The 144179-nt window shown below is 41.1% G+C and overlaps 1 long non-coding RNA gene across 1 annotated transcript; it reads left to right on the top strand.

Annotated features, from left to right (window-relative positions):
• Positions 1 to 47010: 47010 nt before the first annotated feature.
• LOC142157756 (uncharacterized) lies at positions 47011 to 116785 on the top strand. The gene is made up of 4 exons (XR_012692610.1): positions 47011 to 47070; positions 108316 to 108639; positions 115956 to 116164; positions 116535 to 116785. It is a non-coding gene; the product is annotated as an uncharacterized LOC142157756 (long non-coding RNA).
• Positions 116786 to 144179: the final 27394 nt, after the last annotated feature.

Raw genomic sequence — 144179 nt, 5'->3', positions numbered from 1 at the left:
TTGCTCTCATTGTTTCAATTTTATAGCTATATAGTGTTTTGCTTAAAATAAAGCAAAGAACAAACCTGACCGACTTGTATTCTAAAGTACATTAAATTGTGAGACACATAGTGTTGTGAGGCAAAAGGCCTACAGGAGTCGGGACTGGAGAGGGAGAGGAGTCTGGAGAGGGGAGGAGCCATGACTAGAGAGAGTGAGAGGTCAGGATTTATCTATAAACCGCCCCCCCCCCCCCCCAAAAGATAAGTCTAGATCTGCCCCTGATAAAGTTACCCTTAATATGAATGGGATAGAAGGTGGAGGGTGGTTTTAATGATGTATGCTAAAACTTGGAGAGTGGTTGTACTGATGGTGATTTTGATATATTTGTCATTTAAGCAAAATATTGTTTTAGAGATAACATCCTGATGAAGTTTTGTACAGCCAAATAAGTTGCAAATTTGTTCAGTAGTTTATTGGGGCGGATTTAATCCCTTCATTTCATAACGAAGTTTTCACTGTGGTTAAAATGTGAGCGCTAAATAGAAAATGCCAATAGTCTTTATTTCTTTTTCAATAGTTATTGGATTTTTTTAATTCTCCTCAGTCACAGAATTGTGTATGCAATTTAATCGTTTGTGTTTTGGGGAGGGATGTCTATTACTCTGGGATTTTTCCTTATGAACAAGTGAACAATGGCCATGTATTGATGATAGGTCAATGCTAATTTTGTGTATAGGAAACTAGGTTTAGTTTTAAAAGTGCCTCTGTTTACAGTTGATATCTTATTTCTTGGTAATTGTTTGGTTATGTCTTTTTTTCATATGATGCTTCATTTCCCTCTTGTTGAGGGTTGGTTTTAAGCCTTTCTGAAAGCCGAATTTATCCCTCAGTTTCTTACATCTCTTCATTTCAATGATCTTGTGTTCATCTTCATTTAATCTTAAGCTGATGGTATATTCTTGATTAATGAATTTTGTTAAATATTTGAACTTAGTTAATTAGTCATGCAGGGTCCTAAGCTCAATATTCAACTTATTGAGTTAATTTAATTGTTCATCCACTGTTATTTTGAATTAAGTGACTGTCAGCAGCATTGCTTCGGCAATGGGAGTAGTACTGGACATTCCCACCATGCAAATTAGCCTTATTTTACATGTGAGCACTTTCTATGTTTTTAATGAATTAGCTTTTACACGTTTTAAAACAGAGTTATACAGCCCATACAATCCGCAGGCCAGTGGAAAGGTTGAGAGCTATAATCAAGTCAATCAAGACTAAATTCACTAAGATTAAGAAGGAAACTGGTCTTTCTTGTCCCAAAGCACAGCGTCTTGTATTACACAGCATGAGGATCACACCCAGAGGACCCTTGCATATTTTGCCTTATGAATTTCCTTTTGCGAAACTCCTTTATGTTGCAATGGGCACTTTACCAGATTTATCTGCAGGAAATGACTTTACTGTTAAACACTTGGCTCAAATGATCAGACAAATAAGGCATATCCATGATACATTGCTTTCAACTCATCTGCATGATATTGATAAATGTCATAATTTAAATCCAGGTAAAAGTGTCATAATAAAGGTGTTTGTAAGAAAAGGAGGACTGTCTGATCATTGGCAAGGTCCTTTCCATCTTCACCTTCATAAATGTGTACAGACGCCTCAAACTGCTAATAGGAATCTTCTTCCCCTACACTAGTTGAAAAAGAAGACATCCTTGCAGACACTTCCCGCAGTCTTTTTGCGACAACAACTCTAGGTACACCAGTTTAGATGAGCATAATAAACCCCAGCCTGCCGTTGCATCAGTCAGCACCAGGTAGCTTTAGAGGAACCAAAAAGGTCCGTGCTGTGAAGAAAAAGTGAGACAAGGAACCTGAAAAGTTGTTGGGACCCAATCCAAATAAAGGACATTCATAACAGCTGCAGCCATCATTGTTAGGGGATAATAATCTTTATTTGGGATGCATATTGTCTGTGTCCTGACTCTTGCAAAACAAGTAATTTGATAGGCCCACATTTTAAAAAATGGTAAAAAGAGGATAGGGAAAAAAATGTGCTACTCACACATATAATTAATGCACAGGTAAACAATGAAATAAATTGTTGGGTATGCTCACAAATTCCTCCCGCAGGAGTAAAGACACATTTGTCTAAGGTAGCAGAGCAGCGAGATACTAGATACAAAACCTGCCCTCAGTTTAAAAATGCTTCAGCTACATATCTCCGTTATATAACCCTAATATCTGTATGTGAATTCAGAGCCCAGTCGGTAAGAAAACTTATTACAGGGTCTCTAAAAAGGTCACTCAATTTCATGCTAAAAAATATGGATGCAGGGCCTGATACATTAGTGTTCTTATCTGACGATTGTGTGCGAATAATACGAAAATCTTGTGCATGCCCAGAAAAAGGAGATAAGAACGAAAATCTGTCACGTAAGGTAAGTTTTTCTTAAGTTAAGATCAAAATCCTTCTTAAATGCACTTAAGAAGCTCTCCTACCTCTTAAGAGCAAAGGACTGGAAAAGGGCGGGGAATGGGCGGAGATAATAGTGACTTAAGAAGAGTAGGCGTTTACCTCCGGATCCACAGTATAGAAAAGAAACAGTACTTAGTGTTTTTCTTAAATTCACGCTTAACAATTAAGGAAGCTCGGAGTCATGTTTAAGTCCAATAAAGCTATAGCGGCAGCGCTGAATAGCAACACTAAACTGTTGAAAAATTATTGTTTATTTAAAATACCCATACTCACAACTAAATATGTACAACATACATCTTAATACACTTCACTCATATTATTTGCTGTTTTTTTTTATATTACTGTCAAACATTAAACAATGTACTATTTTACTAAAAAAAACTATGGTGGATGCACAGTTTTAATAAATTGCAATGTGAAGTGGCTGATGTGTAATATCGAATAGTTAGCTTATACCTTGCTTGTTTGCTTTCTTTACAGCTAATAATACGCTAGTATAAATAAAAGTGATGAGTTTGGTCCATTTGTACGTAAAATGAGATGACATAAAGCATGCGTACTCTTCAATAAAAAAAAATTTGGAGAAAACCCACACAAACATGGGGAGAATATTTAAACTCCGCAGATATAAGACCATGACTCAAGATTCAAACTCATCACGCCACCATTAGAAGGTAGATTGTCTAACCACTAAGGCAACGGGCAGATGGAAACATGTGCATTATATGGACTAGAACGACAAGTTCATCAATGCACCAGTACCTGCAAGTCAAGTGCTAGTAGCAAGCTAAAGTGATACTGAGAAAAATTAACAATTGCACACACCAGCAGAGCCGAATAAGCCATAACACTAAACAGTTGTAAAAGTTTTGAGTTAAATACACATAATCACAAATAACTATGTACAACATACACTTATCTCATAATAAACTCACACAAAGGAGGTGCGGCAAGGATCATTTCATGGATGAGGAGGATCAGGACATGAAGGAGTTTCCTTTGTTAGCATGTAAGTATCTATAGTTAATAATGTGAGTTCTTTTAGGTTATTGGGGTCCTGCATTACATTTAAGGCATCAGAGACTGTGGATTTTACAGGAACAAGTGTGTACAGTGTACACACAGTCAAGTAATTTTTATTTCAAATAGCCTAAGGTTTATCTCTTTTTCTATAATATTTTAAACAGATAAAGAAGACAGCCATTATGGTTTCAGCATGACCTGCCTTGCAACACCTCTAGCTATGGGATAAAACCAACATCCATGTGTTTGCATTTGATGTTTTTTTTTGTTTTTTAATAAAGGATTTTGTATTTACAGTTTGTTTTTAATTTGTGTTTTATTTGATTACTGAAAATGTGTTTATAAATATATATTAATATTTTAATTTCTCAATACTCATCCTCCTGTAACTCTCTGCTGCTTTAGAAACCGTTGAACACCCTCTTCTCCTACACATCCATCACTCCATTGTCCATCTAGACACAGTTCTTTCCTTGTTCACGTCCTACCTTCCTTCTAAATGTTGTACTTTAATATTATACACCTCTTCTCTTGGGTACTAATTTCCTAATTTTGCCTCCAATACCACGTCTACGCTGAGGATACCCAAATGTACATTGCTTTCCCTGACCTATTTCTTTCAGTACTATCTGTTGTAAACTACTGTCATTCTGATTTAGCCCCATGGATGTCACTTCGATACCTAAACATGTTCTATACAGAGCTCATTATTGTCCCTCATGCCAGAGTCCTAAACTGGCCTCCAATCTCCATTACTGTCAATAACATCACTATACCCTCTGTATTGCATAAAATTTAATTCTTCATTAAGTTTGTGATGAGGATAGGAGGACCAGATTCCTGAAGCAAATTATGGCCCAATAAGTGTGTCACTTTGAGCCTTAGCAAAACCATATCACAAAATAATGCTTAAAAATATGTGTCTGTAATTTAAAACATAAGTAAATTACTGTCTGCTTTTTATGGTAGTGGCACTAAAATTTTACACTTTAGTTCTACACTTCATGTCCAACAAGGTAGGACAAGAACTACCACACTTATAAATCTAGTGCCTGTTTTCAGTTGTCTGCAGTTACAGGTTCCTGTTATCAAGTGCCTGTAATTGCGAATAGTGGAGTACATTTCCCATAGATCCACCCCCCCCATTGCTAGGATACGATGAATGAGCGACAGGCAGACATTTTGCATGCAGGTATGAAAGTAATCCGCGAGTGACATGAGCTCACCCACACGTGCCCTGAGAATCAATCCTAGAGCAGATTATTGTAAAATAAATCATTTCCAAAATGAGAGTCAGCACATTTGCAAGACATTAGCAGCGGTGTTGGCCGAGGCCATGGATGGTATGTCCACAGGGAGATACATCTCCCTGCGGACATACCATCCATGACATACAGCGAGATGGATCCAGTGACACTGGAGCAATTTACGTAATCGCCAGCCCCAGCTTTTGGTAGAGTTGAGGCAGGAAATAGTTAAGCGTGAGTTCTCTATTACTCAGATAAAATACAAATACACTTGCTTTATTTTAACAAATAGTTTCAAAGTTTTTCCTGAACATGGCCTACCCTAAATATAAATCTAACCTCAGATTAGAAATGTAGCTATCCCGCCAATGCAACATGCTTTTGGCCATGTAACAACTTAATTTGCTAAGGGCATGTTTGAGATTCAAACTCATGGATAGCACTTCTGCCTCCCGTTGCTGGGAGGCAGAAGTGCTAAACACTAAGCCATTCTGCTAACTGTATCTCCCATACATTTTTAATATAACACTGGTAGGTGTAATGTAATTTTTCACCAACACTCAAACTTGTGCCAACCGGATTTTACCATATTACAATGCCTTACCCAAATACCTACTGTAAAATGTCTCCATAATCTGTCACTATTTATATTATATTTTTGTTTTTTCACTGAATAAAAAAAAAATGTACTACTTATTTATAGATTACAAAATGTCAATTCAATATCACTATGTCACCTAAGCAGATGACATATAGGCCATCTGAAAGTGGTGTGCGTGTATATCTAATTTTGTTCTTTTTATTTTTTAAGACACTCAATTAGGTCTGTTAGTAAATGCAAGTTTAACTATGTCAGGCCACATTATTGTATGGCTACATGTAAGTAACTGTGAAATAGGGGGAACATTTGAAAAGACTTATTCCAACAGGCCATCAGATCCAGCAACGGAAAAGACAGGAGCAGGAGGAGGCCCGGGGAGGAGCATGAGGAGGAGGATGCAATGGTGGAGAGGCTTCCAAGAGAAGAGGAGAAGGAGGAGCAGTAGGAGGAGTGTCACGGTTCTTACGAGGAGACTCGGTAGATGTAGCGAAACCAGGAGATTCGAACAGTTTGGCACTACTCCAACAGGGCGCGGAGTCTAACGAGGAGACGGTGTTCACCAGGAACTGCCGCAAAGCAGTATGGGCTTAGCGGCGTCACCTCGCAGGTCGCGGTCCCTACTAGAGTACTGTACTGAAGTCCCTGGGAAGACTACAGTCAGTAGTTCCGTAGGAAGGATGATCAATACATTAAGTAATGGTAATGAAGATAATGCAGATCGGTGTAACTCTGTAAACCACTGGGTGGTATAAAGTTCAGGAGAATGAGCGTCAGCTCTGAAGACAACTGTAGGGGAGATGTCCAAAGATGAGCGTCAGCTCTGCAGACCACTATGTGGTAAAAGTTCAGGAGAATGAGCGTCAGCTCTGAAGACAAATGTAGTAAAGATGTCCGAAGATGAGCGTCAGCTCTGCAGGCCACTATGTGGCGGAGAGTTCCGTAGAGTGAGCGTCAGCTCTGCAGGCCACTATGTGGCGGAGAGTTCCGTAGAGTGAGCATCAGCTCTGCAGACCACTATGTGGTAAAAGTTCAGGAGGATGAGCGTCAGCTCTGAAGACAAATGTAGTGAAGATGTCCGAAGATGAGCGTCAGCTCTGCAGGCCACTATGTGGCGGAGAGTTCCGTAGAGTGAGCGTCAGCTCTGCAGGCCACTATGTGGCGGAGAGTTCCGTAGAGTGAGCGTCAGCTCTGCAGACCACTATGTGGTAAAAGTTCCGTAGAGTGAGCGTCAGCTCTGCAGACCACTATGTGGTAAAAGTTCAGGAGGATGAGCGTCAGCTCTGAAGACAAACTTAGTGAAGATGTCCGAAGATGAGCATCAGCTCTGCAGTCCAGAAAGGAGGTAGATAACTGGAAAGTAACAGGAAGCCACTTCAATCACCAGGAGGTAACACAAAGAACAGGCACTGAAGATAGAGAGGAGGTGCCTTTTAAACTTGCCGCCAGTGAGAAGGACCAATCAGCAGGGAGCATGAGAATTGGAGTCATCGCCGGGTCTGCGCATGTGCAGACCCGAATCCAAGATGGCGGCGCCCAGCGGGGAGCGGAGCGCCGATGAAAGGGGAGTTTTTCCGGGTGTCAGGTGCGCTGCCTGAACACCCGGCGCGTGATAAGGAGGAGGTAATAGAGGAGGGGCCGCCAAGAGAGCAGGAGGAGGATCCGGCAAGGGATGATGATAAAGAGATGCGCCAGGAAGCGCATTTAGGATAATGAAAGTATTTTACTAAAGATTTGGTTTGGTAGAGCCATTGTACTCATCAGATAGGCCTGCTTTCCCACATGGCATTTACCTTAGAATTAGCTATCCATTCCAAAGCTTTGGAATATGATGGGTCTAATAAGTGTTTTAGGAAAATGAACTCAACTCCCGCTTCCCTGACCAACACACAAATCTACTATATAAATGCCTAGTGGCGTGTGTGAAAAAAAAAAAAACCAAGCTGCAGCGCCACCTGCGGGGTAGAGTTATACACTGACCTATATATTTCTTGAAGGAGAAGTGACAGTTGGGAGTGGTTGGTGGTTGCCGGGGATGACAGTGGGGAGTTTTTAACACCTTAAGTAGCTTGATGAAAGATGTGGCGATGAAGATGAAGGAAGAGGTGATGGAGAAAAATGATGAGGTGGTGACATGTGGAAAAAAACATTTTAAAAAAGGGCGCTTGCGTCGGGAAGTAACGCTCTTCCCCTGAGGAGGCCTGGGCTAGGCCCAAATGCATGACAAGAACCTTTTTAACACCTTAAGTAGCTTGATTTGACTAGAATGCATGAGTATCATGCATGGCTTAACTTGTGTATATATATATATATATATATATATATATATATATATAAATACTTCCTCTGGCTAGTACTATGTTTAGCATACAATTAACCTTTTCTGACATTTTAAAGTTATGTAACACTTCATGCCACTGCTGATCCCATCAAATGGGGGTAAAGAAAGAACACCCTTTTCAAGTAATATATGTTTGCACAATTATCTAATCATGCTATTTTTTTTTCATTTTTTTTATTTCAAACAGCTCAAGAAGATATCGGGCTGTGGGGGGATATCCACTTTCAAATGAAGAACTAATTAATGATTTATTAAAATATAGAAAAAACATATTCAAAATAAAAAATTAAATATGTTTAAATAATATTTATATTGTTTTTTATATGTCTCAATAAATTGCATAATGGTTTTATACTATGAGGCATTTTTTTTCTCTCCATTTTTTGAAATATGGTGGAGTGAAGTCCTATATTAAATTGGATAAAAGGAATCCATTGAAAAGCGGACCGACCTGTTATGCACAGTATTTATCTTTTATTAGTAAGTGCATACCCAAGAGGGGTCAAGAAAACATATATATCAATGTTGATTGTGCATTATAATATTTTTTGCACTGGTATTAAAGGGATATCGCTGATATCATACTGAATTGAAGCATACAGGTTGCACTAAATCTTTATTTTTATTTTTTCCTTTACATGCATCATCTCGATGAGTGGATCTGGGTCTAACATATAATGGAGGATAAGCCGCATATCATTTTGAACTTTTTATTAAATACCTACAGAAAACCATGAACTGTATATTCCATTCTCAGGACTTTATGTGAGAACTGTATATCTTTATACTTTAAGCGCCATCTTCTTTTATATTTTTATATTTTTTGTATGGTATTGTTTGTACACATAGGGGATTGTGTATAATAGATTGAAGTGCTGTATTTGGTTAGATCCATAACATTTTATATATGCTAATGTATCAGTAATTATATTAAAACAAACATGCTACACAGGAAGACATGTTAAATCCTCCTATATAATGGAATATTTCAAATGGTACAAAGCGGCCTAGGCCATATGTTATGGTGTCTCCTTTGTGTTGCCCCGGGGGCTGTATTTTGTATGTGGAAAACGGGATTACTTATGGTTACAGGCTAGGGCTAATGTAACTTGTTTCCTCGACCAAGTTATCCCTGCAATAGTGATAAGATATAGTTTACTATAAATTACAGAAAAAAAACATTGACTCATATTGGAAAAAGATAATAACTTAAAAGATATTATACCTATACATTCAAAAGTAGTCTTTAGGAAAGCCCCTAATCTCAGCTTCAAAATAGCTAAAAATCATATTTATCTGGAGGCACAGAAAACCACATGGCAGACTGTTCCAACAAACAGATTTTGTGGTAAATGTTATAACTGCACAACTCTAGGAGTAGAAGCAGCAAGCCAACACATTTCTTTAAATCTCATCAAATCCAGGAATCTTTTGAAATAAAAAATGTCATGACCTGTGAAACAAAAAACATCATGTATGTTCTAGAATGTTCTTGTAACATCCAGTATGTTGGTATAATAACCAGGAAATTAAAAATATGGACAGGGAACACCTGATAAACATCCAAAAAGTTTATCCTTTACAAAATGTTTTCCGACATTTTTCAGAAATTTATCATAAAGATTCAAGAACTCCGATTCATAGCTATCTCATAAGCAGATAAAACTGTTGGGGTGGGAATTTTATTAATATTTTTTTTTTAAAAAAAAATCAACAAAGAGGAAGCATCCTGTATTTTTAGATTACAAACTCTAACACATAGTGGACTGAACATTGAATTTGAAGTACAGTCAAAAAATCTAAAGAGATAAAGCTTCTGAGACTCATATCTGGTTTGTTAAATATATTTTATAAACTGCTTCAATATACACATTCATAAATATAGGACTGTGACATTAGACATCACCTTTAACAATAGAACTTAATATTAATTAATTAATATTAATTTATCTTTTGTGTGTATATAGATGTAGAAAAAGGAAAATATTAAGTACATTATATACCTATTGCCCTATACATTTTATAAATACCCTCACTGCTGGAGGCCAATCAGATAACTAGTTAATTAATAATTGGTTAGAAACAATGTCTGTACATATTTTAAAGAAATTGCACATAACAGCCCAATTTCAGCATCTGTATTGGGTAGACCAGTAGATTATAGATTCACAATTTCCCTTATCTATATATGTTTAAACATGCATTCTATTACTTCTTCTTCATATGAATTATTAATGACAGAACCGTTACTGACATCAATGGATGTGGTAGAGTAGGAATAACATTACCCATACCAGCAATGTGTCTTCATAGCTATTGATACATCCCATTTTTGTATTCCATGTGATCCATACTGGTTTAGGCTGAATTACAGATACATATGGCAAACAACATAAGGTATAAGTACATTGAGCAACATAAATGTAACTACATCATTATACTCTTAACATAACAGCTTAGCTAATCAATGCCTTTATATAGTTGAAGGAAGTCTTTAATTGTTAATACGGAGGTTTTATGTTCTCCTTGAATCACACATATACATGATTTAATCTTTATAGACCAGTACTTCTATATGTCAATATAAGGATCATGAGAACACAACTATTAGGTAGCCATATGTGTCACATTTTTTAATCTAATTGTGATAATAGCCTTAAGATAAGAGCTGCATACTTAGTGGAAGGACCCAGTGTTGGCTAGCCTGTGACACTCCAGGTGTTGTGAAACTACAAGTCCCAGCATGCTTTGTTTCACAACACCTGGAGTGTCACAGGTTAGCCAACACTGCTGTAGATTATCACCTGAAGTTTTCCATTGTTAACACCTATGAAATGGGTCATTATTTTTACATATATAACCATAAGAGAACTCTTTCTATTAGACTAGGGGCTAGATTTACTAAGTTGCAGGCTTGAAAAAGTGGGGATGTTGCCTATTACAATCAATCTAGCTGTCATTTTGTAGAAAGTAATAAATAAATGAAAGCTAGAATCTGATTGGTTGCTATAGGCAACATCCCCACTTTTTCAAACCCGCAGCTTAGTAAATCTAGCCCTAGATCTTATTGTATCACAATAGAAGGGAGTTTGTTCATACACAAAGAATCATATCCACCTACGTTACAATATAGTGTTTGCGCTCTTCAATCATGAAATATTTCTAATTACGGGGCAGGAAATAAATCAATTAATTACTTACAGCATAATCCTCTTGGGAAAGCATTGTATAACAATGAAACACGTTGAGGTACAGACCATACCGACAGGATCATTCATTTACCCAGATCATCTGTCTTATTATGACATTTGGCACTGTACCATATGCTATTGTAGAAACAAGTGAATTTTGGCTGTGACACTCTACAGTTTAAAGTGGCTGCCAGCAGCCTCACTTAGGCAATGGGAGTCGGATTGTACGTTTCCACCCTGTACCTTACCCGTATTTTACATGTAAGTACTTTCTGTGTGTTTAATTAATTAAATGTCAAATGTTTTACAATACTGCTTTTATCTACTTGTGCAGATGCATGTATGTGAGAGGTTGAAGCAGATATAACAAATAAAAAGATTTGGATGACAAGATCACCTGGACGAACATAACATACAAAGCAACAACAATAGCAAACAAGCTCAGGACTACAGGAAATTGAAACCCAATCAAGACTACCTTAATATAAGTGAATGATTTATATTATTTACTGCACTAAAAGACAGCTTCAATATATATATTTATTCCTATCCAAATTAACGGAATTGGAGAGAAGACGTCATAATCACTATTATATAAAGACTATCTTTAACGTGAATATTTATTGGAACAATAAATTCTATGCGCAATAATAAGGACTAAGGGCTAGATTTACTAAGCTGCGGGTTTGCAAAAGTGGGGATGTTGCCTAGAGCAACCAATCAGGTTCTAGCTTTCATTTATTTAGTACCTTCTACAAAATGACAGCTAGAATCTGATTGGTTGCTATAGGCAATATCCCCACTTTTTCAAACCCGCAGCTTAGTAAATCTAGCCCTAAGTGTTTAAAGTGATCCCAACCAAAACAGTTCAGGTTCACACTTTTGTAATTACTAGGCTTGTACAATTTTACATACAGTAGGTAACGATAACATTCATAATTTAAGAAACACAATTTATCATGTGTTAGATTCCCGTTTATAGACTACATTTCCTTACAATAAACAATGTATTATGTATACATATTTCAATATAATTTTATATATTATACATTCTAGATATATATCTAAAATGCAGAGCCTCATAAATCTAATTTTCAGAGGAGTTATTAATACAGTAACGTCAATTAATTGCAGCTTCCATCTTGTAAAATCCAGTCATTTTTAAAGCATTGCAATAGAAGCAGCTGTGCAGTTCTGAGAAATGGTGACCAAAATATAATGTTCAATAATGAAAGCTTAAAATTGAAACTGCTGAAGTTGATTTTAATAAAAACACAAAGGCAGGGAAATATGTTTACTCATATCTGAATTTACGTTTCACTTCTATAGTAGTCAATGTAGAAATGAGGCCTCAGTGTGTAGTTTATGTAGTAATTTTAGCACTCGATAGCTGGAAGCCAACTCAGTTAAGACGTCATTTAGAAGGAATGGGATTTCTTTGAATGGAACTGCAAGACATAATAGAAAAAAGAAAAGAAAAGTGTTTTAAAAGCATTGTATATAGTCACATTGCTAGCAATAACAAGTCATACACAACTTGGGAAATTATTCTCCTGTAGCATTTGACATTTGTGGAACAATGCTAGGTGAAGTGTAATGTAATTCTATTTTCAAATAAAACCATCAGTTGACATTATCTAGCATGTCCGAAAATACCAATATGCAGCTGCATTTGTAATCCAGATTATTTTCCATACAGTTGAATGAATCAATGGATATCAATATTGGATTGCATGCAATTGGATCAAAACAGTTTACTATTTTTAGTGGTTTTGCAATTTCTCATAATTTTAAGTGGGAAGCTTATATCTCTATATTTTCCTTATATGTTGAGCTAGAGTGCTTGGAATTGTAGACTTATTGCGTTATACATTGTGATGACTTTGAAACATGGATCAGGAACTTACTGTCATTTTGAGCACCCCTATTGTTAATTGTATCAGGTACGAGCCACAAAGACATGACTCTTTGCAATGCTTTGTGCTGAATTGATAGCTAAGCATAATGCGATATGGCTTCACACTGAAATCAGGTGGCTGTCCAGACCAAAAGTGCTGAAACACATTTTTGAACTGAGAAATGAAATTCAACTTCTTATTTTAGAGTAAAATTTTACCAACAAACGGATAATATTTTATGCCCACTGCCTTGTTTTTTTATGACATATCTAGCTGATATGTTTGACAATTTGAATTCTGAAAATGTTTTATTGCAAAGCAGAAATCAATGTTTTACATGTTCAAAAAGATTTATATATAAGAGGAATCTAGGTCTCTGGAAACCAATGAATGAACCAAATGTAAGTGTTTCTCTTTCACAGAGCCAATCAAATGTCATTTGACTACTCTCCAAACAATCTTTGATAAATTCTTTCCTGAATAAATGCTCCCCAGAATGTTTGTATTATATATCCATTTGCAGCTAACACAGAAACCTTGTCTCATTTGTCACTTGACATTCAAGAGTAGTGGATTGAACTTCAAAGTGATAAAACACAGTGCATTCAACTTAAGCTGCAGTCTTTGAGAAGTTTTGGTTAATCCTTTGTTCAGAATATACTTATTTGTCAAAGTCTGCAAACAAATCACTTTTGCTGTTTGGTTAATCTTATTTATGTGAAATAGGATTCTTGGAACTTCTGTTCTAAAGAGAAAATACTGTTCCAGACTGGGAGTAGAAGACAATGTTATAGTGTTAGTTTAAAAAAAAATCTAAAAATTGATAAACCGTTTGCCGAGAAGCAGGCAAACCCTTAACATTAAAGTTCAGCCCGGATATGTGGATAGCATTTACCCAAGATGCTTGCCTTTTTTCAGACATCCATTTATTACTTTAAAAAGCAAGACTTCTAAGGATCCCTAGTGCAAGAAGCATAAATTCTAATTTTTTGTCTTTAAGAGCCTATATGTTAGGAAACATTATAAAATAAAAGAGAAAATAGTGCATCATGTAAATAAATATTACAGATTATGTATAAAAATGTGTATAATATATTGAAAATAAGTAGCTTATCTATAAGTAATTCCCAGCAAAGAATTTAGATACTTGAAATTCCAAATCAATATGTATTTGTATCCAAACATAGCAAACCAAAAAAAGCTACAACAAAAAAAAAAGGGATAATCCACCTATCCACAATAGAAATACAAAAAACATTATTTGTATTGCAGTGCTAGTTTGTCATGACTGATTTGTAAACAAATAAAACAATATTGTTAGATTTCTAATAACATGAAACAATCTAGAAAAAATGATTCAATGTTGTAAATTTCAACAATATATAAATATAAATATGTAAAATGTATTAATATGAAATGCATAGATCCGTGCATATTTAAAATATGTACAGGGGGTTAAGCATATAGTAAAAATGTTGCACATTATTATTAAAATGCTTAAGGTTAGCTGATCAAAATAACATCAAATAAAAAGTGGTCAGAAATGTGAATCAATAACTGACACAAAAATATTCCCTGTCGTTAGGAACCTAAAAGTCCAATTGAAAGGGAAAGAAAAATAAGTTCAAGATACAAAAATAGTGATAATACATACCCAATCTACCAAGGAACAAAACAGTACAATATATAAATAGTTTGCTCTTTAAGATATACAAATGGATCCAATGTGGTAAATTTACTAAACAGAATATTTTTGGCACTATAAAAGTTGTCACATTGTCAGATGTTTGCAGCCCCAAATGGCAGGATTTTTAATCCTGTAATTTGGAGGGTGAGAACCCAAACCACACTACATTCCAGCTCAACCAGCTCAGCATTGGACTGATCCTCTTGGAAGAGTGAGACAACATAAAAAAATGATTAGAGGCCAGGCCCAATGATGAATAGCACTGGGCCCCTCCATGTACCACTATCTGGTGGTACTAGAATTAAAATGTTCTAATATAGTTGTTGCTCGTGTGGCATTACAGGTGCCAGCATGTACAGGTGCACCAATGCATACTTGCGATTTTACTGCCACCTGTTACCCCACCTTCTTTTCTCACATGCCACCCCATTTGCACACCAGCTTCTGTCACATGCCACTCCACACGCCCACCAGATTTTATCACTTGACACACCATATCTTCGACGGCATCTCTACAGTGCCATCCCATTTGCCACTCCAGGTTTTCTTTCACATGCTACCACAGTCACACCAGCTTTTCACTAACAACCACAACATGCTCACCACATTTTTCTACTCTGCCACCCATATTTGCCCACAAGCTTTTTGTATCTGTCACCCATATTTGCCTGCCAGCTTTTCTATCATGTGCTATACTATATGCCCACCAGTTTCTCTGGTACCACTCCATATGCTCACATGCTTTTCTCATGTGCAACCCCATATGACAACCAGCTTTTCTCCTATGCCACACCATTTGCTCACTAGCTTTTCTCCCATTCCGTCCCATCTGTCCACCAGCTTTTCAAATGCCACTCTACATCTCCACTGCGAACTAGCTTTTTTTTCACACATGCAATCCCTTATGCACTACAGATAATCTCTCACGTCACCCCCTGCCCACCAGCTTTCCTCACAAAGCACCCGATATGTCCACCAACTTTTCTCTCATGTACCATCCTATATGTCCTCTAGCTTTTCTCATGTGTCACAATGTATGCCTAACAGCTTTTCTCTCATATGACTTTGGGATGCAGGCTTAAATGTTTTTATCAAAATATAAACTAATACCTCATGTTTTCATTAGATACACACAGATATGTAGTGTTAAGGATAAGTGCTGACAACAACTGCCTTTTTGTTTTGATAAGTATTCTAGTGCTACAATCACCAGCATTCTCAGACACCTAATGGCAGTCTTGCCCTTCTGGGACATATAATGCACCAGTGACAAATTGCAGACGGGGCTTGAGCACATTTTTTAGCTACAAAACCCTACCCTTCTAAACACATTTTATTTACATTAAAAATGTGTTTTTAACTAACAACCAAACTGTTTTATTGAATGTGCAAAAATGTATTTTTCCGCAACAAATTTAGTAAATATTGAAGGCTTTCTTTTTTTTTGTAACTTTGTTTATTATTTTTTTCTTCAATTTTTTGTTGCAACCATACAACTTGTGGCGGGGGTTGTGCATGAGTGCTGACGGATAATGGAGCCTCAATGCACCATTGCTTCTGAAGAGGTATCATCAGTTTTTCTACAGCTGGAAAAAAGGAAATAAAAATGGTTAAAATTGCTCTTTTACTACATAGATAACCCATATGTTCTCTCTAAGGATGTATTTTGTTCACACAGTTTGCAAGTTCAGTAGAGCTTACAAGTGGTATATTAAGTGACCTTCTGGCCAAAGGTTCATGTTGTTCTGAGCACAGTAGTATTTTTTGAGGGTACATGTAGATATATTTTGTGTGTGGTGGAAGTTTGTTTTCCTACTTAGTTTTTTATGCCCATAATGTCAGACCCTTCTGGAATTGTAAACTGTGACCAGGTCTGGGGTAAATCACTTTCATTTAAAAAACTGTTTCTGATGCCCACACTTATGCTGGGAAAACAAAAAAATGTAAAGTTAAACTATATTACAAAATCAAAATACTTGCACTATTCCACAAGCACCTGTGGCTCCTCCTTTTCCTGTTGGCTTGGTGGTGACAAAACAAATAAAAATGAAAACGAATACATTTGGGGCTCCACCTCCTTCTGTTGGAATAACTATGGCCCATTAGTTTGTTTAGAAATGTTATATCTGTCTCAAACATACATAGAGACATCCAGATAATGATAGCTTGTAATGTGAAATATTCTATACCACACATGGACCATCATTGTACAAATGAACATCTCTACAGCACTTTCATTTGGACTTGACTTGGGAGGTTTATATTAATCACATAAATCATTATTACCTAGCAGGTGTTTTATTTGAAGCCATTTTGTTTTTTTAATGAGCCAGATATAACTGTTAGATCATTTGCAAATTTGACAAAGTGCAATTAATACAGTCAGTTCTGCAAAAAGCTTGGGCTGCCTCCTCCTCAAGTCCCTCCATCACCTCTGCAGCTGCACGATGATGCGACAACTACAGAGTTCGCGCAGCTGCCTACAAACGTCTCAGTATGCATTAAGTTTTTGCTTATTACTCACATACCGAGCTGTGGGCCGAGAGCAACCATCAAGTGTTGCTGTCAAGACCTGCCTTGGCAGGTGTGAATGTGCAGACTGCATACTTGCCAGTAAATTAGACTTTTCAACATTCTTCCCATCCATTGGTTCTCACTGCACATAGCGGTGTTTGCGCGACAGTCACAGAATGCTTCAATACCATTTGTAAGTTGGTTGACTCACATGTCAATTCATTTCACTACTCTGCTTTATCCAGGCAATAAAGAGTGTGACAAGGCTTCACCAATTATTTGTCTGCTAGCACCTCCATCTACTAAAAAACAGCAGGAGAGACATTCAGCCATGCTATTTTGTAAAACTAAATATAGTTTATGCTGCTGTGAAGTATATCTTGTGAATTATTGGCAAGTACCAGGCTTTATGTTGAATGCTTTACATGGTATTTAAGGAGCGTTACTAATGTCTGTTTTGTAGATCCTCTTTAGACCCCAAAGATCTACATTGCTTTCAGCACAGGCCTGGGAACCCTTAAGAGGGAACACTTATTTTTTTTGCAGACCCATCTCCCTCGGCCAGCACTATGCTGACCTGGGGCTGGTTGTCATTAAGGCAGGTTCCCCTTTTATAGTGCCACCATCCCTGGCTGGCACAGTCTACTACTGGTTCTAGTAAAATCTGGGGATCCTGCAATTTTTGTTCCCCTGATTTCTCTAGTACCTACCTAGGCTGGCAGCACTAGGGTAATGTATTTGTTTAGATGGAGGTTTGGGGTTTAAGTTTGAGTGGTTTTTTGTTAGTTTGTGCCAGACCCACCAGCTGTTTTGCTGTTGACATTGCCCTTTGAATGTTGACATTGTGTCTGTTGACATTAGTTCTGTCAACAATCACAATGAGAAAGTTTTAAACAGGACAACATAATTAATTTGTTCACAATCTTATGGTCAACATTTTGGTGTCGACAGTAGGACTTTTGACAGATTCAATGTCGCCATATCATACCCAACCGAACCCATGCCTGGAAACAAAATTGGTACTCCGCAATTTATTGGGGAGGGGTATATAAATGTTGTTGAAACACTCCTTAGATCAGGATTAATGTTCCGTATCTGCACTACAAATCACTACAAAATTTAGCACTAATTCTATATGGCAATGTGTCTCATTGTTGAAATTTATGAGCACTCCCTTTCAACTATAAAAGGTTATACTGGCTAAACAGAGTTCAGTTGTTTAGTTGTAGTTTGCTAATCTGTTATTTATGGTGATATCATCGTCCTGAAATATTTAATCCTACAACTGTTTAATATTAGTGTGACTCTAACAATGTCTCTAATTTAATATGTCAGATCATGCTAATTGTATAAATTGAGGGAACTTTAAGCAAAAAGCGAGTATTGCATTGTCCTTTGTCTGTGACTCATCTCTGCACTACCTCTGAGTCTGTATTTTCACCTGTCTTCTTTTGAGTATTGCAACATCCAGTGTGCTTGTGCTCAGACTATTATAGTGATTATTATACGAACTGCAATAAACTCTGTACTGTTTTTACTACATCATCTCATCTTCCTGTGTATTCAATACAATTCGATTGTAATATTATTTATAGTATCTTCCAGACATGGGTCCTCACTATGCAATAAAGACTAGTGTTAGAGTGCGCGTGTGCTTGTATTCCTATATTTGTGGGGGCAGTGACCTGTTTACACACCAACACTATGTAGACCTCAGCAGTAGTGGTGACATAAAATGAAATCCCCACAAAACTGTCTATACTTGTCAATGTATGAGACCGTGTTAATATACCCAGCATCAAAATCTGGCATGTCCCAATAAGTCAATTTTGCCCAACAAAAAGTGTGTGTGTAATTGCATTCATATACTTGCATCACATTGACCTGTTTACACACCAACACTGTGAGAACCTGGGTAATAGCGGGGACAAAAATTGAGGTCCCCAAAAAGCTCCCCAAGGCTAATCAATGCAGGGGACCTTGCTGATATGCTCAGCATAAAAATCAAGCATGTCCCCACGTGTCACATTTGTCGGAACAAAAGTGTGCGTGTTTCCAAAGTGCGGGGACAGTGAAGCATGACAGAGCCCACCGGTAGCTCCGACTATAGCCCGGAGAGCAGTAGAGAGGAGTATGACCCTGACACTTCGGAGGAGAGCGTTTCAGACACCAGCGGTGATGTCCCATTGCCCACCAGTGCAGCAGAGTGCAGGTACCCAGAGATGAGTTCTATGTACGACCATTCTCAGCCTTCTGGCAGCTGTGTTTTAAACACAGAGGGTCAGAGAGGCGACGCAGTGTCTGTCCAAATGCTATCCAGAAACAATGATGGCTCCAGGGCGTATAACAAAAGGCAGTACCGCCTGTACTGTGAGAAGCCCCTCTTAAAAATTGCCCGGCACATGGAGCATGTTCACCACAATGAGACTGAAGTAGCTTGGGCCCTGAAATTCCCCAAGCACTCGAAAAAAAGGTGCATGCAAATAGCACATCTTCGCAATAGAGGCAACTTTGCACACAATGCTGAGGCAATGAGAGCAGGCCATGGTGTTCTGGTCCTGTGCAATCTTCCAGACAAAAAGATGGATGCTGAAGGCTTCATATACTGTGTAGCCTGTCAGGGCTTGTTTGCAAGGAAATACCTGTGGCGACATATGAAGAGATGTAAGCTAAACCGAAGGGGCAACAAGCTCACACCTGCCAAGACTAGAGTCCAGTCACTGTATTCCTTTGCTCAGCCTATTCCACCTGACATCTGTGGTGGCTTTTGGAAGTTCTTGAGTGACATGACTCAGGATGAAGTCTTACTCTGTCACAGTTGGCAATAATGGAAATAGATAACAAGGCTATGCTAAACATCGCTAGGCCCACCAACGGGCACGGAGTCTAACAGGAAGGTGGCATTCACCAGGAACCTCGCAAGGAAGTATGGTATTAGCAGCACCATACCTGCAGGTTGCGGTCCCGTGAGTGAGTGAACAGCAGAACGATGTGGAGGAACCAGGAGATGCAAGAAGTAACACTGGTACCAGCAGGTGAGTAATAGAGACACATAAACAGTGGTAATATATATCGATAGTCACTGAGGAGAATTGAGCAATGGATAATAGTGGAGAACAGCTGATGAGTCACAGGAGTATTGACCGCTCTGCGAGGTAGCAGTGAGAGAACCGAAGCTGTCACAATGATGTACTCAGGAGTTGGTAATAGAGATACTGGAGCAGTGATAGTTCAACACAGACCAGGATTTGGAAGCAGGCTGAAGTAGCGGAGGTAACTCGGGACAACAGCTTATGAGTCACAGAAGTAGTAGTGGCTCTGAGAGGTAGCTATGAGAAAACCGAGGCTGTCACAATGAAGTACTCTGGAGATGGTAATACAGATACTGGAGCAGCGATAGTTCAACACAGGCCACGAGCTGAGAGCAGACTGAAGTAGCGGAGGTAACTCAGGACAACAGCTGATGAGTCACAGAAGTAGTAGTGGCTCTGAGAGGTAGCGATGAGAGAACCGAGGCTGTCATAATGAAGTACTCTGGAGATGGTAATAGAGATGCTGGAGCAGCAATAGTTAAACACAGGCCATGAGCTGAGAGCAGACTGAAGTAGCGGAGGTAACTCAGGACAACAGCTGGTGAGTCACAGAAGTAGTAGTGGCTCTGAGAGGTAGCGATGAGAGAACCGAGGCTGTCACAATGAAGTACTCTGGAGATGGTAATAGAGATGCTGTAGCAGCAATAGTTAAACACAGGCCATGAGCTGAGAGCAGACTGAAGTAGCGGAGGTAACTCAGGACAACAGCTGATGAGTCACAGAGGTAGTAGGGGCTCTGAGAGGTAGCAATGAGAGAACCGAGGCTGTCACGATTAAGTACTCTGGAGATGGTAATAGAGATACTGGAGCAGCGATAGTTCAACACAGGCCACCAGGCTGCAGGAAGTGAGCTTGAAGAACAGGTGTCAGACAGGTGAATCCAGGAGGTTTAAATGGTGCTCCAATAACAGTTAGCCAATAAGGAAAATGGAGGAGGTCCTGAAGGGAAACAAACCCTGCACCTGCACAGATCTGACTGTAGATCAATGAATGGTGTGAGCCTGACGCCAGAACATGCCAGTTTCAAGATCATTGAGAGGCAGGTAACGAGACAGGTGCCCGTATGCGGGACCGGAGTGTGATATACTCGAAGTCAAAAATTACCGATGCATCATGCAAATGGGACAGCATCTGTTCAACCGGGTCGGTTTAGATGTTGACAGGCACGAGTACATCTGTCAGAAGCTTAGAGAAATGGGCAGGCTACTGCTACAGGTCAGAAGAGCTACCCCTTTGGAGAGGATGGAAGACTTTACCGCCCTAGCAAACTTTCTGCACCTAGTAGACGCTGGTAGCTGGCTATGGTGAGGTCATTTAAGACGCCCTCGCTGGCACTCAAGGTCGGACATGGCCTGCAAAAGATAACGAGCATTGTGGAGTACCAAGCCATGATGGAGGGGTGCACTGCTGCGGTTGAAAACACACAAAACTTCAGGAAGCTATATGAGGCGAGATGGAACAAGTTGATCTCATCGGCTGCTTTGAAAACTCTTAAAGAATCCGAGAGGAACATGCCTCAGCTCATACCTTTCACGGAATACGTGAAAAAGCTGCGCTTTTACCTCGATGTGAAGCAGCAAGCCTACTGAAGTGGTCTATCGACCGAGCCTACGGTTAACCACTGGGCACTACTTGCAAAAGTCACCTTGGCACAGGTGATCTTGCTCAATCGAAGAAGGGAAGGGGAAGTTTCAAATATGTTGCTGACAACCTTCTCCTCAAGAGATACTTTGGATCTCCATGAAGATGTTGTCTCTAGCGATTTCCAAGGTTGAGAGGAAGCTCTGCCAGCATTTCAGTTGCATTGAAATCCAAGGAAAATGAGGGAGAAAAGTCCCCATTCTACTGACACCAGCCATGCAAGCTGCAATGAAACTTCTCGCAGAAAAGCATGACAAATGTGGAGTGGATAGTCAAAATAACTTTATATTCGCCAGACCAGCTGCCTTGTCACATTTCAGAGACTCCAATTGCATACGACTATTTGCCTGAGAGTGTGGGGCCAAATATCCCCACACGCTGTCTTCCACGTAGCTTTGAAAGCACATTGCCACTCTTTCAAAGATCCTCAACCTAAACGACACAGAACTGGATCGGTTGGAAGACTTTCTTGAGCACGACATCACCGGCAGTATTACCGCCACGCAGAAGGTACCCTCCAACTCGTCAAGATCAGCAAACTGTTAATGGTTCTCCAGAGTGGCAGACTAGCCGAATTTAAAGGCAAGAATTTGGACGAGATGCACATTGATCCGGACAGTAAGTGGAAAATCTGGTTCTGATGTATGCTTTTGACTTATACCTCGGTCATTTGCATATCTGTTTCTTTTCAGAACCGGTTCAGCTACAGAGCGAAATGTTGGATGTTGAGCAATCCCCTGTGATAGAGGGACAAGTGCCCAACCGTTTGGTCGACACTTCCACCTCAGAAGAGAGGCAGTGTATGGACCTGGCAAAGCAGGACCAGTGTCCAGACAAGGCTTCCACAGGTAGGTGTAGCAAGGGAGAAGAACTTTGCCTTCTCTGTATTTTGCAGAGCCATAATGGACCACTCTACTTCCTTTCAGGTTGCAAAGAAGTGCGGAGGAAATACTGGAACAGAGTGGAGGTCCTGGCTGTGGAGAAACACCTGATGAGGTTTATGCCTGGAAAGAGAGACTGTGTTGTGTGCCTCATGGCTGAGCCATCCATACTGAAAGATCGGAACTGGTCGGGGGTGAAATTCTACATAAAGAACCGCATAACTGCTTTAAAGAGGTATTAAACTTGTGAAAATGATGCCAGTGGTTGAACAGGGCTGTAGCCTCCATGGCAAGGTGTCGGTGTAAGCGGGCATGCAAAAAAAAAACCTTTCCCTACCATTGTTATTATTTATTAATTTATGTATGCGGGGATGTGGATGTCCTCAGAAAGTCAAAATACATGACACTTTCCCCCATCTTGCAGCCTGTGTCAGTACTTTATTCAAAGTCAAAGTGTAAATCTCATGTGGTAACTCTGGTGACAAACCACTCCTACACATACACCTAATAACCTATGATTGTTCTGTCAACAGGGCATTAGAAAAGGGGTATATATGCCAAGTTCCAGACATGGGTCCTCACAATGTAATAAAAAGTGTGTGTGTGTGTTGCGGGGGATGGAAGGGAATGTGTGCACATTTCTCCATTGTTTGTCTGTAGATCTACAGGCTCAAACACACTTTCAATTGTCTTCTGTCACATCATTAAACCTGTAGGGTCCTCAGTCCTCCTTTGTACACATAACAAGAATTAGCAAGAAGTACTTTCACCTCTTCAACCTGTCTCTCCCCACTGGCACATTTTCATCCTCCTTTAAACATAAGCTCATCTCACCAATTCTGAAGAAACCATCTCTCAATCCAGCTTCTCTCTTCAACTACAGCTCTATTTCCCTCCTCCCCTTTGCCTACAAACTGCTTGAGTGATTAGTATACAAACGCTTGTCTCACTTTCTCCTCTCACTCCATTCTCCACTCTCTGCAAACAGGCTTTCGTCCCCAACATTCCACTGAAACTGCTCTCACAAAAGTGATAAATGATCTATTTACTACAAAGTCTAAAGGTCATTTCTCCATACTCCTGGACCTCTCTGCGGCTTTTAAACCTGTTGATTATCATTTACTCCTACTCACCCTGAACTCCACTGGCCTTCGTGACACAGTTCTTTCCTGGTTCACTTCCTACCTATTGAACTGCTCCTTTATGTGTTTCTACCGCTGGCACAACCTCCCCTCCACTCCCACTATCTGTTGGGATCCCACAATGCTCTGTTCTTGACACTTTTTTCATTGTACACGTCTTTTCTTGGAGCACTAATTAGGTCATTCAGCCTCCAGTACCACCTATATGCTGATGGCACCCAAACATAAATCTGTTCAAAGATTTTTCCACTGTATTGTATCATGTAACCAACTGTCTTTTAGCTCCACATGGATGTCCCAAAGCTACCTAAAGCTCCGCATATCCAAAATAGACCTTGTTATCTTCTCTCCTGCAGGAATCACAACCTCCCCTCAAATCTCCCTCACTGTTAATAACACCACAATTTCCTCAATCTCCCAAATCTGCTGCCTTGGTGTCACACTGTCGATTCCACCCTAAAAACATTGTCACACCCTTTTCTTACTCAACATGCTACCAAAACTCATATTCATTCTCTCATCATCTTCCATCTTGACTACTGCAACCTTTTGCCATCTGGTATTCCGACACCTATATATCCACACTACAATCCATGCTGCTGCAAGACTGATCTTGCTCTACACTGGCTCCATGTATCCTCCAGAATCCAATTCAAATTATTCTTCTTTATCTACAAATCCCTCAACAACATCACCCCTTCATACATCTCAAATTTCATATGAAAATACTCTCCCTACCACCCTCTTAGATCTACCTCTGACCTGCGCCTTGTCTCTGGTTATCACCTCTCACTTGTGCCTATTAGACTTCTCCTGTGCTGCTCCCCACTTATGGAATTCCCTACCATGCCCAATCAAGCTTTCCTACAGCCTTCAAATCTTTAGCCATCATCTAAAAACCTGTCTCTTTTTTTAAGCTTACCTTATCCCTGATGATATGACTCACACTACTACACCCTTGCAGCTGTCCATATCTCCACTCTAAGCCACACTCACTCCTCTTGTTTCAGCTGTGCCTTCTTCCACTTAGAATGTAAGCTCTTTAATGAGCAGTGTTCTCCATACAAATTAAGTGGCACCTTACAAATTAAGGATAACAATAACAATAATAGACAGAAATACTATCACAGCCTTCTCCAGCCCTGAGGTCTATATATGAATATTATTAAACGGTTCCGATTATAGCCTAGTGAGCAGTGGAGACGATCATGTCCCTCACCCTTCAGAGGAGAGTGATTCAGGTATTAGCAACATCAGGTTTGTTGTATCATTATGGGGAATACAATGATACACTATACACTTTTTTATTGCATTCTATTATAACCCTCGTGCTTTTGGTTGTGAATTTCAGGAGCAACATTTTTTAATGACTATTACCACATGAGCTTTGCAATATACCCTCAACTTGCTTATGAAGTGTTAAGTTCATTTTTGAAATGGGTGACTAGGATTGAATCTGGCTACATTATTTGAATTTTTTTTATTTTTTTCAGAAGCCTTGAACCATCATCCTTTCAGGTTACCTCCCCCTCCAATGCAACCTGATTTTGCCCAGGTGCAACATTACTCCTTTTTATGCTTTGTTCTCCTTGACTCAAACTCATTGAGTTCCAAAGATTTTCAAATTGCATGTGCCTTTTCTTCGAGGGCTTGGGAAATTTATATGCCCAGGCATCTTCAATTACATTACGTGAAAATGCTCGATATGACAGGTAGTACATGCATGTCACAGCACATTCAGTGCTGCTTTTTGTTATACATTCTGGATCCCTTACTCTTTTTGGAAAGCATTCCGTCCTTCTGTATTTAAAACACTGCTGCCATCAGATAGAGAATCATTATGTGTAGAAAAAGTCTGTGCTCTTTCTTTATTTTCCACTTGCCCACAATGATACAACAAACCTGCTGTTACTAATATCTGAATCTGTTACAACTATATTGCGTACATGCTATTGTTGGTGCAACTCAGAGGAAGGTGCGAATCTAACGTGCCCCTGGTATTCACCAGGGACCCCCGCAAGGAGGTATGGACTCCGCTGCATGGACACGCAGGTCGCGGTCCTCCCATGAGTCAACAGCGAGATACAAAGAGGTGTCAGACAGCTCGGGTCGGTAACGTTCTGGTAGAAAGAAGTACACGAGGATATCCAGAAGGATGGTGAGACAAGCCGGGTCGGTAATGTTCAGGAAGCGCAGTACAAGGGGAGATCCAAATAGAAGTGGTCAAACGGTCCGGGTCAGAAAGGTCACAGGCAAAACAAGGAAGGTCAGGAACAATGCAGAAAACTGGTAATACACAGGAAACGCTGGAGGCAGGAAGACCTGATACTCTGGCATTGGTAGGAGGGCCAGGAAGGGTTTATAAAGTCCAGTGGTCCAATGAGAATCAGCGCTGCAGCACTGTCATAAAAGTGCCAGGGAATCAGCGCATAGTATACCACGTGTGGCCGGAACCGGAAGTGACGCTTCTGGTTGCTAAGCAACCAGATGCGCTGGGGACATCACAGTCGGCCTTCCTGGAGATATCATAGGACGGCGCCTGTCAGAATCACTCTCCTCTGAAGGGTCAGGGACATGCTCGTCTGCACTGCTCACTAGGCTATAATCTTAACCATTTAATATACTTAGCAATCTGAATTCTTCATCTGTTGTCAGCAGCTTTTAATCCAAAAATGCTTGTAAACCATGTCCAAAATTAATTTGGAATTCCAACTGTCCCTGCTTGAAATGTCCAAAATAATTTGTATTCCAAATGTCCCTGATTGTAAATATCTTCTGTTCTGCCTGACAGAAGGGTCCCCTTGTTGATTGCAGTCTTCTGCTCTTCAGGCCAAAAGGGCCCCCATATTTGTAATCCAAACTGGCACATGCTTGGATAAAAAAAATAAAAAATTACATACGACGCTAAACAGCTTGTACACTGTACAAGCTCCGATACGCAGTGACTATAACAGAGCTGCAAGCACTGTATATAGTCTAAGGGATTTCCCTATGACAGCATGGGAAAATCCCTTAGACTGTAAATAGATCACAGGGCTGTGCTAAACTCATTGCGTATGGGAGCTTGTACAGTGTACAAGCTGTGTAGCATCATCTGTCATCTAACCAAGCATGTTTCGATTTGGATTACAAATATGGTGGCCCTTCTGGCCTGAAGAACAGAAGACTGCAATCAACCAAGTGCCAGCATGCCCTGGCTGCCATGGGTATGCTGGTGCTTATAGCTATACAACCATCAGCATAACCACACTATTTAGGGCAGCCCAGGCTGGCTGGGAGTTTTTTTTTACTTTATTTTCGCCGATATTATCCTACACCCACTGCCCAGGGGTATAGGAAGAGCCCTAGTGCTTTCAACACTGTGCTTGTTGTTCCTAGAGGGGTGGCACGCTTGTTCTTTCAGCAGACACCCCTCCCTAGGGCATCCAGTCCAGCACTGAACAGCCTGGGGTTGGTTTCTCATTATGGCAGGGAGACCCCTGCCTCGTGTCCCCCTGCTATAGTTTCACCCACCCTGGCTGGATTGCCTAGTGCTGGTTCCGTGAAAATCGGAGGGACGCCACGCAATTTTTTTCCCGATTTTCACGCAACCAGCAGTAGACTGGCAGCACTATGGTTAATAGTGCTGAGACAGGGGTACCCCACACTTTTATTTTTTGAACATTTATCTATTTTTAAACTTTTGACAGCTGCGAGAATCTGCGGCTCTATAGGCAGGGTAGTGTAACAGTGATGTGTTTACTAATCTCGCAGCCAAAAAGCAGCGTGCTATTTCTGGGATTTTTAACCTAAACACAGGAGAGTTAGCTAAACATGGAAGTGTTTGATATTGCAGGAAATCTCCAGAGATTACCAGCAATTTTGAAGATCAGAGTAAAAATAGCAGCTTAATACATCTGGCAACTTAGGGACTAAAATCGCAGGTTATCACCCTCGATTTTAAATCGCGAAAAAAAAATTGGACCTTGATACTTTTACCCCGTGGTGTGTCTACTCTGTTGCATATCTTTGTGTCATCTGCAAAAAGGCATACTTTCCCTTGAATACCATTTGCAATGTCTCCAATAAAGATATTAAAAAGCACTGGTCCAAGTACAGATCCTTGGGGTACTCCACTGGTAACCTTTCCCTCCTGTGAATGCACTCCATTAACTATAACTCTCTGTTTTCTATCCTACACTCAAGATCTTATCCATTCAACCATCTTAGAATCCAATCCCAAGCTTTCAATTATATTTAACTGTCTGCAATGTGGAGCAGTGTCAAAAGCCTTACAAAAATCTAGATAAGTTACATCTACAGCCCCCCCTTGATCTATTGCTTAAATCACCCAGTCAAAAAAGTCAATAAGATTTGTTTGACGTGATCTCTCCCCAGTAAATTCATGCTGTTTGAGATCCTGTAAGTTACTGGATTTGAGATATTCTGCAACTCTTTCATTTAACAATGTTTTCATCAATTTCCTTACTACTGATGTAAGGCTCACTGGTCTGTAGTTGCTTGCCTCTTCCTTGCTTCCACTTTTGTGCAGTGGGACTACATTTTCTTTTTTTCAGTCCTCTGGAACTACTCCTGTAGCTAGTGACTGGTTAAATGGTTCTGTTAATGGTGTTACCATCACCCCCTTAAGCTCTTTTAGTATCCTTGGATGTATCCCATCTGGCCCCATTGATTTATTCACTTTCAGTTTTGAGAGCTCTGTTAGGACTTTCTCCTCTCTAAATGTACTTGTATCTACCTCATTTTTATAAGTATACTTGCAACTTAACTGTGGCCCCTTCCCCGCTCTTTCTGTAGTGAACACTGAGCAAAAATAATCTGCTATTAATTTGTCTCCATCAAAAAGTCCCCCACTCTCTGTCTTTTGTCTTATTATTCCTCCTTTTGATTGTCTCCTTTCACTTATATACTTAAAAAAAAGTGTTGCCCATTTACCTACAGACTGGGGCATTTTCTCTTCAGATTCTACCTTTGCACATCTGATTACCTTCTTAGCCTCCTTCTGTCTAGGAAGATACACCTCTTTGTCTTCATTATTTTGAGTCTGCTTATATGTCCTGTAGGCCATCTCTTTTTCTTTCACAATACTTGCTTCTTATTTTGCTTCCTTTTCCTTGTACTTTTCTTAACCCTTTTTATACAAAGGTTTGTTGCTTTAAGTATTGCACTTTTTAATTTTTCACACCTCTCCTGCACTCCTTTCAAGTTTTTCTACTCTGCCAAAAAGCCTCTTACACATTTTCCCATCTCTCCAAAGAAAGCCTTCCTAAAATCTAACACCTTTGTTTTTGTGTGGTATGAGTCTGTCTGTTTTTATACTAAACCATACTGCTTGATGATCACTGGGTCCTAGGTTCTCACCCACATTTACATCAGAAATTCTGTCACCATTTGTAAGAATTAAGTCTAATATTGCATCTTTGCGAGTGGGCTCCTCCACCATTTGCTTGACGGATGCTCTCTGCAAGTTATTCAGAATGTCCCTACTTTTAGTGGAACTTGCAAAAGACCCCTCCCAGTTCACATCAGGTAGATTAAAGACTCCCATTATTATTACCCCTCCTTTTAATGCCATTTTATTGATGTCTTGCCATAAGTTCCTGTCCAGTTCCTCTTCCTGACCAGGTGGTATATAGATCACCCCAGTATGAAGAACAGTCTTATTCCCATTTCTATGGTCACCAAAAGAGCCTCAGTTTTTTTCTTCAATATATTAAAGTAGTATTTATGCTTTTTTTCACATGCATTGCTACTTCTCCTCCGATTCTTCCCACTCTGTCCTTCCCTGTATAGCTATGTATTGTATTGCACCATGGCTCCATAATAGCCACAATTTCCAGATCATCCCTTGTGATTAAAGCAATTAGTTCTGGAATTTTATTTCCTATGCTTCTAGCTTAACACACATATCTCTAAGAGTTTTGTGAATTTTCTGTTCCTATCTTCTATGTTTATCTCTCTCTCTATGTTTATTCTGTATTGTCATCTGTTGCTGTGGATATGTTTCCTGTACTATTAGCCTGCAGAAACGATACCTCATGGTTGGGGGAGCAGATTGTTTTATCCCTGTTTAGTTCACTGTCCCCCTCTGCTAGTTTAAATAGTTCCTGATAAAGCTTCCAAACTGCTCACTTAGTATTCTGGTTCCCCTTGAAGATGGGTGCAGGCTGTCACTTTTGTATAGACTCCTATCTTGCCAGATGGCATGACTGTGGTCTAATAATCCAAATCTCTCCTCATAACACCACTTCTTTAGCCATACATTGAAGTTTCTAATGCAATGAGTTTTGTATTAACCTTGGTGTACTGGCAATACTGCTGAAAAAGTTACAGTGGTTGCCACCTGCTCTAGAGCAGTCCCTAACTTTCGAAATTCATCTTTTACTGCCATGACTTCAGCATTAACCAGGTCATTTTTCCCTAGGTGGACAAAGACATCCACCTCCCCATCTTTTCTTGCTGCTTTCACAATTCATAACATGCGCTCTTTATCCCTTGGAGCTGTGGCTCCAGGTAATCACCTTACTGTTGCTCTACTTCAGTAGCTTTTCCCAGATATATGCCTCTTATGATGGAATCCCCCAAGAGAAGTGTAGTCCTTTTTTGGAGATTTTATTTTGGAGCACTGTATAGCAGTGCAAAGGACTTGCTCCTGTTTAAAAAAAATGCAGCACATCATAACATTTGTAAAAACCCATTTGAACTACTCATTACTTGTCTATGTGCTTTTCAGAAAATGCGTGGAGAGATGGATTTCAAAGAAATAAAGAGCGATTGACAAATAAAATGAACATCCTTGTATATGAACCCATAGTCCTGTGTCAAACTGATGAATAACCTGAGAGTCAATGATTTCTATCTAGGAATTGCTAGATTGTCTCATTATCCTCATCTGTAGGCTCTGCTAAACAAATACAGAATGTCTTAACAAGGAGCTAAAATATTACACATGGCTGTGTCTCTTCCCCAAAACTGATCATACATGAAAAATACAATGTTTATAATAAACATTGGGAGTCCATGGGAACAATAGACTTTTTAAATATGTTATATGGCATAAAGGTGAAGGCAGAACACATGTCAATGAATGTTTATTTAAGGTGGCTAAACTTTGGAGCACCCTGAAAAGAGAATAGTGTGAGAAGAAATCAGAGTTTGCATATTTCTGAATCTTCACAATAGTTGGCCAATCTGGATTGTTTAATAAATAATAAAATTTGGAGTTAGGCAGACAGAAAAAAATGCTAGGTAAGAAGATGAAAAAAGAAAATAAGTAATTTCACAGGCTAGGGTCACGTACCTTTTCAATTTTATTCAAAAAGTAGAATCTCCAAATTGTTGGGAAGTGGTCTAGTCAGACTGGTTAGTTTGCAAATTTAAGTTTTCTGATTCAGTGTATTAGTCACCATTATCTTGTGACAGAACTTAAAACAGTCATTAACCCTCAAAAGTGGAGGGTGTGAAATAGGTATCTTCTAGAGCAGTGTTGGCTAACCTGTGACACACCAGGTGTTGTGAAACTACAAGTCCCAGCATGCTTTGCCAATATATAACAGCATATTGCTGGAAGGGTATGCTGGAACTTTTAGTTTCACAACACCTGGAGTGTCACAGGTTAGCCAACACTTTTCTGGAAGGCACACATGTCACACACACACACACCACGCTGTATGTGTATTCAACACTTTACAAGTCAGATATTGGGTTAACTGTGATGATTTAATTGTAATTCCACACAGGTGAGTGTCAGAGTGGTGGAGACCCAGTGAGTGGAGAATGAACACAGTGATAATGGTGCACAGTATAACAATCTGATATTCAAACAGCAGTAACTGCAGGTTATGCTCAAGTTCGTATAACAGAATGGCCAGAGTACAGTCTCTAGTAACTGCAGATTATACAAATCTCCATGAAAGAGAGTAGCCAGAGTACAAACTGAGGTAGCTGCAGGTTATGCAAAAGTATATGTAACAGAATGACCAGAGAACAGACTGTTAACATCAAATTATTCACGTAAATCCAGAAAGCCAAAGCAGTTTCACCTGAGCATGGCACCATAGCCGGATTAAGGGGGGGGCACAGGGGGCACGTGCCCCGGGCCCCCCTCCCTCTGAGGGCCCCCCACATCGCCTAACTATCCAGCTGTAACTATCCATAACTATCCAGCTGTCAGTTGCTGTCTGACAGCTTCCGCACACACCAGGCATCACATTCCTGTGTCCGCTGGCGGGGAGGGCCCCGCCACCCGCATCCTCTCTGCTTTAACTATCCATCTGTCAGTTGCTGTCTGACAGCAACTGACAGCTTCCGCACACACCAGGCATCACATTCCTGTCAAAATTGGTGTTACGTTAACATTTTTATTTTAGTTTTAATGTGCATTATAAATTGTATTTTTAAAGTGCGGTTTTAGTGCTAGTTTTAGCTTGCGGTATAATTGTTAGTTTTAGTGTACGTTATCAATGGTATTTTTAATGTGCGGTTTCAATGCTATTTTTAATGTGTGGTGTCAATACCCATTTTAATGTGGCCTTTTGATGATTGTTTTAATGTACAGTATTTTAGTTTGTGTAAGTAATGATTTTTCTTATGCAGACAACTTAGGCGAGCCCCTCTGGGAGAGCTGTAAGTGTCCTACTGTGGGCTGTAGGTGATGTTGGTGTGTCCCTGCTTATAGCCTTATACCCAATGGCAATATATTTTACTTGCGTTTTATACAGAGGTGCTTGTACATTTTACACGTACCTATACTAATATTAATTATATATATATATATATATATATATATATATATATTACATCCAGACATCATACCTTCAAATCTTTGTGGACCTAACCAGCTTTCCAGAAGGAGATTATTGGATCGGAGTAGAGGCAGGCAGCTGTAAGTAGTTTTAACATATATATATATATATATATATATATATATACTATAACACAAATACATATATATATATATATATATATATATATATATATATATGTATACATATGTATTTGTGTATAATGTGTGTGTGTGTGTATATGTGTATACATAAATATATATATATATATACACACACACATATATAATATATATTCTACAGTAGTGGTAGTGCGGGTATATATGTTAATATGCCATACTGCCACCTCCCCAACTGCCTTCATTGTAAAGCTATCATATTTTAGAGAGTGACTGGATGCAGGGGGGGCAACGTTACTGGATGCAGAGGGGGCAGAGTGACTGGATGCAGAAGGGGCAGCCGCACCTCCTGCCAGATTTGCGGCACAGAATTTCAGTTCTGAGTGAGGTTGAGGAGCTGACAAGCTTGAAAGCGTGTCAAAGTGTGTTATCTTCTCCAACGTTTACATTCCTGTTATTAGTTACAAAAAATCTCCTTCAATATAGACCAGATCCACGCTAAAACTAGAAGAGAAATGGTAACATGTACCTTGTATGAGTCAATTGGCACGTAACCCTCTACAGACCTCCCAGCGATCCACTGACATTGGTGTTACACATGTTCTAATACCCTTCAGAAGTGGAATATATCACTATATCTGGTACGCAGATTTTAATATTTATTTTGTGCACTCGTGGTGGTGTCCTATTGCTATTTTGGGATAGTTATCCCATATACCCCATAGTATTGTGGGGAACCTGGTGATATTGCTGTGATTTTTGCAGTATTACACTATGTTTGCTGTTTTCCTGTATTTTGTATGGATCGGTGGAGATCTGGAGGACTAAAGGCAAAGCACAGATTACTCCATTATCTTCTGTAAAGTTTATCATCTACAACTTCATGGTATGCAAGTTATTGCTCTATTCCACACTATACAATTGATAATACACTCAGAGGCGCCCTGCTTGTTCTTCTGTTACAGCAATCCATCCCGTCCGGATTAACCATCTGGTTTCAGGCTATCGAGGCTGCCACTCTTACAAGAGTCAAGTGTTTTTTATGCATTGTGGATTTGGGACTGAATTTTCATATATATTGTATGTATATCTTTTATATATATAATCTTTCCACCTCATTTATTTGAAGTGGTTAAGCTGTGGTGATCAGCGCCAGTTATATCTCTATTTGTGTTATATATATATATATATATATATATATATATATATATATATATATTACATCCAGACATCATACCTTCAAATCTTTGTGGACCTAACCAGCTTTCCAGAAGGAGATTATTGAATCGGAGTAGAGGCAGGCAGCTGTAAGTAGTTTTAACATATATATATATATACTATAACACAAATACATATGTATACATGTATACATATACACTGGATGCAGAAGGGGCAGCGTGAGTGGATGCAGAGGGGGCAGATTGACTGGATGCAGAGGGGGCAGAGTGACTGGAAGCAGAGGGCACAGAGTGTGTGGTGATGACGCAGAGGGGCACAGAGTGTGTGGCGATGATGCAGAGGGGCACAGAGTGTGTGGCGATGACGCAGAGGGGCACAGAGTGTGTGGCGATGACGCAGAGGGGCACAGAGTGTGTGGCGATGACACAGAGGTGCACAGAGTGTGTGGCGATGACGCAGAGGGGCACAGAGTGTGTGGCGATGACGCAGAGGGGCACAGAGTGTGTAGCGATGACACAGAGGTGCACAGAGTGTGTGGCGATGATGCAGAGGGGCACAGAGTGTGTGGAGATGATGCAGGGGCACAGAGTATGTGGAGATGAAGGAGGGCACAGAGTGAGTTAGCTGTATATTATTCTTTTACAGAAAAATAATAGAAAAAAATATATAAAAATATTATTTTCCCTTGGATTTATGTGTATTATTTTTGCAAACAACTTACTAAGTATGTCCGTCCTGACCTAAATACTTATTACATTATTTTGACACAACTAATTATAAAACGGGACTGTTAGGTAATTATTTTGGAGGGGTGCCTTGAAAAAATTATGGAGACTCTAAGGGTGCCGCAAAATTGAAAAGTTTGGGAACCACTGCCTTAATTTTAGATCTTAGGGGCCCCCCTGTCTGAAGTGCCCCGGGCCCCCCAAGGCCTTAATCCAGCTCTGCATGGCACTAAACAGATTCTCTGAAGAATGTGAAACGGCTGTGGCCTAACACTACATACTTTTCCCCCATAATAGATATCAATGAACTGGCAAAGACTGGGTCCGAGACAAGTGATTTAAGGAGCATTAACAGGTGCAGCTCATTGCAGGCTGCAGTGAGGAGATTAACTCCTCGCAACCTGAACTGAATTTCCATGGGAGCAGCACCTCTGATGGAAATGAGATACTGCAATAGAGTTCTTACTAGTATCATGATATATGCATGATGGATACAGCAACAGATATATTTTCTTTGGAGAGCAATCACTTCAGCAAGAAAGTTTTCACTCTGTCTATAACACTACCTGGAAAAAAGAGTCACTAAGGAAATCCAACTTAATTTCTTCTTCTGGATCCTATTGAAATATTTCCCTCTACAGTTGAATCTCTTTCACTTCTGGTCTATTAGAACTCTGAGGAATAATTGTAGATTGACATGATGATATTTGTCAATGTGAAAATGTATGTCACAACACCCAACTCTTTGTGGAGGGTGTACTTAATGGTATTTATTGAACATCAATATATACCTGTCTACAGTCTAGACCTCTTCAAGTATTTGGTCTTGACAACTTATTTAAGAATGTGCAAACATTGTTAGGATACATGGGGTACCTGCTTACTATTTTCCTCTACTTGCGGAAAATATGGTTAAAAATTCATATGTCCAATTTAAAATAGTTAGTCTTATCCCCATCATCACTTACTTTTTAATATCCGTGAAAATAGTATTCGGATACTTGCAAACTGTAAAATAATAGTGTCTTTAATATTTAGCTTACTTCCAATATTTAGGTGCTAAGAGAGTTTAACACATGATACTACAATATCTCAATATCAGATGGACATTTCTTTAGTGCAATTTTTAATGTTTTTACAATTTTAATATCAACGAGTCATGGAAACAATAGCAATAGCAGTGTCAAAAAGCTCCCCAGTCAATACAATAAGACTTCATATTAGATTACATGAGTAGATCAATGAAAAAGCTGTGTACTGTATTTTCTAGCTATATTATCTGTTATTATCTTATATAATAATATTATATAATATTTCATTACTTAATTATAGGAAGTATCAAATGTCCAGTGTTTAGTTGTCATGTTTTAACACTGTTCAAAAGTAGCATGTTTAATGGAGCCCTTAATAGAAAGATAGCAGAATAGATGCCAATGACAGCTTTAACTACATTTTGCATGTTACAAGAAACATGAGCTTGCTTTGATAAGCAGATCACAATTCTAGTCACAGGGGAAATTTGAAATGCTATGTAGAACATAAGGAAAGCTACTTAATTCATCTTATTCTGTATTTTGAGGTTTAAGATTTTTTGAATACGTTAAGGGTTATTTATGAACTGGCATATTTGTGCAAATATGTGATCACTGTGACTACTGTGCACATATGCATGCTGATTTTTCAATATATCTTTATGCATATATTCATCAGTAACTGTTAATCATTTACAACTGCTACATTGTTTTCCCATGTTATGTACACTGTGAAGATACATGGTTCCCAAATCACTCAGACACGGTATTAGAGGAAAAATAGAAGGATGATTTATTCTGCAGAACAGGATTAAATACAGCCCCCCTGCACGACCCCCTTAACAATAGCAGTTCCAACAAGTGAGGAAATCATATACTAATATAAATATATACAGGAACGGCGCTCAACACTAGAAGGTCAATAGATCCAAAAATAGTCACAATAATTCCTTATTGTAGGTCAAAAGGATGCTAAGTCCTCTTCATATGGTATCCCACGTATTGACTGTCATGAATTACATTATTCTCTTAAAGCAAATTCCGACATTATATGTGCAGTTCACAATAATGTTTTTTTTCTTTAAGCAGTAGTATATGACAGAGGTCCGGGGTTAATGAAAAGAAAAAAGTAAAACATCATAGCACACACTGTATACCTATAATGGATGATAGTATACAAATAGGTATCTTTATTAAGCATGCAACACCAAAGTTGATGTGTTATCCGCCAAAAGAAAAGAAACTCCCCTCAAAGATGTACATTTACAAAATAGTAGATATCCGATTGCAAGCAGTGAATGTTTCTTAGACCAAATTCCCACTCCGAATCCGACTTTCATGTATTTAACTGAATTGACTCGGGTGAACAATCTGTGAAGAATCTCCCAACGATTGACTTGTTTGAAAGAATCCAAGTGTTATAAGTTGGACGGTCTCCACACAGCCATATATGGGATAGACAACGCTGATAGTGTATCACCTTTGTAACGTATTTATTGACACATTTACACACAGTATCCCGTATAAAATGACCAAACCATACAAACACATACAAAAGGATTTGCTTGTATATGCTGTGCAATAGATGGTCCCTTACCCTGACTCAGTTGGAAACACGCATGTAGACTATAATAGCAGAGAACCAGCTTTCTCTGCACATATGGGAGGTAAGGAATGCGATAGTCTCACAGCAACAGGTGTATAGTCCCGAGAGCCAAGTTTCAAGGCCTTGAAAAAAATTACTAAGTAATTGAAACGCGTTGGTACCGCTGGTCTTTGCTCATGTGTTCCACTCAGTCAAGGTCATCGCTGTGATCAACGCCCGCTGCTTACTCTGCACGCACCACTGACTACTGCTGATTTGTTGCACATCCCTGTGGTAAGCTGTGGCTCATCATTTGCTGCATACCTGGATACCGCTGATCTCTGCTTATCTGTTCCACTCAGTCATGGTAATCGCTTTGAGCAACACCCGATAATTACTCTGCACGCACCGCTGACTACTGCTGATTTGTTGCACATCCCTGTGGTAAGCTGTGGCTCATCGTTTGCAGCATACCTAGATACTGCTGATCTCTGTTCATCTGTTCTGCTCGTTACTGGTAACTACTGTGATCATCTCTCACGATCTACTCTGTCTGCATCGCTGACCTCCGCTAATTCCTTCCACAGCCATGTGGTGATAGTTGTGGCTCATTGTCTGCTGTATGCCTCATGCTTCATTGAACGCTGCACAGATGTTCCACTCCTTAGTGGTATTTGCTGTGATCCACACTCACTATGTATTCTGCCTGCACCACTGGACTCCGTTGACTGTTTCTACTCTCTAGTATAACAGCCGTGGTCTATTATCTGCAGGATACTCTGTACTTCATTGAACTTTGCTTTTATGTTCCACTCTTTAGTGGTAATTGCTATGATCATCATCTACTATTAGAACTGTATCTCTCTGAATGCTGCCTAAACTAATTCTCTAATCTGTCTCACTGGGAACTTTCCTGGATGGCCGCGACCTGCAGGGTGGGAGCCACTGAAGCCCAAATTCCCTTGCAGGAATCCCTTGTGAATACCTTCCATTCTGTTAGACTCCGCGCCTCTAGGGAAGTCTAGCCAATACCAGTTGAGACAGCAGGATCTCACTCATTCTTAGTTTACAAACCTGACAATATCACTGTACATTATTGTATTTAAGTGAGGAAATCAGATCAAATAACTCCAGTGAGATATGTACAGCACAGCCCCCTTAACAATAGCAGGTCCAACAAGTGAGGAAATCATTCAAATAAATCCAGTGAGATATGTTCCACAGTGAATCTCTGGCAGAGCATCACCTATTGGCCAAAGTCAGTCTTTTAGTTCCCAGGCTAGCCTTTTTTATCACCTCTTAATCCCACCCTGGGAACTGTCTGCCCAGTGGAGTTGCAAAAGGTCTCGATTGGTGGGACTCCCACACAATCCAGCCCCCTACTCTACCTCCCCCTGGTGTCTACCCTCAGGTGACCCATGCTGGGTCCGGCTCCTGGCTGTCTGTAGAGCTCACTATTGAACAATAGGGAGCAAACAGAAATAACAATGGTAACTTAATTCATTCAACTCATAAGTGTTCACTGTGGAGGTGGAATTTAACCCCTGAAGTGCTTTTCCAAGGAGATGTTACAGTTCCACCACTGATAACAACAGGGCTAAAAAGTACAGTCGGTGTATGGATTAGAATAAAGGGTTGTAAAACACCATGCCTGTTTCTTTACATACACATTTTCATATTTTAATTACATAGAAGAGTCTGTAACAAGTAAAGATGTGTGGTAGTAGAACTAGCTTCTCATCATCAGTCCCTTCTTCAGCAGAAGAAACCCTTTTGGAAGTGGTAATCCCGGTTCAGAAGCGTTGGGATCTTTGAATACTCTGTCTCAACTATCTAACTTTCTCAAACTAGGCCAGTTGTGTACAGCTTCAAGATAAGAGGCAATCCTTCACTGAATGTCAATGTGGTCCACAAACTTCACATACCTCTGACAGCACTGATACTTGGCCAGTCCATTCTCCACAAAAGTGTGAACAGTACAAAAAAATAGAACCTCCAGCAATAATAATAAATGTCTTTAATTTAGATGAATATAAAAGAAGACTCTCCAATTCCCTGCAGCTGTATGTTGAGAGAATGCACAGTCTCCAAAAATTGATCACTAAATACCTTGCCAAAAGATAGCACTAAGATGGGGTTCACTTTATCTAATGAATCTACAAATAAAATACCATACTTAACAATTGATAGGCAATTTCCACCAGTCATAAAAGTCAAAGTATCTGAAAGAATAGACTTACACAATATTATTATTATTATTATTATTATTAATAACCTTTATTTATAGGATACCACATGAGGTATGCAGTGCTACACAGAGAGAAAACAACAAGACAGTATATGATATAACAGTATGATACAGTAAACAAATAACTCTAAAACTCTCAACGTAGCTACTGGGATGCAAGGGGTATATTCACTGCAGGCTGAAACCTGTGCCCATTAGCATGGGTGCAACTAACATTTTTTTTTGTGGGACACTAAGGGAGAAAATCCTAAATTTCTGCTGCAGAGTGTCACGAGCCGCGGCGGTACTCACAGCCGCCGCGGCTCGCTTCTGGCTCCCCCTGGCGTCCCGGCCGTCACCTTGACGACCGGGACGTCATTTCCTCCTAAACCCCGGCCGTTGCCAAGGCAACGGTCGGACTCTGTACAAAGCAGCGCCGCTCCCAGCAACAAGGGGGCAGCTGGGCGCGTGCGCACGGGTCTGCAGTAACCTGATGTCTATTAGGTCTGCAGTATTTAGTTAACAGGCATTAGCCTGCAGCTGTCCTCTTCATGGTCCTGATTGACCTGTTGCTCTGGCAGAGCCTACCTTGCCTGTGACCTCTGACCTCAGCTTGTTCATCAATACTGATACCTGCTTCCGGCCTTTGACCTCTGCGTGGACCTGACTCTTCTTGCCTGGGTTCTCCCCAGCCGGTACACACTTCACGACCCTCTGTCAGTCTGCAGCCCAGTCTGTCCCCACCATCAGGGGCTCCAGTGAACACCTGACTGGCAGAGTAGACCCCGGGTTGTGTTGTGCCGGCTGGAGGGGTTCCTAACATTATAACCGGCCCACTCACGGAGACGAGGTTAGGATGGATGCAAGTGGATCCACACCGTCTCCGGCACAAACCCTAGCAGGCCATGTTGAGTCCTTGTATCAGATGATGCAGGGATTGGCTGAGCGTATGTCTGTTCAAGAAGAAGCCACAAAAGGTTCACAACCTACTCCAGATCCCATCTGTGAACCCAAAATGAATTTACCAGATCGGTTCTCCGGAAATAGAACCGCTTCGGAACTTCAGGGAGAGCTGCAAGCTCTATTTGCGGATGAGACCCCGCTCCTCCGGTTCAGAGCAGCAAAGAGTTGGGATTATTATTTCCCTTCTACAGGGTGACCCCCAGTCCTGGGCGTTTACTTTGCCGCAGACCAGTCTGGCCATGCAGTCCGTAGACTCCTTTTTCGAGGCATTGTGTCTACTGTATGATGACCCGGATCGAGTGGCCTCCGCGGAAGCTCATCTACGGTCCTTGAAACAAGGCCGACGGTCGGCAGAAGAATACTGCACTGAATTCCGTAGATGGTCACCTGATAGTGGATGGAACGATCCTGCCTTACGTAGTCAGTTCCGTTTCGGCCTATCCGAACAGATTAAAGACTATTTGGTGCAATACCCGTCTCCTAGCTCTCTGGAGAATCTGATGCACCTCTCCATTAAAATTGACAGGAGATACAAGGAGCGGAGAACTGAAAAGGAAACATCATCACCTCCATCCGCCTTCGTTCCTGTTTCCCAGGATGGTGAGGAACAAATGCAATTAGGAACATATCGTCTTTCCCCTGAGGAAAGAGACAGGAGACGGTCACAAGGTTTATGTTTGTATTGTGGCACAAGGGGCCATTTCTCCCGTTCCTGCCCAAATAAGTCGGGAAACGAGCATGCCTAGGGAACGAGGGGAAAGTTCACTTAGGTCTGCAAATTGTCTCCCCGAAAAATGCGGTATTGGTTCCTGCACAGCTCACGTTCAGTGCTTGTTCTGTGGGTCTGTCGGCCTTCATTGATAGTGGAGCTGCAGGTAACTTCTTGGACTTCGAGTTTGCCCGCTCTGCTGGAATTCCGCGGGTTAAACTCAAAACCGCCATCACGGTATGTGGCCTAGATGGTGCTCCATTGCCAGGCGGTAAGGTTACCTGGGAGACCCCGCTACTTCAATTGAGGATTGGGGCTCTCCACTCCGAGTCTATAGTCTTCCGTCTCATCGAATGCCCGTCAGTGCCTTTGATTCTAGGCCACCCTTGGCTATCCCGCCATAACCCTGTCATAGATTGGGCAAAAGGAGAGATTGTCCAGTGGAGCTCTTATTGTTCACAGTCCTGTTTGACACTACCTCTACGTGTGGTTCAGTCCATTCCGGAGTAGCTTCCCTCACAGTATCATGACTTCTGGGATGTCTTCTCTAAAAAGGCTGCTGATACGCTACCGCCGCACTGGGAGTTCGACTGTGCCATCGAGTTAATTCCAGGTTCTAAACTACCTAAGGGACGTTTGTACTCTCTCTCCGGTCCAGAAACCAAATCCATGCAGGAGTACATTGATGAAAATCTGGAGAAAGGCTTCATCAGGCCATCCAAGTCTCCAGTAGGGGCAGGGTGCTTCTTTGTGTCCAAGAAGGACAGTGGACTCAGACCCTGTATAGATTATCGGGGGCTGAATATGATTATGGTTAAAAACACCTATGCCCTTCCTCTCATCTCTGTACACTTTGACCAATTAAGAGGAGCAACTGTCTTCACAAAAATTGACCTTCGTGGTGCTTATAACCTCATACGCATTAGAGCAGGTGATGAGTGGAAGACGGCATTCAACATGCTCTCGGGCCACTACGAATACTTGGTCATGCCGTTTGGCCTTAGTAACGCTCCTGCTGTGTTCCAGGATTTGATTAATGAGGTGTTACGTGAGTTCCTGGGACACTTTGTTGTTGTCTACTTAGATGACATTCTTATATATTCCAATTCATTGCCTGAACATCAGGATCATGTCAGACAAGTCCTACAGAAACTACGGGAACATCATCTCTACGCTAAACTCGAAAAAGGTGAGTTTGAGGTTAAGAAGGTATCCTTTCTGGGCTATATAATCTCCCCAGAGGGTTTCTCCATGGACCCAACCAAGGTCCAGGCAATCCTGGATTGGGTACAACCCAATAACCTCAAGGCGGTCCAGAGATTCCTGGGATTCGCCAAATATTACAGGAGATTTATTGGCGGTTTTGCTGACATCGTGGCTCCTATCGTCACCTTGACTCGCAAAGGAGGTGATCCGGCTGTTTGGTCACAGCAAGCAATAACTGCATTCAAAACCCTAAAGAAAGCTTTTGTGTCCGCTCAGGTCCTCAGACACCCGGACCCTAAGGTACCGTTTATTCTCGAGGTAAATGCTTCTGACGTCGGTGCCGGAGCTATCTTGTCACAAAAAGATCTTCAGACTCACCGCTTGCATCCATGTGCCTTTTTTTCCCGTCAATTTTCCTCAGCGGAAACCAACTATGATGTGGGAAACCGAGAATTTCTAGCAATTAAATGGGCCTTTGAGGAATGACGACACTGGTTGGAAGGCGCTGCACACCAGATCTCCGTTATAACGGATCATAAGAATCTGCAGTATATTCAGTCAGCCAAACGTCTAAACCCCCGTCAGGCTCGGTGGTCACTGTTCTTCACCCGATTTAACTTTATTATCACTTATCGTCCTGGTTCTAAAAATATTCAAGCGGACGCCCTGTCCAGAAGTTTCCTGGCACATCATGCTCCAGTCACTAACCTAGAGCCTATTGTTCCTGTGTCAATGGTCCATGCCGGATTAACTCAAGATTTGAGCTGTACCTTACAAAGGTTTCAGATGTTGGCTCCTGATAACACTCCGGTAGGACGTTTGTTTGTCCCAGTTCATCTAAGGAAGACAGTTCTTGCTGAAGCACACAACAGTCGGTCTGCTGGACATCCTGGCATCTACAAAACACTGGAAATACTTTCCCGTACTGTATGGTGGCCGTCTCTGTCTGCTGACGTCAAAAGTCACGTCCTGTCCTGTGAAGTTTGTGCCAGGAACAAAGTTCCCAGGACTCGCCCGGTAGGGCAGTTGGTTCCGTTAGCCGCCCCTGCTAAACCTTGGACACATCTGTCCATGGACTTTATAGTTGATCTACCACCCTCTGCGGGACACAATACCATTTGGGTCGTGGTAGACCGGTTCAGCAAGATGGCATTTCATTCCACTAGTCAGGCTTCCTACTGCTCGAGATTTGGCCGTTCTGTTCATTCAACACATTTTCCGCCTCCATGGACTTCCTATGGACACCGTCTCCGATCGGGGTTCTCAGTTCATAGCACAGTTCTGGAGATCATTCTGTACCCTACTGGGAATCAAGATTAGTTTGTCATCAGCATACCACCCTCAGTCAAATCGGCAGACTGAAAGGGTTAACCAGTCCTTGGAGAAGTTCTTGCGATGCTACACGTCGGAGTTCCATGACAACTGGTCCTCCTTGTTGCCCTGGGCGGAATTTGCCTGTAACAACTCCTGTCACTCGTCCACCAAAACCTCTCCGTTTTTTTGCAATTATGGTTTTCACCCCAGATCTAACTCTTTGTATTCACTCCAGTCCGTTGGTATCCAGGAGATCCGTTCCACTGCCAGGGATTTCAGAGTTATCTGGAAGAAAGTGCACTCATCTTTAAGACAAGCCTCACTTGTTGCAAAAAAAAAATTCGGACCGACACCGTACCACCTGCTCTCTTAAGGTTGGCCAGAAAGTCTGGCTGTCTACAAAAAATATCAGACTGAAGCAACCTTGTAAGAAGTTGGGCCCTAAGTTCATCGGGCCGTTTTTCATCATCAAGCAGGTCAATTCTGTGGCATTCAGGCTAAAAATTCCGCGCTCTTTGCGAATCCCCAACACGTTTCATTGTGCTCTATTGAAACCAGTACTTTATCCAAATCAAGTCCAGTCTTCGAGTTTATCTGGGAGAAGTGCTAGCGAGCCACGAAGATACGTTGTTCAGAAAATCCTGGATTCTAAAAAGGTGCAAGGGCAAGTGCACTTCCTAGTGCAGTGGAGGAATCGCGGGTTAGAAGAACGGTCTTGGGTCCCTCGGAGACAACTTCATGCCCCTAAACAGCTGAATGAGTTCTTCAAGAAATTTCCAAGAAAACATGGATGTCGGGGTGCCTTGACCCCTCCTCAAGGGGGGGGTACTGTCACGAGCCGCGGCGGTACTCACAGCCACCGCGGCTCGCTTCTGGCTCCCCCTGGCGTCCCGGCCGTCACCTTGACGCCCGGGACGTCATTTCCTCCTAAACCCCGGCCGTTGCCAAGGCAACGGTCGGACTCTGTACAAAGCAGCGCCGCGTCCCAGCAACAGGGGGGCAGCTGGGCGCGTGTGCACGGGTCTGCAGTAACCTGATGTCTATTAGGTCTGCAGTATTTAGTTAACAGGCATTAGCCTGCAGCTGTCCTCTTCATGGTCCTGATTGGCCTGTTGCTCTGGCAGACAATTAGTCTGCAGCTATGTACCTCCCAGGGGCAAACCCTGATTGGCTGTTGTCTGTATTTAAGGCAATGAGGTCTGCTGCCTCATTGCCGGTTATAGCTTCTGTGCTCCAGTCTGCTGACCTGCTTGTTCTAGTTCCTGTATCCTGATATCTATATTTGACTTCCCGTGTTTGACCCTTGGCTTTGTATTGGACTTCGCTCATGTTTCCTGTGACCCTGATCCTTGGCTTGTTTACCCGTTCCGCTACCTTGCCTGTGACCTCTGACCTCAGCTTGTTCATCAATACTGATACCTGCTTCCGGCCTTTGACCTCTGCGTGGACCTGACTCTTCTTGCCTGGGTTCTCCCCAGCCAGTACACACTTCACGACCCTCTGTCAGTCTGCAGCCCAGTCTGTCCCCACCATCAGGGGCTCCAGTGAACACCTGACTGGCAGAGTAGACCCCGGGTTGTGTTGTGCCGGCTGGAGGGGTTCCTAACACAGAGAAGAAAAGGAAATGTACGGATGGATGGGATTATTGGTAAGAAAGATTAATATCTACTAATATCATGATAAAAGAGCATCATCTATAACCACATTATAGGTAGCTCATCTGGCTATCACCAATACAGTGATTCGGTTATGTCATAGATTATGTATCTGTAAGAAGATATTTCTATTGCAATAAGCAATGTCAAAATAAACATTGTGTGGTTTGAAAATGTTTAAATAAATGTCCAGTTACTTAATTTATTTTTCAAACCTGTTCACAGTATGGAAGATTAATCGGTATATAAGGACTTGCTGATTGGGCAGTAACATAGCCATAGTTTTTTTTTTTTGCCTCGCTGCTGCCCGCAGTCTCCTGCTTGATACCACCTACTGTTCCTGCTTCAGCTACCCTGCCGCCATCACCTCCTACCTCAGGTCGAGGCTCGGACCCACTCTCCGTTCGGATTGTCTACTCTGGTCCTGACGCCTCTTTACTCCTCCTGAATCGGTCTCCTGTTCCAGCCTCCTGATGCCTCCTGGTTCGGTCCATTGCCCTTTTTCGCTCCTCCGGTCCTGCGTGCCTCTGACAGTCTTCCACTTGCTCCTCCCTGCTTTGGATCTCTTTTCCTGCCCGGTGCACCCCTGAAATCAGTCTATCCACCCACTGCTTGGCCTCCACTGCTCCTGTGGACTCTCATTCTGGTCCTCCTGCTCCTGTGGACACCCATCCTGGACATCCTGCTCCCGTGGACACTCATGCCCTGGATGTACTGGTGAACACTCTGCTTTTCGTGATTGTTATCTATGCTGACTGTTATTGTACTATCTTTAGCTTTCCCTGACTGTTTTTCCTCTGCATTTACCACTTCATTTTCTGATTATCCTATTTGCTCTGTCTTGTTTATTACTCACTATTGCTGTACCTTATTGTTTTAATTGGTCATTTGGTTATTTATTATTGATCCCCATTTACTGTTTTATCCTCGTTTCATGGAAACCTTTACACTTGTATCCTCTTCTGGGTGCTTCTGATGCTCCTTGCTTCTGTCTCTACACTCCGTCCTCCACGCCTGGTACCGGCTCCTTGTAGCCCTCCTTTGCCACTATTACCATGCGTTTTATTTCTACTTAGCATAGTTTCTCTTAACCCTTATCTTATTCTTACTTCACTCTATACTGCCTTTGCCACTACCTCTCTGTTCTCTCTGGGGCCAACCCCGTTGCTTTACTCTGTTCCTTAATCCCTATTTACTCACCTTCTGTTCTACTTCTTATCTACTTATTTACTTTTTCTTGTCTTCTGTTTTGTTTACATACTAATTTATTAATATATAAAATAATTAATAATAAATAAAAGAATAAAGATCCATAATAATAAAGAAATACATGATTTACTATATGAAGATTATAGCCGGCATATTGAAATATTTTTTTATTTTTATTTATTATTTATCTTTTATTACTTATATTTATTGTGTATTTTTAACATTTGTATATTTTATGTGTAATGGTTATTTACTTTATTTTATTTTATTTATTTTTTATAAATTTCAGCAAGATACTAAGGTGTTAATGATTGAGACTCGTCACATAACTATGTCTCTCATATAATAATCAACACTCCACTAATCAAAAAAAGGTGCTCCTACGTAAATAGTAGGGCTTTACAGAGAGGACTCTTATGCTTTGAAAAATCTGGTGAACCAGACGAAACGCATCAGTGAGTCCTTTTATTTGGATATCCAGGACCCACTGACCTATAATCCTTTTGCATCAGCGCTATCTAGGAACTTTTTTCTCAGGAACCTTTCTTCAATAGTTGTCCCCGTGCGGACTGAATTCGGGTGCGCACCCAGAAGACAGATGACCGTGTATCATCGGGACTGACTGCCTGCGATTCCTATGGAGGGTATATGAGTCCCCATTTATTATTATCGATATATGCAGATGTTGTCCAGCGGAATGTTCAGAGATGAAATAGACTGACTCAGTGCAAGGCCGGATTAAGGGAATGGAGGCCCCTGGGCTAAGGGCGCCTCCATACCCCCTTGAGGCCCCCAATGTGAGCCACCCGCCGCCCCCCTGTACCCCGTGAGGGCCCCCCCAAGCGCTTACCTGTCACTGTAGTCCTCCGCCCCGGTGCACTGTAAGCTCCTTACTGAGGAGATCTCGCGAGAGTTCACTCGCGAGATCTCCTCAGTAAGAAGATTACTGAGCGCCGGGGACGGAGGACTACAGTGACAGTGCTCAGCAGCATTGATCGGGCTGGGTCAATAATGCTGCTGAGGACTTTGAAGGGCCCCCTGGATGCCCGAGGCCCCTGGGCTATAACCCAGTTAGACCTCGGGTTAATCCGGCCCTGACTCAGTGTATGGTGCAGGTACCTTCTATATATTTCATGGTTCCTGAGAATATTATTCCCTGATTCCATTTGGCGCTATAGAGGTTCAGATTGGGATGGATAGCTAATACATCAATATATTCATTGGACCTTATGAGATATCTTTTTGCTTCATTTCGCTTATTCATAAGTCATTCTAATTGATCATTTGCCAATGGTTGCCTATATCTTTTACATCCTGTGTGTTATTGGCTGCTTTTTTATACGTAATTGACATGGGCTTGATCAACATTTCAATGTTACAATAAATGATTTATGATTTTTCATATGCCGGCTATCTGGTTATATATATATCTAGTATATTAAATTCATCCCTCGGTCGGTATTTGCGCTAGTTGTTTTTGTCTTCAGTATTGTTTGTAATTGTGGGTTTGCCAATCTCTTTTTTCCAGCTGCATTACTCACAGGTTCCTATTCATTTACACTTTTTAGCGCCTGCACAACTTTTTGGTTTTTCTACATACTAATTTATTGTTTTCTCTGTTCTCTTAGTCCTCAACTTTGCTCTGGCCATTCTGCCCTTTCCCTTGCTCCCTGTTCCCCTGTCTCTCACCATGCCACCCCGCTCCGCTCTTATACTCATGCTCTTCCCTCGCCACCTTCATGGCCCCAACTCTCACTGTCCCATCACTCATCTTCCCCCTCGCTCCATCAACCCTGACAATCTTATCCACAACTCCCCACTTCCCTCCCTCCCCTTCTCATGTGCCCTCTGGAACTCCAGGTCCATCCATAACAAACTCCTCTCCATTCATGACCTCTTCATCTCCAACTCTCTTAACCTCCTCACCATCACTAAAACCTGGCTTTCTTCTTCTGACACTGCCCCACCTGCCGCTCTCTCCTATGGGGTCTCTCCTTCACCCACTCCACCTGATGGGCGACCGGGAGGAGGAGTGGGCCTCCTCCTATCCCCTAGCTGCACATTTCGGGTCATTCCCACTATACCTTCCCTCTCTTTCTTTCTCCTCCTTTGAAGTACACTCCATCCATCTCTTCTTCACCATCCACCTCCGTGTCATCTACCGTTCCCCTGGCCACACCTCCCTCTTCCTTGACAACTTCGCTGCCTAGCTCCCTCACTACCTTTCCTCCGATCTTCCCTCCATCATACTTGGCGACTTTAACAAACCTATTGACAACTGCTCTGACCCTGCCACCATAAAACTTAGTCCACTCAGTGGACCTCTTCCCCCACCGACTCTCTTGATCACTCCCTGGACCTCGATTTCTCTCATCGCTGCGATCTCTCTGACTACTCCAACTCTCCCTTCCCACTCTCTGACCACCATCTCCTCTCCTTCACTCTGTCCCTCTCCCAGGCTCCCACCTCGCCTAAATCTACCTTCACTAGGTGCAACCTTGATGCTATTGACCCTACCACTTTCTCCTTCTCTCTCAAAACTCTCCTTTCACCTTTTCCCTCCCTGGTCTTCCCTGACCAGGCGTCCTCTCTCTACAACTTCTCCCTCACTACTGCCCTGGATGCTGTTGCCCCAGCCTCCTCTATCTGCCAGTGTGGCCTTATTCCCCAACCATGGCACTCCAAACTCACCAGCTTCCTCCAAAAGTGTTCTCGCACTGCTGAACGCCTCTGGGGGAAATCTCGCTCCCTGGCCGACTTCCTTCACTTTAAATTTATCATCACCTCATTCTGCTCCGCCCTCTCCCTTGGTAAAAAATCCTTCTTTAAGTCCCTCATTTCTTGTTAGTCCTACAATCCCCGCCGCCTCTTTGCCACATTTAACTCCCTCCTCTCTCCACCCCCCCTCCCATCCCGCCTTCCCTCTCTGCTTCTGACTTTGCCACCTTTATTCTTCTAAAATTGAGGCCATCAGGCTGAACATCTCCTCCTCCCATCTCTCTCCATCCTCCCTTTTCCCTTCACATCCCCCCAACAACCAACTCTGGTGCTCCTTCTGCCCTACATCAGGTGAAGAAGTTTACTCACTTATTCTATCCTCTCCACCCTCTACCTGTCCTCTCGATCCTATCCCCTCTCGCCTCCTCTGCTCTCGCTCCCACTGCCTGCTCTTACCTCGCTCACCTCTTCAACCTATCACTCTCCTCTGGTGTAGTCCCCTCCTCATTTAAACACACTCTTATCTCTCCCATCCCATGTAAATGACTGACTGATTTGTGTGTTAGATTGACTGACTTGTGTAACTGACTCACTGACCTGTGTGTAAGTGACTGACATGAATATATAACTATATGTAAGTAAATATATATGTTTACTTCAAACTTAAAAATCTAAATTCCATTAAAGCCACTTATTATGCAAAACTAAGAGTTATAAAAACACACAAAACTGCAATAAATAAAGCAATATTCCCTGGAGGTGATTAAGATAGTAATAAAACATATGAGACAGTAGCAGGCATATAAACAAACTCTTTAAATAGGTCAAGATTAGAAGAATAGCTCTGCAAACAGTTATCAGTAGAGAAAACCAAGTCCCACTATATGCCAACATTTGGAGCACTGTTGGTAAAACAGTCTTAGTATAACATTGGTAAAACAGAAATACACATCTTCTTCACACAGGATGCCCAGTTATTAAGTTTCCCATCCAGTTAAGTTGCAAAAGCTTTGCCTCCATATTTGAGGGCCAACTCTACCTTATCGTTTTGCTCTTATACCACTGTAGTGTGGTTTGTTGGTGGACACCAGTATTCAATAGTCTGCCTCCAGATAATAATGCTGATGTGTTTCGTTTAGGACAACCATACATTTTTTAAACCTGTATTGTATTTAGTATTGGATCTTGGTTCCTATTTATAGACCCTTCTTCAAGGGTTCCTCCAAATAGAATAATTTTTTTAATTTATTAACAGTTTTTTATATGGTGTGAGGAAAGCAGGATGCTAAGGATACAATTTTAGAAATCATATGCAACTACTTGACACTTTAATATTATGCACCTTGTGTCCTATTTCATATGTTGTGATGTTAAATGTGAATTATGTTATATTGAGGTGTAGGGCCCATTTCATTAAGGAACATCAATGGCTTATATGTGCCTTACTTTGTGTAAAATTGCATTGCATATGCCCAGAACTGGACTACAGTAAATGCCAGTGAATGAAAGGACACTTCCGACAGTCTACGATTTCATGGACAGACCGGAGAGAAGGTGCCAAGCTCGAGAACAATCTTTGGACATCTCTCAGGTATGTGTTTTTCAGTCGTATCACTTGAAACAGTTACAGGTTGGGTATAAGTGCGGAGTGAAAGTGATGATGGTCATGTATACATGCAAGAACATGTGTTTGCAATCAGGAGTGACTGTAAAAAAGCATTTTATGCAGAATAGACTTTAATTGCACCATGATAAATCATGATAAATATAATTTATGGGAGAAAAAAAAATGGGGAACCTTTTTTTAAAGTTTTTTTCTTTAATGACTATACTATTAATAGGTGACAACAACTACTTTTTTCTCTGGTTTCTAATGAAACTTTATATTCAACATGTGTATTATATTTATCCATAAGTGTGTTGTGTCTGTCTCAATACATCAAGTGCTGTATATGCGTACCTACATCCATATTTAAACAGAGATGTTTCTTCAGATCCACTTTTAGTTAAATACGGATGTGCGTATGTCCGATTTACGTGCATTTTTTTTTTAAAAAAAGCGCACAATACATTTGCTTTGTGAGCCTTAATAAATTAGGCCCATGAAATTTCAATTATGCCAGGTGGATGACATGTAACAATTTTGCAATGTATATAAAATAACTGTTCTGTTTAAGTTAAATGGCAGACTTAGATGATAAAGTGTGTACAATTAGTATCGAGGTTATGGACACTGTTACAATTACGATAAAATTCTAAGGCTAGGTACAAACGGAAGAATTTTCCAACTGATGTGTTATCTCAAACGATTGTACTTACGACTAAAGGTCCGATCAGCCTAGCGATTTATCCACACACGCTGACACGATTTACCTTCAGATCTGTGCTCTTCATCTGGTCCTCTAGTCTTCAGAGAATGACAGCACAATATTCATTCATTCATTCATTCATTCTTGTCACATTGTTACACTGATTAAAACCGCCTTGTTCTAGCTATCCACATGTCCCAACGAGTTTTGTTAGCTTCTGTGACTCTGAAACAAAAATGTCTCAGAACAAACTAATTAATTATTCCTTCTACAGCACTCTCTACATTTATTCACCGGGAAATTCGTTGCTAGCATCAGCTGAAAGAGCCCGACTCTGTAAACTCTATGGGGATTGTGAATGTGAGTGCATACACACTACATGAGTGGTCGGAAAATATTAAACAGTGCAACCAACCAAATTAGCCAACAATCAACACTTTGGAATGACTTTCGACCATTGTGTCACTATACACACTAACCTGACTTCCGACCGGTCATATATCGGCGGATTTGCCCGATGACTGGATGAAAATTCTCCAGTGTGTACCCAGCCTAAGGTTTGCAGCCTTGTGTGCTAATATAATTATTCAGCCAGACCTTAATCAAAATTCTATTTCCCAGAATGCAGCCTGGCTATTGTTTGCACAGTATACAGAACCACAGATGGTCCTGCTAGTCCTGACAGCAATTAAATGACAAGCTGTATTGAAAGCCAATAGGGTATTGTGTTATGCTGGGTATAGAAGAGACATTATATTGCACAAATGTAATCCATTTAATCCTTTTATTCAAATACGCATCTGAATGTTAAAAGTATGCAATGGAGAGGTGGATTACTCAGATGAGAAGCATATTTCTGTGCCTATAAAAATGTGCAGGCCAGAGCATGGAGTGAGTCAGTGTGTGATCTGGTGGTGAGAGTGGAAGTTTGAGGCTTAGTCTCCAAAGACCAAAAATCCAGTCTAGAGTGACTGATCTGAGGAATATCAAAATCTGGGAACAGCAGTGAAATAACGTTGTCTGTGATTTGCCTAACCTATATTTATATTTGGACTTTGCCTTGTCAATTGCTGGACTATTTTTACCTACCAGGTAAAAAGAACATTGCCTGTTAAAGACTGCTGCCATTCCATTGCCATATATTGTTACGTTATAAAATATTGTTGGATCTACATCTGTTATTGGCTTGAGTGATCGAAGAACCCCATAACCTCACATATAGCATTCCCATAATATGCATTGCTTTACAAAGAATATTTAGTAATTCCCAATAGTCACTGTCCCAGTGAAGCCTACAATCCATATTCCCTACCACATGGCGACAGACATACACTAGGGTTATATTTTGTCTATAGCCAATCAATATGTACTTTGGATTGTGGGAGGAAACAATAGCACCAAAGGAAACCCTCACAACCATAGGAAAAACATACAAACTCCACACAGACCCCAGTACAGTGAATCATCAATACTCACCACCGTGCCACCATGCTGTCCAAGGTAAACTAGTACGTTTCTGAAGTTCAGATCTCCTACCACCTGATTTATTGAGTATTAGTAAGGTGGCATAAGCCTTGCTCACTCCATGAGTCATTCTCTCAATCTAATAAATAACCAGGGAACACGTGAAGGCAGATTTTTACATTTTTCTCATGGGGATTTGGTAGAAGCCATTCCTAAATCCACTACTAAAGACCACTGACTGCCATGCAGGCTGTCTAAGAATTTAGGGATTTATTAATTGGGGAAACTGTGATCTGGTCTGAGATCATTCTCTTGTTTAGGTTCCGCTAGTCAGCAACTCCTCTGGATGTTCCCATTTTTCTTTGTGACCATGACTATGGAAGAGGCATAATGGTTCATTGACTCTACTATGCTTTCCATATCTAGTAGACCTCTCAAGTGATACCTCATACAATTGGTGATAGTCTTCACAAATTTCATCTTTGAGTAAAACATGATGCTCAACTCCTTTAGCCTGCCTCATATTCCAGCCTCCTAAGGAATTTGCAGGGGTTTACTTGATCATCCTTCTTACCACCTTTTCCTTCTCATATCTAGGAATGTCACTGTCAGGGAATTAGAAGTTCTCAGACTTGAACTTTCTACTTTATTCCCTTTCCTTCTAAAATACGGATGAATTATTAATATGCTTGCTGCTCCATCAGCTCTTCTGCACCACTGAAAAGGAATTCTGAATTTGATGGCATTAATGCCTATTTTAACTGTTGTATCTTGAGGGTTGATGTCCACATCAGGACATAGAAGAGCCACTAATGAAAATGATCCTTTCATTTCAGCCACATTTTTTGCTAACTAGAGGTTCACATTGACATATACAAGGTAATAGGGGATGGGTGACAGTTTTTTCTTGTATCAGCCTTCAAACATAATGGAGACCTGGGATGCACTTCCAAAACTATACAATGTATCCCATTAATATCTCTGATCAATTTGATAATAATCGCATGCACCTTTACCAGTTGCTTCTCTGAATTTGCTTCAATCTGTCAAGAAGTAATGCTGCCTTTGTTTTAATCTTGTATACAATAATATAAAGGCAGTACTAATATCCTGGCAATTACTTACTCTCTATATTGATGGTGGTGTATAGTTAATATAACACTTCATCAGCATTTGTAGGTGACATATACATATTATCTAAAACTTTCAGGGAGTGCAAGTTATTTTTCTCTTCTAAAAGTCCTATTCAGTGGCTGCCCTCCTAAACCCTTCAAGTAGTGACTGTAACTGTGCAGTGTCAAGTCAGAGGTGTTGTGGCACAGGAGTTCAAGCAGGATCCAGAAAACAGGCCGAGGTCACAACAGTGAATCAGGTCACAGATATCTAATATCTTCAGGAGGAAAAGCAGGTCAGCACACGTGTAGCACACAGGACACTATAGCCAGCAGGGAGGCTAAGCCCTCCCTGACTTAAATACTTTGATGGGCTAATCAGAAAGAAGGAGGCACAGGGCTGACAATCAGCCTGAGGAGGCTGCTAATTAATTAGTAGTTAGAACTGGCATAGGTAATAACATAACCCAGGAACATGTATAAATATATAAATTAACCAATTTAATTCATAAGAGAGCTCCTCCCTACACACTCCTAATTCTGCCACAAAGAAAGCCCTAAACAAAAGGCCACACGTATAAAATATGTAAATAATAACAGTATTATAGTAACTTATGCATGCGCCCGGCTGTTAGATCACGCCGGAATGCTACACTATTGACAGAATAAATGATGTCCCGGTTGTCATGGTGATGGCCACAACTTGGCTGCAGAGTGGGCAGAGAGTCGTGGCGACTCGGGACACTGCCGCGACTCGTGACATTCAGATTGCATGATTTAACTCCTTCTTTGAACACACACCCACTTAATACTTGTTGAACACACAGCCACATGATACTCAGTAGCTTGAGGTGTTCCAGACTACCTGTCAAAGGGAGAGTAGATATTTGAAACATCAAGCAGACTATGACCTAGCACTCACTAAGATCTGGGGGTAAATGTATTAAAGAGTGATTTTTGCAAATTGCCGATATTCAACGACTTTGAGAGAAAGATGGAAAGCTGCAATGTGTTTAAAGGCAAGATTTGGATCCTGTGGATCCTGGAGTCTTCCTCTCAGAACTTAATGTAGGCTAGCTTGGCACTGATTCTGACTGTGGTACGGTGAACATCAGCCAGCCATGGCTTTCCTGGTCTCTCCTTCAGAACAACTGCCTTTCACACTGGCTGTGTGTGCGCCTGGCTGGCCTTAATGCCGGGACGCAACGCTACAAGCTTACAGCATCCCGACCGTTGCCTAAGCACATTGCTGTGACAATACCAGAATAATAGGCTGCTAGGAAATAGTTTTTTTTCAGCAGCTAGTAAGTACCTCCGGTCTTTCAGGGCTAACTGGCTGTCCAGAGTAGTGCCTGTCCCTTTAAACCCTTTACTGACACTACTTGATAGACAGTGGGATTACAATACAAAAACTCTAAGGTTGAGCAGAACCTTACCTGGCCTTGTCCGTATGGATTTTTTGTTGGCATAATACATTAAATATTTGACAAATGACATAACTGACTATTTCATTGATGCCTTCACATAGGACATTTCAAACATTATTACTTAGCTAATTACTTGATCATTCCTTATGTTACCAATAAAACTGTGGGAAAGCCTGATTTGGTATGGTAGGGAATTACATAAGTTGGTAGCAGCAAATGTATGCATGACTGAGAAGTAGTTACTAGAGATGAGACAAGGCGCAGGTCAGAGGTAGATCTATGAGGATGAGTGGGAATAGTATTTTGTTATGAGATTTGAGATGTATGAAGGGGGGGTGTTATTGAGCGCTTTGTAGGTAAGGGTGAGTAATTTGAATTGGGTTCTGGAGGACACAGGGAGCCAGTGTAGGGATTTGCAAAGTGGTGCAGCAGATGTGGAGCAGTGAGAGAGTAAGATCAATCTTGCAGCAGCATTTAGGATGAATTGAAGTGTGGATATATGGGTGTCAGGAATGCCAGATAGAAGGAGCTTGCAGTAGTCAAGACGGAAGACGGAAGATTATGAGAGAATGGATGCGAGATTAAGTAGCATGCTGAGTGTAACACTCCGGTCACACAGATAGTACCTGTCTCGTTACCTGCAGTCCATTCATCTGGAAACTGCCATTTCCCAGCATCAGACATTCTCCAGTTCATTCATTCAGCTATATTCAGATCTGTGCAGGTGCAAGCCTATTGCACTTCAGGACCTCCTCCCTCTTTTTCATTGGCTAAGCACTTCTGGAGCACTATTTAAACCTCCTGGATTCACCTGTCTGATGCCTGTTCTTCAAGCTTACTTCCTGCAGCCTGTGGTTCTGGTTCCTGTTCTCCTTGTGGTTTGCCTGTGTTCCAGTCTGCTCTCAGTTTGTGGTCTCTGCTGACCATCACTGTTCCAGTACCTCTCTTACCATCTCTCATCGCTACCACTCAAAGCCGCTATTACACCTGTGACTCCTCAGCTGCTATCAAGACTTACCTCCGCTACTCCAGCCTGCTCTCAGTCTCTGGCCGTGTTGAACTATCGCTGCTCCAGTACCCCTATTACCATCTCCAGTGTACATCATTGTGACAGCTTCAGTTCTCTCATCAATACCACTCAGAGCCGCTACTCTCTCTGTGACTCATCAGCTGTTACTAAGAGTTACCTCCACAACTCCAGTTTGCTCTCAACCTGCGGCCGCTTTGAAGTATCGCTGTTGCAGTACCTCTATTACCATCTCCAGTGTGCTCTATTGTGACAGCTCCAGTTCTCTCATCACTACCGTTCAGAGCTACTATTTCATCTGGGACTCATCAGCTGTTACTACGAGTTAATTCCACAACTCCAGTCAGCCTTCAGCCTCTGGCTGTGTTGAACTATTGCTGCTCCAGTACTTCCATTATCATCTCCAGACTACTTCATAGTGACAGCCTCTGTCCTCTCGTTGTATACCACAGAGCACCTATTCTCCTAGTGACTCATTGGCTGCTGACCATCAGCCTATATTATTGTTGTGCCTGTATTTATACCACTCGTCTGTGGACTCCATTGTCTCCATCCACTTCACCTGGCTCTCCAACATTGTCCTGCTGTACACTCACTCACGGGACCGCGACCTGCAGACTTAGTGCGCTAAGACCATACCTCCTTGCGGGGGTTTCTGGAGAAAGCCACCTGTCTGTTAGAATCTGCGTCCGTGGGTGGGCTTGGCCATGTTCAGCATAGCCTAGGCATCAATTTCCTGTAAGCCAACCGTGACACCGAGTAAGAAAAGGGCGTATTCTGACAATGTTTCTAAGGTGGAAATGACAGGACTGGGAGAGAGTCTGAATGTGAGGAATAAAGCAGACGGCAGAGTCAAGTGTGAAACCAAGGCAGCTGGTTTGGGAGACTGAGGAAATTTTGATGTTACTAACAGTGAAGTAGATTTGAGGGCAGGTGGTGATTCAGGCAAGAGGAAAGATAATAATCTCTGTTTTTAATATGTTGAGCTTTAGGTAGCATTGGGACATCAATGTGGAGATAGTTGAAAGACATTTGGTAACACGAGAGAGTACAGAAGGAGAGGGGAGTGGTCAAGAAAGAGATATAGATTTGAGTGTCATCAGTGTAGAGGTGGTACTAGAGGCCAAATGAGAAAATTAGTGCCCCAAGAGAAGAGGTGTACAATGAAAAATGTAAAGGACCAATAAAAGAGCCTTGTGGGACCCAATTGGTAGTGGGAGAGGAGGGGAGGATGTGCCAGAGGTAGAAACACCAAAGGAGCAGTTTGACAGGTAGGAAGTGAACCAGAAAAGAACAGTGTCACGAAGGCCAATTGAGTGAAGGTTGTGTAGAAGAGGGTGATCAAGAGGTTCAAAAGCAGCAGACAAGTCCGGTAGAATGAATATCGAGAAATGACCCTTAGACTTGCAGTAAGTAGATCATCAATCATTTTTGTGAGAGCAGTTTCAGTCAAATGTTGGGGACATAAGCCTGATTGAAAGAGTTGAGAATGGAGTGAGAGGAATGAAAGTGAGACAGGTATTTGTGCTGAAAGCAAAAGGAAGTAGAAAAATAGGGCAATATTGAAGTGGTGATTTAGAGGTGGGCATGGAGTGAAGGAGAGGGAGTGGAGAAGTAGGGAGGGAATAGGGTCAAGGGGACAGGTTTTAGTCTGTGACAGTTGAAGAGCACAGATCCGAAGATAAATCATTTGCAATATGTACAGTGTGTACATATGAATCAGCATACTGATCAGAACTTTTTTTTGTTGGTAAAATTGCTAAAACTATCATATTGTTATAATTTTCATGTAGTGTAAACCCAGCCTAACTTGAGCCGTTAATACAATCTTGGATTCTTGCTATCAGCAAACTTTGCTAACAATTTATATAAATGTTTTTATACTTATATTTTTATTTTAATTTCTTGTATTATGAAATGCTTTCATGCAAAGTGGTGGTAAACCTAATTAAAGTTAAAATGGGTGGCCTTTAAATGCTCACCACTATACTCAGTAGATAGAGGAGGTATGGATTACCTGTCAAAGGGAGAGGAGTTTATTGAAACTTCTAGCAAAGGAGAACCTGGATGGGTTAGTACAGATCAACTTGTCTAATAGTGGAGCAGGCATATAAATGTCCAAAGTTTCAGAAAAAAATCCCCTCGTCTATATAAAATTTAATGGCTTGCAAAACATGCCACTGAATGTAAGTGCAATTTATATTTTTTTCTTAATTATTAAATGTTTCCCTTTTTATATTGGAAGCCTTCTCTCTTTCCTTTTCAGCACACTCCATTTTTATATACTAAATACCTTCCCCCTATCAGGATTCTGGTTCGGTGGTTTGTTTCTGTTGCTGTTTCCCTGTGTGTGAGAGCTTCTTGCTTTCAATTCGTTTGAACTGCAATGCAGGTGCGCTAACTGCTTGTGTTAGATGTCAGGGTCTGCTGTATTTTCCTGTGTATAAGAGCTCTCTGCTTTCAAACTGGCTGAGCTGCATTGCAGGTGTGTTACCTACATTATCCTGATTGGTTGCCTAAACTATTTAAGGGCTGTCTTGACACTTCATCTTTGCCAGTGATAGTGTTTTGCTTCTAGTTGTAGCATACTGATTCCTGTGCTGTATTATCCTGTGTCTGCTTTCTGATTCTGATCCGTGGCTATGTCTGATTACTTTACTGGTTCCGATTTATGACTGTCTGATCGTTCATATTCATGTTACCTGCCTGGCTGTCAAATACTCAGTGCTCCATTCTTAGCTGAGGTGGTAATGTCCCAAAAAAACCATGACAGTGGTACCATTACCATTTATATAGCCCATTCTGTTTTCTAATATCTGGTGGTACATCTTTATGGTGTCCAGCTTCTCCACATCAATTCCAGCCTGTATCCTAACCATCAGTTGTGCAGTTTCAATCCAATTGGGGTGGTAAGAATTTCATTGAATTTTCTACTGCTTCAAGTGCTATTGAGGCAGGCTGTTCTGAGGGATTCTGGGTCTGTCTGACAATACTTTGAATTATCTGAACTCTGTTTATAATGCTATTAAGTATACTGTGATATTCTACTGCACCACATATGTTGATTTGGGATAATCTTCTGCTCTGATATTGGAACTTTCGGTATCCTGCATTTCTGCCTGTTAATAGCAGAGCCATCTGCATATGATTCTCAACCTGGTAATCTGCATATGATTCTGAACCTCACAGTCTGCTTCTAATACTCTGCATATACTCTTTGTTGCTGTTCAATTGTCTTATTATAAGAAGACTATCATTTTAAGTAGCACACCTTGCAATTTCTTGTGCTAAACTAACATCAGTAGGGTGGTGGTGTACCTCTGGGTTTGTTGCAGATTCGTATGATGATGTAGATAGATTCTACATTACTTCCTACAAAGTTGGATTCTGATTATTGTGAACTTTCTGCAGCAAGTGGGTGTGCTTGCCACATCGTTTTTGGGATTTTCACTGCTAAGTAAAATCAGTAATATTTGATATATGGTATTTTGGGGTCAATGCAACATGAAGAGTTAGGCAAAGTTATAGTAATGGTAGCGCAGAGGTATGTCTGACTGTCATGTTTTTTATTCACTTTGCAGCATCTTGAAATTGGATCACTATATTTTAGTAACCATGCTTGATCTTAGTTTTATGTCATATGTAATGTATTTCTTTTCATATGACACAAATCTTCACAGATGTAAACAGCTCCTTGTGACCAAGCTGTTGGCTCAAGTCACACATGACAAATTCCCTGCTGCAGCTTCTCCTACAAATGCACTTGCCAAAAAGAGTAATGAGTCAACAGCACAGTAGCACACCAAGGACAATTCCATCTTGCACTATTTTACATTTTGGCCTTGTTCTAACACTATTTTTAACAGTAAATTGCTATGTGTTCGACTGCTAGACATTCATTTGTTCGACATTCAGAAAGTCAACATTAGGGCGACAATTTAGGTATCAACAGTATTATTATGTTGCCAATGCACATGTGGACGGTATGATTAGGTGGACAATTCATATCTTATAAGTATTATTATAGGGATAGGGACAGGGTTTGGAAACAGGGACAGGGTTAGTGAGAGGACTATGGATAGGAGTAGAGTTAGGGATAATGCTGTCTACATATGAATTGTCAACCTATTAAATAATGTCTACATTTCAATTATCATATAATAATACTGTTATGTCATTATTGTTGACTTTCCAACCCTTTCTATTAAGGTGCTCACAATATTATGTCAATCATGTAACTGTCAAACACATGAATGTATCACACCCGGGTGGGTGGGTCCAAGAACAATGCCATCTTGCACCATTTGCCCTTGATTTATCATAATCTTTTAAATGTCCACTGATGTCGCTGTCCATATCCACTCTTTTGTCAATTAAGGATTTTGTAACTCTGCCATTGTTGCATTTGCTTTTTTGATTCAATTAAAAAATAAATTAACTTCATCCTAACACAATATTATTCAACCACGCAGGAAAACACTATTACAGAAGTCTCTCACATAAATGTCAAAAACAAAAATGTAAACAAAAATTTAGAAAAAAAGCTTATACCCTTTTAAAGAAAAAAACATATTTTTAATTAGGGTGAAACTGTGCAGTAGAAAAACATAAAATTTACAACACGCCGTTTTATCAAAATATTAATAAGCATTCCAGCATCAGCTAGCTTCCTTCTTTTAGCTAGATTCTTGCACCTGGGCACGTCTTTTAGACCAGACCAAATGTCAAAAAGTTCTGCTGAATCAGCTGCATCATGCTTGGGTCTCTTAGAAAAGTATAGTTTTTTCCTAGCAGCAGTAGCCTGAGAAACTGAAGTAGGGGACGCTGTAATGTCAGGTAGTACTTCAGCTGTCAACTTGCTCACAAGGAGCCCATTGCATCTCTAGTGATCTGGGACAGTGGGAAATAAAGAGAAGACATAGCTCTTAAATCTATGATCAAGCTTAGTCGCCAAAATGTAGTGATACAATTTCCAGAATTTGATAACTCTTCGATCCTGGCATAGCGATTAAAGTACTTCTACAAGTGCGACATACTTTGCGTAATTTCCTTGTTTCTTCTCTTCCTGCAATTTTTCAAGGTGCTTTTTCAAAAGTATAATTAAGGGAATCACTTTGCTCAAGCTTTCAGTGTCTGAACTCAGTTCACAGGTGACTACTTCGAATCGATTCAGCACCTTGCGCAACACAGAAAGTTTTCTCCACTGCACTGGACTAAAATACATTCTCCCCCCCCCCCTCCCTCCTTTCCAAATGTCATGGCTTGTGGAGTGAGTGTGGATGGCATTTCGCTGTTCCTCCATCCTCCTAAGCATATAAAGTGTGGAATTCCACTTTGTTTCCACCTCTTTCTTCAGTTTGTGGCAGGGCAAAATAAATTGTTCTTGCAGCAGCTGCAATTTCCTACATGCTGTTGCAGAATGCCAAAAATGTCCCAAATTTTTTTGGGCCACAGACAGCATCTCCTGCACGTCACTGTCATTTTTCAAAAAGCTCTGTACCACCAAGTAGATTGTGTGAATGTGATGGATTTCACCAAGCTGTAATGCTCTCACAATATTGGTGGCATTATCATAAATGACATATCCTCAGGAGAGTCCATGGGATAAGCAATGACATCCCTTGGTTTTTCAAAGAGGTTGTCATCGGTATTCCTCTTAGTGAAGCCGCTGATACACAGAATAGACTGCCTTTGAATAATCTGGCGTTGTTGGGTACATGCTGCTGCTGAAGGAATATATACTGCAATATCACATGTTTAAGTATCCTATGGGGCCTTCCTATACATATGAATCCTGACTACAATTTTTGCATCTAACAGGTAATTCATTCATATCATACTATTTTGATTTTTACAACATATCAATTTATCAGTTCACACAAGATGAAGTTTCCTACGGGACCTTCCTATACAGAACTATATAGCCTAACTACCTACATTCCCTTGCCCATTATACAGAGTTGACACATAGTTCTTGTTGCCTATACAGTATTCCTTATTGTTACTATCATAAGTGCTGAACCACAAGTTGAATTGACCTATGGGGCCTTCCTATACAAATTGCCACTTTCTGTCTCCATTCCATTGCATTTAATAAGGGAAAGCTCTCTTATGCTATGCTGTCCATTGATGATTTCTACAGAAATGCTAGCTCAATGTCAATGTTCCTAATTCATATATCCACTTTGCATCTGTTTGATTTATAATTTTCTTTTGTTCACCCCCTCTCTAATGTGGTTTTAGATGTTGTATTCCTTGAAATTTTAAGGACGAGGGGTCACAACTGACGTATCCTGTAATGGTTGGAGAGACTGAGTTTATTTTCCTAATTTTTTGTTTCTAGCATATTCTGCAATGCGTGTTTTAAGTTTTCTAACTGTCTTCTTGTCACACGCTGGTCCCGCACGCTGGTAATGGTGGTTTTACCTCCTCCCGGTGATTTGAAATTCCGGCGGCACCACCTGTTATGTTAGACTCTGCGCCTTTGAGTAGAGTTGTGCAAACCCGAATCCCACGGGAGAACCTTCAGCTGAAGACAAGCTGCAACATTTAGTTGGACAAGTAAAGCAGTAAGATGCTACGGTTTTCCTCCCTGGCCCAGCTCATGGAAGTTGAACTGTGCTCTGCTAGAAAGGGAAGAGGTGTTGGTTGATCTGAGGAATGCTTATGTAATGTGGAAAAATTAAAAAATGTATTTTGATTGTATGTCTAACTGGTGGGAGTATGTCAAGTGCAAGATTCGCAGTTTATTTCAGGCTAAGGGCAGACAACAGGTGTGTGAGAGGAAGAGAAACTTCAGGAGGCTTCAGCGTCAGCTGCAGTCCCTGCTGGATCTCCAACTTTGCGGCTGGGACGTGAAGTATGATCTGGCGGAGGTCAAGGGGAGCCTGAAAAGGCACTTCGAGGAGGAGTCCAGATGCATCATCTTCTGCTCCAAGGTGGAAAATCTGGAGAAGTGTGAGAAATGTAACTCTTTATTTTCCAGAAAACTCCACGCCGGCCACACGCCCCTGACTGAACTGCGGGACGAGACTGGCACCCCCAGGAAGGGGAAAGAGGGCATCATGGGAGTCATCACAGACTACGTCAGCAACCTCTACTCCCATAAGACTACAGACAATGATGCGGCTGAATCGTTCCTGTCAGGTATCACTAACCCTATTGATCCTACAGGTAGAGCAGCCATGGACGCCCCCCTCACGCTGGGGGAGCTGTACTCTGCCGCTAAATTATTTAGGTCGGGCAGGATCCCGGGCAGTGACAGCCTCCCAGCGGAGCTCTATGTAGCGATGTGGGACCTCATTGGCCCGCACCTGCTAGAGCTGTACGAGGAGATGGTGGTGGAGGGCAGAATGCCTCCGACTCTGAGAGAGGACTTAATCATGATTTTGTATAAGCGCAAGGGAGAGAGATGCGACCTCAAAAATTGGAGGCCCATCTCCCTCCTGAATGTGGACTACAAGATTCTGGCCAAGGTACTAGCCAACAGGCTAAAGGTTGTCATTGGGCGAATTGTTCATCCTGACCAGACTTGTGGCATTCATGGACACAGAATTGCAGACAGCCTTGCGCTGCTGAGGGACATGGTCCATTACATCAAGGACCGCCATGCACACGTGGCCCTGGTCAGTCTTGATCAGGAGAACGCCTTTGATCGTGTTTCTCATGATTTTATGCGTAAGGTTCTGTGCAGGTTTGGATTGGATGATATGTTTTGTTCTTATATTAACCTGATGTACCTTGAAATTTACCGCTCGATGTTGGTGAACAGCTGGAAGACTGACCCCTTCTCTGTCATGTCTGGGGTCAGACAAGACTGCCCTTTCACCTCTTCTTTTTGTTTGTTGTATATAGTTCTTCGCGATGTGCATCAGGCAGAATCCAGAGATTAAAGGCATCACTGCACCGGGTCCAGACCGTCTAGAGGCCAAGTGTTCGATCTACATGGATGACATCATTGTCTTCTGCGCTGATCAGCGTTCGGTGGCAGCACTCGTCTAGACCTGCGAGAACTTTGGCCGAGCTTCAGGGGCAATGGTCAACTGCGGGAAGTCAGAGGCGATGCTGTTCGGTCAGTGGCACCTGTCATCCCCACTGCATTCCCCTTCACAATCAAGCCGGACTTCATCAAAATCCTTGGAGTTTGGTTTGGTGGAGAGGAGGCAGCCCTGAAGTTTTGGGAAGAGAGACTGGCGACAGTCATACAGTCAGTTATGTACAAGGATCCCCTCAAAGGTGGGAAAGGGATCCCTGATATCCCCACCATGCTGCGGGCCATCTTTGTTTGAAACTGCATTCGCAGGACACTCCTTGAAGAGAACATTTTCTCTGCAGGGAAGTCCATGTCTTGCTTTTTCCTCCTGCCTCTTTGGAGGAACCTTGTTTGCGACAAGTGGGACAGCTCCTTCCCTTACAACTGGACTACACCTTGGTTTTACCTGGATGTTGGAAAATTTGTGAGGGAGCATCATCTGGAGGGACTTAAACCAGACTTTTGGAAGCCAAAAACTATCCACAAGCTCATCAGAGCTAAAGAGATTATGGAGTCCATCCCAGGGCTCCCTGTGGCTATGGCCAAACACGTCTGGGAAAATGTGGCCTCTAAGAGGCTGACTAATAGACACAAGGACATTGCATGGATGGCTATCTAGGGGGGGTCTGCCTCTCAGGACATTCATGCACTCCCAGAACCTGTGCAGATATGTTCACTGCCCCTTTTGCATCACCAGAAGGGAGACTGTTCAGCATATCTTTTGGGACTGCCCCACTGCACAGGCATTGTTTGATGCCCTGGAATATGAACTTAAGAACAGTATGCCCAGGACTTGCCTTTTGTACCATTCTGTATTTTATGGATTATTTCCTGGGACCCACACCGTTGGGGCAATCCAGGAGGCCTGGCGTCTAATGAACTGTTTAAAGGACGCTATGTGGCTTGCCAGGAATTGCCTCATCTTGAAGCGGGAGAAGATGATCATCCAAGACTGTCGCAGGCTGATCCACAGTCTGCTAAGAGACTATAACACTCTTGACAGTCCTGAGGAAGAAGAAATAATTGATTATTTTTGATTTTTGTCTCCCTCTTCTCCTCCCCACTGTGTCTTTTTTATCAATAAAATCTTTGGTTTGTTCTCCCCCTCCAACCCATTCCCCTTTCACAGCTTGAAGTATTATTGAATGTCATGTCTATTTATGCACCCTTCCCTTTGTGTCTGTCCTCAATAAAAACTTTTTGCTTGTGACTCCCCCACCGTACCCCTTCCAACTACCTCCCCCTTACATCCAATGTTTTTTATTGTAATGTGATATGGTTTAAAGTTTGAATGTTAGTGCAGTACTTGATGTATATAGTGTAGGATGTCATATCTTGTACTTTATGCCCTGTATTGTACTAAAATGTATGCATGATTATGTCTTATGGTGTACTGTGTACACTTGAATGAAACGTATGACTTATGTTTTTTTTGTACTTTATACAAATAAAGTTTCTTTTTCAATCAAAAAAGTAAGATGTTACACAACATCAGATATTGCAGTGCGTCCAAGCTTTGGCTGCTCTTATGGATACCCTATAAGCCGCACAGTAATCTGCCTCTATTCCTCCTCAGGATGAACCTGTTGCCCATCAAGCAGCTGCTGCAACTGCCTCCACACTCAGGTTATCCACTACTGCAAAATTTGTTTGTGACACTAAGCTCTGTTTAGTTTCTTGAACCAATGTTCTATTCAGCTCGAACTGCTGTCACAAAACTTTCCCACCGATAAGACCAAGGTTACTTACATTGTATCCTTGTTGACCGAACAAGCCTTAGCTTGGGCCTCTCCCCATGTGAGAGAGATATGACCCTTTACTTAGTATCTATGCTGCCTTTCTAACGGCATTACGCCAAATCTTTGATGAGCCCGGACCTGTTTCTTCTACCTCAACCAAGGTAATCGTTTTGGTAGCGCAGTACGTTATAGATTTTTGTACCCTTTCTTCTGACCTAGTTTAGAACAATGATGCGCTTGTTGCCGCCTTTTGGCAGGGTCTGTCTGATTGGGTGAAAGATGTACTGGCTTCACATGAGCTTCCCTCTACTTTGGATGTGATCATTTACCTGTGTAACAGGGAAGTGGTCCGCTGAGAAAGTTCAGTCACGTCGATCTCCCTTTAGGCTAGCCCCTCGTTTCCAGCCGCCCTCTCCACCCGAAGAGCCTAAGCAAATAGGACGAGCTTGCTTGACTTCTGCGGTATGTGACAGAAGATGCAGGGATAATCTCTGTATCTACTGTGCAGAACCTGTCCATTTCCTAAATTCTTGCCCAACAATATCGGAAAACGCCAAGGCCTAACCTGCTCCGTGGAAGGTCAAGTTGGGATCATCTAAATCCTCCTCCACCTCATCTGTCTGTACCATTTCAGTTTCTCTATGCTACGTCTCTAATGATCCAGTCATTATCTCCACCATCGATGGTTCCCACCTTCCTGTTGGGGTGATCTGTCTTCCGAGAAAGCCTCTCACACTCTAGGTTGGAGCTCTCCATTCGGAACATGTATCATTTCTGGTCCTTCCCTGAATTACTACACCTGTCATCCTGGGCCTTCCTTGGCTCCTTTTACACTCTCCTGTGAACTGGAATACCTCTGAGATTGTAGCCTGGGAGTCCTCCTGTCGTTCCCGTTGCCTAACTCTGGTCAGAGCTGCCAAGAGGAATTCAGGGCCCCAGTACAACCACTTGATGGGGCCCCCCTTACAGGGGAAAATGTGAAAAAATTATTCACAAACATAGGAGTAACAATTGGGGGCGTGCACCATTGTGACGTGGCTGGCGAGGAAAGGTACTAGGCCCTGAATTCGTCGGAGCATGACATATGTCCAAGCACTCCTGGCTTTCAGGACATCTAGCACCACAGTGTAGTATAGAAATAGTGCACAGTCTTGGCCTGTACCGTACATTGGGCATAACACTCACCAAAAATTTGGTTTGTCCAACTAGAATCACAACAAGTTACAGACTCTCCTGCTCTCTCCTACCTCTTCTTCTCACTTTCACCACATGTGGCTGCAGGTTTCTTTAGTTGCAGCTTGTCTGGGTCCTGGAATGTTGTGGGCCCTATTGGGAAAAAAAATGGGTACATTTACAAAATTACAACCAACATTAAATCAATAGCACCCACGATTAATAATTATCTCTTTCTCCAGCCCAAAACATTAACATAATAGTATTCCCATTTAATAAATAAAACTATTTCCCTCCCTACATACAGCCCCAGCAATAAATTAATAGTATTTACATTTCATAAATATACCTATTTCCCGCAACCATCACTGCCATGAAATAATTTAATAGAGACCTCATTTTCCCCAAACTCACTCCCACATTCTATTGCCCCCAAACCACCCATCTTAAATTAATAGTCCCCACTATTACATGGCCCCACCATTACCCCACATACAAAATAGCACATTTTAATTAGCCACCATCTACCGCACACACACTACATTGCCAAAAGCTCCCTGTGCCATCACGCACACATTACTGTGCCCCTTCATCACAACCACGTTATGCCCCCTTATGATCGCACTGCACCCTCCATGCTGGTTTTCCCCTCTTCATCACCCAGTGCCTCTCTGCGGTCCTCCACTCTCTTACATCTGTATTGACTTCTTTCATCTTTATTTTCTTTACTCTCTTCTGTTTTCTGTCTTCTGTGCCCTGCTCCTCACTGAATGTCGGGCGGACGTGATGACATCACGCCCGACATTCAGTGCAAACGAAGGAGGGATGCCGGCGTACTCACATGATCATGACGCTGGAGCCCCCCAACCCCCCTGTACACAAAAAAAAGAAAAAAAAAATTAAAAAGAAAAGAAAAAAACATCTGAGAGTGAGGGCCCCCTGGCATGCCCAGCCCCGGGTAATTAGTACCCGCCCCCCCCCTCTCTGCAGCCCTGACCCTGGTAAGACCCTTAAAGTCTATTTCCACCTCTACTGTTGTGGATTTGTCAATCCTACCATCTCAGAATGGCGCTATCTCCTGGATGGAGCTCAGCATATTTTTACCATCTTTACTGATCATAAGAAACCTTTGTATCTTCAAACGGCACAATGACTCAATCCCCGGCAGGCTCGCTGGTAACTCTTCTTCTCCCGCTTTATTCTCCTTGTGATCTACAACCTGGGTCATTTAAACAAGAAAGCGGATGCTCTTTCCCGAGTCTTTGACTCCAGCCAAGATTCTGATCCAGCGTTATGCCATCCTATCTTGGACCCCAAGTGTCTATTAGCTCTTTCTGTGTCTTCTACTCCTCCTTCTAGGAAGACCTTCCTCTCATTCTTCTCTCCGGAAAAGACTTCTTCAGTGGTATCATGCTTCCAGGTTTACTGGACACACTGGATTCCTAAAAACCTATGAGGTCATTTTCCAAACCTATTGGTGGCCCTCCATCCAGTCAGACGTCAATTAATTTGTGGCTGCTTGCAACATCTGCGCACAACACAAATCTTCCTTTCTGACTCCTATGGGTCCACTATTACCTCTTCCGGTACCTTCCAAACCTTGGACACACATCAGCATGGACTTTGTTACTGATCTTCCTCCCAGTAGAGAATTTAACACCATTTGGGCCGTGGTGGATCGCTTTTCAAAAAAGGTCTTATTTTATTCTCCTAGTGGATCTCCCTTCCTCAGTCTTGGCACAACATTTCATTAAAGAAGTATTTTGGCTCCATTGCTGTCCTAAAGAGATTGTTCACGATAGAGGAGTTCAATTTATTTCCAAGCTTTGGTTTGCTTTATGCAAGAGTTTCTACATTTAACCTAATTTCTCCTCTGCATACTATTCACAGGACAAATGGAGAGAATAAACAAAGATCTTGAAACCTTTCTCAGAATATTTTTTTCCTCCAACCAGGACAACTGGATTGACCTCTTACCCTGGGTCGAATTCGCTCACAATAACTTGTTTCATGAGTCTATCTCTTCTACACCGTTCTTTATTGTTAATGGGTTACATCCTACGCTCCCCAATTTCTCTGAATGTTCCTGCTGTTGAGGATCTTCTACAATCTTCTTCTATTTTTCTGCTATTTGGTCTCGAAGTATTAACTGTCGCAAGAAATCCTCTAACCGCTACAAATTCTTTGCGGACAGAAAACGATGAGCAGTTCCTGCACTCAAAGTAGGAGACAAGGTTTGGCTCTCCACCCGAGACATTCGTCTTAAGGTTCCTTCAGTGTAATTTGCTCCTTGGTTCATTGGACCTTATAAGTTTTTATGGGTTATCAACCCTATCTCCTATAAATTACAGCTTCCTGCCTCACTCCGCATTTCCAATTCTTTCCACATCTCTCTTCTCAAGCCATTGATCATCAATAGATTTTCCACTACTACATCTCCTTCCTAGTATCCAAATTTCAACAACAGGAAGAGTTTGAAATGACTCAAATTTTAGATTCAAAGACATCCAGAGGCATGGTTAAGTATCTGGTGGACTGGAGGGGCTTCGGTCCTGAAAAACAATAGTGGATTAACCCTTCTGATATGCACACTCCTGCCCTTCTACAAAAATTCCATGTCAAATTTCCAAGTAAACCCATCTCTAAGTGACCACTTTTAAAAGGGGGGTACTGGCACACGCTGGACCCGCAAGCGGCTGCTGGCGGTCTTACGCGCTCGGGCAGGCAGAAACTCCGGCAGCCATTGCCGCATCCTCCCGATGGCGGGCACCACCTTGCTTTTGGGTTTGTGCATGCACAGACCCGTTCTTCTATTTAATACCTTCCCACTCGCCTCCTATTGGTCCCGCTCAATTGGTGGGATATTTATAGTTGTCAGGTGCCTATTCTTTGAGCTCACTTCTCTGAAGTGTTTGGACCTGGCTCTCTCTCTTTCTGCTCCTGGACTCCTCACAGACTATTTGTATTGGACTTCCACGCTGTTCCAGTGACTCTGCTATTTGCTACTATGTGTCACCCTCTCATGTACGGCCTACAGTTCAGTGCTACCGGTTTTCAGATTATTTGTATTGACTTTCCCATTGTTTAAGTGACTCTGATATTCGCTACTCGGTGTCACCCTCTCATGTACGGCCTACAGTTCAGTGCTGTCTATCCGCAGACTATTTGTATTGGACTTCCACGCTGTTTCAGTGACACTACTACTACTCTCTATTCAGTGTCTCTTCCACGTGTGCTACCTACACTCCAGTGCTGCCCATTAGCAGTCTTTCCGTTTTTGACTTCATGCTGCTTCAGTCTTTTCTGAGGTTCCTGTTGCCATTGGTTACAGTCTCTCTGTTCACTATTCTCCTAAGCGGGTCTGTCTGGTACTCACCTAAGGGGGCGGGACAGGGGCTGCAAAGACCATACCTCCTTGTGGGGGTTCCTGATGAAGACCACCTGTTCCGTCAGACTCCACGCCTTTGAGTAGAGTTGTGCCAAACTGGGCAGATCGAGGGGAACCCAACACCACCCGTGAACTTCATGACACCTTTCTATATAATGCAGGTTACATGGACAGGTAATCATATAGATTACATTTTTTGTGTCACAGTATTTTCATTTTGGTATGGTATGATATGAATTTCCTCATTGTTTCGTACTACCCACTTTACTCATTTTACAGCTCATACACTTACTGCAGGGGTGATAAACATTTATATTTCTATCTGTTAGCCTATTCTTTCTTTCTGCTGTTACTGGTAGGAGGGTACCATTTTAGATTCGAACTCTTCTTAAAAATATTTTTTTCTCTGGCAGGATTGTTCCTAAAACCACATCTTTTAATAGAATGTGCCAGTGTTTCTGTACTATCTTTTATATTTTTGCAAAGACATTAGAGTATTGGTGATAAAAGGTACTATACTGTACACTCCTTTTTGGTTTCTTTTTGATCTTTAGTTATAAACTCAAGTAAAGTAGTTCTCTCCTTTCTTTTTTGTAATACAACTTTTTTATTTGGTTTCTAAAGGTAAAAAAAACACATACAAAATACAATGTGCAAACAAGCATAGGGTCATTGAGTATCAAAACACTGGGGAAAAATAAACGGTTACAAGGTACACCTCAGAGCCAATCTGCAGGGGGACAAACTGAGTAGGTAGAGGTATGAAAAGGAAAGTGGCAGGGGGGGTGGAGGGGTGCGCACCTGGGATAAAGGAAAGGTTAGTAGCAATAAGACATCACAGCTCTGGTGTTGTGGATGTGGCAAGTCTTGAGGATCAGGAATTGTTCATAGAAGGGTTAGCATCATAGTGTGGATGTCCAAGGAGTCCACACTACTTGAAAAGTAGAGGGAATGTTATGCAAGGTGGCCGTTATATTCTCCATGCGATAAGTCACCCATACACTCTGAATAGTGTCCGACAATGAAGGGGCCGCTCCCTGTTTCCAGTGAGCTGCAGTAAGACAAAAGACCAATGAAACCAGCACTTTGTTTGCATCCAGAACTAACCATACTAGGTTAGATACTAAACTTGAGCTTAGCCAAAAGGATAAATGAATATTGACATTTTAATCTCAAACTGCATGTAGATCATTTATGCACACTGCTGCAACACTAGGGATTGTATCCTTCATTAAACTACCATGTATTTAGCCACTAAATTTAGCCAGCCAGCTTGCTGCAGACTTCGTGAAAATTTGGACAGTTGTGAAGGTTCATTAGAAAATAGTCTGGAAATGAATGTTAATTCTATAAATAATAATATAGGAGCACAAGCAGCGAAAAATCACATAATTTTAACTATTTTTTACAATGTTTAATTACTTCCAGATCCAAAACCAAACCCTTTCAGTATTTTGGGGCAAAACCAAAACACAAAGGGGTATGTTTACTAAACTGCGGGTTTGAAATAGTGGGGATGTTGCCTATAGCAACCAATCAAATTCTAGCTGTCATTTTGAAGAGCTAGATTTTGCGCACTAAATAAGTGACAGATAGAATCTGATTGGTTGCTATAGGCAACATCTCCACTTTTTCAAACCCGCATTTTTGTAAATATACAGCTCCTTACTCTCTCCAGCACAGTTCTTAAAGAACAATACGATTATAGTTGCAAATATATCTCTTTACTCCTCCTGCACAGTTCTTAATGTTATCTAAACGCTATATACCAAAGTTCACATGACTCTTACACTCTAGTGCTCCTTACTTCACTACAGTTCACCCCTTCTCTGCAGACATTCACATGGATTCTAACAGTCAGACAGCTTCTCTTCAATGCAGTTCTGATACACACTGTGTAACTCTCAACTGCAGCTCACCCCTCTTCTGTGGAGATGATTTCTCCTTTGGGCTCTAACACTCCTCTCTGTGTATGCACAGCCCCTGGCTCTGACACTTCAGCTACCATGCCTCTTGCAGCAACCCTGACTCCAGGGTCTCTTCCATGCAAAATGTCCCTCTCTATCTCTGGGGTTCTCTGTAGAGATATGGGGTTCTCCCGCTCTCTGGGATTAAAGGACTCCTCCCCTGTGTATATGCAGCCACATTACTGCATGTAACAATCCTCATTTATCTTTTGGGGTCCTTCCCCTTATGAGCTCCCCCACTCTTGCTTAGGGAACAGAAATGATTGTCTCTAGGCAGCAGCCGCCACTCACCTGAACCAGGGCAATGGCGGGGGACCTTGGGACATCCATCTCTACTGTGTCAGGGTCCTCAGCTTTCATATCATCTCTGCTGGTCATGTGTCTAAGTCTGTCTGTGTCCCTATGTGCTGTTCCCCCTTGCTGACTGCCCGTCCTTCCTCTCACTCAGTCTCTCACAGGCTAGGATGGGTTATCACCACAGCAACCATCTTGTGTCACTTTACACAAACACCTAACTTCCCTCTAGGTGACCCCTCCTGTATTCACTGGGTTTTACTAAAATGCCACTAGGGGGTGTTACATATGAATAGTGCAGTGGTTCCCAAACTTTCTCAGTTCGAGGCACCCTTAAGGTCCCCATAAATTTTCCAAGGCACCCCTAAGCCAAAATAATTACTGAGTAGTCCCGTTTTTTAAGTCGTTTGGTCAAAATAACGTAAGATGTATTTAGGCCCCTTCACCATTATATTGTGCCCTTCATCATATCACTATGCCCCTTCACCAAATCACTCTGTGTCCCCCTCTTCGCCATCTCACACTCTGTGTCCCACTCTTCGCCATCTCACACTCTGTGTCCCCCTCTTCACCATCTTACACTCTGTGTCCCCCTCTATGCCATCTCACACTTTGTGTCCCCTTCTTCGCCATCTTACACTCTGTCCCCCTCTTCGCCATCTTATACACTGTCCCCCCCTTCAGCATCTCACTCTGTCCCCCCTCTTCAGCATCTCACTCTGTCCCCCCCCTCTTCAGCATCTCACTCTGTCCCCACCTCCAGCATCTCATTTTGCCCCCCCTTCAGCATCTCACTCTGTCCCCCCTTCAGCATCTCACTCTTTCCACCCTTCAGCATCTAACTCTATCCCCCCCTTCAGCATCTTACTCTGCCCCCCATTCATCATCTCACTCTGTCCCCCTTCAGCATCTCTCTCTGCCCCCCCTTCAGCATTGAAGTCTGTTACCCCCTTCAGCATCTCACTCTGACCCCCCTTCAGTATCTCACTCTGCCCCCCCTTCAGCATCTCTCTGCCCCCCTTCAACATCTTACTCTGTCCCTTCCATTAGCATCTCACTCTCTCCCCCCTTCAGCATCTCTCTCTGCCTCCCCTCCTTCAGCATCTCACACTCTGTCCCCATTCGCTCTCCGTTCCTTTACTTACCTTATTTCCTCATTTTCTGTATTCTTCTTTCCTGATGTCCTCTCTGCTGCTGCTTCTCACTGACACTGTCGGACGTGATGACGTCATGCCCACCAGTCAGTGAGAACAGTGACGAGGAGGACCCGGCGCTGGATTGGTGAGTTCTTTTTTTTTCCTTACTCTTTATTTGCAAGGGCGACCGCAGCACCACTGTGATAGCGCCATGGTACCCCAGGGAGCCGTGGTGCACACTTTGGGAACCACTGGAATACTGTATAGATGCAGACCAGAAAACAGGAGCCAGGAGACAGATATAAGCAGAGCCAGGAACCAGCAGAATTGTATTCATACAATCCAGATATCAGGTGAATAATGAATGCAGAGCCAGGAACAGATGCAAGGTCAGGAACAAATAGAGCACTGGTACAGGAATCCAGAAGCTAACATGTCCAGTGCTGTGACTGACAAAGTTACATAGGCAGGAGAAGTCTTAAATAGTAAAGCTCACCAATCAGTTCTTCAGAGAGAGAGACACCTGTACCGCAGCTGACTCATTGAAAGATGTAGGAAACAACCAGCTATCACTAACAGTTGGTATAGGGAAGCAGGCTGTCTTTACAGGATTTGTCTGTAACGTGCACCTTCCATTTCTATTGACCATAACAATGTTCCCTTCCCTTGCTATATATATATATATAAATAGATGTAGCATATATTACTGACATTTTTCTACTGCTAATTTAGCACTTCAAAGTACATTTATTTGTAGATGAATAAAGATTCTTGTTTTGTACATATTAGAATAATGAAAACATGTGTTATCTTTATACTGTACTAATGGTGTTACCCAAGCTTACTTTTATTTTATTAGTTATTCTGTCATATATTAACTGTGAATGTAGTGTGGTTAAAAAAATTATAATTTGCAATATTAATGTAGAATGCTATAATAATAATAATGATAATAATATAATAAAAAGTCTGATGATTTTACTGGCTCTTGTATATTCAGTCACTGATTTCAATCCAATGTTAAGTGCTTTCTTCTTCCTCTGATTGCTTAATAGCTGCATGCAATATTGTGACCTAATATCTGATATAGCAGTATCCAATACGGATGCTGTATATCCTCTCTAGTGATACATTCACTGCATTGTTTGTATCTATTTGTTACCAGTGATTTTATCTGGGCATATCATTTCTCCTCACATAAATAGCCTCTGAGGAAATTTTATATTGTATGCCTAGCTTGTGAATTACATTTTAGAATATTATTAGAGCTAGTAGGCTATCAACAGAGCATAATGTTCAGTTTAGCTTCTTTTTATATAGTTATGTTTAGAAAATGAATAGAACTAAGTGACACATTATATTTGAATGTAATAATATTAGTAGTAATACATATTTCAATAAAACTCTCTCATGTTCCCTTCCATGATATCAGTATATTGTTTATATGGTGACGGTATTCATTTTCAGGGAAGAAATTCTGTTATTTATTGATAATTTAGGTCATCTCCCACATTCTTGCATATAGATTAACATAATTTGTAACCATCCCATTGCTGTGCTAATTTCTTATCTGACTACTGAATTCAAAGATATTGTTTTTTTCACATCTGAGGATCTATCTGTACCCCAACTGGGTTGTGTATTTGGAACTGGACTGGTGACTACATGGATAAAACTGGGTGGCCTGATTCCTCTGCATGTAGTGAATGGACTGGTACAGATGGTGATTACACTAGCAGGGTAGAGCAAACAGGAACTGGATTGCTGGACCGGACTGGAAACAGAATGCTATAACTGAAATCCTGAAAGAGGATTGCTGTAACTGAAATGGAACCGGAATGCTGAAAGAGGATTGCTGTAACCAGACTGGAGCCAGAATGCAGACTGCACTGTCAGAGCTGGATAGATAGCAAGACTGCAAACTCCTGGGATCCAGGTTGGCAAATGAAATACACCATTGCACTGGCAACATGTAAGGGCTCCATGAAGTCCTTTTATAGTTGTTGTTAATTCCTAATTGGAGACTGCAATCAGCTGGGCAGAGACAGCATTCTGAGTTGCTGAGATGGACCAGGGACTATATCTAAGATGGCAGCTCCCATGGACTGGTTTTGGAGGGAATCTGAAATGGAGGCTGTTATCTCCTGATTTTCTGAGAGGAATCATGTGACCGAATCCAAGATGGCCACGCCCATACTCTGATTCTGGAGGGATCGCTAGAGTGGAGACAGACTGGACAACATCGTACAGAGAGGTCTGAAAATAGCAGAGCCTGAGGACCGCAGGAACAACTTGAAAAAAAGGCAGCGAAGAGGCAGAGCCAGTGGCGGATCCAGGGGGGGGGGGGGCGATCGGGGCGATCGCCCCCCCTAGCAGGGGCTTGCTGCCAGCAGCTGCACACTGTGCAGGTCCGTTCAGCAGTGACAGTGTGCTGCCCGGCTGCTCTGATTGTGTTTTAAACACAATCAGAGCAGCGGGGCAGCACACTGTCACTGCCGAGCGGACCTGCACATACTGTGCAGCCGCCGGCAGCCTTAGAAATTAGAAAGGGGGTGGGGCCTAAATCGCCCCCCCTAAAATCGCCAGGGGTATAGCAATAGTCTGGATCCGCCCCTGGGCAGAGCCTGAGAGCCTGGTGTGAGACAGTTTTGTAATATTCATTTTATTATATTGTATAAGAACTTAGTTGGATATTGCATTTTGTTTCTCTCTGCAATGAAATTTCGAGCAGGCTTTATCCCACCTTCACGTAGTATAACTGAATGTAGACTTTGCCATAGTAATAAGTACTGTAGTATCAGTTAAACTAATATATTTCAAAAGTACAATATATCATTTTTTAATAAGAATGGCTGGAGATTTAAGATAGTCATCGATATATTTTGATAATGGTTCTGTTACCATCTTATATCACTGACAATGAAACAATATTTTATTTATTTTCTGACTACATATAAAGTTGGATAGTTGAATAAGCATGTATAATAGAATAGGCTGTATTGGATGTTAAGCACCCTTTTCCTTTCAGATTATTTTATTGAAGTGCTTATATGATTTAATGTGTCATACCTGATTTTTATCCAATGTTGTGTAATTAGTGTGTTGATGACACACTTCAGTTTCACAATCATTGATAGTTTGTACCACTGTTGATTCACCATTGTCTGCTTTTTATGTGATGTTGGAAAAAATAGGGAAATGCTATTTTTTTTTCCTTTTTAGTTAGATTATTTTGTTTGTATTTTATTTTAGGTTTTAACTTTGTCTTGAAGTCATGAAATTGTTTAGGTAACACTCCAGTGAAAGTCTCGTTTGACAAATTATTTACTGTGCGACAAAAATCACTGTTAGGGCTACATTTTATATTGTCCTTAAGGGATTCTAGGATCCTTTTTCATTGTTGATGAATTCTTATTAGTGAAAAATCATTTACCATTTAATGACCAAGCAGATTTGAAGATCAGTGTTAAAATCCAAAAAGAAATAGTTATTCTTTGGACAAGTTTTAAACTTTTTATGTAAATGTATGCACTATATATTCAATTAATACATTGACAGCTATAGAAAATTATGCTGTCATCTCATCTGTTGTTGATATCTCGATTTGTGATATTCATTTTTTTTCTTCATATTTTCTTATCTTGTGAGTTTATGATTTTTGCTCTTGTCAATAACTGAAACATGTCCCTAAAGAAATTCCCTTTGTCAGCAGAGGACATATAATTAGAGGCAGTACATTTTGTACTAGCTGCCATAGATATATCCACACCAGTGTTCAAATGAATCAGAAATATTGAAGAACACATTTTTTGAGGGTTTTTTGCCCTGATGTTGCTATTGTTCTGTGATCTAAGTTGTCTGATGTGATGTTCTAAAACTTCTTTCTTCAAATAATCATTTGCATCTATCTCATTATTATTTTTTTATATATATATAATCTCCTATTTGGTTGTTAGTATTCTCTTTCTGTTGATTTACATTCTTAAACATTTTCTGTACCTGTATTCTCTGCCAAAATGTACAGATTTTTTTTAACAAAATTATAAATTTTTGATTTGCTATAATTATATTTTTTTGCTCTATAAGTGAAACCATTAAATATACACACAGTAATAATTCCTTCCCCTTCTGTAGTTCCAAAATTCAAGGTATTATCTTTGTTTCAAATGAATATAAAGTATAAGTAATATAAGTAATATAAATTCATATTTTAGTTATTATTATTTTTTTTTTTAAATAAGTGAAATAAATTTGAGATACAACCAGTTTTTCTCTGAACTTCTTTCTCTGTTAACATATAGGTCTACAATAAAACTTGATCATGTACCTCGGAAATGATTACTGACTGTTAATACAAAACTTTTCCATCACTACATCCTACACCAAAGTACACCTAGCCACTTGTTAAAATTGCCTTTGATCAATATCTGTGGCTATGTACTTATCGACCCATTCTGAGAGAGAATTTACATTTTTTATGTAAAGAAGAAAGATGGGTCCCTCAGACCATGTATTGACTATCACAAACTCAATGGCATCACATTCTTCCCCTCATCCCTGAGTTGTTCGACCGTATCTGTAGAGCTCAAATCTTCACAAAATTGGACTTTAGAGGTGCCTACAACCTAATCAGGATTAGGAAGGGGGGTGAATGGAAGATGGCGTTCATCACCAGAGACGGCCACTATCAGTACCTGATAATGCCGTTTGGATTATATAACACTCCAGCCGTATTCCAAGAATTTGTCAACGAGGTCTTCCGGGATTTATTGTATCAGTCTGTGGCGGTCTATTTAGACGACATTTTGATATTTTTCCAAGACCTTTCTTCCCACCATGTCCATGTGAAACAAGTGTTTCTTCGCTTATGGGAGAATCGCTTATATTTCAGAATGGAAAAATGCCTCCTTCATCAATACAGGTATCCTGTATGGGATACATTGTGTTCGGATCTGGCCTCCAAATGGACCTAGATAAAGTGAAGGCTATCTTTGACTGGATCCAGCCGGCCACCCTTATTGCTCCCATTACCTCTCTTACACGTTACGGAGGCCAAGTGAAATCTTGGTCTAATGAAGCAGTCCTTGCATTTAAGGCTATCAAAGAAGCTGTCACGGGCACTAGGAGTCTTGCCCAGGAAATCACCAGATGTTGGCTTACCAGAGTAAAATAGATGGTAATAGGTACTCTGGTAGCAGGGTGACAACAGTACTGGAGGAACAGCAGATGGTGAGAGAATGTTTGAGGAAAGTCTATGACTAGCAGCACTGGTAGAGAGTATATAATTGAACACGAGGAACTGGATGGACAAGGAAACGTGAGGGTAGTCAGTGGTCTGCGTATAGCAAGTTGTACCACTGCTATAGTGAGGAGGAATGGAATCCAGATGAAGGTAGATAACAGTGAAGTCAGTGGTCTGCGTATAGCAAGTTGTACCACTGCTATGTGAGAGGATACTTGAAACTGGTGTCACAGGGAACTGGAATCATTGGTCTGCATATAGCAAGTTGTACCACTGCAATATATATGTGAGGAGGGCACGAGGAGATGAATGCTATGCAGAGTATACACGGGTACACAGAACTTGATCCCACGATGATATCACATTACAATGATAACAGAGCAGCACTGCTAAAGTATACAAAGTCACAATAACAATCCAGGCAAATAGGAGACAAAGTCAATGGTAGCAATAGTCTCAGTGGATAGAGGACTCCGGAGGAGAACACAACACAGTCCAGCTAGATATGCAATACACAAGCAAAGTCAATGAGAAGTATGCATACCGCGGTTCAGGAGAGCAGGCTGTCAGAGAGGCGTGCAGGGATACCTGAACGGCTGAAGGCCAGCAGGAGGAGAGATCACTGGAAGGTGGAAGCTGTAATCAAGTTGGTGCAGCGCACGGCAGGTAAACCATAATGAACGAGGCAATACTCTGGAAGCAGTAGTAAATGGAACTGGAACTTGAAGAACACGGGAGAGTTGAGGCGGTCTGAACTCCAATAGCAGAGATGGAAGCATCGAAGCGCTGACCCGATGAACACAGAAAAGTTGAGATGAGCTGGAACTCTGTAGAAGCAACGGAGGCAGCGGATAGGAATCAGCTGGTGCAGACACGATGAACACAGGAGAGTTGAAGTGAGTAGGAATTCTGTAGAAACAACGGAGGCAGCGGATAGGAATCAGCTGTGTAGACACGATGAACACAGGAGAGTTGAAGTGAGTAGGAACTCTGTAGAAACAACGGAGGCAGCGGATAGGAATCAGCTGGTGTAGACACGATGAACACAGGAGAGTTGAAGTGAGTAGGAACTCTGTAGAAACAACGGAGGCAGCGGATAGGAATCAGCTGGTGTAGACACGATGAACACAGGAGAGTTGAAGTGGTCTGGAAACCACAGTAGAAATAACAGGAATCAGCAGGAGCTGAATACACGAGGAAACACAGGAACACCTTCAGAGGCTCATGGGAATGAGACTCCAAGATCAGGCAACGAGGTATTGACCACAGGTGCTTTAAATAGGGAGCGTTGCCTGATCAGCCAATTAATGAAAAGCAACAGATACTGAAGGCTTGAAAGGGCTGCACATGCGCAGACCCTCAGGATGGCGGACGGCCACGGTTCCTAAACACACGAGAAGTAGCACTCACAGTCCGGTGAGTGACAGTACCCCCCCTTTTAAAGGTGGGCACAGAACACCTGGAACCGGGTTTGTCCGGAAACTTGGAGTAGAACTTCTTAAGAAGAGTTGGAGCGTTGAGATCTTCTGCTTTGATCCATGAACGCTCCTCAGGACCAAAGCCCTTCCAATGAACGAGGAAACGAAGAACTCCTCGCGAAATTTTTGCATCTAATATGTGAGTAATCTCAAAGTCCTCCTCTTGATGAATTTGAACTGGCCGAGGTGCAGAAGGAGGAACCGAGAAACGGTTGATGATAAGAGGTTTGAGCAAAGACACATGGAAGGCATTGGAAATACGAAGGTTCTTAGGAAGTAGAAGTTTGAAACAAACTGGATTTATCACTTGAATGATCCTATACGGACCAATAAAACGAGGAGCGAACTTCATAGATGGGACCTTCAAACAAATATTTTTGGTTGATAACCAAACACGATCTCCGATTTTCAGTGGTGGAATAGCCCGTCTCTTTTTATCTGCAAAAGACTTATATCTGGCAGAAGTCTTCTTTAAACAGGTTTTGACCTGCGACCAAATATTTTTGAAGGTTTGGCAAATACTCTCTACAGCAGGAACTTGGGTGGGAGGGAGGGCAGGAAATTCCGGAAAAGACGGATGGTGACCGTAAACCACAAAGAATGGAGTTTTAGAAGATGACTCATGGTACATGTTGTTGTGAGCGAATTCAGCCCATGGAAGCAATTCTACCCAGTTGTCTTGTTTAGCTGAAGAGAACATCCTTATAAAAGTCTCAAGATCTTGATTGACCCTTTCGGTTTGTCCGTTTGATTGATGATGGTAGGAGGATGAGAGTGATAATCGTATGCCCAAGGTCTTACAGAGGGACCGCCAGAATCTGGAAACGAATTGTACTCCTCTATCTGAAACAATCTCGGATGGACATCCATGAATACGGAAGATTTCTTTGATGAAATACTCAGCCAGAGTAGAAGAAGAAGGCAAACCAGTCAAGGGAACGAAATGCGCCATCTTCGAAAATCTGTCCACCACTACCCAAAAAATATTGCAGTTTTTACTAGGAGGAAGATCAGTAACAAAGTGCATACTAATATGGGTCCAAGGCTTGGACGGAATGGGTAGTGGTTGAAGCAAACCCGCTGGAGTTCTGCGGGGAGTCTTGAACTGGGAACACAATTCACATGCAGCCACAAAATCTTTGACATCTCTCCTCATAGAAGGCCACCAGTAACTTCGAGAAAGAATTTCAAAGGTCTTGCGTTCACCAGAGTGTCCAGAAAAACGAGAAGAGTGAAACCACAAAAGGATTTTCTTCCGAAGAGCAGAAGGCACGAGGGTTTTCCCAAATGGTAGCACTTTAGTGGAAGAAGCAGCCAGAGAAACACATTTGGGATCTAATATAGAGTGGTTGGGACCATCTTCAACGTCTGAGGACGTCACAAAAGCTCGAGATAGAGCGTCTGCTTTTTTATTCTTTGCAGCTGTTTTGAAGGTTATGATTAGTTCAAAACGAGAAAAGAAAAGAGACCATTTTGCTTGACGAGGATTCAAACATTGAGCAGACTGTAAATATGACAAATTCTTATGATCAGTAAAAATTGTCACAGGATGACGAGCTCCCTCCAACAAGTATCTCCACTCCTCTAATGCTACTTTTATAGCCAGCAACTCCTTGTCCCCGAAAGTGTAATTCTTCTCTGCAGGCAGAAGACCCAGAGAGTAAAAGGCACAAGGATGGAATTTTTGTTGCTCTGATCTTTGGGAGAGAATGGCTCCTAAACCAACATTAGAGGCATCTACCTCTAGGAAGAAGGAAAGCGTCACATCAGGCTGTCGAAGGATGGGAGCAGAGAAGAAGGACTCTTTAAGAAACTGGAAGGCTTGAAGGGCCTCGGAGGACCATTGCTTAGTATTGGCCCCTTTACGAGTTAGGGCCACAATAGGAGATGCAATTGAGGAGAAATCTTTAATGAAGCGTCTATAGTAATTGGCAAAACCTAAAAAACGCTGAATTGAACGAAGAGTAGTTGGCTGAGGCCAATGTAACACAGCATTCACCTTTTCTGGATCCATCTGAAGACCAACTCCGGAGACAATATATCCCAGAAATGGAATCTGGGGCAACTCGAATGAAAACTTTTCTAACTTGCAGAATAATGAATTTTTCCGGAGTCTGGAAAGGACCTCTGCCACATGTTGATGATGGGAAGGCAGGTCCTGCGAAAAGATCAATATGTCGTCCAGATAGACGACGACACAAACATATAACAAGTCCCGGAAGATCTCATTAATGAAACCCTGGAAAACAGCGGGGGCATTACATAACCCGAAGGGCATTACTAAGTATTCATAATGCCCATCTCTGGTGTTGAAAACTGTTTTCCATTCGTCACCGGACCTGATTCGAATTAAATAGTAGGCACCACGAAGATCCAACTTGGTAAAGATCCGAGCTCCCTTAATACGATCAAATAACTCCGTAATAAGTGGAATGGGATACCGATTTTTGATAGTTATAGCATTAAGTCCACGGAAATCTATACAGAGGCGTAATGATCCATCCTTCTTTTTAACAAAGAAAAACCCGGCTCCAGCGGGAGAGGTAGAAGGTCGAATAAATCCTCGCTGGAGATTCTCTTGAATGTATTCAGATGAAGCTTGAGTTTCAGGTAACGAAAGTGGATACACACGACCCCTGGGAGGAGTCTTGCCAGGTTGAAGATCAATCGGACAATCCCACGAACGATGAGGAGGAAGACGTTCAGACTGGGTTTTATCAAATACATCGGCAAACGAAGCATACTGAGGAGGAAGTCCCGGTGAGGAAGGTGAAATGGAGGATTGCTGTATTTTAAGAGGAACAACTTGAGAGAGACAACGATGATGACATTCAGTTCCCCAAGACGTAACTTGAGGAGTGTGCCAGTCAATCTGGGGAGAGTGACGTTGAAGCCATGGAAGGCCTAATACAATTGGACTTGTAGTAACGGGAAGAATTAAAAATGAAATTTCTTCTTGGTGTAATACACCAATTTGAAGGGTTACTGGAGACGTACTCTGAGTGATGAGACCATTAATAATGCGTGATCCATCGATAGCAGTCACAATAATGGGTGTCTTCAAAGTAATCACTGGTAGAGACCATTGATTCACGAGGGATTTCGAAATAAAGTTTCCCGCAGCTACAGAGTCAATAAGTGCTTGGGACTTAAAAGATTTGGTAGCAAAGGAAACAATAACGTCAAAAGCACAAACTTTTAATTTCGTAGAACATGAAGAGGACTCCAGGGACCCTAACTTCACCTCTCCAGAACTGGTTAGGGCCTGGCATTTCCCGATTTTTTAGGGCATGAATTGAGCATATGTGTGGAATCAGCACAATAGATACAAAGTCTATTTTTTACTCTTCGGTCCCTCTCCTCTGAAGTTAATTTGGAGCGACCTATTTCCATGGGTATCACCGGAGATGAAGCTGGGCGAAGTTAAGGACTTGAGCGAAAAGGTGCTTTAACTGAAGTTGTTTTTTCAGACTCTCTTTCACGAAATCTCATGTCTACACGGTGGCAAAGAGAAATCAAATCTTCTAAAGAAGTAGGTAATTCTTGAGTAGTCAGTGCATCTTTAATTTTATCAGAAAGCCCCTGCCAGATGGCGGCAATTAACGCTTCAGTGTTCCACTGAAGTTCAGAGGCTAATATCCTAAATTGAATGACGTACTGGCCTACTGTACGAGAACCCTGACGTAGACGGAGGATGCTGGATGCAGCGGAAATAACACGATCTGGTTCATCAAATACACTTCGGAACGTGGAAATAAATTTGGCACTATCCTGTAATAATGGATCATTTCTTTCCCACAGAGGGGAAGCCCATGCGAGAGCTTGTCCGGAAAACAAGGAAATGAGATAGGCCACTCTGGAACGATGAGTAGAGAAATTTTGAGGTTGGAGCTCAAAATGAACTGAGCATTGATTTAGAAAACCCCTGCATGTTTTGGGGTCTCCATCATACTTTGACGGAGTAAGCAGGTGAAGCGTGGAAGCCGTAGACACCTGGGATGGCACTGGGGAAACGGAGGAAAGCACAGGAGCATCAATAGTAGCTGTGATATTTTGCACAGACGTTCCTTGGGAGGCTAACACCTGGTAACATTGCAGCAACAGTTGTTGGCGAGCATCCTGTTGTTCCATACGGGTAACCAGATGCTGCAGCATCTCTTTAGCTGTAGGTTCCGCATCTGGGTCTGTCATGGCCTGATCTTACTGTCACGGGCACTAGGAGTCTTGCCCAGGAAATCACCAGATGTTGGCTTACCAGAGTAATATAGATGGTAATAGGTACTCTGGTAGCAGGGTGACAACGGAACTGGAGGAACAGCAGATGGTGAGAGAATGCTCGAGGAAAGTCTATGACTAGCAGCACTGGTAGAGAGTATATAATTGAACACGAGGAACTGGATGGACAAGGAAACATGAGGGTAGTCAGTGGTCTGCGTATAGCAAGTTGTACCACTGCTATAGTGAGGAGGAATGTCCAGAGGTAGCGAGGAGGTAGTGAGAGTCAGCGGTCTGCGTATAGCAAATTGTACCGCTGTCTAGGTAAAGGAATGGAATCCAGATGAAGGTAGATAACAGAGAAGTCAGTGGTCTGCGTATAGCAAGTTGTACCACTGCTATGTGAGAGGATACTTGAAACTGGTGTCACAGGGAACTGGAATCAGTGGTCTGCATATAGCAAGTTGTACCACTGCAATATATATGTGAGGAGGGCACCAGGAGATGAATGCTATGCAGAGTATACACGGGTACACAGAACTTGATCCCACGATGATATCACAACACAATGATAACAGAGCAGCACTGCTAAAGTATACAAAGTCACAATAACAATCCAGGCAAATAGGAGACAAAGTCAATGGTAGCAATAGTCTCAGTGGATAGAGGACTCCGGAGGAGAACACAACACAGTCCAGCTAGATATGCAATACACAAGCAAAGTCAATGAGAAGTATGCATACCGCGGTTCAGGAGAGCAGGCTGTCAGAGAGGCGTGCAGGGATACCTGAACGGCTGAAGGCCGGCAGGAGGAGAGATCACTGGAAGGTGGAAGCGGTAATCAAGTTGGTGCAGCGCATGGCAGGTAAACCATAATGAACGAGGCAATACTCTGGAAGCAGTAGTAAATGGAACTGGAACTTGAAGAACACGGGAGAGTTGAGGCGGTCTGAACTCCAGTAGCAGAGATGGAAGCAGCGGAGCGCTGACCCGATGAACACAGGAGAGTTGAGATGAGCTGGAACTCTGTAGAAGCAACGGAGGCAGCGGATAGGAATCAGCTGGTGTAGACACGATGAACACAGGAGAGTTGAAGTGAGTAGGAACTCTGTAGAAATAACGGAGGCAGCGGATAGGAATCAGCTGGTGTAGACACGATGAACACAGGAGAGTTGAAGTGAGTAGGAACTCTGTAGAAACAACGGAGGCAGCGGATAGCAATCAGCTGGTGTAGACACGATGAACACAGGAGAGTTGAAGTGGTCTGGAAACCACAGTAGAAATAACAGGAATCAGCAGGAGCTGAATACACGAGGAAACACAGGAACACCTTCAGATGCTCATGGGAATGAGACTCCAAGATCAGGAAACGAGGTATTGACCACAGGTGCTTTAAATAGGGAGTGTTGTCTGATCAGCCAATTAATGAAAAGCAACAGATACTGAAGGCTTGAAAGGGCTGCACATGCGCAGACCCTCAGGATGGCGGACGGCCACGGTTCCTAAACACACGAGAAGTAGCACTCACAGTCCGGTGAGTGACAGAAGCTTTTTCCACGGCTCCCATCTTTATTCAGCCTGACCTACACAAACACTTCTTTCTGGAGGTCGATGCCTCTTCTGTAGGCATGGGAGCTGTCATGTCCCAGAAGAAATCCGCCGGTACCCTCAGACCCTGTGCTTCTTTTTGTAAAAAAATTCCTCCGCGTAATCTAAATACGGTATTGGAGACAAAGAACTCCTAGCTATTATACTTCCATTGTAAGAATGGCGATACTTATTGGAGGGAGCCCATTTTCAGGTCACTGTATTCACTGATCATAAAAACCTCATCTATTTACAAACCACTCAATGTTTAAATTATCGGCAGGCTCGTTGGTCTCCTCTTCAGTCGTTTCCAGCTCATTTTGACTTTCCGGCATGGTCCCAAGACTTTCAGTGTGGACGCTCTTTCACGGTCCTTCGATCCTTCTGACTCTAAGACTTCCTTGACCGCCAAACCCATTATCAACCCTGAGAAAATTGCAGATTATGCTGGTGTTAGGAAAATGGTGGCACTCCTTTCCCATTCTTACTGGTGGCCCTCCCTGATCTCTGATGTACGAAAGTTTATTCAGGCCTGTGAAGTATGCGTTAGACAATCCCTGTTGCAGAATATCCCTGGTCCAGCATGAGTATGGACTTTATTACCGACCTCCCTAGCAGTCATGGCCACACTTGCATATGGGTAATTGTTACCTCTTTGCAGGGGTCCCTGGTGAATACCGGGGGTGCGTTAGACTCCGTGTCTCCCTATTTAGTTGCACCAATATCAGTCAGTGGCATCCTCAAAAGTAATTAACGTTACATACATGTGGCTAGGATTCATAGCATACATAGCTACTGCTAATGCCATATAATTACATATGTCACGACTTGCACTCTGCAGCTGCTGTCTGCAGTGACTCTATTGGATTTGTTATGCTTTCCACTTGTAGTACCACTGCCCACCAAAGGGGCCTATGTGCTACTTGATTATTCTCCTTGATCACTGGGAGTGGTTTCAGCTGCATGAGGCCTATTTATACCTGCCTGCTTCAAACAGTCTGGGCCAGATCATACTGTCAGGATTTCCCAGGTATGACCACGGAGAGAGTGTAAGTGGTTAAAGTAGCTTTATTAAGAACACATAACAAACCACCACGGATTGTGGCACAGATATACTGAAATGGGAAGACAGAGCAACAGTTTAATGGGATAAACAATTTAACAGAACTTGGTAATGCAGACTGGAGAGGACAACTTGGTAATGCAGACTGGAGAGGACAACTTGGTAATGCAGACTGGAGAGGACAACTTGGTAATGCAGACTGGAGAGGACAACTTGGTAATGCAGACTGGAACTGACAACTTGGTAATGCAGACTGGAACTGACAACTTGGTAATGCAGACTGGAACAAACAACTTGATAATGCAGACTGGAACAAAGTACATGGAAATGCAGACTGGAACAAAGCACATGGAAATGCTCACAGGAGTGACCTGCTGATCTGGCCCAGACTGTTTGAAGCAGGCAGGTATAAATAGGCCTCATGCAGCTGAAACCACTCCCAGTGCTCAAGGAGAATAATCAAGTAGCACAGTGGCCCCTTTGGTGGGCAGTGGTACTACAAGTGGAAAGCATAACAAATTCAAAAGAGTCACTGCAGACAGCAGCTGCAGAGTGCAAGTCGTGACAACATAGCTGACACTTATATATGCGGCTAGAACTTATAACATACTTAGCTAGTGCTAATGCCATACAATTACATAGCTGCCACTTATATATGTGGCTAGAATTCATAACATTGATACTTTTTGATATTGGACTTTCTTTATATGTTTTTTTTTCTCTTCTCATTTTATATTGGTTATTACTAGAGTTATAGATTTTTGTTATTGTTTTTAGTACTCTGTTTTTTGTTTTGTATGCTTTTTATTTCATAGCAGCTGTTTCTTGGTAATTTAGGTTGATTGACAAGAGCTGGATGGTTTTGCTCTATATAAAGGAGGTCATAACAGAGTGATCCTCATTCTATCTTTGATAAAGTCTGGGTTCAACAGATGAAATGTGTCAGATATTCTACACTGTGATTGCTGTTTCAGTTATCTGATATTGGACTTATTTTTTATTTATACTGGTACCAGTTTTTGTTCCTCCAGTATTTATGTGCCCTAATTAATCTAAATGGAACTTACAAATGCTGAAATCAATCAATTAGTTTTTTGCATGTGAAGACTTACTCACCTTTGCTATTACTAAAGTCACTGACGGCGCGGAAACATACTGCGGTGATTCTGGGTAATGTTCTCCGACGGTTGTGTACAGAGCACCGGATGGAGTCATAAGCAGGTAGCTGCAGCATTGAAACCGCTGAAACAATTAAGTGAGTTATATAATTTATTTCCTATGCAGTCTTTTGCCAGTGACATTCCATCAGGATATGGACGTGGAATGCCATTAATATTCTAGCATTACTTAGATTGCTATATATCGTTCTACTTATGGGCCAATTTGCTGGAAATTTTGGAGGAATTTTATTGTGAATATATCTTTATATTAACTACTATATATTTACTAGGATTACATGGATGTACTCATCAATTTACTCTGTTTATAGACATCATCTGTGAATTATGCAGATTTTAGTCCCAGTGTTTTTTAAATGTTTGGTTTCTATCACCAATCTATCAATATATGATGCCTATGTATTATACTTATTGAGACATTACAATTTTTTTTTTATAAACAATTCTATGCTGATGCCATTAATTTATTACATAGTTTGGATATTATTCTCATTTAGATGTTAGGATGAATTAATACTTTTTCTTAGTAGTAAAGGTACTCCTTGTTTGATGTCTGTACATTTTAAGCTCAGATGGATGAAGACATTTACATATGCAGAAATACAAATTACCTGTGATCCCTATGTTTCTGAAAGAAAACATTACTCTAGCTTACAACAGCTCAAAAATAAGCTATTTGAACTTGAGAATAGAAATGAGGAATAACTTTTGTTTTAAATGGGTACCTGAGTAAATTAAAGGAAAGGCTCTGTTTACATTTTTAATCAATATTTAATCTCCTCTCTAAACCTAAAGAAAGAAGCAGGCACTCCTTATAAAGGAGCGCTAACCAATTGTGTTAAGAAAGTGAGGTAAATCCTACTAGACCTTTTCTAATAATAAGGAGGTTTCTTTATTTTAGTGTCAAAGAAAGATTCCTAGCTGCTTATAGATGCATTAAACAGCTAAGATTATAAATACCACCAAAATTACAAAATACCACCTCTCCATCAGGGTCCTCAGCAGCACAATCCAGGTTCAGGGTCCTCAGCAGCACAATCCAGGTCACCTACAATGGCTTAGGAGGTACAATAAAGATGGATTAGAATAGGATTTATTCCTCAGGGGACATGTATCAATAGAAATGCATTCATTCAGTAGATTTTTCTGAAACGCTCTACACCATAGACCTTACTCCTTAGGTAGTTTGCAAAGAAAAAAGTTATAAAATATTTTGAAGCATAAACATTTAATTGCAATGTTTATTCAGTATTCATGCTGTTGTTTGATATTGGTTGCTCTTCTTGAGTCACACATATCACATTGCTGTAAGCCTCCCAAACCACTGGAGCAGGGGTGTCCAACCTTTTAGCTTCCCTGGGCCACATTGGAAGACGACGAGTTGGTTTGGGCCGCACATAAGATACACTAATGATAGCTGATCATCCCAAAAACCATAGAAAACATAGTTAACATATACATATATGAAAAAAAAGTAATATATATATCTAATATATAAATGCTTAGTGGTGTCTGTCTGTCTGTGTGTGTGTAAAAAAAACAAACTTGCAGCGCCACCTGCTGGGCAGAGTTATACACTGACCTACTAAATTCTTAGTGTGTGTGGGAAAAAAAATTCAAAAAGGGCTGAAATTTGGTAGGGTTCAAACTCATTTTCATGAGGTAATTTTACCTCATGAACACACATGTGTAGAGGCGTGCGTTAGTGTGTGTGTGTGTGTGTGTGTGTGTGGAAAAACTATTTTCTCAGAAAGGGCTCATCCAATTGACCTGAAATTTGGTATACTGACATTATTTGACAAAAAAATTAGAATAGTCAAGTCAGTTAACTACCATCATCCCCCCTTCCCCCCGTGGGAGGGGTAGTAAAGGCTAAATTTACGAGTTGAGGGGTCAAACTCATTTTCATGAGGTAATTTTACCTCATGAACACACATTAAAAAGGGCGCTTGCGTCGGGAAGTAACGATCTTCCCCTGAGGAGGCCTGGGCTAGGCCCAAATGCATGACAAGAACCCTTTTAAGACCTTAAGTATCTTGATTTGACTAGAATGCATGAGTATCATGCACGGGTTAACTTGTGTGTGTATATATATATATATATATATATATATATATATACACATCACTTTTTTTTTCAAATGCCCCTATACTTACCTTTCAATCGCCCTGTTCAAAAAATCCTCTCTAGTTATTATACTATAATCACTTTTTGTATTGTTTCGATGCAATATCAATAAAGTGCGTTTAAGCCAGGCATTGTATATCAGGGTGCCCTGACCTGGCCTGCAGTACCTGACATATACATCACTGTGACCCCAAATTGTGGCCTGTTTTGCTAATTACACCACTATGTTAGTTAAGGGATAACAACTTATAATGGGCCAAAGAGAATAATATATAATGCCCCATTAGTATTACAAGTAGAAGTATGTAGCAGGGAGATAAGGTCCATGATGCTCCAGGACCGGGTGATTTTTATTCACTGGTCAGCGTCCCTTGAAATAATAAAAAAAATCCCCCTTACCTTACCTTTTAATCGGCTTGTTCTCCTGTCCTCTTCTCTTCTTTTCTTCAATTCTGTGCTGCTGTTTGTTCTTCTCGCGTGGGTGACTCCTCTGTGCTGCGCTCCGCAATGGATGTTGGGCGTGATGTCATCACGCCCGACATTCACTGCGAGCACCACAGGGAGGAGGAGACAAGGGAGGGAGCCGGAGCACCAGCTGACGTGACCGCAAGGTAAGTATTTTATTTTATTTTTTTTGCAGGATTTTTTTTCCCATTAACAGTGCTGCCCCCTTGCCACAACCAAAACTCCTTCTGGGCCACATTTACAGGCGTGCTGGGCCGTGTGGGCCGTGGGTTGGACAACCCTGCACTAGAGGCTTCCAGCATGTTTCCATAACTGTTACTCAAAAAGTTGCAGTACATTAACCAGGAACAATTACTACGCAATCACTGTATAAACTCATAAATGTACACATTTCAACTTATGAAATATGGAAATGAAGTAGCTAATGAATTTAAAAACACGAACATTTAATAGGAGCTTAATTTAAAAAAAAAAAAATATGAAGGAAAATATTCATAATAATTCTACATTCAAATTTATCCACTTTGCCTAAATGTCCTTTAATATGGAGCTCCCAAGTTGAATGTACTTGTATAGCGTGGATGAGTACAACATGCAAATCTGTACATTTTACATTACGCAAACAGACATGCTAAGCGCACCATGAACCAATGATAACCTAGTATCTTGAAAAGAAAAAAAGACCCATTAGGTGGATGCCACTGACACCCAAGAATATATAAATATATATAAATATATATATAATGTAGAAGATATAAAGACAAAATTTAGACTTTGTCCAGGGAATCTTTGTCTGTACCTGTGATCAGTTTTATCACAAGGTTGTCTGCAACACATATGTCTTGTAGATAATTGCTGTTCCTGAATGCCAAAAGAGATAAAGCAGAATAGGCATACACATAAGAGTTAGATGTACAGGTCACAGGTAAATGTTAAGTTCAGAGATAAGGCCTAGTATATAGGCTTTGAGTAAGCAATGGTCAGATTTCCAAATCGAATATAATACCTTAAGTAGTAGATGAGTCATGCTTGAGGTTCTCTGCAGAATAAAACAAGTTTCAAATAGACAATAGTTAAAGTCCTCAGCAGGAACTCAATGTTCTGATAGCAAGTAAGCAATAACAAACGCTTCTTGCTGGATATAGTGTATACTCAGTGGGTAAAAATAGTTAAAATCTTCAGCAGTAATACAGTATTCTATTAGCAAGATAGCGACAGCAAATATTATCTCTTATATGAGCAGCAGAATACTGCGAGAACCCGGTACTCTGGTTGGAAGTGAGCAACAGCAAACGTTACCAGGTGTATGAGCAGTGGATTACAAAAGCCAAACTCTTTAGCAGGAGCCCAGTAATCACGTAGCAAGTGAGCAACAGCAAACAGTGACCTAAAGATGGCAAAGATCTAGTGCACAAGTAGTGGGCACATGGTGTTCAACAAACAAAACATGAATCTGAGATCTAGTCAGGTTCATACATGCAGGCAATGGACAAATGGTAGTTAGCCAAGGTCTAAAAAATGGGCAGTGGACAACCAATGGTCAGACAGCTATAGCCAATGTTAGGCACATGAAAGCTCATAGTATGCTGGATACTGGTCAGAAAGGACTTAATAATTTGTCAACGTCATGTTTGCACTGTTGGATCTTTATATCTGTAAACAGTGGTCGAAGTGGGATGGTATACGGTGATATGTCATACCGTCACTTCTCCTTCTGCCCTCGTTGTAAAACTAACAAATGGTGTAATTTTTTTATTTTGGCCGTTCTAATTTTCCATACTGCCATGTCTAAATTTTCTCATCTAAATTACTGGGCCCATGTATGTGCCTGACACCTCTAATGATGTTGCCACCCATTCAGGAAATCATCTATGCATTTTCGTTATTCGGCCCTGATAAGTACAACCATGTGAATCACCATCCATATCTTACACTTCGATTCTTTCCACAGTCCAGATGTCAAAATAGCAAATACATCTGTTGTGTACTATAATGCCAGTTTTCTATAAAATGTTTTATTCACCATATAAGCAGCTTTAGGTCACTGGATAACGACAGAAATTGCTACTGTCATGGTTTGTGACAGAACCCAATTATCCTAAATATCACATCTTAGAAGTAACTTTTTATGATGGGCTCTGGAAATACCCGGATGTTGAACACTACTGGAGTTTGATTTTTTCAATTAGAGATGGGCGGGCTCGGTTCCCCAAGAACCAAAACCGCCCGAACTGCACCTATCGCTCGGTACTCTGGCGCCAATTTGGAATCAAAATCGAGGCACAACTTCATTGTGACGTCTTCGGATCTCGGAGCTCGGTTCTCCAGATATTTAAAATCCATAAATACCCGCCTTCACCCACAGCAATCCATCGCCATTTGACAGAGGGAGAGAGAAGGGTTAGGTCGCAGGCAGCAATAGAGCAGGGAGAGAGCAATTATTCTAGCAATTATTCTAGCAATTCGTCTAGCAATTGTTATAGCAGGAAGATAGGAGGATAGATGAGGCATTTTTGCAAACATTGCCAACTGTTTGGGGTGTCATATTCCCTCCTACAGAAACTATTTTCTGGCTGTAGAAATATAAATATACCAGCAGTATAAAGTTTTGATTTTGCACTACAAGTGCTTTGGGGTGTCCCATATTCCCCAGTGAGAAACAACATTTTTTCTGGTGCTGAAAGTATTATCTAGCAGCACTATTTATTTAATATTTTGCACTACAAGTGCTTTGGGCTCATTAAAATGGATTCGAAGCAGTCCACATATGAGCAGGATCAGCAAGCAGGTGCTGGCACCAGTCCTGATGGTAGTCGTCCCTGTACGTCATCTGGTAAAGCCTATGTAAAAGTACATACTGTGTTGAAGCGAAAAAGAAGTGTAACTGAGGAAAAGTTAAGTGCCGATAAAAAAAAAATAATTGCCAACATGCCATGATACACACGCAATGGCAAAGAAAGAACGAGGCATTCGCCTTTCTCTATTAGTGCCAGATCAAAAAATGCCTTCTTTTTGTACGGTCACTCGTGACCAAGCAAGACCAAATAGTTTGGAGTCAAAAAGTGGTGCACAACTATTGTTACGCATGAAAACCGAGCTGCAAGAAAACAGTAAGGCATTAGAGGAAATATGCTCAGAATCAGAAATGACACCAGTTCCTGTGGAGAGTCCATCCACCAGTGGTATGTGTAATCATAAGCATTCTGATAGTGTACCCATAAAGAGGGGCCCTTTCAGCATTTCTGCTGATGTGTGCCTGAACAGCCCGAGTGTAGCCGGTGATACACCAATTGAGGATGCCACTTTGGAATTAGAAGAGGATGAGGGGGAGATTTGTGTAGTAGACGAGGGCACTAATGAGGATGTTGAAGAGGAGGAGGTTGTTTGTGTAAGTCCTGCACCAGTGGCAGCATTTCTGGCATGTGACAAGAAAAAGGCCATTGTCATGCCTGGGCATAAAAATACCACATCTTATGTGTGGAATTATTTCTACCCAAATCCTGACAACAGTTATATAGGCATTTGTAGTGTATGTCAAGCCACAGTCAGTCGGGGGAGGGACCTAAACCATCTTGGAACCTCATCCATGTTACGCCATTTGACGAGAGTTCGTGGCCAGGTGTTGGGAAAAGCTGAAAGTTCTTCCAAAAAAATTACAGGCACTCCATCATCAGCCAGGACCCTTCTGTCACCTACATCCCGACGGCTGCAATCTATACCCACAACACCATCCTCATCAATATCCTCAGTAGCGATCAGAGTTAGCCCTGCATCACAATTAGTAAGGCTGGATGACTCCTGCACTATAATTGATTCCTCTGAAGAATGTTAAAGTGTTAGTACCACTGCTGCTGCTGTTGCTGCTGCTAGGGGTAAATCTTCCTCCCATAAGAAGGCCAAGAAAAAGAGCAGTCCTACATTATAACAATTAACTGTGAAACAATTTTTTGCTAGGGGAAGCAAATATGACAGCAGTCACCCAGTCGCCAAGCGAATCACAGACACCATGGCTACTATGTTAGTGTTAGATCTTGCTCCAATATCCACAATAAACGCAGCTGGTTTTTCACAGTTAATTGATGTTTTGTGTCCGCATTAAAAAATTCCATTGCAGCACCATTTTTCCCGTAAATCTGTTCCGCAACTATACCAAAAAGTGTGTAAAAATGTATTGATTGCGCTGAAAAATGCCATTCTGCCAACTGTACACTTAACCAAAGATATGTGGACAAGTGGAAGTGGCCAATCCAAAGACTATATGACTGTGACAGCCCACTGTTTTGGTCATTCGCCTTCACCACCAGGAACAGCAACAGCATGTATACCACTATGTAACATTTGTCACAGGCAGGCCACTCTTTGTATCACCGGCTTCACTAACAGGCATACAGCTGATAATTTGTTACGAAAACTAAGAGATGTGATTGATACATTGCTTATACACTTGGACTCTCCCCAGGATATGTCATTTTTGATAACGCCAACAATATTATGCGAGCATTACAGCTGGGTGAATTCCAGCACATTCCCTGTTTTGCTCACACCATCAACTTGGTGGTGCAGAGCTTCCTAAGAAATAACCGTGAGGTACAGGAGCTGCTTTCGGTGGCCCGTAAAATTTCGGGGGCATTTCAGGCATTCTGCCACAGCATGTAGGAGATTGCAGCAGCTCCAAGAACAGTTTAACTTGCCCTGCCACCAACTTAAGCAAGAGGTGTTGACTAGGTGGAATTCCACCCTGTACATGCTTTAGAGGATGGAGGAACAGCGCAAAGCCATCCAAGCGTATTGCACAAGCCATGACATTTAGAAAGGAGGGGGGATGTATTTCACTCTTGCACAGTGAGGAATCCTTTCAGTGCTGTGCAAGGTGCTTAAACCATTTGAAATTGTGACATGTGAAGTGAGTGCAGACTCTGCTAGCATGAGCCAAGTAATTCCCTTAATTCGACTATTGGAAAAGCAACTTGAGAAACTGAAGAAGGAGATAAAAGACAGCAATTCCGCAAAGTATGTTGTAGATCAAGTACTTAATTCGCTTCGCAATGATCCTCTAGTAATTAAAATCTTGAACTTGGATCACTACGTTTTGGCCACGGTGCTTGATTCAAGGTTTAAGACCTACATTGATTCTTTGCTTCAAAATGAGCGAGATGTGAACCTTTGCAAGGAGTTATTGGTCAGCAAGTTGTCTGCTGAACTGGGCCTTGGCTTGACGACTTCTCCTCCTTCAGTTTCTCAATCAGCTGCTGCTTGGAAAAAATTAAATTTTCAAAAGCAAAACAGGGATGACGCAGGTGGCAGACCACAACAGTTTAACATCTGGGCTGGTTTGAATGATTTTTCAAAAAAATGTGTGACCTTCCCCATGACTTCATCCAATCCGAGTATTAACATGCAAAGGATGGTGCAGGATTATTTTCAAGAGGTAATTGATATGGAAATTTCAGACAGTCCTTTTCCTTACTGGGAGGAAAAGCAAGCCATTTGGAAACCCATGTACAAACTTGCTTTGCAATGCCTAAGCTTCCCACCCTCCAGTGTGTACTCTGAAAGAGTGTTCAGCACAGCCGGGAACCTTGTCAGTGATCGACGTAGGAGGTTACCGAAAAATGTGGAAAAGATAATGTTCAACAAAATGAACTACATCTTCCACAAGGAAGGCCTTTACCGTCAAAGACATCCAATTACTGACAGTTCTCTAATGGCGGATTCAAGCGGCGATGAATTGATAGTCTGTGATGACGACGTACACACTGATGAGGGTGAGGATGATGCTGAAGATGATGACAACATCTTTTTAAAACGTTCTATATAAGTGTAGGGTGGAATCTACCCCACAAACAGGAAATGGACTTGGGGCATTTTTATATTACGTACAGTCTTGAAAGGCTGCTGTTTTGTCAATTTCACAATAAGGGTAGGGTGTCATACACAGACAGACACCAAACTGCTTTTCTCCATTTCTTTTTATATTTAACTATAAGTGTAGTGTGTAATATACACCCAAAGACGAATACCTGCATTGCCATTAGGCTAAGATGGAGAGGAAGAGAATCAGGTTTGTGTGTACAATTAAGGATGGCCTACCAGGGATTAAACTGTTTTTTTCATATTTTATTAGCTTTAGAATTACCTTACTTATCCAAGAAACAGGTGGAGCACTAAATTAGGTTATTTTAGCCTGAAAAAAATAGATTTTTAATCAAAATTGCAAAACAAAACCAAAACACGCAAGGGCGGTTTTGCCAAAACCAAAACTAAAACACGAAGTTAATCTAGATCCAAAACCAAAACATGAGGGTCAGTGCCCATCTCTAGTTACAATGCACATATGCAAAATAGAATATTTTATAGTTGAGTCTCCTCCCACAGTCTTGGTTTGATGTACAGATGACACTCCCACCTTGCCTTTAAAAGGAAGTCTCCTCAGATACTCTGTAATTCCTCTTCCCTGCAGACACACACTGTTAGCTCTGCTGTTGCTGTGGAGCATGTAAGTTAAATCACACTTTATACTCTCTCCATATTTTGTAATCGGATGCTTATGAGTTTTATCCAATAGTGGCTGTCCTGTGACAATGGAGAAGGTTTTCTGGCACACCGCACAAGCCCTACAGAACCTCTTCACAAGCATGTATACTACGAGCCAGTAAAACCTGCCTAGAACCTGTTCCCTTGCTCTCCTTTCACATAAACGTCTGCCACCCACTTTGTTGTGCTTAGCTTATAATTCCAAGTGTACCTGAAACTGGAACTACTAACTGTTTTACCTTTTTCCTTTCACACTAGCCATTTGAAACAACAAATGATTTTTGACAACCTATAATGGTATACAGACTGCCGAGTTGACCATCTTTCTGGTCACATGCACCAGTTCAGGACGAACAGACCAGTCTATATCCTCACCAACAGGCGAGGTGGACACATCCGCAACGGCAGCAGCCAATGCTGATTTTGACCATCTCAGTTTCTCCAAAAGTCCTGTTGTTATCCCCAGTAAAGCATTACAGTGTGGCCGTTCCCAAAGATTGAAATTCACATACTAGCAGATCCTTTAAGATTGTGCATCTGACAGTTGGCTCACTTGCTGGTAATTCTGGCCAGACCCGCTCTATTTACTTAAATCAGTTCAATTGGTTGCAAAACTCCAGGAATAGCAATTTAAACATAGAGGCCCAATTTGGAGAAGTGAACTGTCCTTGAATGTTTGGGGTCTAGTGCAATTGTCTTTATTGTGTCCTATTAAGTTCATTTTGTCGCTTACCAATAAACATTGTCCAATGCGATTTATTGTGGTTCCAGCACACAATGATATTTAACTGTATAATATAGCAGGATTTACAGCAAGCTATCATAACGCATAAAGGATAATACAATAAAGTGTAAAAGCTGAATACATTACATTTTCGCTAGCGCTTCACCTGGCCCAGGGTAAGATACAGTCATGTTGTCTGTTGTCAGGGAGAGAAAGCAATGGCCCAGGGAAGCTTGCTTACATGCAGCTTCAGTTTACAAAAAAACACTGATGATGCCACTATGTACACAAATAATGCTTAGAGATGTCTTCATTGGTCCAGGGTTAACGATGTCCCAGTTGTCTGCTGGTCATAGGTCAGTTCATTTGATCTTCAACAAAGGCTGTGGGGGCAACTTCCCACAACTGTTGTCTACATGTCTTCCTGCCAAATGACCAATTCAAACTGACCAACACACAAAGTACTTTTGAATATTAATCTCATATTGTTCATAACTCACGATTGCTAGTCTGTCAAAACCGGATTAATGCTGGTGAAATAAGCTTTAATATGAGACCAAAAATTCTTTACCTTTTAAGGGATCTGAACCATTAATACCTTTACTATAGTTTTATCTATGTATAAATAATCTCTAAAACATTATACTAATAAATAAATGTGGATTGGAACCTTAATAAATGTATATTAGTTAGTAAGTGCGAATGTAAATCTGTGTGTTATTAATCCGTGCGATTGCTTCATAACACATGGCATACTAATCGCAATTGCATAGTAGACGATATTAATTAATTTGGTTTACTTCATCCAATTATTTGACTTTCATAGGCCACCCTTTGATAGTGCACAAAACTATCATCTTACAATTTTATTGCAGGATCTTGGTAGTATGTTTCATTTTTCTGTAATGTATGTCCCCTTTATGTATGACCACACTGTCTGTGGATATTAGTCAAGTTACCATAAAAGAGAGTCTAAATTCTAGAAATTATTTTCTTTTCCTATGAAACATAAACCTGTGGAGCTCAGAGTTAACCTTTTGTATGCCCTTCACCCACATATGTAATACAGTATCTGGAAGGATGCATGGTATATTAGAATATGTTACATCAATATAGAATATAAAGTTCCTCATGCCTAGCATGTCCATCTGTCTGAAGAATTTCTTAGCTTATATGACATTTAAACACCAAATTTTCACCAATAACATCATCCTATGTCTGTTAACATAATCTCATTTATGATCTCCTTCAACCTTTTGTAGTTAAATACACTCTTAATAATATCAATTGAATTTTCATCAACATTTGTTGGAGCGGGCTATTGTCTGTTCATTCTGTCCAGTCTCCAAATACTCAATTTTCTTTGTACGTGAAACGGTGATCGGCCTGTCGAATATTTGGAGATTTCAAACTAAGGGACCTAGCTGTATTACCTTGCCTCTTCTAGCCTTCCACCCATAATTCGAGTATCTCAGAAATATTTAGTGGAAAGAGAACTAGTCCTACATAATTTAGTCTCTGAGACATGTGAGAGAACACCCAGCACTCAGTTTGGTCTAAAACCTTACCCACTAAGGAACGAAAATCATTCTAATGGATGCTTGCTCAAGTCCAAATTATTACTGGCCTGGCGTTGCTGGATGCACCTCTCTTTAACTATGGGGTCACACTACTTACAGACACAATACCCCTCAGACAATAGCCCCTCACACTATCTCCGCACTCAAAGGTTAGCAAAACTTTTCTTTACCCCTGAATTAAATAGTGTAATATCCTGGACTGATTGCGCTAACAACTTCTCCTTCAACCCCACATCCTCAGTATCACTACCTGAACCAGTCCCCATCACCTGATCACAAAATGAAAGAATTGACTGTCCTGGAAAGAGAATAAGATGAGCGAAACACTGGAAAGGGAAAAACAGAAAATCCACAGCTCCATGCTGGAAAACAGTCTTTGCAAAGTCCTTTGCTCAGGTGTTATTAACAGCGATCGTGGGTCTCACAGCACAGATTCACGAGTGTCGTTCTCGGCTGTAATTTGAACCTTCTCTGGGTTCAGGGGCGGATGTAGAAAATTGCTATACCCCGGGCGATTTAGGGGGGGCAATTTAGGCCACGCCCCCTTTCTGTCATCTAAGGCTGCCGGCAGCTGCACACTATGTGCAGGTCCACTCGGCAAAGACAGTGTGCTGCCCGGCTGCTCTGATTGTGTTTAAAACACAATCAGAGCAGCCGGGCAGCACACTGTCACTGCCGAACGGACCTGCACATACTGTGCAGCCGTCGGCAACAAGTCCCTGCTAGGGGGGGGGCGATTTCCCCGATTCCCCCCCCCCCCCCCCTGGATCCGCCACTGTCTGGGTTGTTGTCTCCTTTGCAGTGGGTGGAATGGGTCCAAGTGTCTCTCTACTACTCCTAGGGATGTGATGCTGTTCGTCAACACTTTGTACCTGTCTGTCAAACACCTTGAGCATAGGAAATTACAGTCCATAGCATACTGTCCCAGTCCAACATCATAATAGTTACTGTAACATATCAGGAGACAGTGTTTCCTACATCCTTTGTTGCTGTCTCACTACTTGCTTTTCTTTACCAGATCTTGAACAGTCTCTCCATTATAAACTCATCTCAGGAAAACTCAAAAGTATTTGAAAAGGTGACAGGTTACAGGGCGGCCTAGGAGTGCTTCTGATAGTGGGGGAGATTAGTGGCCAAAGCTACCAGCCACTCTAATCTAATTTCAACTATCACTCTATTCAATACGTTCTAGATAGTAGTTTACTTTATTTTCCCACGGGATTGTGGCTGATAAAGAATATGTAACTTACTATCACTGCTCATACGTTGTACACATTATCTGAAAGTTATTACCAGTAAGAATAAATACCCCTATCACTTTCTATATAACTCTAGGGATTCTATACTACTAACAAAAGTCTTAAATATGATACAGCAATATTAGAAACATTTTAATGAACCTTTACCCAGATATAGATTACTTACTACACCAGTATATACTTGAGAATCCTGCAAGGTGGCAATTGGTTGAAGTTGATTTGTTTTACCTGGAAAAAGTACATCTAGGAGGGGTATGAGATGGCTCTTTTGTTATTGTCATCCCAACATTTTTCTTCACCCAAATAAGACAGGACATTGCCTTCCTACTAGCCTGAGAAGAAAAGTCTGGTGCACACCAGAATGCTCTTACCAGTTTACATATACCTTCTATACCCAGATGATTAATACCATGTGCTGCCTCAGCTAGGCCTAGAAGATACACTCTGGGAGCAACAGACCTAGCTCTCCCATCTCTCCAGAGTCCAGGGAACTCCTGCCCACATCCCTTCACTTTCCAGACCTCTTGTTCTGCAGGGAACACAAACCTTGCATTTCAGCTAATTATTGTGTGTTTACAATTTAGAAAGAAAACAAAAAAACATTGATTTGTCAGTTGTCATATTTAAACCTGCTGCCCACTTGACAACTTTATCCACCCTGTTATTAAGATCATACACAGTCATGTGTGTGGGTTTTAAATTAAATAACGACCACTATGTCACTGTCACAAGTCTATCATGTAATGTGAGTGTGCTATTCATGTCCTGCTTTTATCATAAAAGTTCCTCAGTTGCCTCAACGTTGCCCCAATCTAGAAAAGTACTGAAAACCAATGTATTTCAACTTATTCACTCTCTGCCAACTCACATGCCATTTTCAAAGCATGACAATTTTCCATTTTCTAAAGGTGTGACTGGATCACTATTAAATAACTTTTGGTAAAAATGTATTTAAAGCAAATAGTGCAGGGCACTTATTTATGTAATTGCACATGCACTTATTTTTTGATATTGTGTATATTGTGAGATAGGAAATCGTTATTTCTGAGACCAGGGGAAAAAATGTGTCTCTTGTTTAACCTTGCTATAGGATATGCCTATTTCTGATGTATATATCTGATACAATGAGCCTGTGTTTACCAAGCTTTTGTTGTAATGTGATGTGGGGAAGTAGCTTGTTTTGGGGTTTTTTGTTGTTCTGTGGGAATGGGTATTCGGCGACTGTCTGAAGTATTCATGGCAGTCAGACCTTTTGACTTGCTAGTAAGTCTCCTGCCTCTGAAATAAGGTCCAGGAAATCACAGCAAGGTTTTTAAGAATTTCATAGCTATCGATAAATATTAGTGGCTTTGCAATGCATGTAAATCCATGTTTGTGTAAATAGAGTACATCCTGATTCTAAAAATAGACTATTTAGGAACTGTATGAAAGGTGAGCTGTGTGAGCATGTAATGTATCATTCTGATGTTCCATCTGACCTGACCACTGATACCTTAAATCGGTGAGACTGTCCTTGTCAGGACACTTGAGCAATAAACATCACTCTGCTTCAAAAAACCTGCTTGACAACTTTTTCAATATTGCTGTAATCCTGTGACCTGCAGATTAGACCCTAAAATCTAATCCGTTCTCCGGCTATCAGAGGTTCGGACCCAAGCTTTTCCAGTACCACAGCTCTGCCTGCTACCTGCAGCTCTGGTCAGTGTGATAGGCCAGGGAGGATCCATCCACAGCAACCCGGATCCATAGTAAGAGGTCCGGAGTTACCAGCCCAAGTGTACCAGCACAGGAGTATACTAACAGTGACAGTTACCCAGACGGAACGTGGTTCTGAGCGCCATAAAGGAGCTCAGTGGTGGCAGCATTATAAGCCCCTCCTACTGCGGCAAGAGGGCGCATTTGGGATAGCGAAATGGAATGGTGGAAAAGTAAGCCCAGCCGGTTCCCAGCAACAACAGACAGGGTGGCATAAGTGGTCCATCCTGTCACAAAAGGGTTTCACTGTCTTTTCTTGTGACAAAAAATCTTATTCAGATGTTCTACACAGAGATGCATATCTGTATGTCTGCCTAATTCACTTTCAGCTAGTCTCCTGTTTTCTTTCTTCCACCCTTTGTGCATCTAGAGGCACACTTTGTACATTTTGCACAGGAGACAAAAGGGCAGATACCACATGCAATCTATAAAACTTGAATCATATTTCCCCAACAAAACTCCTACTTAAAATCAGCAGCTTCTATAAGCATAAAAACACAACCTTTTTGAATTTGTCTTTGTGACTATGTCAGTGTAGTGTGTGTATCCCTAATTCTGTCCGTTGTCCAAAAAAATTAATCTAACCCCCTTGGGTGAGACAATATCTCAAGTATTGGACCTTTGGGACAATATCTACATATTCTGTATCGCTTTATAAGAATAGAATGAGATACTGATCGTTAGAAATGTAAAGAATAGGAACTAAGACAGCAAAGAATAATAATAACGAAATTATTTGCAGAAAAACATAAAAGCAGAAAAGGAGATTTACAGCAAGATGACAGCTGGACTGGGCACTATGGGTACTTGGATCTACTATTTAACTAATCCCCTTGAGTCTTAACTAATCTATGACCCCTCCCCCATTCTTATTAAATTTAACAGGGAGTTACATCACCCATCCTATCCAGTGTTGTCCATCGGCTCGTAAGGAGCCCGGTATCTTTGATCACAATAACTATACAACCTGTGATGGACTTGTGGCTATCATAGAGGAGTGCAAAATGAACCCTTGTGACATATACTCTGTATCTCCCATGTGTGTCTTCCTGGAATACATAAAAACAACATTAGAAGCAGAGCATATATACACTTTATTTTAAATAATAAATCTCAGCCAAATAAGTTATTATGAGCCACTCTAGAAGAAGAAAGTGTGGTACAATGACCCAATTTTAACTTGTCTTTTAAGGGAATTTTTTTTATTTCTCCTGCAATCCCAATAATTACTAAAACAAACAAAATATTTTCATTTCTTTGCTTTCAATCCTTATCAACCAACAACACAAAAACAAACAGAAAACAAAAGAAAACTCAGACTCTATTAGTGGCAACTGTTTCTTATGCAGAGTAATTCCCTAGCAACTCTTAACTCTTTTTGTATTGTTCTACATCTATAGTCTCCTTGAAGCCATGGTCAAAATCATTTGTCTCTACACAATGAATATTTCTCACCTACTAAAAGTACATACATGTGAAACCTTTTTTTTTTTTACTTTTTAAGGATTTCTGAAACTAAGTCTATACAGAGACACAACAAATTTATTTTACTAATAATATAATAATAATACATGAAACACTTCTTTTCCCTGGCTGCACTTTAGTAATTATCCATTTAAGTTGAGGAATGTCACTATACATATTGCCAATGAATGGAATAGAAGCCTCTATCCAGACTGATTTGGTTTATACTTTCTCCAGCTTGCACTTACTTCTTTTTGCTTCACTACTTTCCGCTACGCACCCGCTATCCTGCCACAAGCTCCCTTACTGTTGCCACAGTTTTAAACAGTCAGTTTAATTCTCCGTTTTCACAAATATTTACATCTCTAACCGTACTCACTACCTCTTGATCAACATTACCAACCATGTGAAAGGGTTTCACACATTCATCGGTCATCTTGACCCACTGATCACAGTATGGCACTGCATACCTAACTTTACTGTATTCCATTGCATACTTACCTTACACTTCTCGACCCTCAAAGATTCTAATGCAACAGGTACCTATGGTATCTCATCGTATTTCACGATTCAATTTAAATGACCCTGCCGGGGCACCTTTGACCTGAGTCTTGGTCACGTAAGCCATCTCGTGCGTTTTGTTTTGGCGCCCATTTGGAAGCGGACTACTCACTCCTCACAGCACCAAAACCCCCGCTAAAGATTAATCGGCTGTGGACATATTCTCCAACTCGCTGCGTCCACCACTTAACGGTGCATAAGTGTACACAGCAAAGTCCCTACCATAGAAATTGGGGGAACAAAAATTCCAACCTTGCAATATCCTGCCTTTCCAGCACACCTGTTGAGTATTCTACGACTGGGAGCACTAAATATTTACTAATACCAGCCTTTCCAGCGTATTTCCTCCCACAACTCGGAAGTCACAATCACAGTTGCGTATGCATCCATGCGGTCCGATCGCACCGCATACAGATACTAGCTATCAATAAACTAATTTGAATAACGCAATTTGATATTACAAACAAAAGAATTATTTCTTTGGTCTGGATACACAAAAATAAAATTATTACTCACTAGAATGACCTATCAATGTAAGCTAATTGAATATTTTTAGTTAAGAAGAGTTTGGATTTTTGTATTTTACAATTTGCCTTTACAACTTTTTCTTGCCAACATTAGTATTTATATATTGTGTCATTATATATGTATGATTATTTTAAATTGTTTTATATCAAATAAATTAAATAGATTTTATTTTACACATACTTTATTCTTTTCATCCAGCGCTCTTCTGTTTTTTATTTCCAGTGTTGTCCTAATAACTGACATTGCGCTCCCTGCTTTAATCTGCCCTAAATGCAGTGACAAAACCGATTTTCTTCTCCAACACTCCAACATCTGCTGCACCACTTTGCAAATCCCTTCAGTGGCTATACATATCCTCCTAAAATCCAATTCAACTTACTTAGGCTTACTCAAAAAGCCCTCCACTCCACCCCATCATACATCTCAAAATCATCCCAAAGTACTTTCTCTCATGCCCTTTTAGATCTGTCTCTGGTAACCTCCTCTCGCCCACCTCCAAGATTTCTTTCATGCCACTACCCACTTATGACTTTCTCTGAAACGCTCATTAAAATTATTCCCCAGCCTATGCTGTCTGAAAATAGACCACTTTTTTAGAGCTTACCCTACTTCCACCTATACTAATCATACAGGAACTCACAATAGTCCCAATTTCACTTTTATCCACACTTGCTCCACTTACCTTAACTATGCACTTGTCACACTAGACAGTAACTTCTTTGTGCATGTGTGCATTTATTTTGTCTACCTTGTACTTCCCTGTTGCATATATGCCCTGTTTCCCCAACTTTCTGCTTGCAAGGTGCATTGTAGTACCTTACAAAGCAAAGGCAATAATAATTATAGCAATTGTACTTCTCTTTAATGGAATGGAGAGGGAAAAATATATGATGATGATGATGATGATTAAGGGATAGAATACATGCTCTGGTAACAATACACAAAGATTTATTGTTACAATTATATTGACATTGTACATTATGTGCGTCGATATGGAAAGTAAGGCAAAAAAAGGAGTAAATTTTCTCTGCGACAAACCATGTTACAATGCCAGGGGTGCACATTAGTTTATTATTTTGCACATAAGATACTGGCTGTTTTTTTTTTATCTAGCATGCAAATACTTGATAGTTTTATTTTTACACTGAAATTTTAAATTGTTTTAGTAAATGCGCTACCCCAATTATAAATATGTTCCCACATTTTATATTTACCTCCCCCTTCAATGAAAACATGGTATCGTATGTTCACCATTGACCCCCACCCCAACTTCAGTAGCTCCTTAACCACCACATGTCAAACAAGATTGTGTTTTACATATAGAGTCATGGCCAAAAGTTTTGAGAATGACACAAGTATTGGTTTTCACAAAGTTTGCTGCTTCAGTGTTTTTAGACCTTTTTGCCAGATGTTGGTATGGCATACTGAAGTAAAATTACAATCATTTCATAAGTGTCAAAGGCTTTAATTAAAATACAATGCAAAGAGTCAATATTTGCAGCGTTGACTCTTCTTTTTGAAGACCTCTGCAATTCGCCCTGGCATGCTGTCAATCAACTTCTGGGCCACATACTGACTGATAGCCGCCCTTTCTTGTTTAATCAATGGTTGGAGTTTGTCAGAATTTGTGGGTTTTTGTTTGTCCTCCCGCCTCTTGATGATTGACCACAAGTTCTCAATGGGATTAAGGTCTGGGAAGTTTCCTAGCTATAAACCCAAAATTTTGATGTTTTGATCCTCTTGCCACTTAGTTATCACTTTTGCCTTATGGCAAGGTGGTGCTCCATCATACTGGAAAAGGCATTGTTTGTCACTAAACTGTTCTTGGATGGTTGGGAGAAGTTGCTCTTGGAGGATGTTTTGGTACCATACTTTATTCATGGCTGTATGTTTGCTTACCATTTTTTACCTCAGTCACAGGTCTTCGAATATGAGTGACAGCATAGATCTGCTTCGTGATGTCCTCTCAAATGCGGTACTTTGCTGGGATGGATGGTATAATGCAACCTAGCTTCAGCAGAGCTGCTGGCCCTAACCCTGACTGTGAATTGGGTCCATTTGCTCATTAGTTAAGTAGTGAGTAGCGGAAAGCAAGGCTGCAAGAGTGTGTCTAAGGTGCAGGTTTGGAAGCAGGAGTTCAACTGTGCAGCTGCAGCATTGCATACTGAAGTTTTTTAAAATCTCCATGGTCAAGTCCATATGCAAGTAGTGTAGATGTGATTTTACTTGGTTGATGATGGAGTAATTGTCTATGTGTGGTATTGGATTATTTACATAGAAAATAAACATTATTTCTATGTATATTTCATTTAAGAAAAGACTGTGTCATATTTATTCCTACAGAACTCCGATGATAATGACTCCACTTCTGCCATCAGCAGAAGGTAAAGGAGGATGCACACCAGAGGCAGGCATTCCACTAGGAGACTCTGTCCCCACCACTTCTGTCCCCAGCCTTAGAAGAGGATTTGTTCCCAACTCTAATGTCCTCAGACTGGGAAGAGACTCTGTCCACAACCCTGCTGTCCCCAACCTGGGAAGAGGTCCTGTCACCACCCATGGAGGACTCCTGGAAAAAAGCTCTTGAGAAGACTGATGAGCAGCAGCAGAAGGAGCCCCAGGTTGATGAAGAGGCAGGGTGCATATCCCAGGCCCCTACAGAAGAATGTAAGTATTTTAATTTTAAAATCTAGTATTCCATTAATTATTTTGTTTTGCAGCACTAAAGTGTAGGCATCAGAAAGCCTTTCTTTAATAATTGTGTCTTTGCTTAGGCAAAGATTGCTATACTACAGGTGTCTGACTTCATGGGGCTAATAAGCATTTGTGGCAGAGCAATCCACCAACCAGTATATCTTTCTGTGCATCCAAATACCGTTCCCTGGCTAGCACTGTATTCACACTAAGATGGCCCTGTAGGGAACTTCTCTTAATGTAATACAGCTGAACTAGAAATGTGGGAGCAAGCTACACCCATAGAGCTAAGAAATGTTTGCAAAATGATGTGTTTATTTTTATTTTTTTCAGGTACAAAAGAAATATTCCCCTTGCTTACAATAATCCATGAAAAACTAAAAAGAAACAAAAATTAATTTTTAAAAATTGGAAATGATTAAAAAAAATATAAATTTAGAGGACGTAGCTTGACACCATCGAAGAAGGCTGTGCTGACTGCCAGCTCCCTGCTTCATGGAGTATAAACTTTTAAAAAACCAGTTTAGCATGCTGAACCTGGCCACCAACCCATTCTATCACCTCTGCATCCCTTCAGGGTGCTATTAAGGCCAATGAGGTGAGATTAGACGAAGCAGCTGCCCTTCTGCCATCTGGGGCCGACGATGACTCTACCCCTTTTGACTCCTGCTGGCTCGCTCCGTCCCGCTCCCGGGACACAATGCCGTCCACCTTCACATTTGGACTCTGCGGCCGTATACATGCAACCTGCCTCCCATATCTAGGGACTTGGGTCTCTGGAGACAGAGACCCCGAGCTCAGGCGGTACCACTGCGGACGCAGTGGCTTCCCAGTGCACACAAGGACTGCATGTCCCTCCCCCCCATCCCAGTGCAATCTCACCTGCTGGGTCCCCCTTTCTGAGACAGCAAGGAAGCGAGGGGCTACTGCTCCACAGAAGGCCCCCTCACATCAGCTGCTCGCACCATACTGGAGATGAACGCACCCACAAAGCACTGCATAATATAGGAGTGCACACCTTCGTTGTGTGCCCACCATTCCTGAAACGCAGCCTCCTGGATCACCATGTGACTCTACTGCTGCACCCCAAAGTGAGAGATATGTGCACTTGTACCTAGATTCACTATTCAGCCCCTTGTGCACTTATGAATTCACTCAAACAGACACATAACTAACCCTGTAACAATTCTAACCTGTCTGAACTATCTAATGGTACCGACGTGGTTACTTAGTGCCGTCACCAATTGCTCTACTGCCATCTAGATCAACAGATATAGGTGGTGATAGATTTAGAACTTTATGTGAAAGAGAAACTTTTTGTATATTCAAACTCCATACTCTTATACCAGAAAGTTTAAATGAACATTTAGAATTCGGATGTAGATAGGGCTACTTATATATCATTGTTTTTTATTGGTTTAAATGCTATTTCTGTCATTTATCACAGCTTTTGTATTTTCAGATAGATAGTTTACCAGATTAGAATCCTTTATAATCTTAGAAGCTGTGGCTCAACCTATTTATTTACTGTTTTTGACAACATGGGGTTGAGAGTTCAAATCCCCATTAGCACGGAATAATCCCTAGTAATATAGGGCGTTGCATACTTTGAGTGACGGAAACCGATTTGCGAGTGAAATAAGCACCTCAAACAGCAAAAACACACCCCCTTGTGGTCCATTACAACTAAGTGACGCAAATAAGCAGTGCAAACTTTAGAAAACACACCCACCTGCGGATCTTTAAACATGCTACACGCATAAGCAACGGCTCTCAACTGATTGATGGCAAGCTAAACAATGCATACCTCACGCCCACTGTGGGAGGGGCCAACAGTTTATTTATATACAACACAACAAACATGCTTGAGGCTTATTTTTACGAGAGCTCTTTACTCATTAATCACTGTCAATTAAAAATAATCTGGAACACTCTCAACCTTGTTTTTCCTTTGCTACTAATTAGCGTAATACACACTGTTAACAACAAACACATTCTTCACGATCTTTCACTGTTTAGGATTTCAAGTCGCCGTATAGTGCGCAAAATGCATGGACAATTAAACATTACATTACATTAAAAACACATGAAAAACAAATGTATCAAAATGTATGTGGTGTAAATACATCTTTCAGCAAAATGCATAGCATACTCTTCAATAAAGGATACACACAAGAGTGTATACAACCGCCACAGAGAGAAAGGGTTTCTGTGTGGATTAGAACTCAGGAATGACTGTATGCAAAGTGGGACAGCTACCCACTACCCCAACCTCACATGTAATAAAATACAGACAACACCAACAATACAGCATGCGTACTACACAGACACCTCACACTTAATACTACTCTTCATTATTCACACAAATTACTCACAAAATACCTATCTCACAGGTAGCTCACTGGTTAGCACTTTGGACTCACAGCACAGCAGACATGAGTTCAAATACCGAGCATACCCATAACTAATGTGTAGATTGGAATCATTATCCTAACAAGAAATGTGACACAATGCTTTCTTTTTTTATTTTGGATTTGTTATACACGCTCAACCATATTGTAAAATATGCCCTCTGATTTATACTGTATTGAAAGTAAATCTTTATTTGGAGGGAAAATCCGAGAAGCCTCACGGCCTATACTTCACATGCACATTATTAGGTGCATGCTGACATTGAGTATTCTGAATGGACTAAGAGAGGGGGTGTTGTAGATGACAGCTTCCTTGGAGTTAAATGCAACATTGTCAGCAAATAGACTTTCATCTGGATCCATGGCGTACACGTTATGTCATGTACTCAGCTTTATCCAAACAGGCCGCTCTCCACACTCCAGTACCATGGTCCTTTGCCTCGCTTGCACTTCTGCCTTACACCACTGATGCCACTTCTGGGTACACTTTCGAGGCTCTCTTCAATGTGTGACTGGCTTTGCTCTGTTACTTGAATGTAACCTTGGACTATCACTACAATAACATATGTATTTGGGGAAATTGGTAACTAGCTAGGGCATTTGACTTTGGGGAATTTATCTTGCACACAGGGCCTACAGATGCAATACCTCTTATAGGGGTGGCTTGTTCGTGGAGGGCACATGTTACTTTTGGATTACATGCAAACAGCTAAAGAAATCCTTGTGTGCTATAGAAATGATGTTATAAGCAAATCATCTTTCTTCCTTACTCTTTTCGGATTATTATATATACCCACATGTTGTGTAATGAGATGAATAGAGACACACACACCAAGGTTTGTTTTTTTATAAACGTATATTAGAATTTTCAAATGAAACAATGTTTGGAAACTATCTACATGCAAATATGTACACTAAAAAAAAAGTAAAAAAAAAAATTAAGGTTGAAATGAGGCCCAGTAGGCCAATTTGAACCGAATATTGGCGATAATAGTGCCAATATGTTGGTGGAGGCCTTCCAGGTCCTCCACAATTTGACCCATGTGGGCCATAAGTTCTGCTGCGGTGGGTGGTGGTGGAGGCCAATTGGCAGCTTTCTCCGTGGGTGCTGAAAGAAATCAGAAAATAAACATTACATACATGTATACATATTTCATCAAACAGACAGGATTTACTAGAGATGTTTACTGTTACATTACTTTCAAATGTTAGGCCTCTGGCAACAAAACCATTTGCATGCACATTAGACGTTGAGAAGGCATTTGAATCAATGTACTAAATTCTGGTGAGCCACGGGGAGAGGACAGGGTTGTCTTATCCAGCATTATTGGCCCCAGGTCAAAGCACGACCATGGGCCACTACCTACACAATCACTCACAGGAATTCCAAAGAATTTTGTGGATATTTGAATTTCTAAACAAGTCATTAATATACTGACAAGTTGACCAGGCTAGCGGCCACATTTTTTTGGCCAATGCCCTGCGTGGCCATGTGTTAAGATGGCTATGGCTGTAGTTTGAGTGTTTAATGGGCCTAAAATTTAAAGGCAGATATTATAAGTGTTCAACCTGTGGCATTTAAGGCACCATTTAATCAACATGTCACAGCAGGGATTATGTACTTCCACTTCCACTTTTGTATTTGTCTGAGAGGCATGTTGGTGTCAGTAGCTGAGAGGGGGTACTGGCACTGAATTGCTGTTTGGAGGCTTCTGGGGTACCTCTTTGGTAAGTTGGCTCTCAATTTAAAAACACATATGTATGGCCCAAATATATGGGACTCTCATTGTTTAGAGTAGGACCATCCTATTAGCAAAAGCGCCTTGGCGTGGCAGGATGGCTTAAACATACATTTGCAAATGTGTGCAACAAAGACTTTTGCATTTTTATCTACAGTAGAAATGGCAGATCTGTTGCTGGCTATAGCAGTGTGCTTAGGGAAAAAATGTTTTTTGAGAAATTGCCAGAAGTATTTTTCTTAATGTTGGTAAATTTATGTCAGCAAACTGGCATGGGGCTGGTAATGATGTCAATTAGTTATCTCTTTACAGGACCACTGAATTTGAGTATGGATCTCAAAATATTTGAACGTTGAGTATACTTTGAAAATCACCCTTTGTTGGGACTACCTCACAGTCTAAAAATCTCTAAATAGGCAGGTAAATAAAGATTGTTTTGCTATATCTAGTACACTCTGTAATCTGTTTGCATCTTATGGGAGTTTTTAAAAATGAGTCTATACACTAAGGTGTTTGGAATTTGAAACCTCTGCCTTTTAAATCTTTGCCGAATAAGGACAACACATCTGCAACTACAATTTTTTTTTAAGGTTAGACCAGCAAGTTACAGCACACGGGTCAAGAGTTAGAATGGCTGATTCCAAAACCCACCCTTAATGGTGAGATTTTTCGCAATAAAACATTTAGGTCAGTAAATTGTCAGCAGACAAATGTAGGAGACAGGAGGCAAAGCATTTTGGGTGCACTGGAAGGGGCATGTCCTTTATAGTGTGCTTGCACATTGTTATGTAGGCCATGTCAGGTGATTAGGGTGAACATATTTACAAACATATAGCAAATATATATGTGTACACATGGTTTTTGCGATTAATACAGAATTCACTTCTTATAATCTCCTGCCGGAGATCAGCAAGTAGTCTTGGTTGACGGCGCCGGAGATCGCTCCAGCGCCTCTGGAGCAGGACAACGCTCCTCCGTATCCCATACCGCAGGCGGAGGTGTCTGCGGACCCTTTTATATGCCTCCAGCTTCACCTTATTTGACATATATAGTGCCCTGAGGGCACGTTGTCCATGGCCTCTGTGAGGACACGGAGCTCAAGCCTCGCGAAAATGTTGGCCCTCATTTTTGCAAACAGAAACCAACCCTCCAGTATTCTGCGCTCCGATTGGTTCTCAGAGCACGTATGGGCGTAACTCACGTCACACGCGGATCTGTCACACACCTGCGTGTGTAATGGGTGCCTCTCCCACCAAGAACATGGCGGCCCCCCCTACGATGAGACGAGTACTCTGTGCGTTGCAATTAGGAAGAAGAGTGTACACCTGGTGTATTAATCCAAACCTCCATTTAAACCCACCTGTGCTTAGCCTTAATGCCTGTTCATTATGATTTGACTGGACAGTACACATTAAACAGTGAAAACATTTACATGCTTTGCCTAATAAGCAAACAACAAACAGTAAGAACAAAAGTAAGCCAGAGATTGTAATATATGCAATGTGTTTGTCTCTTCTAATGTAGCCTTCTGTTTTGTATTAAATATGTGTGTCCTAGCTGTCTTAAAACTGCTATAAAAAGGGGCCTTGACATCACATTTTAACATGCAATAATGGTATATTCGCCTACAATAAGCTAAGTTATTTGACCTTATCAATCTTGCACTCAATAATATTTGGATGTTAGCATTGTTGATAATATAACATAACCTTACCTTGCATTTTAATCAACTTAATTTTTTGTTTTGCAGGCCACCACAAACATTACACACTCAAATTTTTTTGTTTTTTTTCTTTGTGTGCAAATATATAAAAGTAAGTATAAAGAGGTCAGATATATTGTATTATATACCAATAGTTTGTATCTGCTCATTTAGCCATCTGTGTATGCACAAATATGTGTTTCATAGCTGTAATGAGAGTGTGACCAGAAGTGGCCTTGGCCTCACATTTAACTGTAAAATAATGCATTAGTAGCTTACACTATGCTAAGTACTGTTAGATTATCCATATCCCACACACTAATAACTGACTTATTGCATTGAGGGACACATGCATCCAAATGTTTAAATGTATTGGGACGCTTACATAACAAATTGCATTTGTAGTACACATTTAAGTGTGTTGCTGGCTGATGTGATTTACAAAAGTAATATTGCAAGCACCATATAGGGCTTGCTACTCCGACAAACTTAATGTGATATCATTAAGTTAGGTATGTGGCTAACCTGTTAACCAAGGTTACGCTTTTAAAAGTGGCAACTGGTAGTAGTAGCTGAATGTTTAAGTAGTATTTGTCAACCATTGATGTAAAAATACAGTGGACAAAGTCAATGTTGGTTCAATATAGAAGCAACAATGTTGATTAGAATAAGGGCCATGTGTTTTATACCTAGGTAGTAGTTTCCCAAATTAAACCTTTTAAGGGGGTGGATGGCCATACAATCTGTATTGGCACCTGATTGTTTGCATTGCCAAAACCTAATTTAATTATCTTTCCAATAGGAATATGTCTGAGCCAGGCCCCAGTGGCGAGCAGGCACCCGGGCGCCCAAGTATGCACAAGAAAAAAATTTCAAATGAAGAATTAGAGGTTTTAGTCTCTGAGGTTTTACAGAGATACCATTCGGAGGAGCGGCAGATTACTGGGCCGGAGCATCACCACCATTGGGAGCTAATAACGCAAGCTATTAATGACATATCGCCCCATGGGCGAAAAGGGCATGAGGTCCAGAAACGATACAAAGCCAATGTTTGTTAAAAAGGGCTATAGAATGTGACTGACTGTGTTGAGTAGTATTTATTTGCTTTTGTTTCTCTCTCTATATAGATATATCTATAGATATAGATATATTTATAGATATGTATGTAGATTGTGTGTTAGTATTACTTAGGCAACTGTGATGTAAAACCAGCCTTGTGTGTATAATCTTTTTTTCTATCAGGGCCTTAGGTGATGGTTCAAAGCAGCATGGCCCTTGGCCACATTTACATAATCAGTTGTGCACATTAACCACGATTGTAAATCCCAAGTCATTAGTGTACAATGTGCCATTAATAAATGTGGTGTAATTTGTATAATGTTTTTAACCTTTATAAAAGGCAGATATTTGACACCATAATGTTTGTCTATTCCGCAGCTGGGCAGACTATAAAGCTAGACTGAAAAACAAACTGGCACGGCAACACCGGCATGCGCAAGGAACTGGGGGTGGCCTGCCAATGGACATTTCATTGAACCCCCTTGAGGAGCGGGCAAGGGCAGCAATTTCTCTTGTTGAGATTGTTGGGGTGGGCGACATAGACACTGGCTATAGCCCACCCCGAACACGAGATTCCGCTCCACTAGGTACAATGATGAGTGTGCTTAGTTAATGTCTGTAAATGTTTCTATATGTCTGAGCAAATGTGTAAACTCTCTGGATGTGTCTGAAGGATAACTTTGATTGCACAATATCTTAGCCTATCAGATTGGAGGAAATGTAATGTAGACAGTGAAGAAAAAAATCCTCTATATATACAGTTTTGTGCATAAATAAAATACACAAAAAGTGGTAAAATCTGATTTTGGTGACTGTAAAGGGCTGCAAGGGCATTAAATGTCATTTCAGACTTGACCAAAGCTACATCAGGCGTACCTCAATATGTTCCAAAAAACCATTATTGTTCCCAAATGTTTTTATCTAATATCTTAGTGTTTGTTTTTATTCTCTCTACAGATTCCGAGCAGCAGCCCACTGCAGCCATTCCAGAAGTTGCCCGTGATGTGGAGGGGGATCAGGTGAATCCAGCTCAAGATGCATGGGAGCGGGCACTCTCGGACGCATCACAAAGACTTAACCGCGCCACAGAATCACAGAATGATCATCTGGCACTTATAGCGAGCACTGTCCAACACACGGATCAGCAACTTACAAGTCTCATAAGCACACTCTCCACTTTCATGAGCACACACACCTCTTTAATGACCACACACAACTCTTTAATGACCACACAAAACACCCAAATGGCAAAGTTAAATCAAACAATGTCACATATCGAAACATTCCTGGGTGATCTCTTGAATGCCCACTCCCAACGCACCTCCGCCACATTCCCTTCACCCGGTGAAGATTTTTTGTTCACCAGCCCCCATACCCAGTTGGCTGGTGGCTCCTCCCTCCCTGTTGGTTCTGTTGCGTCCTCCCTCCCTGTTGGTTCTGTTGCGTCCTCCCTCCTTGACCCAACCCTCTGTCGTCTTATGCGTTTTGCTTTTGCCCGTGGCTTTGGCCAATCCCCTGTCGTGGTCCCTTGCCAATCCCCTGTCATGGTCCCTTCCCAATCCCTGTCGTGGTCCCTTCCCAATCCCCTGTTGTGGTCCCTTCCCAATCCCCTGTCGTGGTCCCTACCCAATCCCCTGTCCATGAGGCTGCACCTTCACCTCGTCGGACACAATCCGTTTCCCATGCAGGTTTGGCTGGTTCCTCTGACTCCTCTACATCACGGGTGACAAGAAGTAGGACTCGGACTCATTCATTTCAAACTCCATTCAAGAAACCAAAACGGAAATAATATTTTTTTTGGGTGAAGAAACCTTATGACATATATTGTGTCCAAAATATGTAATCTTGTTTGACAATTAAATTGTATACAATTAATATACGTATGTGTTTCTTTATTTACTATTACATAATCTATTATGGTTTCTTTTATGCAATAGTTGTTATGAAGTCGAAGCAAAATATTAACTCGGAACACACGCCCGGAATCATTAAGGTTCTTTAAGGAATAAGTATCTAATTTCAGTGTGGTGTCCAAAAGGAAGTGCCAGATTGATTCAGGCTCATAAATGCAAAGGATCCTTATTACAATAATCTGCTAGAAACCATGAAATAATGCAAGGATAGTAAAATATCAACCGTTTTTTTTATAAACTTACATACAGTCTGTATCTTAATATAGTGCACAAATACTTGTTAGCTTATTTGAACACAGTAATTTTAAGTTCATCTAGGACCTCTCCTACCCCCCCATAAGAAACAGCAAGCTCCATTTTTAAAACATACCCCTCCAATGCCACATGGTTTATGTCACAAATCGGGATCTTAGCCGCACTTACCTCATCCGCCGCTGTCATATCACGGCTACCTGGGTCCCTTCTGGTCATCTGCAGCATTCCCGTTCTCCACACCTTCATTTGTAAATAAACACATACTGTTTGTCCTGCTGCATGGGCGCGGCCATCTTGGATGCAGTCAGGTGATCATTCCAAACCAACCAGATTCAGAAGCTGTGATCACATGAACTGATCAGCCAATAGTTGTTTGGGACATCCTATTTAAACCTGCTGCTGTGATCTGTTCATTGCCAGAACAACACACTTCTCTCCAGAGGATAGTTCTTGGCTTCAGTGTTCCTGACTGCATTACAAGTGCAGTGTTCCTGACTGCATTACAAGTGCAGTGTTCCTGTCAGAATTACAAAGTGCACTGTTCCTGACTACATTACAAGTGCAGTGTTCCTGACTGCATTACAAGTGCAGTGTTCCTGTCAACATTTCTAGACTGCTCATTCCTCTGCTATATTCTACAATGAGCAAAAAGATCATCCAGGCTGCTAAGTTCTGTTTCACTCATGCTCCAGCTAGTCCCAAGGGTCCCGAATCGGATCAAGACATTCAGACGACCGTGACAGTTTGTTCTGGCCTAATGGATCCGCTAGGGGAACATACCCCGAGGAAGGACTCTGTCCAAATATTAGTTGAACGCATTGAGAGACAAGAAACTAACCAGGGGCAAATTTTGAGATTGCTGCAGGATGTTTCTACACGTATGGATACCTTGCAGTTATTCCGCAGTCAACCATCCCATACTCCGCCTGAGCCAGTAATACCTGCTTCACTACTTACTTCATCCAGACTCCATCTTCCCACGCCAGCTAAATACAATGGCTATCCGAAGAATTGCCGTGGGTTTCTCAACCAGTGTAGTATACACTTTGAATTACAACCCGGAAATTTCCCCACTGCACGTACCAAAACTGCTTATATTGTTTCGCTACTATCAGGGCAAGCTCTGGCATGGGCATCACCGCTCTGGGAAAAATCTGACCCAATTTTATTTGATATTGATAGCTTCCTGTCTACCTTCCGCAGAATATTCGACGAGCCTGGAAGAACAACGTCAGCCGCTTTAGATATTCTGCGCCTTCAGCAAGGGCAGCAGTCTGTGGGCCAATATGCCGTTCAATTTCAAACAGTTTCCTCTGAACTATCTTGGAATAACGATGCTCTTGTTGCGGTTTTCTGGCAGGGCCTGTCTGACCACATTAAGGATGTATTAGCGTCTCGGGACTTACCTACAATGCTAGACCAATTGATTACCACCTGCAATCGGGTTGATCTTCGGTTCAGAGAAAGAGCTCTAGAAAAGAGGAAGCTGAAACACCCCAAGTTCCACCCTATTCAACGGGTCAGTGTACCGTCTCCTTTCCCTGAAGGACCCATGCAATTAGGCAAAGCACGTCTTTTACCCACTGAGCGAGAACGGCGAGTTAGAGAGAAACTTTGCTTATACTGTGCCAGTTCCGGACATCTGTTACATCATTGTCCTCGTAAGCCGGGTAAACACAACCTCCTAGCTGACGATGAGGAAGTGAGCCTATGTGTGGCTCTTCGCTCCCCACAAGGCAAGGACTGTATTATCCCAGTCACTCTGAAACACGCTCAAGGCTCCCAATACATTTCAGCCCTGCTGGATTCTGGAGCAGCTGGGAATTTCATGTCTGCCAGATTAGCTGCTGAACTAGCCATTCCACTAGAGAAAATTCCAGTGACCATCTTTCTCTCTGCGGTTGACGGTAGCCGTATTCCAGGGGGTACCATTACGCATCAGACTTCTCCAGTGACGCTCCAAATAGGAGTTCTGCATTCCGAGTCTCTTACCTTTTTGGTCATCCCAGAAGCCACTAGCCCTGTGGTTCTCGGGTTTCCATGGCTTCAAACGCATAACCCCCATATTGACTGGTCGACTCCACAAATCCTGGCGTGGGCTCCAACTTGTTTCGGGTCCTGTTTACAACGTGTTCTTCCACATTGCTCCACCTCTGATAAGGAAGTTTTGCCAGTTCCTTCTGCCTACCAAGAGTTCACAGACGTTTTCAGTAAGCAGGCCGCTGAAACTCTACCACCTCATCGGGATTGGGACTGTCCCATTGATCTTGTTCCGAGACAAAATCTATGTCTGAATATGTAAAAGAGAACTTGGAAAGGGGCTTTATTCGCCCATCCTCTTCACCGGCAGGAGCGGGTTCTTTTTTGTAAAAAAAAAAAGATGGTGGATTCCGTCCCTGCATCGATTACCGAGGTCTCAACGACATTACCATCAAGAACCGGTATCCTCTGCCCCTCATCACAGAGTTATTTGACAGAGTCAAAGGTGCGCAAATATTTACGAAGTTGGATCCCCGCGGGGCCTACAATTTGATCCGTATCAGGCGTGGCGATGAATGGAAAACCGCCTTTAACACCGGGGATGGGCACTACGAATATCTTGTCATGCCATTCGGTCTGAGCAATGCCCCAGCGGTTTTTCAGAATTTCATAAACAAAATCTTTCGGGACTTACTGTTCCATACTATTGTGGTATATTTGGACGATATCCTCGTTTTCTCCTCTGATATCCAGTCCCATCGCAGACATGTTAAAGAGGTCCTCAGCCGTCTCAGAAGGAATAAACTGTATTGCAAGCTTGAAAAATGCACCTTCGAAGTTGAATCCATTCCATTCTTGGGGTATATCATCTCGGGCACCGGTCTCCGTATGGACCCAGAGAAGGTGCAAGCTATTCTTAACTGGCCTCAACCATCTACACTAAAGGCAGTACAGCGATTTCTGGGATTTGCTAACTACTATCGAAAATTTATTCGTGGCTACTCTACTGTAGTAGCACCACTCACCGCCCTCACCAAAAAAGGAGCTAATCCTGCCAAGTGGTCTGAAGAAGCCCAATCTGCTTTTCAACTTCTGAAACAAGCATTTATTTCTGCTCCCATACTGAGGCAACCAGATTTAACCTGTCCATTCTACTTGGAAGTTGATGCCTCATCTGTCGGAGTAGGGGCAGTTCTCTCCCAAAAACCAGCTGATGAGCAATGGCATCCCTGCGGGTTCTTCTCCCGAAAATTTTTAACAGCTGAACGAAATTATGCCATAGGGGACAAAGAGCTGCTTGCCATCAAATTGGCGCTTGAAGAGTGGAGACATTTACTTGAGGGAGCTCGTTATCCTGTCACAGTATACACGGATCACAAGAATCTGCTCTACCTTAAAACTGCACAGTGTATGAATCCACGTCAGGCCCGATGGGCACTATTCTTTTCTCGATTTGATATCCATGTCACCTTCCGTCCCGGTTCCAAAAATCGCAAGGCCGATGCTCTGTCACAGTCTATGGTAAAAGAAGAAGAATCCATCATTGTGGATCCACGGCCTATTATCAGCCCACTCAGTATCGCAGTCAGTAGACCCGACAATACACCTCCCCAGGGGAAAACTTTTGTTCCTGAGAATCTGCGTAAAAAATTGCTCCAATGGGCACATTGTTCCAGATTTGCCGGTCATGCTGGCATCCGCAAAACTCAATCTTTCATATTGAGAAGCTACTGGTGGCCTACGCTTCATCAGGATGTTCAGCAATTTGTTTCCGCATGTGGCAGCTGTGCCCAACATAAAAGTTCAAGACAATCTTCAGCTGGTCAACTTTTGCCTCTGCCTATTCCCACCAAACCCTGGACCCATATTTCTATGGACTTTGTTTCCGATTTGCCCAATTCTAATAATTTCAATACCATCTGGGTCATCGTTGACCGATTCTCTAAAATGGCGCATTTTGTTCCTCTCCGTGGACTCCCATCAGCACCTATCCTGGCTCAGCAATTTATAAAGGAGATCTTCCGTTTGCATGGGTGTCCTGAAGAAATCGTCTCAGATAGAGGAGTTCAGTTTGTGGCGAAATTCTGGAGATCCTTGTGCCAAGCACTACAGATCAAACTAAACTTCTCTTCGGCCTATCATCCCCAATCCAACGGGCAAACGGAAAGAGTTAATCAAGACCTAGAAACATTTCTCCGTTTGTACATATCCTCTTCTCAAGATGACTGGGTAGATCTGCTTCCTTGGGCAGAATTTGCTCATAATAATCATTATCACGAATCCTCTGCTTCCACTCCATTTCATACGGTCTATGGCCTACACCCCAGGGTACCCTTGTTTACTTCACTTCCTACAGCCTCAGTACCTGCCTCAGAAGTTTTCCTAAAGAATTTTTCAGGCCACTGGCACCAGGTACAGGAATCTCTACTTAAAGCGTCCCAACGCTACAAAATTCAGGCCGACAAAAAGCGACGAGCCATTCCAAGCTTGAAACCCGGAGACAGAGTCTGGCTGTCTACTCACAATCTACGCCTCAGAGTTCCATCTATGAAATTCGCTCCTCGCTTTATTGGACCGTTTAACATCTCCCGAGTCATCAATACAGTGTCCTACAAATTACATCTACCATCTTACCTCAGGGTACCCAACACCTTCCATATCTCTCTCTTGAAACCACTGGTGCTAAATCGGTTTTATACACCCAAACTGGTTTCTCCTGAAGTGCAGACTGAACATGGTGACGAATATGAAATTAAAGAGATCTTGGACTCTCGGTTTCGACATAAAACCTTACAATATCTAGTCGACTGGAAAGGCTATGGTCCAGAAGAGAGGGCCTGGATCAAAGCTTCTGATGTTCACGCTCCATCTCTCATCAAAAAATTTCACCGCAAGTTTCCAACTAAGCCCCAATCTAAGTGTCCAGTGGCCACTCGTAAGGGAGGGGGTACTGTCACAAATCGGGATCTTAGCCGCACTTACCTCATCCGCCGCTGTCATATCACGGCTACCTGGGTCCCTTCTGGTCATCTGCAGCATTCCCGTTCTCCACACCTTCATTTATAAACAAACACATACTGTTTGTCCTGCTGCATGGGCGCGGCCATCTTGGATGCAGTCAGGTGATCATTCCAAACCAACCAGATTCAGAAGCTGTGATCACATGAACTGATCAGCCAATAGTTGTTTGGGACATCCTATTTAAACCTGCTGCTGTGATCTGTTCATTGCCAGAACAACACACTTCTCTCCAGAGGATAGTTCTTGGCTTCAGTGTTCCTGACTGCATTACAAGTGCAGTGTTCCTGACTGCATTACAAGTGCAGTGTTCCTGTCAGAATTACAAAGTGCACTGTTCCTGACTACATTACAAGTGCAGTGTTCCTGACTGCATTACAAGTGCAGTGTTCCTGTCAACATTTCTAGACTGCTCATTCCTCTGCTATATTCTACAATGAGCAAAAAGATCATCCAGGCTGCTAAGTTCTGTTTCACTCATGCTCCAGCTAGTCCCAAGGGTCCCGAATCGGATCAAGACATTCAGACGACCGTGACAGTTTACATGGACTTAGTTACTTTGTCTTAACTTTCTAGAATGATTCAGGCCCATGGTTTGGTCAAGAAGATTTAAACAAGAAGTTTATGAAGGTAAGCTTCAGAATGATTTTGCCACAGTGTCTCTTTCTTTGTGTGAGTAAATGTTTTTAAAACAAGCGTGCCACTACTACAGTGGCCCTTTATAGGATGCCAAAAACATCCTGTAAAGGAAGTATTGTTTTTGTAAACTGTAAACTGACACAAAGTAGCGGCAAAAACCAGGTGTAAATGGCACCAAAATACTCGTAAGAATTTTACACATAATGCCACAGGTCAAGTATTGTTAACTACTATTCTGAACCGTTCTGACTGTAGAATTTTTAAACAGATCTAATAAGGCATTTGCCTTTAAGAATAGTACTAATGCACAGTGTATGGTACACCAATCACCCTTTAGTATAACGCTGGATTAAATGTTACTTAATGTCCTTATTGCAGTAAGCACATATAGTTAGTGACACAAATTGGGATCTTAGGCGCACTTACCCCATCCACCGCTGTCATATCACGGCTACCCTGGCCCCTTCTGTTAGTCTGCAACATTCCCGTCCTCCACACCTCCATTTAAAAACAAACACTGTTTGCTCTGCTGCATGGGTGCGCCCAGCTTGGATGCAGTCAGGTGATCATTCCAGACCAACCAGAATCACCAGCTCAGATAACATTAACTGATCAGCCAATAGTTGCTTTGGACACCCTATATAAATCTGCTGCTGTGATCTGTTCATTGACCGAACAACACACTTCTCTCCAGAGGATAGGTCTTGGCTCCAGTGTTCTGGCCTGCATTACAAAACCAGAGTTTTTTACAACATTTGCAGACTGGTCATTCCCCTGCTATATTCGACAATCATCAAAAACATGATCAGGAAGATGATCCAGTGTGCTAGGTTCTTATTCAGTCCTGCTCCAGCTAGTCCCAAGGGTCCATAATGGGATCGAGAAATACAGATTACCCAGACATTTTTACAGTACATAAGGGTGTATGTAGTCTTGTGTGAGCTGTTTGCCTGGCTATTCATGTAAGAAGGACAATAAAAACATGAGTTTGATTATGGGTTACTCTGGCAAATAAACACACCCTCTAATCCAATTAAGTATACACCACATTAGTGATGGATATCCAAGAGGTAGTTTGTCCACCAAATTGCTGCTTACAGTCATTCTTTAACTAAACTCTATGGTCTGATTCCACAATTGCATTAAAGTGAAAAACAATTTAGAAGCCTTAATACCTTTTTTTGCTAAACAGACCTTATCGTTTATTTACTTATGAACACTCATTCATTCATTGCTATACTGGCCATGACAATACGTTTTTGCTCCCTTCCAGTGGTGGATTTTATTTAAGCAAGGGCAAGCTAGTTGACATCACGTGCAAATTATTATGATGAGTCGTTTGGTAGGTGGAGATTTAGTGTATAGACAGACACAGGTACCCATTGCACATGATCGCTGAACCAGAATGAATAAGGATGTTCAAAGATTTGTATCCTTCTTTCAGTGTCCTGGACAAAACCATGTTACTATGCAAGAGGCGCAAAAGAGTCTTCACATGTACTAGCATGTTTAAACAGTCATAGCTTCTAATCTGGGCCAAACTAACATAATTTACAAGTGACACACACACTGACATAGGATTTGTAGTCAAACCAAGCTGGAATGTGGCTTTTGTCGATATGTTATATTTACAGAGGGAAATGTAACAGATATTTGGATAGTCTAATAATTACAAATTTATACACCACAATAAAAATACAAAAAATGTGTGTAATTAGACAAATGTAACTAGTGCTAATTTTGAATAAGTGTGTTGGCCGTAATCTGACATTTTGCAGACTGGAGCTATTACCAAACTAGGTGAAGTATTAATTATCACAACAATGAAACTTCGTAAAGACACCATGAAAAGGGTGTATACTGTATTATTTGCTGTTCCAAATGTGGGTTACACATAATGTTAATCTGCCCTTGCAGCAACACGACACTAGCTTAGGACACTAACGCATTTACCATCATTGTTAGTGTTGATTTTGTGTGTGTCATGTGGGTGTTGGGCCACATTTAAACAAAGTGCCACTAGCACAGCTGAAAGATAGTTATCCTGTTTGTGCAAGGGCCAAAAGTTTATAGTGTTGGACGTAACACTGGTAACATTTTTGTATGATTTGTATGCGTTACACATTTTATAATGCTATGCACCTACCATGTTCCCTCTAAAAGCTGTAAAGTGTACAAGACATTAACTACAAAGCAACCAAACACACATAGACACCTCCAAACTAAACTCATTTCCTATAACTGAACATAAACACCATAGCATGTGTTTGTAGGCTATGGTGTGTATGTGGCAAAGGACAAAATAACCACACATAATAATATTATATTTTCAAAGTATACCTGTTACACAATAGTTAGGAAAGCAATTCACAAGGATTTATTTGTATTCAAAGAGAAATCACTGCACTATAGTAATGGTACAAAATGGCATGACTACAGATTGCAGAGTCATTTGCAGGATAAGATATATTTATTACATATATGAATCCAAACGGGCTAACAAAAACATAGCAAAGAAGTTAACGGTCTGTGTGTGGCAAAGATCCTTGGATGAAGAGATGCCAATGTGGCCAGACTGAAGAGAGACATAAGCAGCCTTGGAGCTCTGGAGAAATACTTCAACATGTAGTGAGACACGAATTGCACCACTCCAAAAAGCAAAGCAACTTGACCTGTTTCTGCACTTGGCCTGAGACATAGCAAATAAGTTAACGGTCTGTGTGTGGCAAAGATCCTTGGATGAAGAGATGCCAATGTGGCCAGACTGAAGAGAGACATAAGCAGCCTTGGAGCTCTGGAGAAATACTTCAACATGTAGTGAGACACGAATTGCACCACTCCAAAAAGCAAACAAAATCAAAAGTTTAATGCCACAAAGACCACCACTCCAGGCCAGGTGTTATATACAGGCTGTAGATATAAGAAAATAAAAACACAGTTAGAAAAATGACCACTACAACACACTATATGTGCCAAACAATTACCTATAAACCTCGCATGGATAAATAACCAGAGTTAGGCCACATTTACATGGTCACAATTTAGCTACCACATTATGACACTAGGGAACATCTACATACTACACCATTAATGCCTTTTGTGACTTAGCAAATACAAGCATCAAGTGTGCAAAGTCTTGACTGGCCAAAGTGTAGCAAACAGTAAAAAAAAACAAAAAAACGACATTAGCCTGTAGATGAAATCTAACACACTAAGGTGTATTTAGCAAAAGACATTGAAGCAAAACCTGCAGACATGAATATATACTTTCTACACACATTGTAAAGGTTAAAAACAGGTAGCAAATATTTGAAATACAAATTAATACACATATTAGACATTTCACTATCACACCAGTCCATGTAGATTCATATTGACATTTGAACTTAACATACCTTATATCATCTAACCTTGCCTATGATTTTAACACACAGCTTTGAAATGTTAAGGTTGAACAAGTGCATTAAAAATTATTACCTCAAAAATAACGATCGATAACATAGCTCCTGAAGTTTGAGCCACGCACTGCTTCACGAGGGGGGGAACTTGATCTTCCTCCTCCGCCTCCTCCGCCTCGTCCACCCCAGCAACCTCGTCCATGACCCCTGGTGCCCCACTCCTGATGGCAATATTATGGAACACCACACACAGAGCGATGATCCTACAAACCTTCCTTGGCTCATACATCAGGGCGCCACCAGACCGGTCCAGGCATCTAAATCGAGCCTTGAGAACTCCAAAAGCCCTTTCTATGACCGATCTGGTGGCCCTATGAGCCGAGTTATAGGCCTCCTCCTGCTCTGTGTGTGGGTTTAATATAGGAGTGAGGAGCCAAGGGCAGGAGGGATACGCATTGTCTCCTATGTAGGAAGAGAGGAAAGAAAAATTTTTTTTTTAAGACTACAACTATACGTGATATAAATTTAATGCTAACATTCTAATATATGAGGGCAAACTACAATCTAGGCCAAATAGTAAGGTTACTACATCTTAATACTGTATAATTAGCCTCCAAACAAAACTAGCCATATCTATTAATGCCTCAACAACAAAGGTAAATCAACATTACAGATTGGCAAAGTGCACCTAACTAATATTTTTACACCTGCCAGAGTCCACTATTCTCAAGACACATACCTATTACTAATAGGTGACTTTCAGTTATACGGCTACATGAGCATTTTATCTCTTAATAGTCAAAAGATTGATACAATCACTCTATAGTAGGGAAATCTATAAATACAAGGCACATGTGTAACAGTAAAATATCAATTACTATATTAAACTTTAACAACCTATGTCTGCCATATAATATGACTAAACACACACACAGACAAGATTGTCTCGAAAAGGCCACAGAACCCAAACAATTACAGAACTAAACTCGGCAGCAGAACCGATATCTGGGGGGGAGGGTAAACAGGTAAAAAAATAAGCTATGAAAAGGGATAATATTTAATCATTTTACTACATTCTAGAGGACTGTATGCAGTTGCGCCTCTAAGTATACACAGTGGACTAAATATTAAAACTCCACAGCTAACCAAACACTTTTGCACTAACCTTCAACATAAAAACCACTAGCACAGTACATTAAGCCCTTTCTGCAGCAATAGAGATTTCTTGCTCACCAACATATAGTTACATCTTCAAACATACTGAGTACTGAGCAAGGTACAGCAGTAAACATCAGATTAAAAAAACATTTGCCCATCTACAGTCTACTTACCCAGAATTGTGAAACTCACAACAACACAGAAGTGCAAGCAAGGTATTTTTAACTATCACTCTAATTAGGTAATTAAATGCCGGTGCGAACGCCAGAGAGTATGCCGAACAGAAGTCATTAAGAGCACACAGGTGCGTACCAATTAAACAAGTTTGTTTTTGACAAAAAGTCATCCTGGTATGTTACCTAAGGTTATTCAATGTACGGTAAGTCGATATTTAAACTATTATTACAGATGTAAATAATACGCTTAGCTTACACTGCTGTGCCAATATTAAGGATAAAATAGTTTGTACTATAATTATATTCCCTAAAAAACATTTACATGTATCAAATTAACATGCGCAAGCTTAACGTGTGACACTATAGTGTAGTGGTTATGTATTCCACCCACCAATACTGAGTGCAGGAGTTCAAGGCCACAGGTCAACCATAAGCACAAAGAAGTTTACAAGCCTCCATTAAGCATACTCAGTAAACTATAATAGAAATAAAAAAACACAAATGCTTGTAACATAGCACAAGATACGCAACATGTTCTTTTTTTTTTATAATTATTAAAATGGTCAAGTCTTTCAAGGTCCTGATGCGTTGGACAAGTAATTTTTTTTTATGTGTGTGTATGTAGGGTTATGTTTTTAATAGCACCTTATCCATCATTCCGTTAACAATAAATGCAACCTGCCAGATTTGTCAGACCTAAGACAGTGATTCAGCTGACCGAAAAAGTTATTGTGCAGCTTGGTGTGTTTTTCTATCTGAAGTATACCTTAGTGGATAAAGAACTAATCTTGCAATGATAAGGTAATGAGTTTGACCCCCGATTCATGCATGTATGTGGCTTACCTTTGTTTATGTAAATGTTTGAGTGCATTTATTGCACTCTGTGACTTCTGTAAGAGTGCTTATGTATATGGTTTGGTGTTTAATCTGTATATATGTCATGTTGAACATTGTGATCACTTACAACACATCAAAGGAGTTGTAGCAAAAGACTTTATTGCAAAGACATAGTCAATCTATACTCTCAGAAGTAGAAAAAGAGAACACAAAAATGGTAGCAATATTAATATACTTTTGATTTGTATTAATGAACATGGATATATTTCAATATGCATATATTTTTACTCACCATATACCAATTCTTACAGTGTATAATATGTGAAAATATTTGGAGTTTTCTACATCTTTTAAGGACACCAACTTATTATATACGTTGGTGCTCATCTTTCATTGTTATTCTATTCTGTTTTCGTCACCACTTGTACAGTGGAATAGCAGATAAGCAAGGCACCTTTGAAGCTTGCAAACGTGTGTTCAAGACCTCACTAATTCACTTGTGTCTTAGGGATCCTTAATATCCTTACAATATTTGTGTTGCTGTCCAAACTTACCCTGTGGTAATCGAACACTTCGTTTACAATAGCTACTAAAATGCGCATAAATTCCTTAAAAAAGTGTACAGTTATTATACGTGTATTTTTCTTTTATTAGATTGAAAAGCCACCATCAACAAGCGTCAAATCATGCATGTTGCATATTGAGACTAATGATAATTGTTAGTTGATGAGAATCAAAAGAGATTTGTAATCATTATTTATGATGAAGCCGAATGTTTGGCCAACACTTTAACACAATTTATAAAATTAGCCATGCACTGTGCACTCGATTCCAGCAGCCGTCATGAATGGGGAATGGAGTGTGCACTCCATTTTGAAAACTGTCATGAATGGGGATTGGAGTGTGCACTCCATTCCGGAAACTGTCATGAATGGGGAATGGAGTGTGCACTCCATTTTGGAAACTGTCATGAATGGGGAATGGAGTGTGCACTCCATTTCGGAAACTGTCATGAATGGGGAATGGAGTGTGCACTCCATTTCGGAAACTGTCATGAATGGGGAATGGAGTGTGCACTTCATTTTGGAAACTGTCATGAATGGGGAATGAAGTGTGCACTCCATTCCGAAAACTGTCATGAATGGGGAATGGAGTGTGCACTCCATTTTGGAATCTGTCATGAATGGGGAATGGAGTGTGCACTCCATTTTGGAAACTGTCATGAATGGGGAATGGAGTGTGCACTCCATTCCGGAAACTGTCATGAATGGGGAATGGAGTGTGCACTCCATTTTGGAAACTGTCATGAATGGGGTATGGAGTGTGCACTCCATTCTGGAAACTGTCATAAATGGGGAATGGAGTGTGCACTCTATTCCGGAAACTGTCATGAATGGGGAATGGAGTGTGCACTCCATTTTGAAAACTGTCATGAATGGGGAATGGAGTGTGCACTCTGAGAAATGTGATTTTGCTAAGCGGACGCCATCTTGTTGCCTTATAGCCATTTTGTTCTGTTATAGCTTAAATTCAATTAGATGCACCTGTTTTGTAGGAGTAATTCATTATTTGCAAGGCTAAGCTTATAACCTTGAACATACCAGACAGGAGATAAGCCAGCCCCCCTCCTGGGGAGTTCTAGTGTGGATAATGAGAGAATTTACTAACATATGTGTGAAGGGAACATGAGTGGTTAAAACCTTTTGTGGCGTAGTTTTCTGCAATACGTGATTTTTGCTATATAGATAGGAACTTGTAACTAATAAAGCAGAGTTTATTGTACACTCAAACCATGCAGTGTATTTAATTCTCTCCAGCTGATGAGCTCATAACTGATAGACTGACACAGGTGAACAATCTGATTTAGATTCGACAACTCCATTCCGGAAACTGTCATGAATGGGGAATGGAGTGTGCACTCCATTTTGGAAGCCACAATGGATAGGGAGTGATAATAGAAAATATATCTGCCTAGCATACCAAACTGCAGTGTAGAGGCCCATACTGCAGTGTAGAGGCCCATAAAAGCCAGCAAGCAGCATAATGCGCTATATAACAATATTTGGTTTTTTTTTTTTAATAAAAAAACAAATATTAATATGTGTGTTTGTTTAGCATATTTTTTTTTTATTTTTAATACGCAGAGTATGCTTCTAAAGGCTTTTAACAGTTGTTTGCACTAGGTATTTTGGATTTAAACATGACCCTGGCCGTTATTAACTTTTGTGAAAGATTTGAGACAGGAGTGACGTCAGTTTCACTCAACTGGAAAGAGGGAACGCCTACTGTTCTCAAGTGAAAATGCATAACGCCTACTTTACTCAAATGGTGTCTCATCTCCGCCCATTCCGCGCCTACTCTCCGCCCATTCCCACCCCTTTGTTCTCAAGTGGTCAGCAGCCATCTCAAATCTATTTGCATTGGACTTTTGGATTGCGTTGACTTTGCGAGTAGTATCTGCCGTGATTGCGTAGCGCAAGTGTCGTTTTGCTCCTCTCAAGTGTCATTTTCCGCATCTCAAGTCTCGTTTCGCGCATGCGCAGAATAAATTAGCAGATGCGTATGCGTTTGCGTACCTTGATGAATCAGGCCCATAGTTCTTGATTTATTTAATACATCTTTGTTTGTTTTATTTTATTGTTTGTTTTTGGTATATATACCCTAATGTAAATAAATATATAAAAATAGTCCAATTAAATTTTAATTGGATAATCATTGAACTTAAAATGTGTATCACATGAGGTATCTGTGAATATAAGATCTATTGTTAAATTATTTTTCCATCCTTCTCTTCACATGTAAGTTATATTTACCCTTATACTTCATTATGAGCTGTGACTCAGTAGATAAATACTAGGTGGTGAAGAATGTAGGGTTGGGAGTTCGATCCCCCATAGGAAAGAATTTATTTCCACTTTAGTTTTCTTTTGCTAAATAAAGGACTTCTATAATTGTAAATTTATATATTCAAACTCTATTGCAAAATACTTATAACTACATTTTATATAGAGAGTGATGCTCGATGATATCGACTAAGTGTTTTTAAGTTCCTTTCTCTTCCTCCCCTCAGCTATATATATTTTATGTGATTTTCCGGACAGCTATGAATAATAGTGTCTTATTATAGTCTGTTTTTGCAACAATATTCATGTTCAGCTTTATATGTCTAATAGAGGTTATACATGTATAATAGGTAGTATATAAATAAGAGAGTCTTTGAAAATATATATATTTATATATGAACAAAAGGGAAAATCGGGCTGCTAATTAGCAACACCAGCTTCCAATCAACACAAGCAGGCCCTATAAAAACCCACAGGAATCATTACTGACTATCTTTGAAAAAGTTGGCCACAGAGCTGACGAAACGCGTTAGGTGGAACAGGAAGACTCTTCTTATTATCTTTGAGTAACGGAGGAACAATATTTATCATCTTTTTCCTCTTTTGGGCATCAATATAGCTGATATATTAGATTAAGAATATACAGATATAACATCTATATTGGACATCATTGGGGCAATATCAAGCGGTACCAATACACAGGTGCCCCTGTGGAAGAGCACGATTATCACAACTGCTCACACATATCATCTATAGAGGACCTCCTCAGACTATATACTATACCAACATGGGCGATCGTGCTGGATTGAGAATGCATAGCTTTTGTATCTAAAGCGGACAGGATTGGGGCCATATCGAACAGGAATAATATACAGATGACCCGACGAAAAAGTACAAATAACCCCGTCGCCTCTAGATACCATCTACAGATGATCCAATTAGATGTCACATGGGAATATACATCGTAACATCATAAGGTCTGTACAGAACTTTTTTCCTATTGAAAAACGGAGCACTAATCACGAGTGACTCCCGGATCTGTTGTCATCTCCTCAACGCTTTAAATTGTGTACTCTGATACTATCAAAAGAAATAAGGAGACACGTGGAGATTAAATAAGAGACACGTAGTGTCTACTCTTTAATATATGTTAGACACGTTGTGTCCCTTTTCCCATATATATCCGCCATAGACTTTTGTTTCTACTTTTTCTCTTTTTTATTATTTGAAACATGAGCTCCAACGATATAATTCTTCCAGATCACTATTGGCACCACTAATAGATACATCATATATATATATATATATATATATATATATATATATATATTTTCTAATATATTGTTTGTTTCCAACACGATATCTATATAATCTTTGTTTGGCATTTGTGGAATTTTGGTGTACTGGCCAGACACCTTTCTTCCACTATTGTATTACATGTTACACGTGTTTTTATTGTACAACATTGCTATTACTTTTATTAATTTTATTATGTGATAAAAATAAAATATAAGTATCCAACATCTGCCATCTATTAGTAGTATTTTCCACATTTTTAATATAGATATATTGTGGCGCATCCCATACGTTCTTTTATACATATTTGCCATCTAGTGACCATTTGCCATTATTACCATTTCTCACAAAACTTCCAAAAGCTACAAGCAGCAGCAGCTGTAACACTGTTCTATAAGGAAATATTGTGGCTGGTTTTTGATCCTCTGAAACCCCAATTTACCAACACCTTACACATTTGTTGGTCTTACACAGAAAATCTGTGGTCACTGTAACGCCGACAACATCTAAAAATTCACGTTATTCAATAAATTCATACTACAGTGTCCTCTAGTGAAGTGCCAATGATCTTCTCTTACTCCAGCTATTCCTCTAGACAAAGTCTGCTCTGAACTTGACCCCCATGTGGAGAGATCTCATGCTGGCCTAATGTGACACCGGGCGAATCCTGCCTACCTAGAGCAATGTTTTAACTGCATGCCTATCTACAGTTTCCATTACTAAATACTATATTCATACAGCTATCACGATGCATAAAATCTTCCTGTCAGAAGTAACTAGCCTCTGCTGAGATCACTCAACACTTTCATCATCGAGATAAACACCTAACCTCAATTCCCTCACCTTCATCCGCACTTGAAACACATGACGAAGACTCAGATATGGAAGAAGTTCCAGCAACCAAACGAGATATATCAGACATTGGTAGCCTCCTACTGAACCTCAAAACCTCCCTCACAACCGAATTTCAAAAACAATTAAGGGAGCTGAAGAAAGATATAGTGGACCTTGACCAACGAACAACCGTTCTCGAGAGCCAAGCCTCACTATTTCAATCCTTCCAAACTGAGGACCTAAACAAAGAAATAGACTTTTTAAATGACAAGAATGAAGACCTTGAAAACCGAGAATGAAGAAACAATCTCCGCATCCGTAATGTCCCAGAAACAGTGGAACCCACAGACATTGAACCATATCTACTATGTCTCTTCATCCACTTTTTCCCAGCTTTGTCAGATTCTCAGATAACTATTCAGCGGGCTCACAGAACTCTTCGGCCCAAGCCCAAAGACTCGGACCCTCCCAGAGACATTATCTTGAAATTTTTGTCATATAGGATTAAAGATCAAATCACTCTGGCCTCAAGAAACACCAACTTTATCCACTTTGAAGGATCAAGGATACAGATTTTCCAAGACACAGTAGCCAAAAGATGAAACCTTCGGGAAATTACGCTTGTTCTACATGACCACGTATATAAGTACCATTGGGGATTCCCTTTTCGGCTTGTGGTGGACATCAACAGTCGGCAACACTCCATTCGTACACTTGAAGTCATGAAGAATCTCATAAGAAGGTTGAACTTAAGCTTACTTTCTGGCCCAGCTCATCCAGGAACATCATCTGACAAACCTCCTACTTGAAGCTGGTCGTATTTCTCATTACATACTGTATTTAAGGTCACTTATACTACGTAACATACAAATGTATTCTATTATTTTTCACGCATGGACTCAGTTGGGTTAATGTTAGATAATGAGTCTGGCCTCCCTCCCGTGTCCCCTCATTTTTAGCACTCAACTGTTGATTTTATATCTACTACTTTTATATATTCATGTTCACCAGTTTGCTAGATGCTTTATAAATATGAGTGGGGTATGTTGGCTGATACCGAAGTGAGATTTCAGGAACTCCACTCTAGTCAGACTAGCTAACAACTATCGGACCCCCAAGTATGGCGACCTCCCGGGTATGCGTGATTGTGCTTATGTCATTTTTGTTCTTTTTTTACTTCTGTTTTTGTTATATCTGCTTGGCTTGATTCTGAACTCAAGTTAAATAGTTATTCAAGGTTCTCTTGAGCATACTCCAAGGCCTCAACCTGTACAATCTATTATATACTTGCATATATTTAATTGTTTAATACATTTATGTTCTCTCCCATATCACTCTGGTTATACAATATTTATCTGAACTGGTCTCTGTATTTACAATGTTTTTTGAAAATATTTATGCACCTGTCACTGGGATGAAGCCCCTCTCTCAGACTCTTAGGCTCTAGTAGGCACTCACCCTTTCACTTGTGGTCGCCCCCCCATGCCCCTCACCAACTAGAGATTACCTCCTTACCTTTCCTCTTCATAACTTAACTATAAGACCCTCTGGGTTGATACCAATCATCATGTTTTTGTAGTCCCGACTGACAGTCCTTCTACTTGGGCTCTAACTGAGTGGATGGTCCCCTGACCTTGCAGGGCTCCCTCCTTCACTTCCCTTCTTGACCCCACTACCTCTCTATCCTAACCTCACTTTCCAATGCACCATCACCCCCACCTCTCCCCGAAACCCACACATTTACCCTAAGCATCTGTGTCTGGACAGGCTCACACTTGGGTCATATTCTTCTGTGCTAAATCATGTCTATTAAATTCCTATCCCTAAATACTAAGGGCTTGGACACCCCACAGAGACATTCCTTCCTGCATACCTATGTTTCAAAACATAAAGCAGATATTGTTCTATTGCAGGAGACCCATTTGAAGAAAGCTGGCCATCCCTCACTATCCTCCAGATGTTTACCTTTGGTCTACTATGCTAACCATGCCGCCAAACAAAATGGTGTCACTATAATGGTGTGAAATACGGTTCCTCTAGTGATTTTCAAGGTCATAGGCGAAATTGAGGGACGCTCCCTCATCCTTTTAGGCAAAATCTGCCCCATGACATCACAATAGCAAATGTTTATGCGCCTAACACAGGCCACTCAGATTTTTTCCAAACTTTCTTCCAAGCCCTCTCCATTAACCATTCTGGCAAGGTTCTGGTGGGGGGTGACTTTAATACAATCCTATCACTCACTTTGGATCGATCGGGAGTACCTACCCAGGGTGCTCGCTCTTCGGGCTCCAAGAAACTCAACTGGCACGTGGCTCGAGGTGGGTCTGTACGATTATTGATGTCACAGTTGGCCTTGTAGGGCAATGGATCCCCGGACTGCAGGATGACTGAGCTCTCTCACAGGCGCGGAGTATAACGAGTAGGTGGTATTTACCAGGGGCTCCCGCAAGGGAGTATGGGCTTAGCAGCACCTATCCTGCATGTCGTGGTCCCGAGAGAGAGGACACAGAGAATAGAGGAGGAGCCAAATGGAGGCAGGAGGCTGAGGGTGGCACAATACTGAAAGCTAGCATCGAGGTAGAACAGTCACTGGGCCAACGAGTTCAATGCTGGGAGAGAGCCGGCTGATACCACATAGGTAACTTGAGATGGCTGCAGAGAAGTCACAGGAACAGTGGTAGCTCTGGGAGACAGAGGATGGAAATAACCGAGCCAACGCGATACAGGTAGCTCAGATAATGGTAGAGGAGTCACTAGAACAGTGGGTTCGATGCTGGAGTAGAGCAGGCAGAAACCACGTATGTAACTTGAGATAGCTGCAGAGAAGTAACAGGGACAGCGGTAGCTCAGAGAGGCAGCGAAAGGAGAGAACCGAGGCTGACAGGATACAGGTAACTCAGGTAATGGTAGAGGAGTCACTGGGAAAGCGGGTTCAATGCTGGAGTAGAGCAGTCTGATACTACAAGGGAAGATAGGAGCCAGATCCTAGAGCACAGGAAGTGAGCTTGATGAACAGGCAATAGGCAGGTGCTCCTGGGAGGTTTAAATAGTGCTCCACGATCCTGCGGCCAATGAGGGAAGAGGGGAGTTTCCAAAGGTGGACTGCGATTCTGCACATGCGCAGATCAGACTGCCAACGATACATGAACTGATCTCAGGGTATGCCGGCATGACTGCTTATGAGAAGAAGGTAAAGGAACAGGTGCCCGCAAGCGGCACAGAGGCATGACACTTGGTGGGGGTTGTATCCATCAGCCAGAGACTACTTTTTTTATTCCCAACTTCATAATTCCTATTTTAGGATCGACATGGTTCTTTACTGTGCTAACCTCGTTCCCACTCTGATCTCTGCTACTGTTGTCGTCAACCACTTGTCAGAACACTCGGCCATTGAATCGCTTTTCAATTTTAATGTCTCCCCTACAGGTAGATCCACATGGCATATATAAACGAAACATTACTCAAGTTCAAAGATCAGGTCACAAATAGAATCAAAGATTATTTTGATCTTAATTCCTCACCTGAAGTTCAATATTCCACAATTTGAGAGGGACACAAAGCAGTAGTGAGAGGAGAAATTATTAAATACACCTCACGTTGGAAAAAACAGCAATTGGATCAAATCGACTCTCTCTTGTCCCAAATCCAGGGGTTGGAACAGATCCACAAACGGACTCTTTCTAGCAAGGTTTTTGGACAGTTGTCCCGGCTACGGGGAGAACTACACAATTTACAAGCATAAAAGACAGCAAGAGCCCTTCGCTGGCTAGAACAAAGGTTCTATGAGAAGAGTAACAAATCCAAAACTCCATTGGCTAACAAACTAAAATCTAAAAGGGCCATGCAGTACATCCCAGCTATTCGATCTAAAGGGGTTCTATGATTTACAACCCTAGAGATATTAACCAAATGTTTCATGATTTTTATGACAAGTTATATAACCTGCCCCTCTCTGGGAATGCTCATTCATATGAGGCTGATACTAAGGCCTACCTAACTTCGTGAAACCTTCCTCAACTCAGTCAGGCCGAAGCCACAGCATTATGTTATGATGTCTCGGAAGAGGAGATAAAGTTTGCCCTCAGCTTCCAAAACCCCCCCAAAGCTCCAGGCCGTGATGGTTACACAATGAGCTACTATAAAAATTTCGCCCCTGCCCTCCTTCACAAGCTGGTGCAGCTTTTAAACCATATACTAAATGGCGAAACTTTCCATCCGGGCACTACTTCCTCAAGAATGATAGTCATTCCCAAGTCCGACAAGGACCATACGTTGTGCTCTAATTACATATCAATTATTAATTACAGACCTTGCAAAAGTCCTGACGAATAGACTCAACAGGGTCCTGCCCAGTTTCATCGACCCTGATCAAGTGGGACTTATTCCAATAGGAAAACGTTCGACAATACCCATAGGGTCATTAATCTTGTTCACCGTAATAACACCCAAAAAGCCTCGTCTCTACTTTTGGTACTGGATGTCGAGAAAGAATTCGATAGGGTCTCATGGCCCTTCATGTTTTCAACCCTTGAAATTTTTGGTTTTAAGAGCAAATTTCTCACAGCTATTAAAGCGTTGTATACTAACCCCAACTCCAGGGTCGTGATGATTGGCCAGGTCTCAAATCCGCTCCACCTTCGCAACGGCACCCGACAGAACTGTCCTCTATCACCATTGCTGTTTGCACTTTTTATTGAACCATTAGCAGCGGCAATTAGGAACAATAAAAACATTTCATGAATTAAAATTTAGGACATAAACAATATAAAATAACACTGTTTGCGGATGATGTGCTTTTGACTCTGTCCATCCCCTGGATATCTCTTTCCAACCTTCTCTCTGAACTATCTTGCTACGGACGTTTATCTTTATATAAGATCAATGACACCAAATCTGAGGCCATGGCGTTCTTTGTTTCAACCAAACGCAGAGTATATCTGGTGGAGTCATTCAAATTTCAATGGTGCCACGAGGTAATTCGCTACCTAGGTGTAGCAATAACAGACATTATTCCGACCTGTATCGATTTAATTACTCTCCCCTTGATTGACCGTATTGGTCGAGACCTAAACAAATGGCAATCTCTAAATATTTCTTATACAGGGCATTACAGAATATAGCAAATTCAAATGGGAAGACAAGTGGCCCAGCCACTTGGCAAAGCCTGCTGATGAAGGAAGCCTTGGTCTACCTCTTCTTTCTAATTATTACTTTGCCACCAAGTTACACCACGTGTAGCTAATTCAGGCCTGAAAAAATGGGTGGATGCTGAGAACACCATGACCCCGGAGGCCCCGGTGCACTATTTTCCATAGCTGTTTGGAAGTCACAGACCTGCCTCTGCATATGAATGCCCCACAATCCGATATACTCTCTCAATTTGGGACTTTGTGAATAATCTCTTCAAATTGGTCCCATATCCCTCTCCACTTCAATTTGGAAACACCCCCAGTCCCCTCTAGGCAATGTAGAATCCATCATCGTACCTTTGAAGTCCAGAAAAATAGATAGGCTCTATCACATAATGGGCGATTTCGCCCCCCCCCCCACATTTACAGAGCCTTGGCCTTCCAACATCTTTGCATTCAAATCCAGTTTTATTTACTCACAAACACATACTAAAAAACTCAGAAAATCATTGCCCTTTGAGCACAACTGCATTTATGCAGTGGGATGTAGAGGAAATATATTAATGCTATATCGCCTCCTCCTCCTTAAATTGGACTTACCCTCCCTAGATCCTCACGATGAGGCGTGGGAGAGAGACCTTGTGTTTGTTCGGCAATTCAAAAGCGAGTAGGTAAGGCATCCATCAATGCAAGTGTTAAAGAAACAGCTTATAACGTATACTTGAGATGGTACCTGGTCCCAATCAAGCTCCATCACATCTTCTCAACCACATCAGACAGGTGCTGGCGAGGTTGTGGCAGACAGGGTACTCATCTGCACATTTGGTGGGACTGCCCCATTATTCAACCACTATGGGATATTGCACTGAACCTTCTCCATCAACTCACAGCTGTCCATTTTCCCAGGGACCCCGCAATATTTTTACTCAACAGACCGGTTCCCTCCATAAGCAAGCCAATGGACCGTCTGGCACTTCAAATTAGTCAAGCATGTAAACTGTTATTTGCTCAAGCTTGGAAAACAACTCTTCCCCCTACCAGACCCGAATTGATAAACAGACTATAGCACATTTCATCCGAGGAATATATCACAGCTCTCCTTAACGACTCACTCTACAAATTCCAGTAACTGAGAGCTCTTGCCTGCCCCCCTGCCCCCCCTAAACTTCTCTATCTCCCTCTCTTCCAAATTTGTTTTATTTTTCCTAACTTCTTCTTTTCCTTTCGATTTTATTGAAAAACCCACTTTGCTATGTTTAACTCATCTTGCAAACCACATTGTGGGACTAACATTTCTGTAATACTGTTTTCCTTTTTTTTTCTTTTTACCTAATATGTTCTACAATGTTGTTTCTCTGTACAAGGTGTGAAAATAAAGATATTTAAAAAAAATAAATATATATATATATATATATATATATATATATATATATATATACATTTATTTATCTGTTAATAATTTACATTTAGCTTTTATTGTTATTTTGGTTATTAATGTATATTGTTTATCTGGTTATGAAAAGTTTGTTCCTTTAAATAAAAACATTTGTTTATGTGTTTTAATTTTTTCTAAGCAAATGTATACATATTTATAAGTACAGTATCATATAAAGGGGTTTTTCTTATTACTGAATAGTGCACAGTGTTGAAGTAATGCAGTAAAAGGATTAATAGGATGTAAATATCATGAAACATTAGCGTTTAATGAAGGAATTACACGCTTGTACGTTCCTCTGTCAATCAGGAGTCACAAGGAATTATGTAGTGCAAAACAGTGACTTTGTTCGTATTTCACATAGAGGAGCAAATTAAAGTGCAATGATATGTGTGTTTGATTTTACATCACGCAAGTAAGATACTCTCATACTCATCAAGGAACTTATTGCCTACGCTCAAACTTAAATGCGAACATGCACATATCTGATTTAAAAAAAACGCACATTCATTAAGGAAAGGAAGGCAAAAGAAAGGAGTATATTTACACCTTGACAAAACAATGTTGTATTAGACAGTGAGGTAAATTTAAAATGTGGGGACAGATTTATAGCTGGGGTAGGGCATGTCCTAGATCAACTTTAAATTTCAGTATAAAAATAAAGCTATCAAGTATTTGTATACTACATGAAATAGCAACCAGTATTTACTTACATGCAAAATAAGAAACTAATTTACACCCCTTGCATTATGACATGGTTTGTCCATAGAACATTTACTTCCTTTTCTTGCCTTGCCTTACTTAATGAATCAGGCCCATTATGTTCATTTTGTTTTCCTTAATGAATCAGGCCCACAGTGTTTAAACAGAACCAAAGTTCACGTTTTAGTAATGATGTTTAAAAATATGAATTCTAGTGTATATACCTGTGTGAGTAAAAACAATGTCAAGTAAAACTGATTAAATGTACAAATCTCCCCAATTCTAAAGCCAGCAATTAGATTTAATATTGTATTGCAAATGAGACAATGAATGCAAATAATCCTCTGATTGCTATGGTTTTAATATAAACAGATATCTAGTAAATAACCATTAAATTACATTTTAGCACTGGAAGGTAGTGGATATAAAACTATAAAAAGTGAAGATTATTATTTGCCAACAGCAATGGTATTTTTTTATCTTTGTGTTTTGATTTTTACATATTTTATGTATCTAACGTGTATTTTCATAGGTAAATAGCCTGAGTAAAAAAAAAATGAAAGGCTTACTCTTATAACAATGTCTCCAACAATGCATGTTGAGGTGAACCAAGTTAATATTCACCATTGTATCTAACATGTTATCTATTAGGGTAGTTAATAGGGTTTGTCTCTTTTCCATGGGTGCTGTAGGGACATCTTGTGGAGGATTACTGTAGTATCCTTGTTTGAACTCATATTTTCATTCTAGATTTTAAAAAACAGATGATTTTAGTTATTTTGAAGTAAAAATTAGGTTTTGTTTATTTCCAATTATTACTAGAGTGCTGGGTAACATTCTCTTTTACTTACCTTTTGCTTTTATAGTTCAATACAAACCTAGCTTGCAAAATCCTCCAACAAACCAATAATTAGGGGATTTTCACAGCTTGTGCCAAAAAGGAGCAAAGCGGTTTAACAATAGGTACACCAGAGACTACAAACTAAAGTTTTTTTGTTTTTTTTAACAAATTCTAAACTAAGACAAAATTTGACAATTACTTTTAGAAATTGACATTAACAATGGAGTAGAATAGCACTAATAAGCATTAATTGAACATTTTAAGAATATCATTCTACCCTGTAATGTTTGAGTTCAGTAACTAATGTGTAAAATTACGAAAATAAGAATAAAATGCTGTAACGTTATGCATTGATGCAGAAAAAATCTGTGAAGTTTGAAGTACCAGTAAAAAAATAATCCAGCAAAAAACTTGAAAAGTTTATTATTATTGTTTTTTCATGTAGCACATAAATATTTAATAGCTTTATTTTTACACTGAAATTTAAAGTTGATCTAGGACATGCCCTAACCCAATTATAAATCTGCCATCAAATGTTCAATTTGCAGCTCCCTCCAATGCAACATGGTTTTGACAAGGTGCAAAATTAATCCTTATTTCTGCTTTACGCATTTTAATGCATTAGGCTCTTCATATTTTGATTATAACATTTAACACCTCATTAATCTTGCAGTAATACAAATAGAAAACACTTTTACAGGTAGGAACAGATTAAGGAATTACGAATATACTTACAAAAACAACAATATAAAGTGGAACAGCTGGGGAAGATAGGGGTAAAGAATAAAAGTAACAAAAATAATCATTAACCTTGAAATGCTAAGTCATTCTCTTAAACAAGGTGATGCCGAACACCCATTGCCCATGACTGGTACTTTTGTGAAAAATGTAAGTCATAGTAAAAATTTCCTGCAGAGTAGACTGCTACCCAGCATCAGACTGGCCCACCACGATCCTGGGGAAAACCCTGATGAGTCCTGCTGCTTAGGGACCTCATTCCTTTGCCTATATAGCAGAGCCCACCAAGGCTCATACTGTTTACTCCACGTGGGCCCACCCCTGCCTAAAATGAGTAATCTGTGGGACCCACGATTAAAGTTGACACCTGCACCTTTAACTGGAACCTCCTCCTTTAAGATGTACACACCTCAACTAATGAAGTTCTGATGCCAGCAGCATACATAAGCCTGCCTGCCCAACCGACCACATGAAATGAAGCAGATAACTATTATTAATTAAGTCACATTTATTTATATGTTAGGTGTTATTGCACTTGCAAACAGGGGTGCCGAGAAGGGGACGGGGATGCGGGCAGCACTGGATCAATTTGTATTTTATTGTAAGAAAAAATTGTGGTTTTGTTATTTTTTGGAGCTTGTTCCCTTTTTACCCAGTGAGTGGCATCATCATCATCAACAAAAACATTGATTTATATAGCGCCAGCAAATTCTGTAACGCTTTACAATGCAATGTTCTTGGTATAATGTGAATTGGGGTACACTACTGTGTGGCATAATGTAGATTGGCGGCACTACTTAGTGGTATAATATGATTTTTTTATTTTTTGGAACTTATTCCCTTTTTGCCCAGGGGGTGACATGTCTTGGCATAATGTGAATTGGAGACACTGCTGTGTGGCATAATGTGAATTTGGGCACTACTGTGTGGCATAATGTGAGTTGGGGGCTTTATTCTGTGCAAAATGTGATTTGGGGGCACTACTGTGTGGCATAATGTGAATTGGGGGCACTACCATGTGGTATAATAGGAGCTTGGGCATTGCTGTGTGGCATAATATAAACCCCGGACATTACTCTGTGGTGTAATGTGAACTACTCTATTAAGCTCCCGTCGCACAGCTTTTGTCCTTAAATTAATGCAAGTGGAAGTTCTGAACTCTTCGGCTATGAGAGCAGAGAGTTGGTGACTTATACGCACCATGCGCCATAGCAGTTGTTGACCCCACTCTGTGATTTTACATGGTCTACCGCTTCCTAACTGAGCTACTGTTCCTAAATGCACCCACTTTCTAATAATATCACTTACAGTGGACCGTAGAATATCCAGCAGGGATGAAATTTCACGAACTGTCTTATTGTAAAGGTGGCATTCTATCACATCACCACGCTTGAAGTCACTGAGCTC

Source organism: Mixophyes fleayi, chromosome 5 (assembly GCF_038048845.1).
Source record: "Mixophyes fleayi isolate aMixFle1 chromosome 5, aMixFle1.hap1, whole genome shotgun sequence".
NCBI classification, from domain to species: Eukaryota; Metazoa; Chordata; class Amphibia; order Anura; family Limnodynastidae; genus Mixophyes; species Mixophyes fleayi.
Note: the sequence above shows the minus strand (reverse complement) of the source record. Positions and strands in the feature narration are given on the sequence as shown.